Source organism: Drosophila mojavensis, unplaced genomic scaffold (assembly GCF_018153725.1).
Source record: "Drosophila mojavensis isolate 15081-1352.22 unplaced genomic scaffold, ASM1815372v1 contig_36, whole genome shotgun sequence".
NCBI lineage: Eukaryota > Metazoa > Arthropoda > Insecta > Diptera > Drosophilidae > Drosophila > Drosophila mojavensis.
The window spans coordinates 20,963,660-21,107,838 of record NW_025318858.1 but is presented as its reverse complement, the minus strand read 5'-3'; the positions used below and the strand labels follow the sequence as shown (position 1 = coordinate 21,107,838).

Sequence of the window (144,179 nt, the reverse complement as noted above, 5' to 3'; positions counted from 1 at the left end):
TGGTCCAGTACATCGAGCGTGAATTAATTTTTAATGATGTTGTGAACTCTACTGCGGCGCGAAAGCGACTCTCATTTTGTCTATCTTTGCACCGCTGTGTGTGTGTGTGCGTATGTGTATCCGGTGGACAATGCCCGGATGTAGGTCATTTCAAAAAATGTTTGCTTTAAATTGCATTTGCGTTCGCCACGTGATGACATGCAGCCAGAGCCGCACGAGCCACAAGTGTTTTAACGCGCACCACGCACCACGCACCACGCAACCAAGCACAAACCATGTCATCAGCGGATAAGTGGGCGCCCAGCTGTGGGTGTGTGTGCGTGGGTGTGGTATGTGTGTGTGGTACATAGGCTGTGCTTGTTTAGCCATTAGTCAAGGATCGCTGCGAATTCGCCACGAGTGGGTCAACTGCCTAATTAAAAATAAAAATAATAAAGACCGTGGAAAATGCACACAAAATGCAGCAGCAGCAGCAGCTGCAGCAGCTGGGAAATTGCTTTTTAATAATAAAAAAAAAGAGATAGGCGCGCCTATGGCAGAAATATTTGGCTTATATATATACTTGATTTAAAGCTGTTTATGAATTTTCGGGTTTGACTAGCACCTAATAAAATTATCTTTTTATTTTATTTTTTTTTTTATTTAAAAAACTAAACGAAATTCTTGAAGCTCAATAAAATTGTTTAGAGTTTTTGCTTCAAATTAAGTTTATATTGAATAAGCTAGCTAACAGTTTAAAATTCTCTTGCACACAAATAATTCCACTGCAATTTTGCAGATTTTTATTGTTACGAAATGAAAAGGAAACAGAAGACTTTTTCTACAACCATCAAGGATCAAGTTGTGCAATTGTAGGACAATGCTTATATACTCTCGTCTCGTGTTTCATGTCTCTATTTGCTTTTTACTTCATGACAAGTCCAACATGTTTCATCACTTCATGAATACACAGTGTCGTCATATATATGTTTTCGCACTCTTCAAATAGACTGTTCTACCCATGGGAATCTCTGTTAGTTTAAAGTTTACTCATCATCTTTACTTTAACGCTACTCACCTGTCTGGACTAAAGCAATTATCCGATTAATTTGCATACTCCTTCATTTGCTGTTACTTCCGTGGAGCTACCATTCTCTCTCCCTCTCCCTTTCTCTCGCTCTGTATCAGCTCGTTCAGCTTATCCCTCATGTATGACAAGCGAATATAAATCAAAAGGAATTTTTATTGAGGACGCCGCCGGCGATTGCAAACAGTTCGATGGCCATTTTATTGCCTGAGCCGTCGATTATATTTTTATTCGTATTTTTCTTTGGCTACTTTGCAAGTTGGTGTTGATTCAATTGTGCTCTCTCTTATGCACACACACACTCACTATCTCTCTCTCTCTCTCCCTGTCTCTTATTCTCTCTCTTACACGCTCAAAAAAGGTTTATGCAAATGCAATAAATTTTATTTTATTATGAGTAAAAAATAAATACTCTTCGCCCTTGCCGTGCTGCAACGGGGCGTGGCAGACAACCATAAAAAAGTAGAGGCCAGGAAAATCCAATTAATTGTTATTTTATTTGTTTATTGTTTTCTGATTACACGCCAACAACAACAACAACAACAGCAACAATACCGACTTCAGCGGCATTTGATTTATTGTCACATTTTTAAATTAATTTAATTAATAAAATATTTGAAGTAACAAATGACTGTCATAAAATGTATAACAAATTCTGCGGTCTAAAACAAGTTAAGGCGTGGGGCTAGAGGTAGGTGTGGAAGAGGAGATACCCTGTAGCTTATGAAAATGCAAAATGATTTTTAAATTCAATTTTCTTTTTATTTGACTTTTTGTTTAAAAGGGGGTTTTTTTTATTATTTTAGATAAATTTTTGCATAAATTTTTGTTTGCTTTTTAATTTTCAATTTTATTATAATAGTTAAATAAACAATAAGTAGTTTTTATTCACTTTTAAAGCAACATACATATGTCTAATATCTCCCTCTCTCTTTTCTCGCAGTGTGTTTCATTTCAGCTGACTGCTCTAGCATCTCTTGGACCATTTGTCATGCTGGGCATACAGGACTGTGCTACTTAATTGCAAGCTCTGTAGAAGTACAGTGGCTCTCGTATATATTTGTATGTCCTACGCGCTATCTATCTCTCTAGCTTTGCACTTGCGGTTACTATTTCACTGTCTATTCAACTCTGCTTCCCTCTCTCTCTCTCTCTCTCTCTCTCGCTCGCACTCTCACCTGTGAGCAACTGTTGAGTACCTTCATTTGGCTTGTCAGTCAACGCATTGTTCATTTATCACCGCGTTGAGCTTGTTTATGCCCGCTCAAACGGCGAGAGCATAGAGCGTATGTGATGATAAGGCTCCTCCTGCTCCCTCTTCTTCTGCTGTCTACTCAATGCAACTGGGCTTGCTGGCGGCACAGGTGACAGGCGAACGAGTAAGATAAATTATTATTTTAATTGCATTTAAATTACACGTTGCGAAAACAATTTTAAAAGCCTGCTGCTGCCATATCAAAAGCCTGGCCATTGTGGGCGTGGCGCTGTCAAAGCTCACCTGCTGCTAGATAAAGAGCCACCCACGAGTTCCAGCTGGGCTGACCAGGCAGCATTTAGGCCACAATGTCAGTGCGATGAAGTCATTTGGGAAAGTCTCGAATTCCTCGACCTTTTTTTGTATAAAGCGAGAACTGTTGGGTGTCCTGTTTCTGGACTGAGCTCTGTGTGGAATCACCTGCTTTTTTCTCCTCACCTCCCCCTCCACTTTTTGTTTTGTTTTTTTTTTTTTTTTTTCTGTTAGACCTTTCCTCATAATTGCCAGCCACCCGTAGCGCGCGCGCCCACCAACAGTTGCTGCTGGTCTCCAGTCAGCAGCAATTTATATTCATGAGTTGTTGCTATGTATTGTAAGTTGTTGTTGCTGCTGCTGATTCCCTTAAGCATGCTTATTGTTATCCGTGAATGAAGTTCTCTTATCGCGGCCCAAGCCCCAGACAAGTACCTCTGGGTCGTCTGTGCAGATGTTTTGTGCTTTGATTTCAAGACTTGACTTTTGTTGTTATTCTTGTTACGTTTTTGTTGCTCCTGTAATTTGTTGTTGCTGCTGCTGCTCTGTATATCAAAAATTGTTATGGGCGCACGCAAAATGACTTTAATTGTTATGCTGATAGGCTGAGCGCTGCTGATGATGGGTGAGATGTATAACGATCTTAGCCACAAATCTTGGCTGGCTTTAAATTTGCTTTTATGGAGGAAGAGGTGGGAAGACGAGCGGGGCTTTAGGGCTTCTCCGGAAATAATTGCCAAAATATAAACTAGTTATAAATTATTAGCATGCACATGGATGAAATGGCAGGCAAACGGAGCCGAATCTCCAAATGAAGGCACAGACAGCCGAACACATCCTTTGCCAGCTTTGCCTGTTATGGATAAACACACACACAAGCACATCCACACACACATAAAGTTGGCATATTTTATAAGTCTGCGCTGTGCAGTTGAAAATTTAAACAAAGCCAAGCCACAAAATCACACAAGAAATCTCCTTGCCTCGCTATGAATAGCCTTGAGCAACAGCCCAAGGAGCAAAGGAAGCTGGCACACACACACGCACATGCAGAGAGAGAGAGAGAGAGAGAGAGAGAAAGAGACGCAGATGGAGAAAGAGGGAGTAGCTGTGCAACGAAAATATTGAAGATATAATACTCTAACTTTTATGAAGAGCGAATTAATATAATATCAATTCTTCATGGGGAACCTTTTTTCCTCAGCAGAAAAGGGGGTTCTTCCTTGAGCTAGGCTGTTAGCATTTGGACGTATGCTGGATAAACTAAAATTTGTATATTCAAACTATTTTAATATTATCCATAAATTTTTTGTTTTTAAGTGAAACTTGAAACTTGCACTTGTGAAGGCTAAAAATGAAATGGAACACTCAATCTAGGAATAAACAAAAATTAGATTCAGACATCATGCCAAAAACCATTATAAAACCAAATTCGGGTTTGTTTGTTGTCTTTCGTTTTATATATTTATTGCATATATTTATATTCTATTTTTACCTCTTATATGTATATTCTAAGAAGCTTTCCCATACCCTTCCTAAGTATATAACAATCAAGAATGCTAGCTACAACGGGGGGCGGGCAACATGTTAGCAACATCTTCTCCCTCAAAGTCGTCGTCAGTAACACATTAAAGCAGCTTCATTGTCCTTGGCACTTTTAGCTGTCTCTATGTGGGTGTGTGTGTGTGTGTGTGTGTGTGAAGAGTGTATGAGTAAAGTTTGTAAGCAGATAAAGTCATTTGCTTTGATATCTTTTACTAATTATTGCCAAAGCAGCGTCTAAGCCAGTTTTCTACACAGCAGCAACAGCAGCAACAAGAGCAACAACAACTCTGCACCGCAGCAACATCGTCAGCGGCAACAACAAGCATAATAAATGACAGCAATTCAAGCTAAATGCGGCTGCTTGAATCCTTTTTTGTAGGAAGCACGCACACACACACACATATAGAAAACCAGAGACCACATCCTTGTCAGTCACACGCACACACACACACACACACCCACACATACCCACACATACATATACACACTTAAATAGAGAGCGAGAGCGAGAGCGAGAGAGAAAACATTAACAGCATATTATCCCTGGCATCGCATACAAACACAATTTAACGAAGCGTAGCGCCAAAAACCGCTTCAGCAAAGCCAAAAAAGTGGGCGGGGGGGGCGGCAGTTTTTAGCTATTGAAGTTCACAGTTTGCCATCGCAACAGAGTGAAAAGTGAAAAATATGATAAAATTAATTTTTGTGTTTACATTCAAGCGGAGCAGTTGCTGCCGCTGAAAAAGGTTGCCAAACTGAAATGTTTGAGATTAAATTAAAGCTGCTGAAATGTTGTCATTCATAATTTACACAATTGCCGCTAATCAAATTTTCGACGCACTCTCAGGAAAAGAGCCGAGCAGGAGTCGAGCGTGTATCCTTAAACGTATTTAGATACTCATTTTGCTGGCAATGGAGCTGAAAGTGCCGTTTGGCAGGAGGCGATAAAGTAGACAGAGCTCCTAGCCCGATTGCAGCCAGAGCGTACGCATTTGCAGCGCCATCGAAGACATGGCAAGGACAGCCCACAGCAGGCAGCCATTGTAACGAATCTATTAAGTGGAAATTTATTAAAGCAACAGAGCCCGAACCAAACAGCCAAAAGAAGTCAAGTTGAGCCATAAAGTGCTGCTTGTTTGCGCCCCGAGTAGTATATAAAAATATTGAAAAAATGAAGGCGAAACGGCAGCAGCGAGACGGCCAATAATAATGGCAATGGCTGGGGCTGCTCTAGCCTAGCTGTATATCCTTTTTCGTTCTGGCGTTGATATTTTTATTGCTGCGGCGGCTTAGGACGACAGCCAGTTCCTTCCTATTCCCATCGAAACAGAGCTAACACTACATGCCCAACAAAATTTGCAAAGCATAAGGATCCCGGTTTTGGTTGCCTTTATTTATTTTTATTTTATTTTTTTTTTTTGTGTGGAAGCAAAGCTTTTTTAATGCGCATTTATTGACGATTTAGCAACTGAGCTTGTCAGCCCGGCGTATGCGTAATTTTTTGCGTTTATTGTTAAGAGAATTGTGTGCGTGTGAGTGTATATAATAAATACATATAAAAATATTTTGTGCATACTGAAATTGGCTCTTCCATTTACAGTGGATAAGCGTTTGCATTGGAGCTGTGCTCAAACTTAATACGCTAGCAATTGATATCTGAATAGTAAACAAGTGTAATAGAGGAGAGAAGACGGAAGAGAGTAGATAATACGTGACTTAACTTAGTTTTTGCCAAATTTAAGCTTATTGAATTGTATTTACGAGAAGTAATCAATCATACTTGAGAGCAAAAGTTCATCTCTAAAATAATAATTTTATAAAAATAAATAGGTCGGCTTATAAAAATCAGATTACTAAAATCTCTTTTTCAAGTCTAAAGTATAGATAAAGTATATTTGCAGCGTTCTACTTTTGTTGGCAGGGATCATACAGTTCTAAAAGGTTTTGATAGACTCTTTATATACATTATAGCAATCTCTACAGCAATCTGCTACTCCGTAATAATATACGAAAAAACTTATACTCTGACATTCCATATTTCAATATCATTTGTGCTCTGACAACTCAGCTCAGCTTCTGTTCGTCGCTCTCTTCTGGCTCTGCTGTCGCCTTCACTCTGCATTTGCTCTGCATGCTTTAAAGGCAATCCCATAAAACTATAATACCTCTTCTTAACGACTTTCACATCTACAACTTTCCCTCTCATGCAACCTAATATTAAATATATAGACTTCCCTTTATATGCACCTACATACCTGCTGCTTCCTGTCTGGCTCTTATAATCAACTCTTCAGACAACGTAATCAAGCTAATTTCCGTGGCTCACATCAAACTCAATTATTTGCTGGTGTCACACTTATGTCTCTCTACACATACATATATACACATATGTATATCAGAGGATGAGAAGGGTCTCTGTTCTGTTGCTCATATATTTGCCAGCTCAGTCTGGTGTCTGGGGAAACAGTTTGCAGAGCGCCTGTCCATGCCGAGCTGAGAAATTAAACAATTTCCTCTGGGAGCAACACCAGAAAACTTGTCATTTTTAGGAAATCAATAAAAAAAAATCTGTGAAATTAGATAGATTGATGCCGAGAAAGCCTAGGGGAATATTCAAGCAGAACGAAAAACTCGTCTGTCACAGCAGGTAAATCAAATAATGAATGTCAAATGGTAAATGATAATTGAAGAGATGAAGAACGTAATTTATAAGAAGAGAGATTCTATTATTTGCTGCCAGTAATCCAATTGCGAGGAGGCAGCGCTACTCTGAGTTAAGCTAATAAAAAGGCATAAACTTGTTTATGAAATTATATTGCTAATTAATGAAGTGAAGTTAATTTAAATGATTTTATGTTAGTTTTGTTTTTTCACTCTACACAAAATGTAAATATATAAAACAGACTTTAGGTAATTTAAATGATCTTTGGATAAACCGATATTACTCTTATAAAAATATGTATTTATAATTATGCATTATCAATTCCAATTCTTAAATTTTTAAGCTTTTTCTTATTATTTTTATTTTTTGTTTTTAATTTTAAAATATGTATTCATCTTTTTTCTATATTTATGTACTTTTAACTGTATTTCTCAACTGCAAATATTTGATGCATTTATCTATTCCGTCATAGATCCATCTCACTCATGCTTCAATCACATATAACTCACAAGCTTAAGCTTTAAATTCGCCACAATTTTTCATTCATTTGTAGTTACCAAAATCGCAGAGTTCCTTTTATTTCTGATGAGGCTTATCCCCAAGAAGAATCCTTGCCACATTTATGTATTTTATTTATTTATTTTTTTCCCAGCATTGTACAATTTCCTTTTCATAAGCCTTAAGTCGGCTCCCAGAAGGATATGGCGCGTCTATGGAGGTAATTTGCCAGAGTCAGAACAGCGCGGATGCTTGGTAAATGGCGTAGACCATCAGCAGAGGCTGGGCAGAGGACGGAGGCGGCTGCGGTTGGCGGCGGCTTGGCTGCGGTGTAAGTGAGAAAGAGACAATTAAAAATCCATTAATTTGAGTAGCGGCAACCCATGTAAGGCTACTTATACTTATATCCCACAGCCACGCCCACTACAGGACTCGGTCCGTGCGAGTCGCAGTGAATGGAAATTTACATTACATTATACTCGCATTTAAATAAATTTTTGCAAAATTAAAACGTAATGCATAAAAGAGGAGAGTCTCCCAGTTACACACACACAGGGACAGTACGTGTGTGTGTCTGTATGTGGGTGTATGTGTTTGAGTGCTGGCAACTGCATGAGCGCATTGTTGATGCATTGGCCCTGGTCCAACGTAGTACAAAATTATTTATGTGTCGCACATTTAACTTGTACATGGCAAAATATATTTTGCATTTACAGAATGCACTTCCATCATTATCCAGCAGAGACTGAGGGACAGCGGGAGAGAGAGAGAGAGAGAGAGAGCGGGAAAGGAAGGGAATCAAACTCTGACCAGGCAGCTGGCCGGATGCTGGGACTCAGGACTTGGCATTGTTTTTGGCCAGATCAGAGAAGAGCAGAGCAGAGCAGGCCTCGCCGCGTCTGTTCGGATTAAAATGCATGGGTTCATGAAGTGGTCATCTGTCATCTTTGCGGTAGGAAGAACTTCGCATGTTGACATTGTCGCAACAGTTTATACTTACATACAATGGACGCAACAGCAGCAGGAGCAACAGACGCACTCACCCACCCATTGGCACCCACTCAGCTGGCAGCTTGTTATGGTGTTTTGGCTTTTTTTTTTTGTAGTTGTTGCTGATGCTGCTGCTGCTCAGTTTTCTGGTGCGCATTTCCCCTTGAAGCCGGATTAAATATGGCTTCAAAGTCAGTTGACACGAGTTGGCCATTTCTCGATGCCTCGAGCCAAAATTGCGCATTGGTGTGAGATAATAAAACATTTATGCAGATAGCCAGGCCAACAACATCATTGAAATTACGTAAAACACGTATACGCAGTGCATGCCAGGACGACCAAAGCCAGCGAGGGAGCGTGATAGAGAGGAGAGAGAGAGAGACAGGGTAAGCGAAAGCGAAAGATAAAGAGCCAGCCTTTCGGTCTTCTTTCCTTTAGCTCTATATCATGCTCGGACTGAAAGTGATGTGTGGAGAAAAATGTCTTTAGATGTCATTAAAATTAATTGCAATGGCACTGACTGTCGCACGGGCGGAGAGAGAGAGAGAGAGGGAGAGAGACAGACAGAGAGATATGCCTGCGAGCTAAGAGCTCAAAAATTAATGCATAATATTTGTTTAACGTGACGCAGGGTTTTTAATTGTGGCGAGTGTTGGGTTGGTTGGTTGGTTGCTCTAAGATGGAAACTTAGGAACGACAATTTGCATAAAAAATAATTTATCTAAGATTTACATTGCATATACATATGTATGCATTTGTAAAAACGCAGCAGCGGTCAACCGTTTGGTTATCTTTCTATTTCTTACATGCAATTCGTTTCAATCTCTTCACAGAGCTCCTTCGTTTCGGTGGCTCTCGATGCCTTAAATGTGTTCCGTTCCGTTGCTTCCCCTTTCCTTACTGGCATTGTGTTTCATTTTCCCGCAATCGTCAGTCATTCCAATTACTGTCTATTAATTACGTTTGTGTTGAGGCTTACGAAGCTTCAGGTTAATCATTCCACGAGTCGGCGCTCGCAATAGAAGCAAAATGAGAAACTGAGCTTCGTTCGATTAGTTCAGCGGTGAGAAGACTTAAAACAGTTAAATCAAGCAGAAAAACTTAAGGAACTCCTGTGGTTCTGCGATTTATTATTAAATTAAATCAAAAATTTTAATTTTCTTTTGTAAATTATATATGTATATATATAAATATATATAATTTCTATATATTTTTTTAAAGTTAATATCAATCGATTTTATATTTAAAGTCTTTCGATATCAGCGAGTTATCCAGCTTGCTAAGTAAATTAAATTATTTGATTTCATAATTTCTTATTTTATTTGTTATTTACACATATCAAATAATATAATAATACGAGAGTTTTATATATAAGATAAACATATATTAGAAATTCATTTAATAAAAATCCTTTAATGTTTATATACATCACCAAATCATATTTAATTTATAAATTCTTAAACGTCATTCATTAAAGAGAGGGTATATCCCAGATGACTCATCCATTTCATATATTTGTGCTTCAGTCAAATATTCGAAAATGCCTTGGCATATTTGGCTAAATATTGTAATTATTAACAAAGTCCAGACCGAGATTGATGCATCTGTGATTTGCTCTTTGCTTTGCGGATCGGTTTACCAACCGTCACATTGCCCTCTGCGCACAACTGAGGCACATTGTTTCTGCTGCTGCCTGCTGTCGGCCTTGTGGCACAAATGTTGTATTACGTCCTGACATGCAACATGAATATTCACTTTGCACTTTGAGGGCAATGCCGGGACGGATCTAGGATACAGGTGTTTTGCTATTGCATGCCTCTCTCCCTCTCTCCCTCTCTCCCTCTCTCTCTCTCTCTCCCACTCTCTTTTGTCTAGCAGCTCGTGTTGTTGTTGTTGTTGCATGTACCTTACCCGAAATTTGCATCTTAATCTCTGCCGTCAACGCCACTGTTGACATGCAACAGCAGCAGCTCTGGTAGCAGCAAATCGTCTGCTTACGCATAAGCTTGCAGGACATGCAGGGCATGTAGGACATGGAGGAGGCTGAGCGAGGCGACACACACACACAAACACACACACATATACAGTGACATTTGTGGCTGATTGTTGTTTAGCTTTGCAATTTAAATCACAATTTCAGGTGCAATGCCGGACTGTGGCCATTGCCAGGATAACACATAATTGGGCAGCCTTAAAGTCGGCGGCAGCAATGCCATGTCTGATGTGTGCTTATCCCAAAGGACATTGGCCGGCGATAGAAAACACAAGCAGAGCCGCCAAAATGCGGCTCGTTGGCCTTTTTGGGCCAAAGCTCTGTTTGCTTGGTTGCCTTGTTCTGTTTTTTTCTCATATGCCACAAAACAAATGAAATGAAATGAAATGTAGATGCATATCCTTTGCCTAACATCACATGTATACATGTGTATGTCTCCATGTGTATGCGTGTGTGTGTATAAATGTAAATTGTATAAATGTGCGCATAAATTTTCGTTGGCCAAATTTGAAATTCCGATTTTCGACCAGATTGGTAAACAATTTATGTAAACAACAACAAAAGTAACATTGAAATCTGTTTCAGATATCTCGCAGCTGCCGCTTCGAGAGTCCTTTGGCTTTCTCTCTCTCCTTCTCTCTCTCACTGTCTCTGTCTGATGTGTGCTTGGCAACATGTAATTGCGTAACCCTTTAGTTAATAGCACCCTTGAGTACTCGAATACATTGTTGTATTGCTTCTCCTTGCTGTCCCCTTTGCTGCTTATGGCTATGACCAGGATAACAACAACAACAGCAACAGTTTTGCTTATCTTAAGTATTTTACTTATGTCCCGATGCCAATGCCGCTGCCGACGTCTGTCTATCGTCGCAATTGGATACTCTAGAGACTCTTTGGTCCATTTTCAATGTTTGCATTCAAACATTTTCCATTTCTCTCTGCCAACTGCAAAGTGCGTGAGTTTCTATAAATGATAACGATGCCATTTCTCTATTTTTGGCTTGTTTCCCTGATAAAATGGCTTTCACTATACATAGAAACTTTATTGAGACCTCTCTTTCTATCTCTCCCTCTCTCTCTGTCTCTCTCTCTCTCTCTCTCTCTCTCTCTCTCTCAGTCTCTGTTATTTGCTTAACAAGTTCAAGTATTGTTATTACTTGCCTTTTTTCAACATAGTATTACTCTACCATGAATCTTTTTTTTTTTACGTTTTTTCATCCAAAACTTGAATGAAAATGCCTTTGGCCTAAGCACACTTCGGACATTTTGGACCATTTACTGCAACACATTCAGCTATATTTCCAAAACGTTTTGTTTGCTCTTTGTTTTTGCATAGCCAGGCAAAGGCTTGCACAGTCAGCTGCTCCCACTGGCAGTTGCTCAGTTGTTGTTGCCCAGTTGTTGCTGTTGGTTGCTCGGCTTTACGTGCTCGACAATTTGCCATTAATTGAAAACAGATTTGTCGCCGAGATTGCATTGTCAACAGCCAACTGATTTCCGTACAAATTAATTATAGCTGCCATTGACAAGCTGCCGACCAACGGCCATCCAGATTGAATTGAAAATCTGAAAAGCTTGCGATAAAACGCAATCAAAAATTTTCATACAATTCTATCGAGTAGCTGAAGTGAAAGTGTTTGCTAATAATCAACAACAAAGAAATGCGAATATGTCTGTGTAGGGCATAACCAATTGCATAATACCTGTTCACTCATCAAGAAATTACAGCTTGAATGAGATTATATATTTGAATTATGTTGAATATAATATTTTTATAAATATAATTTAAATCTCGCTAGTTAAACTACATGTTCTTATTCACATTTGAAGCTGAAAAATACAAAATAAAAATAAAATACAATAAATAAAAAAAAGCGAATATTTATATAATATATAAATTTTTTTTTTTTAGTTCTTCAATTATTCGTCTGCAAGAGTTCTTAGTCTATAATTATAGCAAAAGTTAGATAACGCTACAAAGGATTGCACAAAAACTAATATACTCACTCCACTCACATCGTGGGCGAGCATTGAAATCTAATTGCAAACGGTTTTCCACGGCTCGGTTAAATGACGCATTAAATGCAGTCGGCCAAACCGTAAACAGAAAAAAAGGTCGAAAAGGTAAATAATAATTATTATGGCAGCATTGGCGGAAACGGAAATGCCAGCGACGGAAATGCAGGCCAATTGGGGGCAATGGCAGTCGAGTGTTGGCTAACGCCATTTGCTTGACATATTCGGCCTGTGCTCACGTGTTAGGCAGCGCATCCTGTTGCGCACAGAATATGTTTGCTCTGGCCATCGGACCGGCTGACCATATGCTCTGACACTGTGCAATTGCGCTCAGTTTATTGTAATGCTCCACTAATATTTGCACACAATTAATTTCAGCAATTAACTATTTTCATTTTTATTGCCTGCTGCTGGTATATAAATTAAAATTTTGCCTTTTTCATTGAATCATTATATAGTTGCAATATAAACAATAAATAAATATTATTCATACATTCATTTAAATTCATATGGCTTAATGTGCGCAAATGCGAAAATTTATTTTCATTATACTCCATGCTTGTTTATTATTTATATATATTAAATTATCTTTATGCATTATAAAGTTTATATAGATGCAATACAAATGCTTTAAGATAACAAACAAATAAATGTATCTTTTATAAATTGTTGTGGTATTAGGAGACGTAAGATAAATATTTTAAATTGAAAAGAAATAAATTAAAAGATATAAATAATTTCTAGCATTGCCTTGTACATATAAGTTAAGACTTTCGACATTCTATGTCGAGTCCAGTCAGACATTCAAGTGGAGAACCTAACCAGTCGAACAGATTTAGTTTAGTTTATATTCGGACTAGAGAGAGTTTAGACCTATTGTTCCAAATTGTATAAAATATATTATTTCATTGAACACAAAGCTGTTATATATTCACAAGAACCCAACACAGCGTCCCCAATCACTAGTACTCTAGTGTGGGAGCGCTTAACTTATATAATACATAATTATCTTACAGGCACTTCAAGGAATTCCAAAACTAACAGTTCAATCAGACCAAAATCCAAGAGACAACTAAATTACACATTTATAGCAATATAATAGAATACTTGTATTAGTATATATATATTGCATAGCTTCAATTTGAGTTGTCATTCAAATAGAATAATCATTGCATTCAGTTGGCAATGCGTGTACTGAAATGGAATGGATTGGAAGGATAAGCGGACAGCATGATGGATAAATAGATGGATGGCTGGACATATTGATTTGTTTGTGAACGCCTGCTTGACCATGCCCCCGAGGCCAGAATGTGAAACCGAAAACTAAATTGTTTGTTTGAGTGCTGCTCTATATGCGCATGAGTGTGTGTGTGAGTGTGTTTGTGTGTGTAGTTTTAATTAAAAATTGATTTAGCGCAATTTGCATAAATTATACATTACTCTACGGTAAGCCAACGAGCGGAGTCCAAAACCGTTTTGCATTTGTGCGAGTGTCAATAAATTAGAAAAGATTAATTGGAAAAGAAATCAAATCTGTGTGGCTATTAATTGGATGTACTAAGAGATACCCTTTAAGTCAGAGAACTATATGAAATGAATAAGTAGTTCAAGTGGGTTGAACTGGGTATTAGATCTTAACAGAAACAGAATGAACTAGAAACAGTTATCTAGTTATCGAGTATACCCTATGCCAGTTGTACAGGGCATCAGCTAGCAACTTGAATGCCAAACAATTTAAAGCTTGTTTCGATTGCAATTGCCAGTTGAAATGGCTTAATTCAATATTTATCTTTATTTCGAATTGCATTACAAAGCTACATTCAAACTGCTGGCCACTTAAATAATTGATATGTGAAGTTTGCTTTGCGTAAAACGTCATATTAAATATATATAGTCTAAAGTCCTCAACACATGGGCCGTTGCATAATTAAAAATCATTTAAGTTTGCCATTTAAGTCTGCGTCGGCTTCCGCTTCGGCTTCACAAGTGACTAAAATATACCAAAAATATGCAAAACTTGGCATAAAATAGATGAGACGGTCCAGTTGATGGGCCCAGTCGGAGTCGTAGGGGCAAGGGAATGGGAAAGCGGAGCCCACTGAGAGGCAACAATTTATTGCGGTACCGTGAAATATGGCAAAAGTTTTCAAATGAAGTCAGTTTGGGGGCACAAAACCAACAGCATAAACAAATGAATGAGCAACTGAGTGAATGAATGAATGACTGACTGAATGAGCGAACGAGCGGGCAAACGGGCGAGCGAGCGAACGAGTGAATAAGTTAACAATTGAAAACTTGTTGTCAGCATGACGAAGTTTTAATACACTTGTAGATCTCGCCCAACAAGATTAATTGAATGCATATTCTAAAAACCTGCAAAAAACAACAACAAATTTGGAAAATCAAACAAAGTTATGACTGAGGCTCAGCGTCGCACGTTTTTGTGCGGAAATAGAATTTGTTTTTGCAGTTGGGCCGAATTTTTTGCTTCATCATAATAAAGGCAAGGACTTTAATCGATTTTTGGTTTATCAGCAAAGCTAACTGAAATTGTGAATGGAAAATGAGTGAAAAAAAAGTAGAATGAAGCTTTTATTGGAGTTTGGAATATATATTTTCAAAGAAATTAATAAAAAGGTATATGTATTAAAGTCTTAGACTTAAAATCTTGTTTTCAATATTTATAGAAAATATATCAAAAATGAATAATTGACAAAAATACCGATTATTCATACAAATTATTCATGCTTGAGTCTCCCTCCCTCAATTGTTCACAAATGCAGTATTTTCTTAGCTTTAAGGTACAACATTCTCATTTGGCCTCATCCGGCACTTATCAGCTGGTTCATCTCTTCCTCGGGCTCTCATTGCAGCGGATCCTCCGATAAACTCATCTAACTTATGCTAATGGTGTGATGAGTGTCCGGCGCTTAAAGGGGCAGCGCTTGAATGCGGTTCTTCGGTTTGGGATTGGGTTTGGGCTTGGGTCTTTGAGTTTTGGGTGTTGATTCAATTTGCTCCCTTTTGACGCCTTCCAATTAAGCCATTTGCCTCTGCACGACTTGTGTTTTGCCCGTCAACTGGATTCCCTTTAGCCATTTGCATTTTATTTCAATGAAAGATAAAAAAGTGTAGAAATTTTCTTGTATTTGCTAACATTTAATTTCGCATGATTTTGTTGGTTATTTTTGGTTGGTTATTTTTCTCCTTTGCCGATTTCATTTGCTTCGCACAAATATTTATAAACACTTTGCATGTTGTTATGCTAGATACCCTGTATAGATTGAAAAGGGGATGAATGGTTCGAGTCTTTCGTTTACACTTTTCATAAAAATAAAAATATATTTAATTTTTTATCTATTTCTCTAAGAAATGACCTATATTATTTCTTGATCTCGATGTCGATCGATATGTCAAATCTTCTCTTATTCAACTGAAGTTATCATTTGGCCATAGCAAATCCTAGACCAAATCAATCTTCCATTATTCAAATGCTACAATAATATTCATAATCTGCTCAATTTTGCCAGGGTATTCAATCCATATCAATTCAATGCTAACTGCTTCTTCAACAGTTTACAGTAAAAAAAAAAAAAAAAAATAAAGAGAAAAATAAACATCACCTTTGGCTATTTAGATGCTAAACATTGAGAGCCAACACCTCGTGCCTTGGGCTCCTGCATTCGCTTTGCTGTTATATGAAAACGGACTTTGTTAGTTTCAGCTAAACAAACTCTGCGTTCATCGATGCCAAGAGCAATTTAAAATCAAATTTTTCTCTTTACGCAGCAGCCAGCCAGAGACTGCAGGTGATAGCGAGGGGATGGAGTGTAGTGGGGCGTGGCGGGTGAGTGCTGGCTGTTGTCAAAGAGATGCCAAGCTCTCGTCTTGACTATGAGTGCAAATTAAATAAAATGGAAAAGTGGCGAGAGAAGAAAAATGTTCAACTTGGACGTTGGCTTCATCGTTTGCTGAACAGCCTTGATGGTCGACTGACTCTCTCACTCTTTCTCAGTTGAAGACGTTGTTGTTGTTGTTGTTGTTGCTGCTGTTGCTGTTGCAGTTAGCTGGCGCTGATTGTCTGTGATTGATTTTAATCGCCTCAAGTGATTTCACTAAACGATTCAACTTTGAAATTGGTTACTTTGCATTGTGCGCGTCAGGGGCAGAGAGAGAGAGAAAGAGAGAGAGAGAGAGAGAGAGAAAGGCAGAGTGAGAGACTCTAAGGGTGGTAATGCTGGAGATGGGTGCTTAAGTGTGGTTGGTGTTGCTTTACTTTTGCTGCTGAGTGTGGCGCTTGCGGCGTATTTTCTACCAGCAAATACAACACAAACACCAATACCAACACCAACATACAACATGCAACATTTTGCTGGCTAGCCACAATCCATTTACATATGAGCACATCAAGCGCTCTATAACTGTGGCTGCACTCGTTACTGTTGTTGTTGTATTTATTGTGCGTGTAAATATGATGTGCACATAAATTGCCATAGAAATACATCGAGAGCAGATATTTATGGCAAGCTACGTTAAAGAGCATAAAGAGATAGTACTTATATATCCTTAAGAGATTAAAGTCTTCTTCTGCAACGTTTATTTGAGAAACAAATAATGAAACAAATAATGTTTCAATCTACTTGAGTTTGGTTTGTGTAAAAACAGATTTTTAAGAGACTTTACAATAGAGCATGCAAGCATGAGAATCTTTTCCAGCTACGTTTAAGCTTCCGTATAAATAATTGGAATACAATTGAAAATGAATATACATAAATTATATATAAAAAAGAAATAAAATATTTTATATTTAAAATATTTTATGCGGATTTGCATAGTTTCAACGCATTAAAGTAAACTTTGTGAACTCGTTCGTATGGCGTGAACATATAATTTTCCAACAATTTTCATATTTGGATTATTAATGCTTAACTTTATTGCTATTTCATATTTATGTTTATTTTCATCTAAGCTTAACTAATTAAGGCAAAATTAGCATGGAAAGTCTTTAAATGGCTTGTTTAGACAGAGCACTAGAAACATCTAGCACTAACTCTCATTTCCATAATCAAATTATCAAGTTAAAATCAATATAAAATTATATCTAACTAAAGAGCAGAGTTAAAATATAAAATAGAATAATATAATGTTTAAGGAAAGAATTCATAAAGTTTGATGAGGCATTTTAATCAGTGACTTTGGCTTTAAACAGTTATCCAAAACATCTGCCTTGATCGCATCGCATCATTTAAGAGAACTATAACAAAAATCAATAATTTATTAGTGCACTCTCATCATGCTATCCAATTGGAACACTTTCAATTTGCAACTCGAGGCAGTCGAGGGAAGACGTGAAAGTTGCCAGCAATAGTTTCCTGGATAAAAAATAATATGTTTTCATTCCCAGCACTCCATGTTGCCCAGCTATTATCGTTGATAAGCTTCAACTCTGTGCCATATCAAAGTTGCTATCGTCCCATTTATCCAATAGCCAGAAGCCACTGCTCCAGATTGGTTTACGCAAACTTGGCCTAAACATCAATGAGCCACTCTACTTACCCATTCTAGTTAAGCCAGCTGTGTCTGCTCTAAAGCCCTTTCAGCTATGAACACTGAGAATATTTGATCGAAAAGTGTAGAGCGCCTTGACTAAGGCTCGTCAATGAATTGCTAAACATGGTAAGTAGCTATTTATGCAGAAAGTTGATTAGATTGTAATCCCTGCTAGCCGAGTGACACATTTGCGAAAGTCTCTCAACTTGTGATCTCCAGCAAGGCAAAATAGTTGAAGCAGCAGCTGCAGCTGCTGCACTAGCTGAGCTGAAAAGCGTTTGCCAATTTTTCCCGTGCTGGGTAATTACAAAGGCCAAAAAGTTAAGCGCCAGCTGTCAAGTCAGGTGAGAGCTAAGTGCAGTGAGCAAAAGACTGAGTTGGCTGGGGTCTGAAGGGCGGGTGGATGGGTGGCGGGTGGCTAGCGGTGTGTGGGTGTGGCGTTCGTTGAGGACTAGTGGCAGTTGCCACTTTAATGAAAACTTTTGCTGGGGGCCGCTTAGCGGTTTTGGCAACTTCAACGGCTTGCGGCGGCAACAGCAGCGGGTAATCAGCCATGTTATGGCAGTTTTTGGCAGTCTCGTATCCAGGCATTCCGGCCAGCACAGCCATCATTGTATGCTGTGTGTGTGTGTGTGTGTGGGTTTGGCTCAATCTGCGGACTGTGCCGTGGCCCTGCAAAGCGGTTACGGCTACGGCTCTGTGGATTATGGCCTTGCGATGCACTTGAAATCTTTGTTGCTGTTGCTCTTGTTGCTGCTGCCGCCGTTGTTGTTCTTGTTGTTGTTGTTGTTATTAGTGTTTGACAGCAACAGGATAATCTGCTTGGTGTGCATCCGTATACTCATCAGCCACATCGTGCTATTTGCCTAGTTTTGCCTCGCTCACAGCTCACTTAGTCTCATGCTGTCTCACACACTCTCTACCCTTCTCTCTTTCTCTCTGTCTATATATTTATATTTGTTTGTATTGGTTTTGTCGCCTTCGTTGAGTTTTCATTTTTATTTCTGTATTTTTTTAAACCAGTTTTTTTTTTTTTTTTGTTTTTGTTTTTTTTTTTTTTTTGTGGAGGGGGCTTACCAAACCCCTAAAACCCCTCTCGAAAATACAAAAAAGTCAAAAACTTTGTGCAAGGTTTCACTCGGTTGCATTTTTCTGGTTTGCAACGGCTGTTCCCTTTGCTATTGTTGTTGTGGTTGTTGTTGTTCTTTTTGTTGTTTTTGGCTTTGTGCAGCAGTGCATTTTATGCTTTAGCGGCCGTTCTGTTTGGCAGCTTTTAGTGGCTTCATTTGTTTTGCGTTTGGTCTCTTTAGGCAATCAAATCGAGTTTTCGTTTCGCCGGTTTAAGTGGGGGCTTTAATTAACCTAGGCTAAATGTATTTGTTATTTACTTACGGCCTGACCCATTTGATTGGGCAATGTGTACATATAGAAATCCATGTATTTATTTGAAATTGAACATTTTTTTATATTGATTGCATTTTGTTGTTGCGTCAATTGAAAAATGTCACTGCCACAGTGGGTAGGGAACACAAAAGTGTTCCAATGAAAGCTACACTATGCTAAATAAAACTAGAAAAAGAATTTAATATTCCTTTTGTTCGGAGTTGTATAGAAAACTTTCATCATAGTATTTTTCCCAGCATCGCATCGAATATTTTCAAATTGCTCTAACGTTCCTAAAAGAATCATAAAATATATTTATATGTATATATACATTTTTTTTTTTAATTTTTAATATTTAATATTTAATATTTAATATTTATTATTTATTATTTATTATTTATTATTTATTATTTATTATTTATTATTTATTATTTATTATTTATTATTTATTATTTATTATTTATTATTTATTATTTATTATTTATTATTTATTATTTATTTTCTTTCATGAATCTCTTAACATTCAAGACTAAAATGTTTTACCACTCATTATTTAAATTTCATAATTGACAGCGACTATTAAGATATATTTAAATATTTAAATTCCGAGAGACTGACTCGGTCAAGGCAGCAGTTTTATTTAAGCCAAAACAGTCCGGCTTCATTTAGTTTCGTTTCGGTTTATTTCCGGCTTTCCGTATTATCCTTGACACTGTCAACGGCCATTTGCAGAAATGCTTTTCATTTATTACGGTTTTTATTTTATTTGTTGTATGCTAAAAATAAAAGTGCGCTCATTACGTAATAGTAAATGGAAATATGACTGAAAATTCAGTTGCAGTCACTTGCTGTTTGCTCTACTTTAATCCCGCTAAGCTTTTGGCTTGAAGGCTTTAATTTGGCTCAAAGCCGTATCTAATTTGGAGCAACAAATTGTTCAGAAAGCTAATCAATAATAGCCTTTTACATTTTGCAACTTTGTTGCGCGAAGCTGGGAAAAACTATTTTTCAATTTGTATGCTGGCAAAAGTTTTCCCCTTCCCTTTTTTTTTTGTAGCCACGGCAGTGGCAAGTGACGCGTGTGCAACGCCTTCGCGGGTAATGCAACATCCATTAAAATGTACGATGGCAGCCAGCAAGCGGCGCATTAAGCAAACACACGAGGCACACACAGAGCCACAGACCCAGAGAGCCACACACACACACACACACACTCACGCTTCGTCACGTGAATATGGCTTTGCACGCAGCTATTAGCGTGCATATCGATTGCCAATATTGGCGATTGAGAAATAAAAGTCATGTTACGCGGGCGGGGACGGCTGGGCCAAGGACAGCAAAATGGCGGCAAGTCCCGAACCGGGCTAAAACAAACGCAGGCGGAGGCCAAAGCTGAAACTGTAACTGGAAACAGGTAGCAGCTGCCTCCTGACACTAAAGTGCCAACTTATGCCACACAAAAATGCTTGAATATAATGGCCAAGCAGCCCACCCAGCGTGGGCGTGGCAGCGGCAGGGCGTAGCTGTGGCATGCAATTGTGCGACGCAGTGGCCACAAAAGGCCGAAGCGCAAGGCGAAGACGACATGCAAAAGTGGAACGTGCAGCGTTGGCATTAAGTGGCATGTGGCAGCAGCAACAGCAACAGCAACAGCAACAGCAGCGGCAGCACTGCTTACAAGGACACTGATAATGATGAAAAAATTCCCAAGCACACACACATCAACACACACGCACATGCAAGCGATGTATACACAATTTATCTGCTGCCTCGGTGGGCACACACTGACGAGCATAAAAATTGCACTGGCAGCCCGAAGACAGTGACAAAAAGCCACTTGCCAGGCAAAATGTATATACATATACGTATATATATATTATTATATATATATGTACATATATATAGTGTAGGTGTGTGCCTGCTTAACTGTAACCCTTTGCTGATGTGCTGGCATGTTGCACAAGGCGCATTGCTGCCACCTGGACAGGGGAGACGGCAAACGAAATCGACCTTGACTGACAGCTTGACATGAACTCGACTGTGCTCAACGCTGCCAGCAGTGCTTGCTTCCAGCTGACACACACACACACACACATAAAGAGAGTCGTGTAGCCAGCTACATTGGGCTCATTATTTTCGCTTTAGCCGGTCAGCAGCAGCAGCAGCAGCAGCCGATGCCACGTGTAGCCCGGCAAGAGAAATGGGACAGGTAATGGTAATGTAAGCATATTCCTGTATATGTATGTGTGTGTGTGTGTGTGTGTGTGTGTGTGTGAGCATTAAAGCCGCCAAACCGCAAAGAGCTGGTCGAGCTTGTGGTTAGCATTTGCTGCTGCCAACTTAGCCAACTTCTCGCACGTTCAGCTTAAGAAAACTATGCGCGTTTTAGCTTTAAGAATTATGTTAAAGTCGTTTTGCGTAACATGAGATTTGATTAATATATTTTGCCGATAGTTTAGAAATCAAATTGTGCTGATTTAAGCTGAAAAAATGTTTTATTCCAAAATTTAAAGTGACAGTAAATTTGAATAACTAAACTAAAAATTAAAGATGCAGACTGACCCAGTGAGAGAAATAATAAATTAAATTGATTTAAAGTCGCTATACTTGAAGTTATTAAGTCAACTTTAGTTTTATTTCAAAGCTTAATTTCTGCCATTTATATGGCAAATTTTATATATGTATATTATATCAACACAAAGACCATTTTAATATCATTTGCTGAAAGAATTGATGATATGAATTTGCTTGAATTATGTGAATTCTATTTTTAATAAAATACAAGAATAAAATAAAATCCTTAAAGCTGTATAACTTTTAAAGTGTTAACCAATCAGCCTTTAGTGAGCTTGAAATGTTTACTTACGTATTGATAAAAGTTAAGAATTTAAAGGAGAGAGTTTTTGCATACGAATGACGATGGGAATTCACGGACGACTCAAATTGTATCAGATATGTATGTATATATACATATATAAATATGTAATATATGTGATATATACATATGTATTTCTTTTATATATACATACATATATTTATGTATATGCATGTGTAAAAGTGGGAAGAATTTTATATTCAAATGCTTGCAGGTCAACAAAATGTCAGCGTGGCTCTGTCCCATTGTGTCCGTGTGTGAAACGTGAATGTGAAGAAGAAGCAGAGAAAGAGCAACAGCAGGAGAGTAGGTGAATGAGGGAGGGCGAGAGGGAGAGAGGCCCGCATGTGTCCGCTATCATGTCGACGTCGTTGTCGCCGCTGTCGTTGTGGGCGCTGCGACGGGGCAGCGTCCGTGTCAAAGGTTCATAAATTGCGTTTAATCCTGCTTTATGGCGACATCACATCGAACATGAACTTTAACGCGACGACGACGACGCCGCCGACGTTGAGGACGTCGACTTCATTTGCATTTTACAACTTCATTTGAGCGGCCAAATGTGAAGCGAAATGTTCAAAATAACAGGAATAAAAGAAATGTTTTGCGATTTTCACACAAAACCAATTGGCGCTATTTGTACAAGCGTGTGTGTGTGTGTGTGTGTGTGTGTGGGTGGGTGTTGGTGTGTGCGTGTGCGCCATCAAAATTATTGTTTAATCTTGCCAACTGACCGGGGCGTGGCCGGCAGCAACACACGCCCTCCGCTCGAATGTCGCGCGACAAACGACAATTACTTCAAATCGAGCCCCTGCCACGCCCACTCGCTGATTAGGGGCGCACGCCGGAAATGAACATTTGCACGGCTGTCGATTGGGCCAGCCAATGAACCCAGCCCCATCGCCCATTGGAGCCATTAAAATGCGCTTTGCCATATTTTGTTTGGTTTTTGCTTTTTTTGTTTCAAATCTCAACTAATTTATTATTATTTCATTTTGTTTCTGTCTTTCTTTAGTTTAGCTTTAGTTTATTGACACCCTAAATTAAATTAATGTTGTTATTTCTGTTAATTACAATTTATTTCGTTTCAATTGAGCTGGCGTATTTATTCCCATATTTCCAACCTTGATTTGATTTCGCTTTAACTTAAAACGCTAATAAAATGTCTAACAATTAAACAATACATTAATGATTAATCAATCAATCAATGCCTGCAGTCTGTGCCAACTCAATTCCACTTAGACTATACATATGTAATTTAATTAATTTATAAATATTAATTTCGTATATATATATATATATATATATATATATATATATATATATATATATATTTTTTTTTTTTTTTTTTTTTTTTTCTGTTTTCTTTTTCTTTTTGTTTTGTTTTGTTTTTGTTTTTGTTTTTCTGAGATCGCTTAAAGTACAAAAACAGTTTTAGTTTGACTAACACGAGAGCTTTGGGAACTTGGAATTTGCATTCATTTTGGATTTTTCATTATTTAGTTTTATTTTGGATTTGAAATTGGGGAGGGGGCGGGGCATCTGTCTATACACTTACAATGTGACTGCTGACTATGCGTAGCGAGTAGAAAGAGTGGAAAAGTGTGTGTTCTATATTACAATAGAGGGGCTGGCATCCTAATGGCCAGTCAAGAACCCCCAGCTAACTAAGCTTAATTAAGAGAAATTCCATTTATAGTGAGAGAGACATGACCTTGCAGCAGGTTCCAAAAGGAATTATGGAATAGAAGCAACATAAGCAAAGAAAATATAAATTTGAGAATATTCAAGCAGTCAATAAATAAATATATTTTTATCTCTTACACATTTAAAAGCAATTTTAAAATGAAACATAAAGTGAATAAATCTTATATAAAAATAAGACATTTAAACTGACTTATTAAATTTTTGGAAAAATTTAATTTTCATTTCAATTTTAAAAGTCAAACGAATTTGTTGAATTTGATTTTGCTAAAAAACAAAAAAATAATAAATAATAATAATAATAAATAAAATAAAATGTTTAAATAAATAAAAAATAATTATAATATGTTATAAGCAAACAATTAAATGTTGTTCAATTTATTAAATTAAAATTTTCAAATTATTTGTAAAATATTAAAATTAATATATATATAAAATGTTTTGTATAAATTTATAAAATCGTTTTTAGTCTTAAAAAGGAAAATCAAATAAAACTCTAGAGTTTTACTTTTTTTTTTTTAAGTTAATTTTAAACTGGTAAAATTTTTAATATAAATATTTCTTTAAAGCAAACTCCGTGAATATTTATTGTTTCATTTCCTTATTTGAGTCTTAATAAATGAAATATAAACTGAAGTAACGAATACAGCTCCGCATTTAGCTTCAATTATAAGCCAACTTGAAGTAGATCCTTAAGAAACCGCTGCAAGGCTATGTAGGCTTCGGTGCACCGAAGTAGTTTCCGGTTTTTGGGCTTATTCATCGACTGTACACAAGTTCGATTAGCTCTTGAAGATGTCCTGGCCGGGCTGTGGTGAGGCGGCGCTTGGCGAGCCGCTGCCCGCGCCATTGGCATCCGGATTGAGTCGCTTCAGCATGGCGTTGCGGTGCAGCCAATAGGGCGGCGGATCGGGCGGCTGGCCGGGCAGCAGAGTTTTCGCCTTGAGCGTCGACGTTGGCGGCTTGGGGCTGTGCGCGGCAGTCGCTGCGCTGTACATCACAGGATCGGCCAGCTGGGCCGCCGACTGGCCGATGGCGACGCGCAGAGGCGTCTCCTTTTTGCGTATGGTGTCGCAGGTCTCCTTCATCTTGCATAGCTGGTCCTGCAGATTGCGATACTCCTCCAGGAAGCGCTCCAGCTGCGCCGCATGGTAGTCGTAGGCGGCCGCCGAGGAGTTGGCTGCTCCCGCAGCTCGCGTCGCCAGCGCCGAGAAGTCGAGCAGCGGAGTCGCCGCGCTGCTCAACGAGCGCTGGTGCTGCACCGGCGAGGAGGGCAGGCTGGGCTTCTGGCCCAGGAGGTGGCCGTGCAGGCCGCCCTTGTGTGCGCCGCTCTGCACCAGATTCAAGAAGCTATTGGCACGCTGGCCGCCGCCCGTGTAGGTCGTGGTGCTGGCGTAGTTCGCATAGCTCGACTCGGCCGAGTAGCGCCTGCCCAGGCCGATGGCCTCGTTCAGGAAGCTGCCGTCGCCCAGCGTGCTGCTGCCGTACTTGCTCGAGTTGTCCGCCAGCAGCGGCGACTGGCTGTCCGAGGAGTTGCGGAAATACTTGCCGCTGTGCTTCAGCTTGCGCGGCAGCGTGCAGAGCCCGCCGTTCGTGCCCGCTGTGCCCGCTCCAGCCGGCGGATAGGCGTGGCCCGTCTGCGCCGCCTGTGCCACGGCGTACTTGGCTATGTCCAGCAGATCGGGATAGTTGCTGTCGAACAGATCGCTCTCCTGGCCATCGCCATTGCTGCTGCAGAAGACAGATGTGGCCATTTCGTCTGTCGCATGGCTGCCAAAGTGCGTGAAGGGCGTGGCTGTGGAGGCGTTGCTAGTGGCTTGACTCGTTGCGACCGGCTTGCTGTGCGGCGACGTGATCTTTGTGGTTGCTATGGGCGTTGTCTTCCAGGTGGCCGCATGACCACCATAGCCAGCGAGGCGAGCAGCTGCATCCACCTGGCTGGATATTGAGCTTGAAGCCGAGTCGGTGCTGTAGGTGTGAGAGATGAAAGAGAATATAGAGATATCTACATTTAATGATATGTTGAGATGTAGATATAGATTAGAGCAGAGTGAGAGAGAGGGAGAGAAAGAGCGAGATAACTACAGATAGAGAAAACATTGAGCACTAGCTGAACGATGAAGGCTTGTGAATTCGTAGGATGGGATGGGGTAAATGTATCAGTTGATATCGAAGTATGTAGCTTAGATTTCTGTTTTGTTTTCATCATTTTCTCACTTGATTCTAATAATACATAATAATAATTAACTCTTGCAAACTCTTCCAGTAATACGGAGTTCTGCTACTTCGTTGTGGCCATTTTACATATGAGAGGCACTTGGAGTATAAGCTATGCTATGTTAGAATAGCTGAAAATAATATTAAGCATACCTCACAATATTCTAAGCAGCTTCTCTGTGATTTCTCGTAGTTAGTAATCGTGAGAATAGTAGGGGCGGACATAAAGAAAAAGGTCGGACAGTAATAATGATTTCAGTTCATTCCATTCCTTGATATATACTCTATATATATTCAACGTAACTCTTTCGACTATCTCTGGTAACACTTTTTCTCAGAGCTGCCCATTGATTTGTGGCTTCTCCTTGGAATCTATTTGTGCCCGGCACCTCTTCTCGCAGCATTGTCATAGAGAGGGGGAGAGAGGCGCACACATTCTGTATTCTGTATTCATTATATTCCATATGAGAGGCACTTGGAAGGCTGCCCAAGCTCGTTTGCGTTCGACATGAGAGTCGGCAATCAGCGCGGGGTGGCCCAAAAATAAAATACTCATGTGAGGCGTGGCGTGGCGTGTGAGGCAACGCATATTTTGCGCGTCATTAGCACGCGTCCTCGCAAGGATGATGGGTGTGGGGAGAGGGGGGGGGTTGGGTGGTGTATGGGTGGATGCAGCAGCAGCACTCGAGCAGAAAGTGTCAAGTGTTGCCCATAATATGGAACGGATCCGGGCGTGCTGCGCACTAGAGCATGACAGCTCTTTGACGGGGCAACTGCAACAGGACAATTGCCACTCGAAGTAACGAACCACAGAGAACAAAAGCAACAGCAGCGAGGGCTGCTTGAAGTGTGGCAAGTGGAATGGGGGAAGTGGGAGGTGTACTGTGGGAGGTCAACTTACCCGCTGATGTCAATCAGACGCGGTATGTGCAGATCCGTTTCCTCGATGGCCGCTGCTGCATTATTCGCAGCGGATGCGGAGGATTTTCTCGTGCCCGACTTGGACTGCTGCTGCTGCGCCGGCTGCTGCTGCTGCTGCTGCTGTGATGACTGCTGCTGCTCCTCGTCGTCGTCGTCACAGTGCGTGGAGACATGCAGGTAGTCGCCGTTGCGTCGCGTGGCAGTGCCAGCGCTCGGATTCACAATGGCCGACTGCCCCGCATCGTGGTCGTTGAGTGGGGCGTGCGCTGCCCGCAGATAGCTCTGCTCCTCGGTGTCCTGAAAGAGACCCGCGCCGGTGGCGCTGCCGCCGCCACAGCTGGCGCCGCCGCCCAGATCCGGTCGCACTCGCGCGGACATCTCAATCTTCTCGTAGCTCTCACTGCGCCGCACCGGGGGCACCGAGTTCCAGAGGCGCAGCTTGCGGCGACGCCGCAGCGAACAGAAGCAGATGGCCGCAAACGAGGAGCCGACCACAAAGAAGAGCGCCGCCAGCACACCCAGCAGCACGATGCGCACGCCGAGCGGCGCCTCGGGTGGCCGCCGGGAGACGGCCAGTGTGACGCTCGCCTCCACCTTGCCGGCCTTGTTCTCGGCGGCGCAGGTGTAGATGCCCGCATCCTGCATGTCTGCGGTGAGTATTGTCAGATTGGAGGCATTCCTCAGCATGTTCACCACGTAGGTCTTGCGCCCCTGGGTGGCGGCCGCTGTGCGCGGCTCCTCGGCATCCTCGCCGGCGCCCGCCGCACTCAGGTTGGCAATCAGACGATTCTTGAGCAGCCAGCGCACCGCCGGCTGGGGCACGCCCTCCACATAGCAGCTCATCGTCACGTTGCGCCCCTCGACGCCGTGCGCGGTTGTGTCGGTGGCCACGATCTGCGGCACGCAGGCAAAGTCGTCCACGTCCAGCTTGTCCCAGGCGCGGCCGGCCAGGCGCGGCGGCGCATCACATGTGGGCGGTATGCCACTGGGTATATTCTGCTGGAGCATCCAGGCGCGCAGGGGCCGCAGCGAGCAGCTGCAGTTCCACTCGTTGCGCGCCAGCTCCAGGCCGTGCAGCGAGGCCAGCGATGTTATGGTGCCCGATCTGATTTCGCGGAGCCGGTTGCCGTCCAGCTTGAGCCACTCCAGGCTGCTCTCGAGGCCGGCGAAGGCGCGCACCGCCACGCTGGACAGACGGCAGTCGCTCAGCTCGAGTCGCACCAGCTGCGGCACATGGCCGAAGGCGTCGTCCGGCACGCGCGTTATGGGATTGCCCGTGAGCCGCAGCTCGCGCAGCTCCGAGACGTGGTAGAGCGCCAGCGAGGGTATTGCCGTCAGCTGATTGTGGCTCAAGTCCAGCTCGACGAGATTGATCAGCTTGCGGAACGCATGGCGCTCGATGAGCCGCAGCCGGCATCGGGCCAGATAGACTTTTTGCAGATTGAGCAGCTGCGCCGCGGCGAAGCTGTCGTCGGGTATGGTTTGTATATCGTTGCCGCTTAGGTCCAGCAGCTGGGTGCCCGCGTCGAGCGGCTCGGGGATATGTGTTAGGTTGGCGTTAAGGCACAAGACGGACTCCTTGCCGCTCTTCCACTTGCACTCGCACACCGACGGGCACTCGGCCCGCAGCTGGCTGAGGCAGCACAGCAGCCAGAGCAGCTGGCCAAGCGGTATGGGCGGATGCAGTCGCCGCAGTGGCCGCCTGTTCCATGCTTTTCGCCGCACCTTCGTGGCCAGCGTTCGTTGTTGGGCGCTGTTATCGCTGGCTATATCGCGGGGCCGGGCATGATTCTCCTCCAGCGTCGCTGTCGCTGCTGCCATCGCATACTAGGACAGTGGGATCGCAACCAGAACTGCTAAGATCGACTACTCAGCTAACGTTGACTGTAAGGAGACATAGATGGAGAGAGTGGAAGACAGTTAGTGAGAGAGTTAGTTGATTTAGAGTAATATTATCAAAAAGTATTATTAGTATAGCTGCTCAAGCACAAACCCCTAACAAGAGTAGAAATAATATATGGAATACAGAGATGAAGAAGAACCTGCTCGCTATCTCCTAAACAAATAATAATATATCTTGCAATTAAAATTATAAGCTCTGATAATAATAATAAAAAATAATGTAAAATGAATTTCATATATGAAATTAATTAATAGAAATATTTATAATTTTATTTCTTAAATATTTCTATGCAATTTTTACTTAATTAAGAAATTATCTCATGTAATTGAAGAATACTTAATATAATTATTTATGATTTAAATGATGTAAATATGTGTAATAAAATTTTAAATTTTAATTTTAAATCAATTTAACTATAATAATTAAAAATGTTCACTTTTATTTCATTTAAGTACTTTTATATATACATTTAGTATTTATATTTCTACTATTATTTTTAAAATTTTTTTTTTACTTTTCATCTTTTCAGAATAAATTTAAGCAAACCAACTCATTTTATACCTCAGTCAATTTAACCCAATTCCACTTTAATAAGTAAAGAATTTTCACACAAGTTGCTTCACATATGTTTGCTTAAATATTTATAAATACATTATATTAAGTATGTGTATTTATTATCTATATGAAATGCATACTTCATCTAAAAGTTGCCAATTAAAATGTGCCAACTGATGTGATTACATCGTAGTATGTATGTATGTGCATATCGGGCAGGGCCCATTGGCTTGGCCATGGTGCGAGCTATGCAATGCAGCTGCCATAAACTTTGCATTTGTGACATTTTAATAAGCCCTCCGTTCTCGGTGTACTTCCATCATAGCTGTCACTTGGCGCAGCGACATTAAGTCATAACAACACCAGCAACAGCAACAGCAACAGCTCCAGTCCAACGGACTGAGCCTAGACGGGGAACGTGGAGCGTGGTACGCGCTTCAATTTGTGCCCCAAACCTTCACTTGAGCCAACCAGTTGACTAGGGCTTTTATCGTGCGGCCCGCGGCTTTTATTTGACTTGTCTGGCTACTCTCCTTCTCTCTCTTCCTTTCTCTCTTCCTCTCTCCCTCTCTCTCTTCCGCCCTTAGTCTCCCATGACCCCTTCGTCGCTCGCCGTTGCGGCTTGTGTTTGCGGCATGTTGCAATTATGGACGAGCAGCATGCAAGCAAAGTAAGCAAAGCGAAACACTGCGAGGCACTGAGCCCCGTTGCCGGTTAATATATAAAATTTGCATGCAGCCAACGGGGCGTATGCACAACATTTGAGCAATTCCGCTTTAATATTTCAAGTCAAGCGCTGAGCAAACGTCTGCGAACGGCTCACAGAAACTGTTTAAGTTGCTTCAATGTGCCATATGTAGCGGTCTACGTATATCATCAATAAATTAAGCAATAACTTCACATGAACAGAAAGAGAATTTATGGGAAGAGAATCCTCAAGTACTTCAGAAAAAGGTATAAATATTTGGAGCAAAGGCAAATATTGCCAGAGCTGCACATAATGTCTGGAAGGTGGCTAATTGATGAACAAATTCATGGATCAACAGTATTTAAATTTGCCATTTCGAATTGTCGGGACTCCACTGTATATAAAGAGGAAGGGTGCGACATGGATGGAGGTAGAGAGAGAGAGAGAGAGATGGAAGGTGCTGCTGTCGATTTTATTAAACGAAAGCACAAATAATATTACAGCCAAAATACTCGTAATACATTTTTAAATTTGTTTTGTAATTACATAATTAATAATCGTAAAAAGTTTATCAACATATTGATTAAAAAAAAAAAAAAAGAAAGAAAAGAAAACAAACTAAAACTCTGATCTCTAAAAATAAGATACAAATATTATCGCACATATAGAACCATATCAATTTAATCTCATCGTATCGATTGCATCTCTTCAATAAGAGCTGTTATACTGTACGATATAAATTATATATCCATTCATATTTATTCACAGATTGTGAATTGCAATTGATATTGATTCGCGCCTACTTAAATCAAAGCCACATTTTCGTTATACGGAGCATCAGATACCCTGATTATAAATGTCGAAAATTTTGTATATATCTGAACAAAAGTTTTATACACACTTCTGAATATATGTCGTTCAATAACTACTTTCAGCATAGCTCTAATTCTTGCTATTGCTAATGATAAAGCATTTACTGCACATTTACTTATAAATTCATAATACTTTATATGTCATACCTCTTTTAATACTGTCTACTCAGTATACCCATTGCACATATCCAAATTTAGATATACATATGTGGCTGCACCTCAATACGTGATTAATTAAATGAAGACATTTTAATTGACACTACAGAGCAGTTGAATGAGTTTAAGTTGGGTTAATTAAATGCAAATCGGCATGCTCAGAATGCACTTGGGCAACTTTGAAGCACCCGCAGCTGGTGACATTTTAATCACTTTAATTCTCAATTTGCATGCCGTGATAGTGCGGCAGGCATTTCGAGCCTTCAGCTAGTTAATTACGTTGATATGAGATATTTTAATGCGGTCCGCGCGTAAATTGAAATGTTGAGCACTCGGCGCAGTCGAACGTAGCTTTTGACAGTGTTTCGGGCAGCTCTTTGGTAACAGTTGTGTGAGAGCTCCACTAAAAAAAAAAAAGAGAATGGAACAAAAGGGGGAAAATGAAAATAGAAATTGTAGGAAAACACAAACAAAAATATTTTAAAGCGGTTATGCAGTTATCCGTAAAACGGATTCGAAACTAAACCGGAAGCCGCAAAGCAAACAAACGCTTTGCAAAAACCGCGACAAGTTAGCGGGACGGGTGGGCGTGGCCGGGCATATGACTAATGCACATGTGTGCTAGTGTGTGTGTGTGTGTGTGTGTGTGTGAGTGTGTGGGGGGACCTTTGAGGGTCAATACACTGGACGGCAACGTCGCCGGTGCACGGCATAAAGTTTTTGCATGTTGCTAAAATACTCAGCCGCATTTTTCTGCGCCACAGACAAGAGCCATCGAGCGGGCCACAAACAGACAGAGAAAGGCAAGCAAAAAGAGCGAGAGAGAGTGTGAGTGTGGGAGCGAAAGGGAGACAGAGAGTCAGGCAGACAGGCGAAAGACAATGGGGCACATGTGTGTGGCATTGTCGCTGCCATTCCGTTTATCATATGAGCATGACGACGCCGTGAAGTATGCAACATGCAAAATGCAACATGCAAATGCTGCTTTTGTTGCGGCCGTTGCCGCTTTGCTGTTGCTACTGCTGCTGCTGCTGCTGCTGCTGCTTGTTGTTGTTGTTGCATTTACTGCAGACACTAATCCTATTTATGTTGCATTGCAGCGATGTTAATAATTTTATTTGCCAACTGCCAGTGGCACGTCCCATACAGTTGCCAACTTGCCAACTTACTGTTGCAGTTGCAGTTGCAGTTGCAGTTGCCGTTGCCGTTGCCGTTGCCGTTGTCTTACGCTCCTTAAGCCGCTTCTGCATATGACACACGATACGTGCCGTGGGTCGAGAAACTTTTTGCGCTGCACCAAAAGAGATTTGTGGCAGACAGCAAGACAGGCCGCAGCACTGCTTGCACACTCGCTGCCTGAGCCTAATGAATTGTTTATAAGTATTTGTGGCCTGAGAAACGACGTAAGAGCCATGTACAAATGGGTTTGGCGACTGCTGAACTTCTGGTGACTTGTGAGCCAACTGATTGATAATTAAAGGAAGGCCCAGCACAGCAAGTGTCGAGAAGCAGAAAATAAAGAGCAATTGTAATATCTATAGAAATTTAATTAAATAAATGTATAAATTATATAGAGATATATTTAAGAAATATTAATAAAAACACAAAAGTCTAGTTTTCAAAAGTATAAATATTTTTAAGATAAATATATTAATAATAAATAATATATTTATAAAATATAATAAATTAAAATTATTTTCAATATATAGAGATATATTTTAATTTGGATAAATTACAGGGAAATGGAAAATAATGAGATCCTACTCAGGTCTCTTTATTTTCCATTCCCCGATGAAACTACTACTTAAAAACTTTAGATTTGGCTTCCAGTATTTTAATTCAAATTGGAATTATATAATATAATTATTACATTTTTTTATTTTTCTATACATTTCTTTCTTTATTTATAATTTTTTTATTTTATTCATATTCTATGTATAAAAACATATTAATATAAATACATTTTATAAGCATCGATTTTACTCAAATAGATATATGTTGTTAAGCTGGAGTCAATATATATTTTAAAAATATGTTCTCTACTTTAAAAATCAATTTTACATCAGACTTCACAGTTGAGCTAACCCCACTCGTAAAAAAAAACATTCTAGGGTATGAAAAAGTATTAAGTGACAGCTGCCAAATGTTTGCTGACAAAGCTTTGGCAACACGTCCACTCCTGGCACATTTGCACTCACACACACACACAGTACGTACACACACACACGAGCACACACACTCTCCACAGCTCGGCTATAATGTAAAAATAATGTCCTTTCAGGCCGCATTGATTGCAAATAAATTACACACATTTGCCAGGAAGTCGAATGGCCGATGGGGCAAAGGAACTATGGACGAAATCGAGACGTTGGCCTGAGCGGCCAGAGGAGAGATTCAGATTAAGTGCCCGAAGAGCCGTTGTGGAGTTCATAGAGCTAAACAACTTAGAAGGGCGGAGAGGAGGCGGAGTAGGGCAGCAAAAGCAACAAGCCGACAAAAATGGCAACGCCATTAATTTCTCTTTGGCGCCGAGGCCGTTGAAACTTTAATTAGAAAAGCCAGCCAAAGATTTTGTGTAATTTTCTTTTGATGCCAACGCCGCTGCTGCTGCTGCCATAGATAATGAAGTTCCCATTTCTTGTACTTTTCTTGTTTTTGCGTTCACACTTCCGGCTTCATTATGTGCAAATTATTTTAACTGCACTTTTGGCTTGCCCACTCCCATTTTCTTTTACACTCACACTCACACTCACATTCACACTCACTGGGCAAATATTTTCACTAGCTGCAGCCACAGCTGAGACTTTGATAGCGAATTCTGTTGGCCACGTCCTTAGCGAGAAGTAATCTGCCCGCCCGCCATTCGCCGTTCGCCGTTCGCCGTTTCACTGTCATTATTCATTTTTGTGTGTATTTCTTTTATGCTGTGTAACCTTTGCCGCATTGTTTCTAGCCGCTGCCGCAGCTGTAAAGCAATTTTCGTAAGCATAATAGACTTTCCCAGGGAGGCGAAGAGAAAAAAAGAAAAAAAAAAAAAATACCGAAGAAAGAAAACAAAATAGCATAAAAAATGACCGGCACGATGAGGGGCAACAATGAGGAGGTGGGCCGGCTGCTGGCAGAAGAGAAATTAAAAACAAAGTAAAAATGCTAAGCATTATATCTCAAGGGGACCCGAAACCGGCGCATTATGCTCTGGGCTTGGCTTACTTTTTGTCGTCCCAGCCCCTGCTCCTCCCTCTCCCATATGCCTGTGGTCAGCAGGCGCTGCATTTGCAGTGTGGCCTAAGGCGGCCGTAACTGGGCTCAGCACTCAGCACAGCAGCCACTATTTGCTCTGCTCTGCTCTGCTCTGCTCTGCTCTCTTCTGGCATAGAGCGTTTACTTTCAGCTCTCGGCCCCTCGCTTTCGTTTTCTGAAGCACACACTTCAGTTGTTGTTGTTCCTGTTGCTATTGTTGGCTTTGTCAACAGTTTTTTATTACCATTTGTTGTTGATTTAAACGGCTTGAGCAACGGTCGCCAACCCGTGAGGGGAACTCGCATAAAGCATTTGATGCAATGTGCAACGCGGCGTATACGCATTAAGAGCACAGCGCAGAAGTGCGCTTCGCATTATTGTTTTGTTTTGCTATTTTGCTTTTATTTTAGAGCATGTCGTTGCAGGCGTTTTGTTGATTAAATACCCTGTAAGCAATATGAGTGGAAGCATAAATAATGCGAGAGATAGAAATTGGTCTCTAGCTTATTTTATGCATAATAAATAATAAGTTGGCCGTAATGCGGGAATTGATGAGCGAAAAGGATAGAGAGTAGAAAAAAGAGAGAGAGAGAGAGATAGATTGAGAGGGAGAGAGAGAGGGAGTGGAAGAGGGACCCTATGAGGCAAACAACAACAAAAAGAGAAACATATAGAGAATTTGTGAAAGGCAGAGACCGAGCAGAAGGCGAAAAAAGAATATGAGAGAATAGCAGTAGGAAAAGTATGCCCTCCATAGATCTTTTCACAAAAACCTGTAAGCTATTTAAGTATATCAAATGTCTAGCAATTATTAAGGTTTCATTTAATTGAGCCTTGATTAAATCCAACCTACAAACTTTCTGCAAAGTTCCAAGTTTTTATTAATATTAAGTAGAAAAAATAAACAAGCAATGTATAACCTCTAGACCGCCAACTTAATACTTAATAACTTCATGCGAAAACATAAATCTGTCGAAAATGAGAGAAATATATATTTACAAATACATAAATAAATTCATTATTGAATATATTGTCATACATATACATATATACTTTACAACAAATTTATTTAATATATTCATTAAACCGCACTAAAAAGTCAATAATGAATGCATTCTGTTGTCATTTCTAATTCTGATCAAATTACTTGACAAATAAATATAATTCATTTATTATTTAGATAAATTTGTATTATGCATGATATTAATGTATAAATCAATTTGAGTCTTTCAATGCAATTTACACATCAATTTTTAGACAGTGAAGTCACGTGGTCGAATCGAGTAAATATTTGACACAAATAAATGAATTTCATAAAGTATATTGAAATTTATGAGTTGACAAAGGTAACAGAGCTCGAAATGAAACATTTGTTGGGGCTATTAAAGGAACGTTTATCTCTGGGTTGCGCCTCGAACAGACGCATAATAAATTGGGAAAGTGCTTTTCAATATGCGGACTTGATTGGCAGATAAATTAAACAGCTCCTGGCAATGTCGAGAATGTTGCTTTCCTTTTTATTGGGCTATAAATGTAGAAATAAAAGTTAAATTATATAATCAGCCATAGACTACCTTCATTTTTGCCTAAATGCTATGTTCCCCTCAGACCGTCAGCTACTCCGCTTCTCAGCTTTGTATTTCGGCTTTGTCCAACCATTTGATATGTGTGTGTGTGTGTGTGTGTGTGTGTGCCTCCACGCAATAACCAATAATACCGAAGCTAATAAAAGTAAACAACCCAACAAAACAAAGGCGAGTCGACCACATCCACAAAATGCTTTGGGGGCCCGCATAAACCGTTACGCACACTCACACACGCACACACACTCAGTCACACATACATGTATTCGCATACGTTTACAATTTCTAAACATAAATATCAAAATACTGTGGGTGCTTCAATTTTACGACAAGGACAACAAGGACGAGTGGCAACCTGCTCGTCTTTCTGACTGACAAACGTGTTCAATTGCCGCAATAAAACTTCTTGATAATATGTGAAAATCATACAAAGCACAATATTAAATTAGCTCCAAAGATGAGTGTGTGTGTGTGTGGGTGTGAGTGTGGGTGCGGGTGTGAGTGTGAGTGTGGCTGTGCGTGGGATAGGTGTGTGGGCGTGTCTCGAAGGGCAAAAGCAATAAAATGTTATCCCACAAGGCTCAAGGCTCTGGGCCAGGCTGCCCGACTAGATGATGCGCATTTTATGCTATGATTCTTCTGCTTCTTCTTCTTAGATATGACAATAATTATGTAGTGTTATATGAAGAATAATTTTCATTTATAGGGCCAAGTTATTTCAACTCAGATCTAAGATCAAATCTTGAAATTCAATAAATAATTCGATCTAGCTCAACGAAACAGTATAGATATCTCGAATGTTCCCTGATTCATATTTTCATTCCCACACCTGTTACAAACAGCAGCACAACTATTATATACCCTATATGAACAAATTCCTTTCAGTACGGAGAGCAGAAAAAAAAAATTGCCGAGAAATGGGCGTGCTTGTAGGCGTAACCCCGTCAACATTCCAATAGATAAGCAAAAGCCTCAAGCATTGCAATAGAAATATCCATATAAAATAATGTCTCTGCAAATGCGTCTCAAATTCATAAAGCTTTTGCGGCTTTAGTTATATATATATATATAAGAGCATATATACTATCTAATATTTATGGTAACTTTTTTACATAAATTTGAATGCCCTTTTCCGAGTTGATTGTTTGCAGAATAATATTAATTTCATATTACAGTTAATTAAATTCAGTTTTTAGACTTTTCCTGCTGATTTGCAGTTCACAAATAAAATTATTTATAGAAACTTTTTTTATACAATATCCAGAATTTGAAGTACTATTTATATATAAGCATATGCATTCACAAACTCTGCCCAAAGAGTATAAAGAGTTTTTATTTTGTGGGATATAAGAAAAACATGTATATGTAACTAAAAATAATAATAAAAATAAAAATAAAAATGATAGTATAACTACCTCTTGCATATGGCTACTCAATCAATTGCATTTCAGTTAGTTTTCATCTCTTTTTCAGAATGTGAAGTGTTTCTCTTTTTCATTTGATTTCAGATATATTTGCATTCTGCTTTCTCTTAGCTGCTAAAAAGCGCAGCTGGCGAATGTCTATTTTGTTCAAATAGATATTTACATATATATGCTCTATAAATATAGACCCATTTACTTATTTACATTTATATAAACAACAAACAATTCTCTTTGTGAGTAAAAGTATGAAAGCAATTTAGCTGAAATGAAGCCAGTAGATAGTGAAATAAATGCATTCGGCGAGTAAAATCTATTACCATTTATTCGAACAATTGTTTAATAGCTTTCTATTGTATTGGACGACCTCAAGTCCATATTCATGAGCAACCAGCATTTGCCCCTGTGTGCGTGCGATTGTGTGTGTGTGTGTGTATATGTTTTTAATTGGATATTCTATTCAAATATTGAATAACACATTCGACTGATGCATAGACAATGCCATTTCACTTTCTCTCAAAACGAATGGCAAACGCCAATCAAAACGAATGAAAACAACGCATCAGTTTTGTATCCAACAACATTTGGCCAAACAGCTTTTGGGGCTAACGAGATAAGGGATGGAGCGTGTGTGATGTGAGAGGCTGGTCAGCAGTTTGATTGTGTGACAGTTATTGATTATTTGGGCCGAAAGTTAGCTGTGCGAAGGCTGCTGGGGAAATCAACGAAATTGGGGCGCATTTCGTTAGGCCAACTCAGCAGCTAATTGTTTAGGTCCGGGTGCAGCTCCAGGTGACCATGGCAACAGCCAGCTGGGTCAGCTGGGCCAGCAGAGCCAACAGGGCCAACTGCAAATTTAATGGCCTAGCAATGGCACTTTAAGTGATTTCGTTTTGGGCGTTGCCAAAGTGCTTAAGCCGGACTTTAAGGCCACCGGAAATTTGATTTGCTTACGCGCTGCATTTCCCCCTGTACTCCCCTGCAGTTATGCTGCATTTCTGCTTCCTTCTTTCAGCATCTGGGCTATAAAAATCCATTTGACGCTCGCAGTTTTCTCATTGGCGTCGCGCTGGGGCGTGTCATGAACTCGTTAAATGCATTTCGCTGTATGCCAAGGATTTCACAACTTTCGACGCTTTCAACGCGCTCGCATAAAAACTCAATAATATTATAATAGAATCGCGTCTAGCGAATGTTGACTCGATTTGCACTTGCATACCATCGAGAGCAGGCGGAAGAATAGAATTCGCCTCGGGCATGATTGCCTCGTCAACGAGAGTTCCAGTGCCACATCTATTATTCCATTTATTTTACTTTATTTTATATATGTACTATATGTATGTGTATTTGCATTTGTATTTGTATTTGCAGTGCAACTATTTGCAAAATGTGAAGTTACGCAAACTATTTGCAGAATAATGCAAAAATAAAATACATATTTGAAATAATAAACTTGTTTTATATGCTTGCATGCAAATATGTGTATGCGACAGAATACGCTCAGACTGACTGACTGACTGATTGATTGATTGACGGCTTGATAATTAATGCATTTCAAAGCCAACGACTCAAAATTTTTTATTCGACTTTACATTTCGTTTTGAATAAATGTTTGATGTGTAAGTTGGGCAACAATTCTTGAAAAGGGATGTGGAGATTTTCGATTTTCATCCTATGTGTTCCAGAAGAAGGATCATTGAACTGGGTCGCTTACTTATTTATATGATATGGCAGCTGTTAAAGTCTTTGTGGCCTAAGTAACTGAATTTTTAAACGCTCTCTGTCTGTCTTAATGTAGACAAATTGATGCTGAGTACGTTCCACATTCGCTGTGAGCAGAGCATTTTAATCCCTTGAAGGCAGCTTATAAATATATATAAAAGGGTCTGCAATTTATGAATATACACATAAGTATTTCAAGTATAGATTTTTGTAAAGCTAAAGTATCGACAAAGACTTATTATATGACAAATTCAAGATCTGCAATAAATGCATTCTTTTGTAAAATTCTGACTGCCACTTATGCAATTTAGTAAAAATAACAAGCAAGAGTTATTATAAATAAAATTCTATTGAATTTGCTTCAAACAAGCTCTTAGTAAACGATTCTATCCAATATTAACTGCAAGCAAATATTTTCTTATGCAAACTATTTATGGAGCTCATAAAATTTGTGTTACGCAACGCATAGCTCGAGGAAAATTGTTAGAATCTGTTGCAAAAATCTAGAAAATATGTTGTGCAGAAAACAAAATTAAAATCACTTGATAGATGGGTCAAGGGCAGAGGCAGTGGGTTGTAGTAGCAGCATGAGCACGAGCAGCAGAAGCAGGAGCAGGAGCAGCAGCTGCCTGATTGCATTTCCTTCTCGCGCACCTGCTTGCTGTTTTCAATTTTCCTGTGCGCCTAGCGTCTGCTCCTTGAAGGAGAGACAATATTGCCGCTGGCATTGAAAGCAGCCGTTGACTTTTCGAATTGCAACATAGCTGCGGAGCTGTCTTAGCTGATTGCTTCGGGAAACTTTGAAACAACATCCACGCGCCCTGCCAGCTAAGCTCACAGATGGATGGCTGTTTGGATTTTGTCTTGGAAAACTTGCCATGATTTCTTTTCCATTTGCACTGTGCGCTCGTTGTCGTGCTTTCAGTTCAATGACAATAATCAGCCAAGTGAAAGTCTTTGTTTATTAGCGCAGCGCTGATAAAACATCTCCTGAAGGTAAATATTGAGAAAATACGAAATTGGAAAAGAGCGAATAGCGCATCAACTGATTGATTTTACGCTTAGTTTTAGCTTGAAAAATCACAATGTTCAAACAAAAGTCCTTCAGCCCTGATTAACCACAGAAGAAGCAGCTGTAAATGATATACTGAGCTCTTAGCAGCTCTTAAAATCAATAGTCTTTTGACTAAGAATTGCAAATATATTGAGGTCAACATATTTTTCAGAAATTGAATTGGCAATTTGGGAATATAATTAGGAAAATGTAATAAATTGAATATTTTTTGCGACTTTTTTTCCAGGCTCTATAAACCTCAATTTCATGCCAATTTGAACCATTTCGTTGTTGAGAGAGCTAGCTCTCTTATTCATGACCATTCCCTTTTTATTTTTTTTATTTTGGGGATATTTTAGGTTCGTTAGACTATTTAAAAAAAAATCCTTCTTATTTCTGCGCCCCAGGCAACTGCCTATTCTGGCTACTTGCAAATGCGGCCCTGGTATTCTGACGTAAAACATTTCATTCGCCTACGAATATATGTAGATTTATAGAGTCCATAGAACCTTTAATATCTCATCCTTTTAGTATATATTTGATCGAGCCACTCCCTCCTTACATTCTATTCAAATTGAATATATGAATTTTATTGCACTAATCGAAATATTAAATGTAAATATTCTCATATGAGAATCACAATTAAAATGAAAACAATAACCGGCCCGCGGCATATTCATTTATACATATTTTGTTGTTATTTATTTTTTATTGCATTGATTACCCTAGTCCCCAAGGGGTTTCTGCTCACAAATTATAACTGTACATATGTGCACATAACTCATTTGACTGTACTTAAATTTTATTTTTATTCCATATATGTTTTCAAGCGTTCTACGTTGACCCACATCACGTTTTAGCTGCAGTCAATTAAATGCAACGGATTATAACAAAATCTTTCGCTATTTTTAATAAATAGAATAATATTTGAATGGAGCAGACACACACACACACACATACACACACACACGTACACAAACACATGCAGTAAAATTTACATAAAAATAAAATGTAAGGGAAAATGTTTTTTATTGTTTGCACTGAGCCGAGAGCAATTTATAATAACTGGCCAGTTTTATGGATTTTATGGTGACAATCGACAGGATAAAGCAAAAACAATCCACGACATGAACTAATCCCGCATAAGCCTCATTTGAAAGAGCCGCAGGAGCAGGAGCAGGAGCAGGAGCAACAGCAGGAGTCGTACCTGGAGCAGCGTAATATATTTAATGGCATTAGTTCGAAATAAATTTCAGGCCTAGTCCCCTATTCATGTTTTCTAGCAAGCGAGCGAAAGACTGGGAGAGAGAAAGAAAAGGGCACAGAAACTATTTTTTTTTTTTTTAAATAGTTACGGCGGACCAGAGGTATTTACAGTGAAGCTTCTATTTATAGAAATTGTCATTCAGGTCATTTGCATTTTCAGCAGTTTTCCAATTATAAATAGCTAAATATGAACGTTGCATCAGCTTCAGACAGTTGCACTTAGCTGACATTTACTGTAGCTGCATTTATGCAAATGCCAATACATATGTATATATGGAGCATTTTTAATACCTCCAGAACACACCTGACCATGCATATATATATATATATATGTGCATATGCAGTCATATCATCCGCCGGGCGATACATCCCCTCTGCAGCTGCCCAGCCATATAGCCTCCCACTTATATGGTTTATGTGCTATTGTTGTTGGCTTTTGTGCTGCTGTTGCCTTGTTGTTATTGAAAGGCATTTGGTCATCAAAAATGTACCATGGCATATATGGGGAATGCATATATGTATATACATATAGCTATTGAGCTGGCTGGCCATTCAGGTCAGTGGATCAGAAATTGCAAAGACAACTTGCAAAAGTTAAAAACATGCAGCCCTTGGACTCTGAACCAATTGGCTGCCTCCTGCCAGCTGCCTGCTTTCTCCTGCCTGCTGCTTGCTGTCGGCTTTGCTCCACTTTCTCTTTTTGTTTTTTCATTTTTTGGGTTTCCTCTCGCTCTCTCCCTCTCCCTCTATCTATGTGTGTGTGTTTGCTTGGACCTGTCAAAGGTCAAACTGTGTCGGCACTAAGCGCAGCACACATAAGTTTCACTTCGAGCCACACTAAAGGGCTTTAAATTTCTCTTGGCCTGCGATAAGAGTCAGTGGCCAAACGCATCTTCTGGCTTGCATCATTGGCAGTGCCCCAATCGCAATCGCAATCGCATTGCCAATCCCCAATCTTGCTTTTAGCCCCATCAGCTCTAGCAAGCGGCATTCATTCTGCCGCATTAGGTGCAAATTCTGCCCACAAATGAAATGCATTTTTGTCGAACAGCAGCCACATTAACGCGAAAGTGTTTTACGTGTGTATGAGTGTGTGTTTGTGTGTGTGTGTGTGTGAGACCGGAGTATGTGCTGAGATGCTAGCTTGTGGTGGTGGCTTCCATATGCCATTATGCAGTCTGAGCGGGCGTTAAGTGCTTTTTCCTTTTGCCCCTGAAAGACGAAGCAGGACCAGACGCAGAGCGCATTGTTTGTACATTATGTGGTTGGTATATAAGTGTGCGTGTGTGGTTGGGTGGTGCGCTCCTGCAGTGGCTGGGGCATGTCTGCAGCTAAGCCCTTGACTGCTTAGACCGCGCCTAATAGATTCCAGCTGAGCGCATGGGCAAATGCTCTTTAGCTCTGAGAAATTATTGTCAATTTGAGAATTTGTATCGAATAAGAATTTACTTCAGTTTAATGGAAACCAAGAAAAGATGTGCAAAATGCATATATGGAGAATGCAATGGGAATTCTTTACTGATATAAGCATCAGCTCGCTATAGGGTCAAACAAATTAGTTAATAATTTTTTCTCAATGCACAAAGCAATATGAACATTTTTTAAAAATTAAAAAAGGAAAGGTTTTGCAAGTCATTTAAAAACTTAAAGAAGAAAAATGTACTAAATGAAATTCGCTCAACTTGTTGTTGGGCGTGCAATTGAAAGATTTGTTGTGTGCCATAATAAAAGGCACTGGAAAAAGTAAACAATTTGTGCACATGAAAGCCGAAAAGTAAACAAAGCCAATGCCCAAATCAGGAATCAGGGAGGAACCAATGGAACCAGCAATGCAACCGGCAATGGAACCACCAGACGAACAATGCAAATAAAACAAAAGCGACTCACGCCGTTTGCAACAGATGCACAGAAGTGCAAACAGCGACAGCCCCTTTTAGCACCCAGTCATACGCCCACATTCACACACTCATTCGCACTCACATACTCATTCGCCCTCACACACTCACACACTCCCACCTGCGGCAAGGCGTTGTGCTCTGTTGTTTTTACGGTGTTGCTTTCATTTTACATTGTTACACACGCGCCGCAGGCAAATCTAACAACAATCTAACAATTTTTAATTATGATTATGGCCAAGCAAATACAAACACCTACACACACTCATACACACACAGAGCATTTACAAAGCAACAAATTTGTTCTATTTATTTTCCATAAGCAATTAAAACCAAAATAATCAAACAGTTAAACATGGGCAGAGTCAAAGCTAAGCTTAACACGATTATAAGCCAAATTTCTGGCTACCCTATATTCTAACCTTTATATTTGAATATTTAGGTGTATACATCTACCCTTTAACCTTGAAACGTTTTCCGTAGGGTAGAATATAACCCTACAATCTTTAAATCTCAGTCATATATCACAAATCCTAAGTATTTGAGCATTCACCCTATACTCAATAAATAGTATGTGATATAACCCATTTGACACACTCTATATATTTCAATTTCATATACTCCACCGTATAATAAGACCATACTATTCTGAATATCTAAGAATCTTTAAGTCTATTTTCTTTTACTCCATAATTTGTGAGCTCATTCCCTATATCGTATGCTCTATAACCTATGCTTGTTAAGCGTATAAACTATACCCTATAAGCATTAGACTGTGCCTCTACCCTATACCTTATACCCCTTGTGCTCGTGCGTGCTATTTTTAATTGTTTGAATCAATCCGCGCTCAAAATTTTAATTAAATATTTAAATTAAATGTGCAAACAAACAAAGCGCAAAAAGAACATACATAAGCTCACACGCACACACACACATGTAAAATGCAGTTATGCCCTTAGCTTTGAGCTGTGAGTGTGTGTGTGTGTGTGTGTGTGTGCGTGGTGGTGTCTGTGTGTTTGCAATGAAATTTAATTTTTTGGTATTTTTATTTTTTGGCATAATAAATATTTTCAGTAGTTAAGCTTGTTGTTTTTGCCTTTGGCCGTGGATGCCATTCATTTGCATTCATTAGGACTGCTCGCTTTCCATGCGTGTGTGTCTGTGTGTGTGGCTGTGTGTATGAGCAATTAAACAAACTCTCAGGGGATGAAGTACCCGAGGTGCACGTACACAAAGTCAAGGACAATTTTCACATTACACGTGCGACACACACATACATAAACACTCACAACACAAACACACACATACACACACACACTCATATGCAGAAAACTTGACAGCAACGGGAACAAAATCAGGACAATCAAATGCTGGCACTCAGTGTACGTGTTTGGGTGCATGTATGTGTGTGTTTCAGTCTTTTAAATTATTTATAGCAGTGCACATAACAGAGAAATGCAATTTAAACGACCTGATTAAACAAACGACCTAAAATACATTAATGTACATTGGCATATGACGCTCACCTGCTCGCTCACCTGCTGAGCATGCACATAATATAAACATGTATATACACGTATATACTTATAAATATATGTATGTGCATAATGAAATTCATAATTTTGATACAGTTTTCCATGATGGCTTAAAAACTTTTAGCGTCGCTTTATTTAAAAGCAAACAAATAAAAGATGCAAACTAAAACTTGAAATGTTGAAAAATTCTGAAAAGTTCTGAGAGGTCTTGGCTTTGTGTTACTTCTTCAGAAACTTTTCAACTTTTAAGAGTGTTACGGATATTACTCAATTTAAATAAAAATAGTTGCTAAAAATATTTAAGAAATTATTAGAACATGATACAATTGTTTTTCTTACTTCTTCAATGTAAATAAAACTTGGTTAAATTTCGCTTACAGTTTCAAAAACTTTCGACAGCTTTGTTGAGTTTGTTAAATGTTGAAGAGCAATCTAGTATAATTATAGCATAAATTTATGATCCATTAGTAAATTATAAAATGATTAACTAAATTAATTATATGTAAATAAAAAATATTAAAAAATAATAGTAATATGTATATGCTTTTAAACGCTATTCTTTCAACATATTAATTGAATAATTTCATCGAATATTTTTAATTATATTATTTTATAAATGTTGCCTTAAGGCTTAGTGTACTCTGATTACCTTAACTGACATTTTCAGCCCGTCATAGTTTTATGCATACGCCATTTTGTTTATGTTTGATCAAATATTTATGAAATCATATTTAAGTGCGTTAATTATTTCATTTGGGTCACAATGCAAAATCAAGTGGATTTCTCATTAATCTACTATATGCCCATGGGGGTATACGTATATTCAATATTGCTATATATGGGGCTAGGTCAAGCCGAATTCCAGGCTGTCACGCATCCACAATTTCGCACACATTCGCCATTCCCGTGGCATATGTTGGCCTAATTCGACCAAGTTGGACAGCAGCTGCTGTGCTCAACCTTTGACCTTTGCCACTGTATCTCTGCGCCTTAAATCTGCCCAGTCATGATGCAGCACTTTAATAAACGGACCCAACACCCGCCCACGGCGAAAGTCGCCGAGCCTGCAGACCGGACGGCAACTTTTGATTAATGTTGGCCAGTTCGCCTCAACGGCGAATTCATTTGTTTAAAACAAAATGCAGACCAACAGCAGAATGGAACGGAACGGGAGAGAGCGAGAGAGTGAGGGCTTTTGTAGTTAAGCAAAAAAAAAAAAAAAAAAAAAAAGAAACAAAAAACAACAAAAAACACATGAAATTCCACACTTGACGATTTACGTTACTCTAGCTCCATTTTACACAAAGCAACTGGCACTTTATTATACTGTGTAATTGGCATGAGCATGGGGTATATGTGACTGTCATAAAACAGAAAATGTTCTTGGCATGGAAGCGAATAGATAGGGTTTCTTATGTATTATTATATATTTATAATTATTATACAATATAATACTATTATTCTTATTATTTATTTTTTTTTTATTTTAAATTAAAAATTTTAATATTAAGTAATTTAATTCGAGGGTATCATAAAATTGTCTATTTCTTTTTAATTTACTTCTACTGCATTTTTTTGTTTTTGTATACTTTCCTGTTGAGTTAAAACTGTTCCATATCTCTCTCTTCCTCTATCACCCTCTCTCTCTCTCTCGTGCATAGCTTGTTTACCCGTCCGCTTTGCCCGCTTACTATATTCATATTCCTCGCACTCTCTTCCGCCATATACACACACAAACAAAAAATTCGGATGCTCATTCATCTTTGCATTCAGCAAGCGCGCCAAATATTTTTTTGATATATTGACTTGCAAAATATTTTGGCTTTACACGTGTCTAAGCACGCACACACACACGCCCATATATGGATATTCATGATTCATGTATTAGTTTTGGATACGTATTCAGTTTTGTCTATGTGTTTTTTTTTTTTTTTTTTCATTTTGCTCTATTTATATTTTATATGTCTATACTGCGCTATGAAAAATCAAACGACCCTAACACACACACATATACAGTAACGGGGTGTGTGTGTGTGTATGATGATGTATTCAAGCGTAAAGCAAAAGATTACAGTTTCAAGCTATTTTTTTCCAATGTTTTTTTTTTGATACTTCTCAATGTTGTTGCTTTTGTTGTTGTTGCCCTAGTCCAATTTGTAAAACTAAGCAGCTGCCAAAAATGAGTAGCAGGAAGCAGCAAGAAGAAGAAGATGCAGAAAAAGGAGCAAGTGAAGCAATGGGAGCCGTTATGAAATTATTTTCGGCTACATTTTGCGAGTATTTAAAAGGGCCTCATCAATGGCCAGGCAACAGCAGGGGCCGAGTACAAAGGCCTTAAAGGATGCTGCTGCTGCTGCTGCTGTTGCTGTTGTTGTTGTTGTTATTGGCGGGAAACGTGCCAGGATAATGGCAAGCACAGATCCGAACGGTCTTTAGCCCCAGGAGGGGGTTAATGAATGTGCCACACGAGTCACGAACACGGAGCCTGCGGGCACTTAACCCATTGTTGACCCCACTGGGATGCCATTATGTGATTGCTATGTATAAGTATACGGGATGAGGAGGAATTGGGTGGGAGAGGCCAAGCAGAAGACAGAGCAGCACAACATTTGAAATTAAAAAAAAATATGTGCGATAAGCAGCAAACATCAAAATAAAACGCGTGCGGGCTAAAGCAAGTCTCACTCTCTCTCCCTCTACCTAACAAACTGTGTCTCTCTCTCTCTCTCTCTCGGTCTTCTCTGCCTTCCCATATACACACGCTTGAATGACTGCCTCAATGTGTGTGTAATGAATGGCCCGGGGCTGACAAACCACTGACAAGGAATAAACTAACGGAGCGTTTGAAGGGTTCCATTGGGTGTCATTCGAAAATTGAATTGCATGGCAAATGCGAGTACCAATTGCGAATTGCGAAATGCGAAATGCGAATTCGAATGCGAGTATGAAATTCAAGCGAACCACGCGAAAATGTCAAGTTCACACGGCGTGTCAAATGGAATGATGCCAGGCCAAAGCAGGCAGAGGTGGCAGAGCAGGCGCAGAAGGCAGAGGGCAGAGCGGGCAGAGGGCGGGGTGGCTGAGTAGAATGTGCGGCGATCAAGTGGGTGGAATCTGGCAATTCTGACTGACTAATCAGACGCAACGTTGTTGTCGCTCGTTGCCATGTAAAACGAAATTTCAGCTGTCAGTTTATGCTTCAACTATTTCAAATCAAATCAATGCCAAAGGACCTGACGCTGAGCTGATGTGATGGCGTGTGAGCTGGTGATGGCGGGTCGAGGCAGGGGAGGACTACCACTGTCAATGATTTATGTTAAAAGGCTTACTAACACAAACACACACCCACACACACACACACACACACACACACACACAGCTACACCTTCTTGCGAAGCCATGAAAATGAATGCGTAAAGTTTTAGCAACAATAACAACAGCAAGAAACTATAGAATGAAAGAGAATATGAGAGAAGGCTTAACAACAGAGTCGACCTATGAATGCCCTCACTGACAGTACTTGCTTGGTGTTTAACGGTGTTTTATGAAGAGAAATGTCTTTAATAAATCGGCAACTGTCCAAGGGAACTCAATAAGGAAACAAGAATCATATAATCTGCACATTTTAAGTCAATACAATGTAAACGAACATAAAACTCGACTTATTTTACACTTGAAGGTCTCTTTCTCTATCTCTTCCCTCTATCTCTCTCCCACTTGAACTAATTCTAATCACGTCCATTCCCTACGTAAATGGCATATAGAGTATACAGCAAGGGGAGCTCAGCTTGCATTGGGTTTACCCCTGAGTACTCCTTGAATGCTCAGCCCAGGCAGACCTTGCCCTCTTGCACGGCGTGTGAGTTTTTCCACCATAAATTCACAAAAATGAATCTACATTGCAAATGCAAGCATGTTGAGAGTGTGTGCAGCTGTGTATGTGTGTGTAAATGAAGAAAAAAGAAAAAACAAAGCATAAATGTAGCTCAACGCATTTTGCTGCACACGAGTGGCACAAAAGAGAACGTAGAGAGGGGGAAACAGGCGAGGAGCGAGGAAGCTGGCAACTGGCAACTGGAAATGGGAACTGTTAGCTGGGAGCTGGGCGCTGGGAGCACAGCGAACAGAAGCTAACGAAGCATAAAATTTGCCAAGCGGCTGCCATTTGGAATGGCAAGCGGCCAAGCGGGCAAAGCGCTATACAATTCGCCGCCAAAACTACTCGTGCCGTCTCGCTCGCTCCTGCACGCTTGCTCGCCGGCCACTCATCCGCAATTCCCTTTTCAGCCTCTCAGTGTTTGCCTTGTGGTATTTTTTATTAAATATTCCTAATAAATTATGCAAAATTCCTGTATTGCATGCAGAGACAACAGAGCGAGACAGCGCGCGTGTGCGTGTGTGTGTGTGCGAGAAAGACAGAGAGAGGGCACGAGTAAACGAGATTTTTGGTCAAATCAAAATGTTTGCGCAAGGGGCAAGGTGCGGAGGGACTGGCTGTGCGTGTGGGCGTGCCGTAACTATCAATAACTTTTTTCTCAGCTGGCTTAAAAGCCAGTCGCAGCAGCCGAAGCAGCAGTCGCCACAGCCGGAACAGCAGTGGATGCCTTGGCAACAGCAAAGGCTACTGTCCAGGCGATTGTCGGGCTGTGCCTTTAATACAATGTTAAGCCAAAGGATGCACACTGGCTCCGTATCTGTGTATCCTTTTGATACAACTCTGTCGTGTATTGCGATAATAAAATAAAATTGAAATATGGTTGGCAATTGACTGAGCGCAATGAGTGGAAATTGTTGAATCGCTTGCGTTATGACAGCGTGACGGTCGACAGATTGGTTGGGCTGGGTTCGGTTGGATTGGGTTCAGCTGGGAATCGGCTGGGGCTGATCGAGCTGGAGCGAAAGTTATAGTGTTGCGGTGCAAAGGATTTGCCAGCGTGCAGCATGTTGTAAACTGTCAAATGATGAATGCCCCAATAAGTAGGCAATGGATTTTTTACGACTCAACAACAGATGTCGAACTCCAAAGTAACTTTTATTCCACTCGATGCGAATGAGTTGAATGCCATAAAAAACATTGTTTCAAGTGCAAATGGAATTTTTGGGGAAATTGAAAATTGAAAAAAAAAGATTGTATTAATATTGTAAATAAAAATTCTCTGTGATAAAACTGAATTAAATTTCACTTATATGAAACAATAAAAAAGCACAATATTAATAATCGTTAGTTAAATTAAAATAAATAAAGCATAAGTATAAATATTATTAATAATAATAAATGTAATTTATAAAACATTTATATATTATTTAAAAATTTAATCACTTTCAATTTTTTATTTATTTAATTTTTATTTTTTTTTATTTTATTATTATTATATTGTTATTATTATTATTATTTTTCTCTCAACATCTCATATTTAATCCATGAAATCCTTGAATCAATTGAGCACCTCAGGCCTAAATTACGCAATGATACGATTGAATGAATTTAAGGCGCATACAAAGTCACAATTTTGGCATTATTTGTTTGCTTGCGCACACTCGAGAGCATCGAAGCTTTTAGAGTGAGTAGCATGTGCCATTTGGGGATGTGTGAGTAAGCCGCAGTTACAAAGAATTCCGATATTTAAGCACAATTTCGCTTTGTTTTGCTCCACCCCAACATGCATATTTATTTGCTGATGTTAAAAAAAATAATATATATACGAAATTATTGCAGAACAAAATGCGCTTATGAATAAATAAGAACACGAACACACACACAATCGCGGGCAGAATGGCACGCAAACACGCTCACTCGCACACACACAGATTTATGATGTGAAACAAATCACTCATACGCCGCATTGGACCACGGGCATACAGTTCGTGTGTGTGTGTGTGTGGAACGTGAAACATGAAACGTGGAAGTGACTGTCAGGGATTTTCACAAGAATTGCGTTTATTTTTAGACCAGCAACAGTATCAACAACCAGAACACACATGTGCAGAAGAAGAGCAACAAAAACAAAAACAAAAGCAACAGCAACAACATCGAAAGCAAATTTCTTGTTTATTTGAGCTTCAGTTTTCGGACGGGCGAGAGAAAAACTCAACTCAAAACAACAAAGAAAGTAAATAACAAAAAAGAAATTAAGTTGCCGCCTGCAGGTTTATAACACCAGCAAATGCCACGACACCACGCCCCCAACTTTCGTAAGCACAAAAACAACAATAACAACAACAACAACAGCACGAAAATGTTTATCTGATTTAAACGTTGGCAAAAGTCGCCTCCTGCTCGACCCCCTGAAGGGACTATCGCTTCAAAGACGTGGCTGCCACCCACCACCCACCATTCGCTGGGCAAACTTATGCTGCTTGTCGCCGGCGCCCAGCTTAATTTTCACTCTGTGGCAACTTTAATATTAATCATACGACCCGCATGCCAAACAAATAAAACACAAACACACGCTCGCAACTCCAGCTTGTTGCGGTAGGTTTTCCTGCCTTGTGCCGTATGCCGTGTGCCCACTATTGACTCACTGTGAGGTGACCCACGAGTGTGGGCGTAACGAGTGTAAGGTGGCACGGTGGACGGTAGATGGAGGGTAGCGGATAGCGGGCCGGGTCGACGGACTCTCACGTCTGTAGCAACCGCAGCGCCAAACGTTAAAAGTTCTTAGTTAAATTCATCGCACTAGCAAAAGTTTTCTCAAGTGGCTCATTGTGGTTGCCAGCTGAAATGTTGACCCACAGACAGGCAGTGGGACAGAGAGAGAGAGAGAGAGAGAGAGAAAGAGACAGATGTAGATAGTTGACAAGGACACGCAGCAAGAGCGACTCATGCTCTTTGCGGTCTTTAGCGCTGCAGCAGACGCCAAAACTTGCCAATGTCCAAAAAAACAAACAAACAAAAATGTTGCAACTAACAACGAGCGTAGGGAAAACCGTTGGCATGCAAAAACTTTTCGGATGCTGCAGAAGAAAACGCAAATGATTAAGTGCGTCGTGGCATAATTCAGCAAGACAACATTTCGGTTGACACAGCGGAAGGCACGTCTGCAGCCAGAGACGTTGGCAGCTCATGCGCGGAAGGGGGCTACGATGCCAGCTAAATGGCAATTGAAGTGACATTCGCCAGAGTAAAGAGTGGCAAACGAAAATGAGAATGGCAGCGAGAGAGAGAGAGAGAGAAAACTTGAGTGCTTGGATTTTAAATTGAAAGAAATGTGAGACTAAGATATAGTATATGAACTAAGAGTTTGCTAGCAAAGTATGGAGAACAAACAAAGTATAAAATATAGAGAAACTGAAAATTTTTCTTCTTTTCTTTATGTCTTTTTTAATTCAAAATAAATAAACCTTTTTTAATTACGACAGTGGAAAATAACACAAGAAAAATATTTAATAAATTGATGCAGAGCTCGAATTGGTTTAATTCAGTTTGTTTTTGTCTTATAAACATAAAAAAAAAAAATAAAATTTTTATTTAAATTAAATGAAATTTATTTCAATTAATTTTTATTTAAAAGAAAAAAATCTCTAGAAACATAAAAAAAAAATTCTAAATTATTTTTTAATGTTAATAATAATTTTAAATCTATATACGGAATGAATTTAACCTGATTCTACTGTAATTATAATCATTATAATTTTTAATTAATTTTCTATAATAATTTCAAATCAATTTATTTATTTTTTATACACATATTAATTTTAGGTAATTATATTTAAATTTGTATATATGAAAGAAAATGTCATAATGTCTATATACATTAAATTTTAATCAGTATTTTGTTCTTGCTTACATAAATTTATCAAAATTAAAAAATTTAATACTAATAATGTATAATAAGAATACTAATAATAAAATATACTAATAATAAAATTAAAAACGTTCTCTTAAGCTTTAGCTGCTCTTTTTCCAATTTGAACCCACTTTCACTTTCCTTCAAGTTAATTGAATTCAATATCCCAGTCGACGACGCCTCTGACCAAAGGGAAGCTGCCTTAGAAGCTGCTGCTCAGACAGCGCTTGCTAGAGTCGCCCATTGCGCTTGTTAGTTTAGTTCTTTGGTTTTTTGGGTTGCTGGTGTGCTTGGGCTTGGTTTGGTTGGGTTTGGTTGAGTTTGGTTTGGTTTGGCTCGGTTTGGCTTGGTTTACTTTACGTAGCCGTCTGCTATTTGGCTCTGTGTTGCCATATTCCTTGCGGATTAGGAGCTACGGCCATTTGTTAGGGACTACGACCAACAGCAGCAGACAGAACACGAACTTTTGCTGTTTAGCATTTCAGCACACGCACACACACACACACACAAACGAACAAACTGCACAACAATTAATATGTATCTTTTACTTGGCACGCTTTATCGCTGCCATCCAACCTCTTCCAACAACAACAACAACAACAACAGCCTCAAAAGCAAGAAATCTTTCTTTCTTTTGTTTTTTGCTGTTGTCGTTTTGGCATTTTTGGCTAAAATTTTGCACGTTGGCATTTTATGTGGTCCTTGGGCGTTTTGTGCAGTTACACATTATTGCCACGCCCCCAGGGCAGCAGCGAGACGCACATTTCGCAGGCGACTCAAGTGATTTATGACAGCAAGGCCGAGCGACGAGGCAGCCGGGCAACCGGGCAACCGGGCAGCATTGCGTATACTTGACATTCTGTTGCAGGCGCAACGAAGGCGTCTTTTAAATCAAAAGTGGCTTGAGAAACTGGCTACAAGCAGACAAGTGAAATGGCACAGAGCGAGACACTAAGAAAGTGAGAGAGAGAGAGAGAGAGAGAGAGAGAGAGAGCGTGTAAGCGTGTAAGCGAGCTGGGCTACAAAATTTAATTAAAATGCACATTTGTCCTTGACAGCGTTTTATATTTTTGCTTAATTGGAAGGCAACAGCGACTGTAGCCTGAAACTAAGGCTGTGCCTGTGGCCTGCATGACACACACACACACACACACACACATAGAAGCGTGTTTTGGGCACATGCATTAGTAAAGATGCGGTTAGATATTCAAAATGACGAACGCGGCGCAGAGCTTGGCAAAAGGTTCTAGCCCAGATGATAGCTGCCTCCCTCTGCCCTACTTAAGGCAGCAACAGCTAGGCAAATAACACGCACAACCTGTGTATGTGCATGTGTGTGTGACTTAGTTAAGATAACTACATACATGCGAGTCAAAAGAGGCGGGAGAATTGCCTCAGCTGACAAGCGTCTGACAAAAATTAAAGTTGATTACGTGGCAGACTGAAACGAGCTGAAACTCTTGTCCGGAACGAACGAACGAACGAACGAGCGAACACATGACAATCAATTCTGAGAGAGAGCGCTAATTGAACTGAGTGTGTATGTGTGTGTGTGAGTAGTCTAAATGTTTAAGCAGCTTAGGACTAAAGAGAAACATGAGCTGTATATTGTAGCAGGGCATAATTGGATCATTAAATTTAAATGTAAAATAATTTAACTAACCTAACTTGCTCTGTAGCAAATTTTAGCTAATGTCAATAAGTTAATAAAATGAATCGGATGATTGGGGTTTTTATTGAAACTATAGAAACTATAGCAATTTTCGAAACCAATTTCTCATTTGCTTGGTCAGCCTAGATGCCTTGAAATTTCCCCTAAAAATTATTATATTATATGTCAAAAATCAGCTAAAATCGACTATATTTGAAAATCTGAAAAGCAGATTAAAGTATTGTCTTTTTACCTTTATTAGACTCGTATATTTCTTACCACATCAATTTTACACAACTTCCTAAAGCTAGATATATGATAGTCTAGAATAATTTTTATAGTTTATAATATATCCGGATTTAATTAGCTAGCCAAAAGGTTTTTATACAAAGTGAAATACATCTGGATTGCATATATTATTCAAAATGATTTGTAATGGGAATTTAAATATATATATTTAAACATCCATATACATTACCCCAGAATAATATATAAATATGAATTTGGATTTTGTTGTTGTCCCTATTTGCTTTGGGATTATGGTGAGAGCTTGTCTTATGCATAACCAACTAGAAAGAATGAAGTGTCAGTTGTGATCTGTATGACAACTAATATCCACTTGGATGTCCTAAGCCCTCTGCTGGCCAAAACAAAATGCATTAATGCGGAAACGCATTTTGTCTGCTTCTATTTGCATATGAGTTTGAACTAGAGACAGCTCGCACGTATTCAACTTTAACTACTATCTACAGCAAGACAAACAGACTGAGTGAGAGAGAGAGAGAGAGAGAGAGCGAGAGGGCGAGAGAGGGGCAAAGGACATGTTGTGCTTTTTATGCGTTGGCATACACAAAAATTTGTGCTAAAGGACTTTTGCTTACAAACGAGCGAGCTGGCAAAAAGTGTGGAAGAATTGCATTGTTTTTCGCCAGGCAGAGGCGAGGACCAGGCCCAGGACCAGGACACACGTGCAAGGATGTATGCATATGTCTTGGCTGGGATTTGTACTCCTTAGCCCGCCCTCCCCCAAGCATTCACCTCACTGGCAGCAGGCAGGCAGCAGGCAGGCAGCAGGCAGGCAGCAGGCAGACAACTGCAGATGATGAGCCTCAGATTATATGCACTCACTAGCGTTTGCTTTGTCTCCTGCTCTCGTCTTGGGCTCGACAGGTTCTGTCAGCTGCCGTTGCCGCTGCTGCCGTTGCTGGGCTGTCCTTTGGGCCTTTGTGTGGTGCCAACAGGACATGCATAAGTGGCCTGTCTCCTCGTTCCAGGCTCAACAACTTTACTGCATTTATATTTATATTTACTCTTGATTGTTGCAGTCGCTCTGCTGCTGCTGCTGCAGCTTCTTCTTCTTCTTCTCGTTGTTCTGTTGTTCTCACTGCTGTTTCTGTTGCTGCAGACAAGTGGAAACAACATTTAAAACAACAAATCCTCCCAACTGCCTGCACTTTTTACTCTCAAAACAATTAAACCCAACAAACTTTTCGCTGCAACTCTCTCTCTCTCTCTCTTCTTCCTTTTATTTCTCTCTCTCTCTCTCTCTCTCTCTCTCTCTCTCTCTCTCTCTCTATCTGCATCTCCCTTGCTCTTTATCTATCCCTTTGCCTCTCTCACTTTAATTTAAGCTGCCTTTACTTGCCTCTTTCTTTATTTTTATATGCCAAATGTGCTTGGCCTTTAATTTTTTTTTCCTCTCTTCGTTTGTTTTTTTTTTTTTTTTTTTTTTGCAATTTTTAATACAATTTTCATGTGTGCGTGTGTGCGTTTCCTGACATCAGTCACTGTAAAATTAACTGTCACATCGAAAAGCTTTACAAAATGGCAGCGAATAAGTCCGTCACTGGCTGAACAATGTTTAAATGGGTCTTCAATATACCCAGTGTGAGTTTTTAAAATGGACAAGCTGTGAGAGAGAGATAGAAAGTGAGAGGGAGATAGCGTGAGGTTGCACAATGTGAAATGAGAAAGAGAGACAGAGGGAGATATATTGTAGTAGTAGAGAGAGTCTAGTAATGACTGGGATTTCATTAATAGATAATAATGAATATGGAATGATGAGAATATTGAAGCTGTGGAATCTGTGCTATGGTTTGTTATATGACAGTAAGAGAGAATATCAAACATGTATAAAGTGATCAATATTCATTAGGTCTAGGAGAACAAATATTCTAAGAGTATACAAAGACAAATATATGGTTATTTTTATGCAGCTGTTGGGCTTCTCTAGCAACCTGCTCTGAGCAAATATGAATTCTAAGATTATTTTGCCTTAAATTAAATTAAGCTGCAAGAAAAAGTTCTACAAATATTATGGGAAACAACTCTGCTGTAGCAATTTTCAAAATATCTCAATTTCTCCTTTTAGTATAGAAATTTTGAAAACGCTGCATCTATTATTAAACTATGAACATCTCAGCTTGAATAGAATTCATATAATTCGCTGAGCCTGAATAGAATTCATATTCTCTGTAAATACGAAAATGAATTTAATTTCTAAAAAGTCAATTTTATTTGAATACATTTTTAGTTCCGCAACATTTCACTCACAAAAATCAATTTATCAAAGACAATTTTACCAAGATTTTAATGCTTTATAAGTCAGAGAAAAACATGCTTAGTAAGCTCTGTCGAATTAGAGCAGGTCAATAGAGACTTTCGGAGCAGCGACAATTACTGTAGACTCTCTGTTTGCTTTCAGCCTGTGACGTCACAAAATTGGCAAGAACTGAACGCTGCCTGGTTCTGGCATTTGCCTATTATTCAATGGCAAACGCAACACAAATATCATTTTGTGTCTATTTTAGTGTAATTTTCCGCATAGACGGCTACCCCAAAGCACACACCGAGGCCAACGTCAACGAAAGCCCTAGAGTAGACTGCCAGCTTCCACACAAAGGAGTTTTACGGCTCCTGCTGGTGCTGCTGCTCCTGCTGTGCGTGGCAGCCGCCAAAAAAGCTGGCAACTTAAAACAAAAATTATTGGCCAGCTGCGACGCCCAAGTTATAAAAATAGCAACGGACAGCCAAAAAACCAAATGGCCGCAAATTGAGTTTGAGCCAATTTTATTCGATTTGTCATTTTTTTTTTCTTTTTTTTCTTTCTCTTTGGTTCACTAAGACTTGTTGAAGCGGGTTAAATGTTTTATCAAGTAATAGAATGCGCTACTGGAGGCATGAAATATATACTTATTTATTAGGTATTTATTTTATGTAGTTTAATTACGGTATATGAGGTGATATTGTGATCAAACTAAACCTACAGATTTGAAGTTTAATACATATTTTTATTATACAACAAATTAAAAATTTCAATATTTGTAAAACTCTCAAAAAGTTGCCAATGGTTATATATAGATACCTATAAAAATACCATCCGAGTTCTATATCATACTCTTTTAAGTATCAAATATTAATAGTCAATAGTTTCTAGGTATTTCCCGATCGACCACATTCAACCAGCTCAGATATACATATATATTTTCGATATATTTTGTGGCTTTTCATTTCTCTGCTTTTTTCGGTTTTCTCTGAATATAGTTTGGCTTGTGAAATGTCTCCAAAATACGCCCCATAGTTTTTTTCTCATCTGGTTTTTTAGCATACTCATGCTTTATGGCTTGTCTGCTATCGATTTCAATTGTGTCATGGCACATTGTGCAACCCGCCAAACTTCAGCAGCCCCAACGACTGAACCACTCCACCCCCCGCGCTATACTATATTTCTTTTGCTTTGCGGGAACTTCAAAGCGCGCAATGAAATTGACACCCGCAGCGCCAGCTCCAGCTCCAAATTGAAACTATGGGCGAGAAAATAAATGTGTAGCGAAATGGAAGCTGCAGTTAACCCGCTCGAGCTACCCAAGCCCCACTCCTACTCCCACTCCCACTTCCACTGAAGCGCCACAGCAACCCCAAATGCAGCACCCCGCGCGTGCATCAACGTGGCAATAAAACCATTTTAATGATATTTAAGCTTTAAATTTCGCGCTTTATTTACGTGAGTGGCAACAGCCGAGGTGGGCGTGGCTAAAAAGGCAAATTTACGCCACAGCGCCATAGTGTCTCGCGGCTGCCGTAAAAAAATAAACTTATACATTTGTAAACATACATACATATATACATACATATGTATATATGCATAAAAGGAGTTAACTTCATTATGTGACTCAAGGGAAATTTTAATTAAAAGCGTGCGAAAGATTTAATTGATTATACCCAGTGCTAAAGTCAAGTCAGTCAGGGGAAGGGGTTGGTGTAGGTGCTAACGAGCTAGTGAAGAAATGGAAAGGAACTGGGGCAAGGGGAATCATATGAGAGAGTCTGTCACATCGGGACTGAAGTAAACTGCGTCTAATGACTAAGGAGCGGTTTTTAAATTAATAATTAAATTACTCAAGTTTAATGTTATTGAAAAAATATATAACGCAGATCATCGGTTATATATATAAATGTTAACATAAAAATATTGATATGAACGTAAAGTGTGCAACACGATTAATAAGCTAATGCAAATCAACCTCATCAAAAATATGATAATGAGTTCAATTAAGTTTATAGGGTATGTCACAGTTAATCAACTTTTATATACCAAGCAACTCGCATAATCATTTAAGCTCTTTACACCTTTTGCCATGCTAAAGCTTAAGCAATTAATACACGACTTTTGCAGGGCATGTCGTAGCCCATCAAAACTATATTCGTTTTTATGGCAATTTGCAAACAATAAAAGTAAAACTTTTCAACTCGCATCATCTGATTAGAAATTACTTCCTGACCATAACTGACACTGGACTGAAGGCGCACTACAGGGTATGGTTGAGCCCATCATCAGCGCAACTATTTGTATTTTTATTGCGCACTCAAAACTGACCGCTGGCCATTGAAAATTATCTTAGCCCCAGCGACTTGGCAAATATTTTAACAAGTTTGTTAAAACATTTTATGAAAATTGCGGGCATACTGTCAAGAGGGGGAGGGGCCAAGTCGAAAGCTGGCTCCAAAAATAAAAGTTTACACAGTTAATAATAAAACCATTTACTATGCAAATATTTTGCCAGTCCGGGACGGGCGGAGGTGCGAAAAGGGAGGCTGCCGGTTGACCCCAGCGCAAGTCATTTTTCACGCTTAGCATATGAGAATTTGAATTTGGGAATGTAAAATGGACGCAAGTCGAGATGTGAGACATGAGACGTTAGATGCGAGACGCTAGCTCTTAGCTGTTAGCTGTTAGATGTTAGACGTTAGGCAATAGACGAGAGGCCACAAACTCCATAGCCCCTGAGCTCCACAGCTGGAGCTCGAGTTGAGTGCATGCAAATGTGTTTGCAATGGGTTAAATATGCTGTGCAGACCCCCAGCTGTATGCATATGCATTGTGTGTAAGTGTTTGTGTGTGTGTGTGTATGTGTATGTGTGTGTGTCCTGCATGACCCCCTCTCTCCCACCCACGCTCTAGCTTTTTGTTTGCGCTGACTTTGAGTGAATGAAGTGCAGCAACAGGAACGAAGGGGGGCCGGGCAGCCATGAAAAATTAAAAAGGGATTTTGGTGCGGCAGCTGCTGAAAAGCGTTTGAATAGTAACTTGAACAAATTTTTTTCTCATTCTCCTACTTTTTTTTTATGTGGAATTTTTTGTGAGTGAGAGTCAACGGGGGGTCTGTCAGCGTTTTCCGAAAGCGCCGCCCGAACCACATGAGCTGAAAGATGATATGAGCCAGCATATTGGACATGTGCTTTGCACTTGGAAGCCAAATCAAGTGGTGGAGTAGTAGAGGGGAGAGGCAAGGTTTTGTTTTTTTCGTTTTTTTTTTTTTTTTTTTTTTTTTTTGAGTGCAAAGTTCGCTTAATTATGTGGCCAGACCGATTGAGGTTGAAGTGCAACCCTATAATTAAGAAGCATACTTTACATAAAGTGCATGATAATGAAGATGTGCCTAGCATGCGCTTGGGAAATGCGAAGGGCGGTGGCATATTGACAAGTGGTTTGGAGTTAGAGCGAGAACTAGCAACGTTTTTGCATAGCCAACTAGAAATGGGCAAATAGAATAGGCAACTTGAGAAAGGCTTACATTAAGCAAGGCTCTGGTTAGATTGTATTTGCTGAGTATTGCAAATGCTTAATACAAGTATTTCGTTCTTATATGCGCTACAGCATAGCATCAATATTCCATAGATATATTCATTCAATATATAAAATACCTATCAAAAATGGTTTATGTTTTCTTTTCATTTTTATTTTTATTTTTCTTATATTTAAAAAATTTTTTTTTTAAATTAGTTTTCCCTTTGGCAACTTGATCAAATTTTTTATAATTAGTATATTAACAATAAATTCACTCATGGACTAAATTACCCCCAGATATTTAGTAGGTTTGAAATATAATCATATAGATCAATGAAATTGGATGGCCAGGGCGAAGGGCTGGTCAATTTATATTTATTAACAAAGTTGGATATATTAAATAATCCTCAAGATAGAATCATAACAAAAATATGTATCGTAAAACCATCAGTAAAATTTTTTTTTTTTTTTACAGTTTTTATGATCCATTAGGCAATGTCATGGACTAAATTTGGCTAATTGTAATTTCTGTTTTGCTATAAAATCCCATTTAAGCTATGGATTTTCCACTAAGCCTTATTGCAAGAGATTCGCATTGAGTAATTAAAAAAATCCGAAATATCATGTATATATTGTTTCGTAAGTTTTTTGTTTTTTTGTTTTTAGTTATCTTTGTAGCTAGTTACAATATAATTTTATGAATGCACTGTAGCTTCTTTTGAAGATGAGAAAAAATTGTTTTGTTTTTGCGATTTGTTTGGGATTTGGTGCTTTGATTAAACTTTTAACGGTTGTCTGTGCCGAACAGAATGCAAACAAATGTTGAACTTTTCCGCTGCTCTTGTAACTTTACAAAATCCAATTGGATTTGTGCAATGCTTAAGGTCCGACAAATGCTTAAACCCAATAAACTGCAGCTGAGTGACAAAGGCAAAAAAAGAAAAGAAAAAGGAATGAACGATAAACTGGAAGAAAAAGGAAAAGCTTACCTTGTGCAATAATGAAAATTCGTTGTAAAAAGTAGCTAGCGACTCGTAAAATTGTTGCCAATCGTTACACTTGCTCTTCCTTCACCTCAGTGTCTCTCCTCGTCTCTCTCCGTCTCGGTCTCTCTGTTTCGGTCTCTCTGGTGCTCACGTTTATTATTACAGCTCTTGTTGATGTTTTGCTGATTGTTGTTGCTGCTGCTTTGATATTAGCAATTGCTGATGTTGTTGTTGTTGTCGTTATTTTAGCGTTGAATTTTCGTGTTTTTTTTTTTTATGACGTTTATTGTTTTAGTCACTTGACAGCGCGTGAACGCGAATGCGAATGCGAATTGAAATGAATTTCGTTTTAACCCTTTCAACAATTCGGTTAAATTGCATTGCGGGATTTTTGGCCTTAAATTGTTTATAGGCTTTTGTCAGGTTTATTGTTTATATTTGTTTAACTGGCAAAATGTCGAGCGTGAAAACAAAGAGAGGCAACAATAAAAATATTTTTAATACGCATTTTTTTGCAGCTCGTTGAGCGGACACCCTGACCTTTGTCTCTTGGCCCCAATCGTTATGGCAATGACAGCCCATATGTCTGAAGATTTATGACCATACGAAATAGCAGACGGCTTTCTTGCCACGCCCACCGTAACGAGCCCGTTTACCCAGTAAAATGCGCAATGAATTATGCAATGAAATTTGTTTCATTTTTCCAACACATATACACACACATACAGACACACACACATAGACACACAAACAATTGAAATTTTGAAAGATTGCCGGCAATTCGCTCGTTGTCGTTGTTGTTATTGCAATAAAACTCGAGAAAAAAAAATTATTGTTAAGTTTATGAAACATATTTGTTGATCTTGGCACATGGAAATCTGCTGAATTATGGATGGGCAAATGGTGGGAACACATTTTTGGATTAGCAGCTTGTTCAGCTTTAGTATCTGCACTCATTTGTGCCTCGAGGTCAAACGCGCTGGCGCCCCCCACACTTGGCCCGCTTCACTCATAGACACAGCATCCTGACAGCCTCCTGGGAGGGCGCGGCTGCTTCCTGTACGTAAGGCCAGGCTCGAGCGCTTGAAGGACTTCCCTTCAGTTGGCCTCACACCAGGGCTATGGATGTGGCTTCTGGCTTTGTCGTAATCTCGTAGTCTCATAACCTCGTCCCGGTTTTGTTTTTTCTATTTTTTATATTTGTTTATGCCTCGCCCCTTTTTCTCTTTCTCTATCTCTTTCTTGTTTTTTGTTGGTCTCCTTTTTCACTTATTAGTCTGCGTTTTGCACACAGACAGATATTTGCATACGAGGCACGTCTCTGACATTTTTCTTCAACTTACGCTTTATTTTTGCCTCTGCGCTTCGCTCATTTCATTATTATTGTCATTATCATTATTATTTTTATTACTTTTACTCTTGTTGTTCTTGGCACGAGTTGCCTTCAAAGTGCAAATGCGAGATTTCTTAGCACCACATTAAAACAGACGACAGCGAATAGCAAAATAAATAAGAAGCAAATGAGAAATGGAAAATGTTTTAAGTTTTTTCTGCTTAATAAGCAGAAGGAAGCGCCTAGAACATTTGTCATTTGTCATCTGCCATTTGTCATTTTCCATTCGAACTTTTTCCTCTTTCTGTTATCATTATGAATGCTCCCATGGGGTTAATTACAAGATTGGATTGTACAATTTTTAAATTAATATACAAATTATTTATATATATTTTGAATGTCAAATAATGTCTACATTGATTTTTAATTTTAATTTTAATTATTTTTTGTTTTTATTTTATTCAAGCAACTCACTGTAATGGAGAATTTAATATTAATAGAAATAAAACTATATATTTGCATAAAGCAAACATTAAATGAAACCATAAAAACAAGATTTTTTTTAAATATTTGCTTCATTGCCATTTTTTCAACCTAAAGAATATGTAAATATCAGGATAGCTTGAGATCCATTTAGCTGAATCCATATATTTACATACTCTACTGAATATCTACTATGTGGCCATGTAGCATATTTACATATTATTGTTTTTTATTCATTTATGGTATTTTTTATATAATAAAGGACTTAACAAATTTTTTGTTTTAAAGATTCTGTAAGAAAATTATTATTCGACCAAATGTAAAATTACAGCCTCAATTGACATGAAAACAAAAATGATCTAACAAACATATTTTCTACATTTTTCTTTTTTTTTTTTTTTTTTTTTGTTATTATTTATAGATATTTTTTTTTTTTTACTCTATATAGTCTGAGCCCATTGAAAATTCAGTAAAAACCTTGGATTCAAAAACGTAATACATAATTATAATTGTCAAAAGGAATGAAACATATTTCTCATACATAAATCTATCATTGACTTTTTATCTCACTTAGAAATTTGAATAAATGTGATAATCTCTTTGCTCAAAACATGCTTCCTAGTTTTTTTCCTTCTTTTTTTTTTAATGAAATTTCAACTGCAGCTATTTATTTATTTTTAATTAGTTTTTATCTTTAGTAATGCAGATAATATAAGTACTTCTATATGAACAATTTAATGCAGATTATATATTAATATTGCAATTTTTTTTAGCATAAAAAACTAAAAATTATTTATAATAGATGGGCGTCATCGGCTAGAAGTATTTTGATTATAAATTGGATTCAGAATCATTTCTGTCTTATCTAAACTAAGGATAAGTAAAAGTGGCTCAAAAGTCATTTAATATTCATTTCATTCAATTCATTTAGTCAACTGCTCACAAACTTTGCAGATCAACAAATAACAGCAAGTGGGAAACAATCCAGTTATATTACCAAGGTGAAGTTAGCCAATTTAGGCATTAATAATTTATTTCAGAAGTATATACTTCTCATTGTCTTCATCTGCATGAAGCACACAAAACAATTTAAATTAAATGGAAAAAAAAGAAGGAAAGTCTCATCGATGTATTGGCTTATTTAACACCTGGAAACCCCATTCGATACACTTCCAATAATAAGTTTAATCGCTGATTTACCTGGCGACCCAAATCAATTCTCTCGCTTTGCCCTTTTTGACGGAGGCTGCGCCCATCAACTTGTAATTTGTAAATTAAATTGCTTTGTGCAGGCTTTCCCTCTGCTGCGGTTGCCCCAGCCACCGTGGTGCTTTGCCTTTTTTGCCTTTTCCCGTTTTCTTTTATTTTTATTTTTGTTTGTATATATATATTTTTTTGTGCAAAAATGCAAATTTATCAAATTGGTTGAAGGTCTGGATTTTGATGGCGGCCAATTGAAATGCCAAAAATTAATTACACATGCCTGCCACACATACACACACTCACGTTACTTTTTTTTTCTGATTCTCGTGTTACTTTGTTTGTTGTTGTTGCAGTTTACACCTTTTAATTGATTACGGCGACACACTCACACATACTCGCACGCTCACACACACAGACACACGCACCTTTGTGTTATTTGATTTTGATATATAATCGGAATTTGGCTGCACACACGATTCGAGACGAGCACGAAACACAAACTTTGTTGGCAATTGGCGCTTGTCATTTGGCTGTGTCTACTGCCAATTGTTGGTGGCCTGGCTAAAAGAGCCGCAACATAAACGCCGTTAAACGAACGTGGCCACGTTTCCGAGTTGACTGATTTGAGCCACCGCCGCTGCTGCTGCTGGCCAAGGCACGAGCCGTGGCCAACACCGAAGCGAGCCTCTTATCAAAAACGAAGCCTGCACGACGCGACGTGCATCTGTGTTGAGTTTCTGCTTCGGCTCCAGAGCGCAACGCAGACGCCCCAAGCAGACATACACATAGTTAGAGAGGGGGAGTGAGAGACGGAGAGAGAGAGAGAGAGAGAGAGAGAGAGAGCGAGAGAGCAGCATTGCCGGCTTTCGTTGGTGTATGGTGAGTTTGGAGCGTAGTACGCATTGGTGTATGCTTGTTGAATGCTGTTGCACGCGGCTTTGTGGCACGTTGAATGGTCAAAAAATACGAGGCCGCACGCTGTTATCAGTTGTGCGTAGCACTTATCATTGCTGAGGACTCTATCACGCTGTGATGTACGAAAAATTAACTATCTGTTAGCTGACAGCCGTGCGATTCAAGGTGTAAGTGAAGTAAGTGCTCGTTGGGCTCAGATATGTATATGTTTCTAGGTCAGATATGATTGCAAATATCTTAATAATATATAATATAAATAGCAAGTTTTTTAATCAGGAATTGAATTCATGTTTCTCTACTTTCTTAAGTACAAAAATTGAACGGAAACATAATTTTTTTTTTTTTTTTTTTGTAATTGAAATTTTGTTTTAAGACAATGATAGTTAGTAATCCATTATATATCTGGTTCTGAAGCTCCCATTTAGCAGCACACTAAATTGCAGGACTTTGATAACTGAGGAGAAAAATTTAGTGTACTACTAATTTTCTATAGATTCACATTTTTGAATAAATTGTTTGAATTGAAAGGAAAACTTCTCTCATTTCTCCCCCAACTACGCCCATCCTATTCACTCGCCATCAGAATAAAACACACTTCTTAATCAGTTTAGCTCATGTAATTGTGCAAGCACTCAAACTTTTTCGTGACACTTATACATGGCATTTAATTTTCTAATATCAGCCATGCTCAATTCTTGTCGGGTTCCAATTAAGTTCTCGTAACCCGCGATCAACGGCACAATGGTCGGCTTGTCGTTCTTGGAGAATCCCGTGGACCTGTAGTGCATGATGCTGCCGTAGTCATATCCCTCGCCGAAATTGGAAACTTCGTTTTTGTTGTACTTGTCGAAGTTGGATTCCATGCCCTCTTTTATGTTCTCAAAGTTAATGCGAATGTATTCATCACGATTCCACGTACTTTGCTGATGGTAGAAACCCAAGGAATGCAAAAGCTCATGTATAATTATGCCGGGAGTGTAACAATCAAATTTCATCAAATTCAACCGTTGTACACTGTGTTGGTAGCCCACGTCGGCGAAACAGCCTAAGCCGTCCGAGGTAATATTCAAATAGCAAAGCTGATCGCAGTTTGCTTCTTGGAAGGCGACACAAGAAATCGACTCGATAGTGCGAAACGCTTGCAGAATCATATTACGATCCTTCTGATCTAGATTAGGGAATACAAATAACAAGACAACTCTTAAACTTGAAATAAAACTCACCTATGTCGTTATTGAAACGATAGTAGACAATGCCATTGGGCCAGTGAACAGCTTCATTGATCAATCCATTTCTGTCCTTGCTTAGGATCATATCGCCTTCGGTGTATCCAGCTATAAGTCTGGGATCGGTTTCAACACGCTCTGAAGAGGCGGCCGGTGCTGCATAGCAGCTCTTCATCAACACAAGGATTAGAAATATTTTAGGAAAGCTCCACATGTTCTCTACTGGATGCATTAGTAGCGACTATTTCGATGTTTTCCTTACGCTTTTATAAGTACGCCGAGAACATCAATTCATGAAAATATAATGACATAGACTTATCTAAAATTAAATTGTATTCAATCGCACACAAGACTGAAACGTGTATATTTATTCTAAAGTTATATATTATATATTTTATTTCAGTTCATAATAACTTTTCCGTTTTTATCATATAACGGAATTTTTGTATATTTCTATATCCAAATGCTAAAGTAGCGCACTTTTATCTAAATACTTTGCTATATCATAAAACGGAATTTTTGTATATTTCTATATCCAAATGCAAAAGTAGCGCACCTTTATCTAAATACTTTGCTATAATTAAAGTAATTATGGCAGAAATTTTCAATTTAAATTTTTGCGATAGCTTTTATCTATGTCGTAAATGCATGTTATATTTATGGCATAATTTTAGCAAACTTGTTTTTTTGTTTTTTTTTTTTTTTTTTTTTTTTTTAATTAGGTTGTATATTAGTTAAAAGTGATTGACTTACTCATGATAATGTTGTGATATATCATTTTTCGTATTTAAAGCAAGAAAATTATTGCATATCGTAAAAGTGAGTCATACATATTATAACTGTGAAAAGCTCATAGTTACATAAGTGGCCAAAGATTTCTTACTTACTTCTTAGATATACTGTCTAGCACATCTAGGTCTTATAAAAATCGAAATGCACTTTTTATTACTTTATATTAGTATCTGCTCCAATTAAATTTAATATTTCTCATCTCATCTCATCAGTTCGCGTTTTCGTGCTATTGCCGCAGCAAGTCTTTTAGCATTTTCTCATTAAATTTTCGTTCCCGCAAATTGATTCGATTGAAATGGGTAACTTGATCTGTTTTGAAGCCTTTTTGACTGGAGATAAATCTTTTGTTTAAGCCTTGACTTGTGTCAACTCTTGTCTACACTCTTTTTCGAACGCTAGGTGTCGCTTTGATGTTGTTGTGAAACGCTTTGGTGTCGCAGCCGGCAGTGTGAGATTGCAAACTTTGCAAGCTGCTGCTTCCTAATTGATGTATTGTCAGCAGCCTCCGCACAGCATGTCCGTGTCCTGTTTGCCAGTCAGGCAGCCACAACAACAACAACAACAACAGCAACAATGACGACATCCATTCGACTATCAAGCCACTGATGCTACCACTACGACTACTACTGCCACTTCTTGTGGAGGACTCTGTCATTTGGGAACATTCATTTTGACTTTCATGCGCTTGTCAACTGATGATGGCTAAGAGTGTTTTGTTTTTGGTCACTTCATCGTACTTGCCAGCCCCATCATCGTCTCATTGCTGTTGCTGATGTTGTTGTTGCTGCTGTTGGAAACTGTTTTTATGGCCGTGTCATCGTTGCCAAAGAAATTCGATGCACTTGCTTTGGCATATCAATGCGTCCAGCTCCTGCTCCTGTTCCTGCTCCTGCACCGGCTGCTCCACAGACGCTAAACAGGCCAAACTAATTACCGTGCATAATAAATCAGAGCTGTCATAGTTTGCCATTAGCTTGACAGCAAATGCCCAAAGCACAGGTCCTGCTTGCTTATTGGCTGCATTTATGCAAATTGCCACAGCGCTGAGAGCGTAGAGCCAAAGTATTGGACCTGAACGTGGCATGGCTATAGACTTTTGCATTATTAATTGCGATTCGTTAGCATTTTCCGAGAATTTGCAACAGCTTTAACCTAATAAGCGACACCCAAAGCATACAACATACAAAGCATTGCTTGGCATATATACATATAGTGAACGCTGACGTGGATGGACACTGAATGTTCCACTAATAAGATAAGATTATAATGTGGAGCATGCACTTAAGTAGTCAACTGTATTGTACTATGTCTTTAAGAGCAGCCTAATTCTAATTTGAAATTCGACATACATTCAATGCAGCTGTCCGTTAATAGAGCTTTCACTGTATCGTACCGACTTCGATTGCTTTCATCCCCCAAGTAAGTTCGCATTTCTATGCAAAATTAATTGACTTCCATTGAAAAGGCAACAACTGACATATTTTTCTAATAGTGGGGTAATTTATAATTATGGAGTGCGGCGAAAGCTTTTAAAAATAAGACTGGCCTGATGACTGAGCCAAATTGCAACAAATTGTCAAGCAATTAGTTTCAATTGGAACATTACTAGAAGATCTTTAATGAATACTTCACTTATAGCTTTCGATTGCAACAACAACAACAATTTCTACAATTTTATTTCGAGCCCAATTCCAGGTAATAACAAAATGAATAATTTTGCTGCTCTCAATAAAGCAAAAATGATTGATTCCTGTGTAAGAATGCAAAATACAAATATGAAATTGAAATTCAATATTTATGAACTATTGAACCCACCTCAACTGCCTGAAAAAATTGACCTTTTTGCGCACCTCGGGTATATTGTGCATGTGATCATCTAGAAATTTGTAATAGGTGCCCGTGATCGGATCAAAGTCGTTCTTTGGCAAACGATTCAACATAAAGTCTGGCGTTTCCCCTTTCGGCTTCAGAGGCTTGCAGCGTGAGGGATAGGGCTGCGTATACTCACGCATATAACCAGATTTCATGGGCTGTATTAGTTCCTCTTCCTGGTCCACAGGCCCATAGCGTGGACTGTGGCAGTTATTTGAGTGAGCTATGAGAGAATTACAATTACCTAAAGCCACTCACTCTTCCATGTTGAACGACTGGAAGTTGACCAACTTGTGATCGGTGGTGCAGAGCGTGCGCTGTGGCTGAGAGCCCTCCTCCAGCATGATTTGTGTGGTTGTCTTCATCAAGGAGCTATCGTAGTGCGGCTCCCATAGCATCGTCTTCTTCTTGGAGGCCATGTCGGCAACGCAATGAACCAACGTGGAGTATTCACTTATGTATTTCGAATCTCGAACGTCGAATCTTTAAGGCAGTCAGCAATTGTATAATTTCAAAAATTTTCATTTGACAGCAGATGTAGAGTGAAATTGAATATGAAACGTAATAGACAAAATGAATAGACTTTGTAAAAATATTTGAGAGAGTAGGAGAATGCTAATTATGTAGTATACTTGTAGCCCGACGACAGTCCATTACTTCGTTTGGTGGTACTAAAATACTAAAAATATATTCTTTCCCACTTATATTATATTTCATTTCTACAAAAGATTCTAGTAATGTACAATTCATACCAGATTGACAAAAAATGGAGAAACAAATGAAGAGACAGACGTCGTTGTCGAGTTCCTATTATTTTTCTATACCGGAATGAATAGAAATATATTTAAAAATAAAAACATATACAATTAAATTTAAAAAGTTCCAATAATACTAATAATAATAAAGTAAAAATAAAAAATATTTTAAAATAAAGCAGAAAAAAAAATGGTAATAATAATATAATATATTTTCAAATTATATATATTTATACAGACTCGCACATATAATAAAAATAAATAAAAGCAAACAAAATTTAATAACGAACATATAAATATTTATACCTATTTGTAGAAAAAATATCAATTATACACCTAAAATAAAATTGATTAAAATTTTAATTAAATAAAATACAAATAATAATGCTGAAGGGTATAAAATATATAAGTAGAATATTTAATAGAAATAAAAGCCTTATTAAAAATTAGCTATTTTATTATATATCCTACACATTTACAGCTAGAGCTTCCACATATTGAATGTGGACTCAAATGTATTTTTATATTATTAATTAATAAACTAGTCTCTCTCCCTCTCTCTCTTCGTCAAACGCTCCCCACCCCATGCCACACACTCCCTATCCCTCAAGGTCACTGACACTCAATGTCAAGGTCACCGTCGCTGCTTATACTTGCCAGCGGATGTATGTATGTATGTATGTGAGCATAAAAGAAGTGCAGAATGATTCGAGCACCAGCCTGGAGGCTTCAGGGCATTTCCTATTCGAGCAGTCTCGATTAGAGCCTTCTTAATTGTTTTTTTTTTTTTAATCACTACAAGCAGAAACATTTTAAAAATTTCCATCAAAGTCAGCATTAAATTTTCGGCTATATAAAAATAAGCTTAGATTAAAATTGAAGCATTTGAAATTTCGCTTAGTTGCCAAATGTTAGTAACAACACAATTCGGATATATAAACCAATTAAATCAGATCATTAAGCAACAAACTGTGTGTATATGTGTGTGTGTGCGTGCATTCCATTCAAAACACGAGCGGATTTATGGCAGGCCAAATGGCCTGAATGAACAGACAAATGAAATGAAAACCGAACAGTCAGTGGGTTAGTGGGCAAAGCTCTCTGTCCATACGAAATAGGGACAGGGTATATTGAACAATTGCAACTGGAATTATAATAAAAGAACAATCGCCCATAACAATGGAGCTGGTTACAGTTTTCATTATTGTATTGCTACCTTGTTTGCTTGAATCGGCATTAATACGGGCTAATTAAACAAATATCGGGTGTGAGTGTGTGTGCATCATATGGCTCATATCAACAAACGGCATCGATGACACCAGAAGGCAATGTTGAACAACATAATGCGATAGACACCACTCAAATGAGCAACACTGAGCGAGCGAGAGGCAGCAAAGCCGATGGCAAGGGATGGGGCAAATGGAGCAAACAGACGAACGGGGCGTGTGTGCCATGTGTGGCATAAATTATGCGGCAGAATTTTGCATGCGTTGCATTTTACAGCGCATAATTTGCATTTTTAAGCATTTTCACAGTGCATTGGGCATAATTAAAAGCGACGGCAAGCGGGGACAGCGCGCCGGCTGGAATGTACTTTTTCGGTTTCATTTCGGTTTTTTGTTTTTGCCCTGAGTGTGTACACACTGAAATGCAATTAAGGCAACAACACATCAGGTGGGCCAGTGGCCGTAGGTGTGGGCGTGGGCGTGGGCGTGTGTGGAGCGAGCAAAACTGTTAAACTGCTCAAGCTGCTCGCCTTAAAGATTACACAGTTGACTTAGCGAAAGGCAGGGCCGTCTGAGGTCTGAGGTCTGAGGCCTGAGACTTGGCAGCTGGTTGGGTGGGTAGCTGGCGCACTTAACAAATTAATGTCAAGCCACAATAAAAGTCAACAGCTGGTTTGGCTTGCGGCACAGCCAAAGGCTGGGCGGAGGCAGCCCAGGTGAAAGCATAGTTGAGTGCAATGTCATGCTGAGACTTAGTGAGAGTTTGGGCCGAATAGTGGGCGGGGCGAGGGGATGGCTGGGATAGCGCGTGCAGCCAAGAATGGCAAACGGAAGCTCTGCCACTCGCATAGCAACATTTACAAATGCACACACACACACACACACGCACTCACGCACACTCAGGCAGCGGCAGGCACTCGCGCATGCTAAAGCGCCCGAGATTTTGCGCTTGACATATAATCTTTATGTTGCCATTCGCTTTGCCAGTTATGTGTCTGTCTGTCTATCTATCTGTCTGAATGTGTGTGCGTGTGTGTGTGTGTGTGTTGCATCCTTGCGCTTCCTGCGCAAATGGCAAAAGTTTTGCCCAGCACGCAGCACTTGCTCAACTTTTGATGGCTGAGGTGTGAAATTTACGAGTTCTGCGTTTCGCGAGTCCAAATAGGCATATAATTATGGCACATATACATATGCAGCTGCACGTACGCACACACTTACAGCAGAGCTTCAAACTGAAAACTTGCTTCTGTTTAGAAATTCATTTAAATGATGGCATTACTCTAAGATATGCAGAGGCAGAGAGCGTTTGTATGTAAACATAAATATAAAGGCTGAGAAAAATTGTATATGTAGAAAAGTACGTATGATGTACTCTCTTTTTAAATAGACTTCATAGCTTATATCTAGCATAAATTTATATAGTAATTAGAGGAAAATTAGATAACAAAGTCAGGTTAAGATTAAAGATATATTAAAAATTATCAGAAAATATTGTATTCCAAGACCTTATTAACTTATCAGGCTCTCTTTTAGTTCATTGTGAAACACATTTCTGCTTTCAGATTACAAAAATTCTTTACCTCAACCATCAAGGATCAAAAACTGAACTTTCGAAAAAAACGTTGCATATATTAGGGAGTAGCTAAATTATCAACCTAAAATTCACTATATAAAATATCCTAATGCATTCCATAGTTAAATTAAGTATTGAATCATTTAATTGAATTTTTATTTGTTTTACAAAGATCATCAAATTACTTCTATATATGCATATATTTTCGGCATCCTTCATGCCCAGTTCCGTAAAACTTTGCACATATATATTTACTGCTGAGTGGAGCTTGACCTCCTGCGCCAACATTCATTCATATGCCGTTGCGGCTGTTCCAAATGAACTTCCTGGCCAAGCTGCAGACGGAAAAACAACTTCACGGTATTTGAAGCCGGCCACAATGACGCAAGAGTGAGAGAGAGAGAGAGAGAGAAAGAGAGAGGCAGAGACAGTGAAATAGAGTAAGAGCGAGACACAGCGGCAGAGAGTACCGAAAAAATGCAGTTAAATGAGCGGAAATGCAAAATTAACTCGCTGCGAAAGCACTGAACAAACAAAGAAATTGTTGTACAACTAAAAAAAAAAAAACAAACGAAAAAATAAAATAAATAAAAGGAAGACAATGTAAAAGCAAAATGAAGGGGAAGTGGAGAAAAATAATGGCAACTGGAGTGGCAAAGGAAAATTCAAGCAGCGCAAAAAACAAGTCCGAATAAATGTTGCCACTTGACCAAATTTAATGCAAATATTTGGCCAACCGCAAAAGCCTCGCGTAACAGAAGCAAATTTAAATGCAGCAGAACTTTACTGCAGTCTACGAGGGTATACGATATTCTTATCGATGAAGTGAAAACAAACTTTGATCATGAGTATATATGAGATTTTTTCTTTTGAGTATATATCATATATTGTTGACCTTGCAAAGTCTCACTAATTTATAACACTAATTGATAATACTCATATAACTCATTCAGCTGCTTCTCTATTAAGTTTGCAGTTTCTTCTCCATACCATACTAAACGGAGTTTTCGCTCATCGAGAAACTGCAGAAGTTAATACCTTTGCAATCATTCACTATTAGTCGATATTAAGAGAAACTAGAAAAGCTCCTCTTTGGCTTTCTATGGTCTGGCTGTCTAGTCAGGTTGTTCTCAGCTATAGACACTCATACTCATACAACTCATGGAGATACTTCTCCATTATCTTTACAGCTTCCCTTTCAACAAAGACTAAATGGAATTCTCTCTCTTCAAGAAACTGCCAGAGCTGCAATTATTTAACCTCAGCAGTTCTCTCTCATTTTGCAGCAGCTCTATAAGAGAATCTACCCAGTATTCATAGTACCTCATATCTGCGACTTGCTCTACTTATACTATACTCAAATTATACCTCAATTAAACTCCCCTCTTATTGATTTGAAACCACGATTAGGCATTGTCTATTCCACATCAATTTAGACAATTTATGTTTAAATTTTACGCTAGCATTTCGGCAAGTGAATCTGAATCGTTATTGCGCTTGACACGTAATCCAGCTCCGTAATATGCACGTCTGGCCTCAAGGCAACTGACCCTGTCTGCCCTATCCGCCCTCTCACCCCGCCTCTGTTTGGCCATTATCTGTATATTTGCCAAGGTAACGAGCAGTTTGGGCCATACAATTTGCAGCGACAAACCTCGCAATCGCTTAAATCGCATTCCTCCCCTCTCGGCTCTAACATTTTCGTGTTCCATTTTCCGCTAGCAAAAGGGTCTTTGAGAATATCCCCAAATGTTGAGCTTGATAAATAGAAAATGAAAATTGTAAATGATTTATTTTGCAGCGCGTATCTTTAGCTGCTGACGCACTTGTCCGTATTTGTACTGAACGAAAATTGTATTTAATTGTCAGGCTAACAATTGTCATAGCAAAAGAATGAGAGTTGTACAGAGAGAGGGAGAAAGACAGAGAGGGGGAGAGAGAGACAGAGTGGAGGACTCGTAATTTAAACAAACATTTTCACAGCGCCCAATGAAAATGACAATAAAAATAGCATCAAATTTATGGCATACCAAACGAAACGGAATGGAACGAAAAGCGAGGCCAACGGGCAGAGCCGACCCTGCACACCCACACACACACACAGTTGGCGGGAGGCAAGGCAAGTCGAGGCAAGGCAAGGCAAACGGCATCTGGCACTTGGCACTGACTTCTGCCTGGGGCAGACAGAGAGACATACAGCTGCCAGGGGCGACACACTCAGTTCCACTGACTTTGCACAATTAATGGCGGGCAGCCTGACACGCCTAACCGGCGACTGCCGCCCACTCGCCCACCCACCCACACACGCCCACAAGACTTGAGCAATTATTGCGCCATTGTGTATGAGAACCTTTGCCAAGTGTCTGTGTCACCGCTAAATTTAACATAATCCTGGAACGTGGCCGACGCTGCCGCCGTCGACTCATTTAATGCGCTTCCCTTTTCGGCAGCTGACGCGGCATAGACCCGCCGTCGCCGTCGCCGCCGTCGCCCACCCGACTCGGTCCCATGCATGCGGTGTCTTTGTCCTGCGGTAAGCCTTTCTTTTGCCGCGCATAATTAATTTCACGTTTCTGCCAAAAATATGCGCCCGAATCTCTCGTTCGTTCTGCTCCACTTTGATTTGATGTTGTTGCTGTTGTTGTTGCAGCTTTGCTATTTATTTTGCTCTTGGCAAGCCGCCTTGAAGTCACAGCCAGCCAACTTGCCAATTGGCATTTCTCAGTTGGCCCACAAACGGAAGAAATTTCTTCGCTAAGCAGCGTTAAGGCCCGAGACAAATTTAGCTGCCAAAAGATGGCCAAATGCCATCAAAACGTAATCAGTTTATTGTTAAACGTATTTAGCTATGCAGAGGTCCTTCGTCAGCCAGCCCGGCATGCTTCACTGAGCGGAATTCTTATCTGTCTGCCATTTCGCAAGCAATTAGCTAAGCACGGCTCATTGTTGAATATTCGATTTAAATTTTCATGGCGTATATATGTACAAATATTTTATTTATACAATTTCTTTAAAATTGATTGACCTTAAGTAGGAAACAAAAATTTAAATTCTCAACTATTTAATTTGCATATGCTTTTAAATGTATTCAATTTATATATTGAAAAGCTAAAATGCCAGCTGGCATAAAAATATTGCAACAGGCAAAAGTTTCAGGCAAGTTAAGACAGTTGTTGTTCAGTCAAAACAGTTCTGGCAACTTGATCAATATTAATAGAAAACTTTTGTGTCCCGACAGAAACATTTTTATCTCGCTGTGTGCATCGACAGGAAACTAAAGGGTTAAGGGCAAGCGAGAGAGAGAGACAGAGACAGAGAAAAGCGACAATGTGTAAAAATAAAACTAGCAAATGGGAATGGAATATGGTCTTATATTATATATTCATATTTATTCATATGTGTAAATGTCAAATTATTATTATTTATAGTTAGTTATTTTTAAAATTATTTTTATTTAATGCTGTCTTCTTCTTCGATACTTTAGAATATTCTCTGCCAACTTAATTACCCACATTTCATATCAAGCATTTCGGCAAGTGAATCTGAATCGGTATTGCGCTTGACACGTAATCCAGCTCCGTAATATGCACGTCTGGCCTCAAGGCAACTGACCCTGTCTGCCCTATCCGCCCCTGGAATATGGTCTTATATTACATATTCATATTTATTCATATGTGTAAATGTCAAATTATTATTATTTATAGTTAGTTATTTTTAACACTATTTTTATTTAATGCTGTCTTCTTCTTCGATACTTTAGAATATTCTCTGCCAACTTAATTACCCGCATTTCATATCAACTTTAATTGCACTTTTAAGAGCTCTCTCACTTCCACTCGTAAATGCTTGAATCTCAGTTGTGCGAGATTTAAGAATTTTATTTCCAAATATAATAATATTTGCAATTTATAAGTGCGCAATTCAATCACACTTGATTCACATGATTCACTGGATTCATTCGCTCGCTCGCTCGCTCAGTGGCTGCGCATTCATAATCGTTTCACAGCTGCAGTCGATAACAATTTAAATCCATTGTTGTCAATAAACAATTATTGCAATTCATGCAAAACAAAACGCAGAGCACACTTCATGCCACGCCTAGCCCAACAGCCCTTGGCCATCCACTTGCCCCCTCACCGCTCCGATGCTCCATTAGCCACCGGCGTCAGTCGGGCATAAGCGGCCCTGAGCCATGGCCTAGACCAATGCCAATGCTGCTGTTGCCGAATCGCTGAGCTTTTTATCTTCATAAAAACGCGGCCAGACAGAAGCGACAGACAGACGTAGGATGCTCTACCCAAACGAAATTCATTGCGAAATGTTCAAAAATGGCGCGGGGAGAGCAAAAAATACAAAAATGAAATATACAGTATATAAACGTTGTCGGCAAAATTGAATGGAAATGAAAGGCGGTGGGCGTGGCTGAGTGGCGTGCAATGGGCCATGTCATAGACAACGGGCAGAGGGCCGGCTGCGTTGGCTGCAGGCGCACTAAATAAAGTTGCAGTAAAAACTATTAGACAGCCGACCGCGTGGAAAAAAACAACAACAGCAACAACAACAACAAGCAAAACAAAATAAAAAACACAAGCGAAAGAGAAACACAAAAATTTGGGGCCATATTTGCAATTGGGGGAAAAGTGTGGCGACAGCCGAGAGGCAGGGAGCGATAACAGAGCAGACTAAAGCCGACAGCAATCGCAGTGTAGAAGCTATAGAACAGAAACAGGAAATTAAAAACGAATCGTATGAGTGTGTGGCGAGAGTGTATGTGTGTGTGAGTGTGTGTGCAAATGGCCAGCATCAAAAGACACTGCTGAGGCGACCCAAACGCAAAGTGTTTAATTCAATATGAAGCCAGGGACACACGCCAATGGCCAGTGGCAGGCAGCCGACGGGGTGGGAGAGGGGGGCAACGCAGTCAAAACTGTGCGCTCTTACCTTGACTCTTAAATTTATGTGCAAACTTTTGCTGTGCGTGTACCTCAGTGCCTGTGTGCGAGTGTTGTGTGCGTGTGTGTGTGTGTGTGTCTGAAAATTATGCAATTTTAACGCATAAATTTCACGACTCAGCCCGAGGCGAGTAGCAGCAGCAGAGAGTCAGCCCATAACTTAGCCGACTTCACGATTGTCTAATTAAAGCCAGTTTAACGGACGTAGACCCTTTCCCTTTCCTGTGCGCCAACCAGACAATACAAATGCCTTCCGTATACCATTTTCGGCGTGGGCAAAGGCCACTTCTACTATAAGCTATTTGATTAAGGTGCGCCATGAAGCAACTACTCCCAACTACCCATGCTAAAGATTAGATATACAGCTATACAAAGCAGTTGAAATAAATGTCTATTAGTTGAAGAGTTTGTGTTTATTATAAATAGTAGCTCTTATATTGGTAAAGCTTAGAAATTTCAGAGAAATTTTGGAAAACAACAAATTGTTTTTTGTTAAATATATTATGTATATATATATATATATAAATATCTGATATATTTTATACTTAAGCTTTAACAATATTAAATAGCTTTAAATTATATAGTGAATATATTTAAATACATGTTATATATGTATATACTTTACTTTGATCTACGCTATCTCTTGGCAGCTCCAAGCCGTATCTTAATGAAAAGTTATTAAGTAAACCTCTAAAAACTTCCCAATTTTCAATGCTCTTAATCTCTCTCTCTCTCTCTCTCACTCACTCACTCTCTCACTCTCTATCCCCCTCTGCACTGCATTGATCACTAATTTGTCCAGCACTTAATTATGCAGTGATGCAAATTAGGCTTAAATATCTAAATATAGATAGCATAATTAAAAAGTAAATAGCTAAAAATCATATTCAAAAATTCAATTACAAGCATAATAAATGCATTGATTATTTATTTATTCATGTAAACATTACACAAATTTTGGCCCAAAGCCGCAACAATAAAATTCAATAAATTATTCATACACAGATATTTGGCTCTATAGATTCAATCTAAGCGAAGCTAAGCACAAAAAGCCCAAAGAAAAACCGTAATTTCTAAATTGAATGGGCTTGCAAATTAATAATTTGTGAATAATATTTTAGCTTGTACAGGGTATCTCTAGTCTATGCACTACTTTAAAGTCTCCATAACCTGCTCGTAAACATAAAAGTTGGCAACGCTCCCCGGAGACAAATCAGTTTGATTTTGATTGCATCTTTTATGGCCTTTGGCACCTTATAACATTTGTTGTTTTTTCTTTTTTACTCCGGCCACGCCCACCGCAACCTGGGCTGCAGCAGCCCAATACGGTATCTTTCGGCTGTTCGGCCGGGGCATGTTTTAATTCAGCCCATCAGAGTTGTTTGACGTAGTTGTTATGGTTTCCGGTTGACGGTCGTTGCTTGTTGCAGTCAGCGTTATTGGCACGTGTTTCTCTTTTTCGTTTGCTTTTCTTCTTCTTGTTGGCTTTTGTTTTCGTGTGTTTTTCATCTTGCTCCAAACTCGCAGTTCTTTCTTGGGATAAGCTCGTAAAACTTTTGCTCGAAAACAACAACACAACAACAACAAAAAGAAAAACTTGACTCGTGTTTGTGGCATTTGTAGGTTTTATGCGTGCTTCGTGCCGCAGCCATCAAAGGTGGCCAAAGCACTTGGCCCAAACACCTCAAGAATTTCTTTTAACAATTTAATGAGCCATAAGGGGGGCTGCCCCTGCTGCGGCATCAGGGGTTGCCCGCTACCGAGTCCACGACCTGTGTAAACGAACAGCGTGACAAAACAGACATGAAAATATTTAGCATGCAAAAGCGGCATCACTGGCGGGGTATGCTCAGCTAGAAATACCTTGTAAATTGCGAGTAGTTCATGGGGAATATATGGGACCAATTCGCTCGATTCTATAATACTGTAAATAACAAATTTGTCTTGTTGCTTTCTCCTGGACTTGGTTATCAATCAAATTTAATCACATGTTTTCTTCTTATCTTCGTTATTCTGTTCCATTTGGCATTGCTGCCATTCGATATCTGTCACATGGAAAGCTTTGCCATTGAAATGTCAATATTGTTTTGTAAAAAAATTTGGTATTTTGCATCGAATGCACTCAGCGAAAATCGAACAAAAATCGGCTTTAAGGTATTTTTTGTATGCTTTTATGTTGCAGCTCAATATTAAAATCCTAGTTTGTAATTTCAGTAATTATTCAGGGTATTTTTTTTTTTTTTCATTTTGCTCCCCTTTTTTCCAGTGTTGCAACAACAAAATATTTTCATTTGACTCTCAAAATCTTTGACATGCAACAGCAATCAAAAGCGAAGGGTGGCAAGGGGCAAATCAGATGGAAGGCGGGCAAGGGCACACGGAAATGGTCCTGTGGTTGACCGGGAGCCGAAGCTAGGACGCCATTTTGTGGGCTGTCTTGTGGTGTCGCCTGAAATTGGCCAACAAACACGGCAACAAGCACGAGCAGACCGAAAAGGGAACATCCGACTGAGCGAGAGGACGAGCGAGCCGGAGAGAGAGAAAGAGAGGGAGACACGCAAAAAAAAAAAAAAAAAAAAAAAACAAACGTCGAAATCCAATTCAAAATGCCATCAGACATTCTAATTTCATTCATTTCTCAATACAATCAACTGAGCGAGAGGCTGGCCTGTTGGTTGCCTGGATAGAACAAAGTCCCCAAATTTACTTCCTTATGTCACATAAATTCTGATTGTGATAAAGCGAAACAGCAACGGCAATAGCAACAACAACTAAATCGGATATGCAGCAAACAGTTTTTTAGTTCACATCGGCATAAATTGCGGCAACAAATTGAATTTTGCTTTATTGCCAGCATGGGCACATGACCCTCGCCTGTGACCTTTTCTGCAATCGCTTACCGTTAACTGACGTGCCGTTATCTATGGAATGTAAGCTGAAAGAACTATAAGAAGAACCTGCTGTGGCATGTCCTTGCTTTGTTGTTGGAGTGAAACTATCATTTCCTGATTTTGGGTGAACATTGCCAGCTCTTTGAATACGAAATGAAATATGGGTCTGAGTTCTTGAATCAATCGACTTAATGCTGAAAAGAATACAAAAGAAAACTGTAAAATAAATTATTAGATATATGAAATCGACTCTGAGAAAAAACTTTTGCATTTATATTAAATCTATATGAATTGAACAGAACAAATTTTTGTTTAATTAAATTGAAATTCTATTTATTCATTAGACAAATGGTTGAACAAAGAGCGCACAAAAGTGTAAAGATAATGTAGGCTTCCGTGTGTTTTTGTCTTAGCTAAATGTGTAAATTACATTTAATTAAAGTTATGCAATAGCTTTATTGTTAATAATATTGTTGTGTATAAGAGTTTTTGAATTCGGAATTTGTTGGCTAAAGAATGCCACATACTGCCACAGTTAAAGCTGATTAAGTCTGAATAACTTGAGAATATCTTTCGTTTGAAGTCGCAGCCTATGCTACGCACATTTTTCAAGAATGGTTGTCTCTTCTTCCGCTTTGAATTTTAGTATTTTGTTTCACTTCAATTCGCCATAAAGCAAACTCGCATTCTCTCAAGTTTATAATCATGCCATAACACGCTTTTAACGACTGTCCAGCTCTCAAGCGTTCATTGTCTGCATGCGAAATACTTAGCGAACTTTTCTTTTTCAAGTATTTGGTTGCGTTCATCTTGTTGCATTTACAGCTGGGTGATAAAAATGCCAGCCAACGGCATAAGAAGTGCGGGCCAACGAATACTGAACGATGCAGAAAAAGAGTCATTGGGGATATTTGCAGTGGCTGGCGGCATTTTAAGTGCCTGGGCCGGGTCGGGTCTGTCCGGGTGTGACGTCGGCTGGTGTCGTGTCGCTCATTTTTGTGCAAATTGTATAAAATAAATATGAATTGGCTGTCATGAGGGCAGCAGCGTGGTCTTTAGCGGAATGCCCGGAGGATCAATTTGTAGTTTGGCTGTCGCTGCAAGGGATTTGCATTAGAATTTCAATTGGGAAAGTCAAAGTAAATTGAATTGCCACACAGAATGTTAATTGGCGTCATAAAGCAACTGCTCCAGACAGGCGTAAATTAATTAAAATTGCAACAGCATCAGCAATCCAAGTCAACGGCAATATATAGAGCTGTATAAAATAGTTGATACGCGGCTCGAATGCAATCAGAAATTAATTGTGGCAATAATTGCTTTATAAATAAATCCAAGCAACCAGCTTCGTGCTTACGTGTGTGTTTGTGTGTGTTTGTGTGTGTGTGTGAGTGTAGTTGCTTATGGTGTTTGGGTGTCTCAACCGCTGCACTGCAAAATCAAACTAATGAAACGGCAGTTAAGCTAATCAAGCAGACAGCCGGCAATTTGATTTAAAGCCGCAGCCAACGGCGCGTATGATTGATTTATCAATCTCAGCTCGACTCGACTCGAATTGGGTTGCCGTGAGTGTGCATGTGGGTGTGGCAGGCAGTAACGTGTGTTTGCTTGAGGCGTAGTTTTCTATTTGCATAATTTAATAATTGATTTGCATTGTTGTTACAGCTACACGCCTCTAGCTCGCCCCTTTAGTAAACCGCGTCAGGGTTGTACTCATACACTCTGCTCAGCGCCCACAGACAGTAACCTGATTAAAGGAAGCTCTTTAAATGTGACACGATATAGATGATGGCTGCACTCACTCAACAGCGACAGCAAGGCTACCAAAAACGGCCACCAGAGATGCCTTAGTTTGTTGCGCTTCTTCGAAGAGTTCTGAAAGCGCTTCATACTGCATTTGTGGCACAAGGGCTGGTACTGCTTCTCCATGATCTCGATAAGGTCCTTGGTCTTTCCATCGATATCGCCGAACATATTGAGCAACTCCTTTTCGTTCACCACAGAGTCCTCGAGCGTAATGGCAACCACAGTTACTCGCGCATCCTTCCAATCATCCAGCGCCTGTAGACTGCCTGACGCGTCCTTGACCCTGTGTATGACTTTCAAAGAGCAGCCCGGCTGATCGCCCTCTACCGGCTGCATGATGATGCTCAGCTCGATGGTGTCAAAGCCCGACACGCGGCCACAGGTGGGCTGTACTTGAAAGAGCGTCGCATTGTCAATGTCTATGGAGTAGTCGACGGGCTGGGAGCCCAGATTGAGCAGACTCAGCTGTCGCTTCTGTATGTGCGGAAACGGAGATTGGAACTTTACGTTCAACGGCGACACAATCAGGACGTCGTGGCCTGCCATTTTCTACAATGTTGTATTACAAAGTTTATTCGAATATAAATGTTGAGTTATTATATATTAAATTGAATTTGGAAATGAACGAAAGCCTGCTTGAAGCTTGAGCAATTTATACAAACTGTAGAAAATATTGTAAAGGCTTAGCTACCCGGTCTGCCAAATAAAATACTTATTTTTCTAAACTTCCTTTAATATTAAATAGATTACAATTTACCTATATAAAAAAAAAAGAGTAAAAGCAAATCATTATATTTGAGATTTTTCGGTATAGAACAAATTGTTTATAAAGTCATCATTTGTAGATATAAACTACCAATCAAATTAATTAAATTCAACTACTTTCAACTGCCACGAACTTAAATAAATCCTATAATATCGGACTTGAGTGAATCACAGCTGCATTACTCCCTACATTATTTACCAGAGACAACTGACGCTACATTGAAGCTTAGCTAAACATCTTTAATCTCGAAGTTTTCCCAATAGTGTTCAATAGGTTTAGCTGTTTATATCTTTAAGGCTTTAGCTAAGTCCAAATCCTGCTCAACAAATAAGAGCATTAAGAAATATTGCCCGAAAGCAGAGCACATTTAAATATACTAGTTCCATCACTCATGTTGGCAGTGAGATTTAGTCAAGTATAAATATATGTGCATATATACGAAACGGGATCAGCTAATCGTCAGATATTGAGAAACGGTCAATATTGTTGGCGCAGTCATTATGTAGATGGCATGGGCTTTGTATTAGTATTTGTCACATCGACAACATTATTAGCAACAAATGCCCGATAAACGCTTGGGGGTACTTCAGGCTACCGCAATTTCGTCAGCTTGGCCAATTTGAGGCTACCCTCGTCTTGTATTTTTTCTCCATTTTTATATACATATATACACTTCTTTTTTTTTTTCTTTTTCCTAAATGGCCAGCTTTGAAAGTGTCCTGTAGGGTCCATTTGTTGCCCGCTGTCTGCTTGTCCGTCGGTCCGTTTGTCCGCTGTCAACAACATTTGTACAACGTATTTTTTCATCTTTCTTTTTGCAGATTTATGAAAACGAAGAAAACGTGAAGGACGAAGACAAAGCGAAAGCATTGTTATGCCACCAGCCAGCCAGCCAGGACATTCGTTGACAGCAGGAAGAAAATGTTGCGTAGTCGAGCGCAGCTGCTTCAAAAATATAATAAATAAATAAACATAATTTATAAGTAGCAGATTTTTTACGTCTCTGTTGGCATAAATGCTTCAACACACTCACACACACACACACGCACACACTTTGTGAGTTTCATTTTTTGTCTGTCTGAATAGCTGAAGATGAATGCGAGATGCCATCTTTGAGGGTATTTACCACAGCAAAGTGCTGAGACAAAGCGACGATAACAAAGAACTCTACTGTATAGCTCAATGATATGACGTATGCGTGACGTAGCACGCTTGCGTTACGTTAAGGCAACCATATTTAATGAGCAGCTATACAATTGATTGGCGGCCATAAGCTGACGCTGCAACAAGTGGCCATGGAGAGAAAATTGATAAGCGCCAAGTGCTTTAAATAAGGTAAATATCTACTTACTTTAATACAATGAAATTCACAATTCAAGCAATTCCTATAAATTCTTCAGCTTAGTCACAATAATAGAATTATTAATAAATATTAATAAATTCCTTCTCTTCATCTACTTTGCTCGAGCTATGTAAAACGAGTCGAAAGTGGATCGGCTATTTATTGATTTGTATAAATACTATAAATACTTTAGCTTACACCGATTGCACAGAAAAAAGCTTTTGCCTTTGACTTTTGCTGGTGGCCCATATAAGCAGCTGTGTAGCCTTCATAGTGTGCTTTGAGTTGTCAAAAACACGTACGCTGTAGCCGCCCCCCAAAGACACGCCCAGTGCTGCTGCTGCTTTTTAGTCCATATAAAAGAAATCAAAAGCGAAAACAAAGACTTTCCTAGCCGACAGGCTAACCGGAAGTCAAGAACACAAACGAACTAAAAGCCGCACTCTCAGCAACAGCGCGCATATACTTATGATAAATATATATATGCGCATAACTGTATACTATATGTATATACAAACTCATTCCGCTTGGCACTCCCACGCGCTCACGCTGAAGTGGAGTCCGTGGGTGGGGGCAACACATTCAAATGGTTCCATATTTCTTGACAATTTAGGACACCATTAGCGAGAAATTATTACTGTGCGACTCGACGGCGGGGAAGGGACGCCGGTCCAGGCCAGGCACTGGAGTACGCATAGAAGCCGTCGAAGCAAACTGTACGACAAAATCGGAGCCTAGAGCAGAGAGGAACGAAACGGAGCGGAACGAGGAGGCCGCTTGCCGATTTTGGCGGGCAAAACGACAACACAGTGACACCCACAAGCCTGCGACGCCTCTAAAATGTAATGGGGCAAAAAAAAAAAAAAAAAAAAAAAAAAGGAAATATAAACAAACAAAAAAAAGAGAGAGCTTTAGTTGAATATGTGTGACTAGGAAATACCCTATATAAAAGAGTCGTTTTGGGTGTGCAATATACAGGCATGCAATCATTATATATTATCTATATAAGTATTTGATTTGAATGTATTTATTTGAATACAGTATAAAATAACAGAATATAAGATTGCTCTGCTTTACATAATTACATATATATACATAAATAATTTCTAAGCCATGTTCGTCATGCTAGACTATTGGAATTTAAATTAAAGTGTGCATATATTATATGTGAATATATATGTTACAACGAGTAATCCTGTTTCGCTTGTCCTTGTTCAGTTATGCGAGCTAATCGCACGCTTATTTATTAATATTTTAGTTAATACAGAGCTTTAAATACAAATAGAATTTCTATTTTATAAATAGCGAAGATTAAATGCTCTGAAAAATATATGAACAAAAAATTTTATAAATAAATAAAAAAATAAAAATATTATTATAATAATTCTATTAGTATATACAAATATATAATAAATAATTCATTTTTTTTTTTATGTATACATAAAATGAATATACATTAAAATTAATTAAATTAAAAATTGATAGCTAACCAAAATTATGAAATTATTGTATAATAATTACTGCATTTAAATAAACTTTATTGTGCTCATCTATCATCTAATTATTATATTAATTTATTTTTACTTGCATACTGGAATAATCACTCGGTCTACTAATAGAAGAAATGGAAGCTTCATAAACTAAAATACAAAATAAATAAATACAATATATAAATAAAATTCAAAAAATCTTAAATACTATTCTCTTTGAAATTCCGTGTATATTTATTAAGTCTTGAATATTAATTATACAGATTAGCTTGTAAATTTGCCAGCGTATTCATTACGTCGTATCAGCAAAATTCACTCTCTACACTCTCTCCCCACTACGTGTATATACATATCTTCTATCGCTCTGTTTTTGGGAAGCGAGCGGGTAACTTATGTGGGTGCTTAAGTGAACCATTAGCGCCGCGCGTCATTAAGTTGTTTCCGCTTGGCGCATTCCTTCCACTGTTCCACTGCTCTCCACTGAGTACTCGATGGGCATAGGCATAGGCAGAGTTCTGCTGGCGACGACTGCAACAGCTGAGAGGCGGGCAACTGTGGCATTGAGGCACGTATTCGCGCCCGTATCGAGGCTTGTAGGCCACATCATTAATGGCTATAGACCGGAGCAGGAGTCGCCGGTACATAGACCAGACTTCTGCCTCTGTCTATTAATATCTTTTTTATTTTCACTATTCCCATATTCCCATATTCTTTCTAGCTGTTGCCTACACCCATTGCGGTTCATTGACCAGCCACTGAACAGCCGTCTTGATTTATGTATCTCTCGAGAGAGCGAGCTCTCCGTTCTGCGTTCGTTTAGGGCTCGTAATCATTTTAAGTGGGCTCAATATGCTCGAGGCGGACTTCCTCGTTTTGGCGCAATTTAATGTGCTGTGCGAATCGAGCAGGGGGGAAGGTCAAACAGCAGCTGTGTGTCACACGCAAAATTCAATTAAACGCAAATCAGTGCAAAAATCATATGAACCGTCGCGTCGGCTTGCAACCAATGAGAGGCGGCTTCACGTCTGCTCCTGCTCCTGCTTCTGCTTTTGCTGCCTAATGCAGCCCGCAGCTGGCAAACAGCAGGAGTCCTCCTGGCTATCGTCGTGCTGTCGCTGCTGGCGTCTCTCCGTTGCACCTTTGGCTAGGCCAAGCGGCACTTAAATGCCACACCAAGCCAGGTCCAGTCAAACACACACACACACACACACGCGCGCATACCTCCCAGTGGGCGCCACAATCAGCTATGCAACGGTGCAACGCGTCGTATGCGTGTTTTGCTGTTAGTTGACAGCAAATAAAACCAATTGTCGGGCTGCTGGGCTGCTGGGTTGCTGGGCTGATCTCTACGGCAATGCACGTCCATTACCAGCTTAAGTGGATTTGATGAGCGTTTATGTGTGTGCACAGTGGTGCTTTGTGGCGCACTGCCTCCCATCCTTGTCAGCGTGCATAGCACGTTCTAATTATGACACCACGGTGGATCAGCGGGCCATCAGCATGAGCTCAATTTCAGGCTCATTTCGATGGCTCGCATCGAACCCAACAAATTTGCTTAATTTAGTGTAATTTATAAACAAACTGTTTAGCTTCACTAAATAGATTTTAATTGCCATTTATCAATTTACATTGTAAAATGCATTGAGCAATTAGAAAAATGAAACGTTTAAGTGCTGACGGTACTCTGATTTAGATTGGCTTCGAAAATCTTATTAAATTTCTAGATATATAAAATTTTAAAAATAACATTTTTATTTACTTGAATTACTTATTCAACATATAGAATACCGTTTCCTTCTTGTTATACCTTATATAATAACATTTACTTATTTATTAGGGATGCGTATTAATTAAAATGAAAGCTGATTTCAAAACGAAGCACTGACAATTGAGTGCTTCTGCATGATATGGCATAATAATATATTAAATTTATATTACGGATATTGATGAAATATATAATTAGTGTAGCTCAGCTATGGATTTGCAGCTAATACCAATACCTGCTAGCTAGCTAATCAAGTTAACAAAATCTCTTCGTCATTTCGTGCGATGCTCAGTATTTGTTTTGAATGGCTATAGTAACAGCAGCAACAATAGCAACAGCAGCATTTGCCACAGTTGCTGCAACAACAGAATTGGCTTATCGCACATGCAACGCCCACTGCATTTGCATGTTTATTGTGTGGTGGCTTTATGGCTGTGATAGCAATAATTAAGGCTTATTTACAAGCTCACAATCCACGGCGCACAGTCAATAGCAACAACAGCAACAATGCGAACAACAATTAGAGCGCTTACAGCAAAAGCAATCGCAATATGTACGGGCAACAACAGCATCGACAGGTGCAGCAGCAGCAGCAGCAGCAAAACCAGCTCACCTGTCCGGCAACATATTGGTGAACTGTGTAAACGATACAAAATTTCCTAACGAAGGACATCAGTTGCTTCTGTGTGCGAGTGTGTGTGCATGTGCGTGTGCATGTGGGTTTGTGGGTTTGTGAGCATTAGACACCTCATATGGGTAATTATTTGCAATGGGCCTGGACGTACAATAAACAATTGATATATGCAGAGGGGAAGGAGACAGGAAGAGTCAGAGAGAGAGAAAGACAGAGAGAGAGAGAGAGAGAGAGAGAGTAAGCGAGAGGGTGGGAGAGAGAAAGAATATGTAGCTAGAGATTAAAGCTAGATAAAGGCAGAATGTGATCAAGAGAGAGTGAGATCGAAAAGAAGGAAAGAGATAGAGAGATACAGAATAATAAAGCAAGGAGAAATGGTGAGATAATGACAGAAATGGTGAAATAATGACATATCTTTTAAAATTATAGAGAAAAATATATATATAAATGTATAAAGACATAAACTAAGAGAGGGATTGCAAGGGCTAGATGTGAAACCCAAAATTATATAGTAATAAAAATCATAATAAATAGAGACAGAGAGAGACAGATAGAGAGAGGGATCGAATGAGAGCCCTAAGGAAATCAAAGGAGTACAAACATTAAACAAACAAGAAAATTATACGAAACTCAATCCGTCAATTAATTTGATTAGACAGAACTGAAGATCTGCTGAGAAATGATGTTGGGAAAGAAAGAGAAGAAATAAGTATATTAATGCAGCAATTCGTTAGATTTACGCTCAACTCATGGCTGTTCTGTATATCGACAAGAAAAACACCTTGAATAGAGTGATTATAGAAGTGTTTTCAGCGCTGCTGGTCAACATATCAATAGCTTTGATTACCTGGACTCTCAACTGTTTGGAATGGATGACGCGAGCGTGGTATTCGCCAAAGGGGTCCAGAGTCCCCAGGCCCATACCCAGTTGAGCTGCATTCCAGTGCAGCGAAATGCTAACAGACACGGATGCAGAACTGAAATGCGTCTCGCTTTTGGCTGAAAATGAAATGAAACGTTCGCCAAAGAGGCACTTTCGGGATTGAGAATTGTGCGGATTGGACTGAAGCAATTTGGTTTATATCTTTTATGGGCCAACACAAACAATTCGCACGTAAAAGCAATAAAGTGTGCACATGATTTGGGCCCTTTGTGTAGGAAAATGCAAAATAAAATAGAGCTACTTGGCGGCAACAGCACTGAGAGACTGACACTGAGAGACTGAGAGACTGTGACTGAGCCCGGCCACGTGTCTCAGACAGTCTGAGTCAGGCGAGCAAATCGAAGTCGAAGTCGAAGTCGAAGGATGGAGGCTGGGCATGAGTGCGATATCATTTCAAATTGTTTTCAATCAAATGTGACTTGCATCTGTAATTTGTATGCAAACGAGCTGGCATCAATGTCGTCCTCGTCGTCGTCGTTGTTGGCGCATTGACTGATTTGTGATTGACAGCGCACTCCGGAAAGGCGCCGAATGGCCCCGGATGACAGCCGGGTGTAAGTGCCAGGGCGTGGGGAAAAAAGCGCTGATGCAAGCACAGCTGAAAAAAAGGTAGCCGAAAACCTTAATGCTGATTTGTCTTTGAACAGCTCGTCAGCTCTCAAGTGTAACATATAAAATTTCAATTTCAATGTGAACAAAATGCGGCTTTAAAATGTAAACAAAATAAAATCATGCTCAAAATATATATATATATATATATATATATATAGTAAATTTTGTACAAGTTAACATTGCTATTCCTTAAAGAACAGATTGTAATAGCTTCATTATTTTATCTGCTTGATTTTAACTAATTGACTTATGGAAAATAAACATGTTGAGCATTGATGGGCTGTGAGGGCGTTGTTCATTCTATTTAATTAAATTATAATGAACACGTAAATTACTTAATGAAGCGAATCGCTGCAACTTTTGTGCTGTGCATATGTCAGTTGCAACGTTCGTCGATTGTTCAATGACAGACTCAAAGGAAATATCACGCCATCACGCCCACAGAGCCAGTGCTGAAGTGTGGACTATAAAATGCAGTTACAATCTGGAATCGCCCAACAGGAAAGACAAAAAAAAAAAAAAAAAGAAACTTTTAAAAGAGAAACACTGTAATTTCACATACTTAAATCATTGACTCTGACAAGCTGCTTGACAGACGCAGTAATCCACGGAAATTGCTGAAAATCGTAGTGCTTTAACATTTATGTAGCTAAAGAGAACTTAAAGTAAATATAGAAAAGTCAAAGGCAGCTGCTGATACAAATCTATTTGACTAGAAAAAGAGCTAGGATAACAATATCATGACTGAGCCATTTAAAATACTCTTGACCAGACTGTTACAAATGCCTCGAAAGAATTGGATTAAGGACGAACCAAAATAGCTAAAAAGGAGAGTAACGGAGCTGCTGAGACAACAAAATCGACAAAGACAAAGGGCGGAAAAAAATAAACATACTAATACTTTTTTGATTGCAAACTGAGCAGGCAAGGCAATGTTTGATTTTTATTTTTTATTTTTTTCTTAAGGCTATTAAGGTAGTCCAAACAGCCAGATTGGCCATGCACCGCATATTTAATGCTCTATAAAAAATATATTAATAGGCCATAAATGAGAAACTTTTTATACAAATATTTTTATCGCAATTTCCTCTCTGTTCATGTATATATATTTAAAGTACAGGTCTGCTTGTTTTAAATTTCGAAAGTATCTTCTGTTGGATTATTAAAAGTTAAAGTGTGCGTAAAATTGCATTAATGTTTTCTACCCACAAAGCAAAAGAAACGCAAAAAAGGGACACTTTGCATTGAAGGCTTAATTTTAGCTACTGCTCGGTGTCCTGCGACTCCCAATTGCTTTTGTCCTTCTTGCGGTTGTGTGGGCAAAGTTAAATGTACTTAAAAAAAAAAAAAAAAAAAAAGTGGAAACTGCTCTTTCAGTTGTGGCATTGTACTACAAAGGGACCCAAAAAATCAAATTGCTCATTTTACAAGAGCACTGAAAAAAATGCTCCAAAATATGTGAAATAAATTAATTTCTAAGAAATTTTATACACCAAAAGATAAGGGCAAAAAATGTTAGGCTTTTGCTAGAAAAATGCGTCTCTTTGTTGTTTATTTAAAAGTAATATATACCATATATAAAATACAAAATATTTAATAAAGCTGTGGCAGTAATTTAATTGCAATAAATTTCTTTTGTCTTAGAACTTTCCTTTATTTACAATTGCATTACTTGAGAGCTATGTCTATGGCTATAGAACACATTTAAGTGATATAACAAATCATATGCAGCATGTGTTTATTTACATATAAATATATGTAGGTAAATATGTATGCAAACATATTTATTTTTATTTTAACATAAATATGCAAATACAAATGTTTACTACAGAATATCATATCAGAATTTTATCTATCTAAAAATAAAAAATAAAAATAAATAAATTACAAAAAAACACAAAGCTGAGCAAATGTGTGTTTACTTACAAATCTTAAAATAAAACTTTCTCATAGAGACTCGCAAGAAAAAAAAAAAGAAAAAAAAAATGGCATTCATAACTCAAGGATTCACGCCCAGGCGCTGGCAGGCTAAGGTAAACACAGATAACTGTTTATCAGCGCTAGTTCCACCTGCTGCTACGTGCCACACTCAACGCTCAGCCGACCTGCACTCCATTACCAGCTTTGGATTACATGTGTAGTCGCACATAGAGCTGTGAGGATGTGGAGGGGAGGGTGAGAGTCTGGAGTCAGCGACAGTCGAAGTGCTCTTGGCCAAAAATCTACTCGCACTCTTGTTGATTTAGTTTCCCACTTGTTGCTGGCTAACAAATTGTTATCCTTTATTTATGGCGGATTTTTACCGCCATGTAACTGAATTTGCTGCCTGCCTGCCTGCCTGCTCGCCTGCCTGCCCCCCTCTCCGAGGCTGCCACGCGGTGCGTTGCCTGCGCAATGCTTTAGCCAAAATGTCGCAACAAAGGCGCTAAGCGCATTAGTCGACTCCACTCGACTGCGGACCGTGTGAGCCCAGGCTAATTTATTGAAAGTGTGCCGAGTGCGGTGACAATGCGCTAATGTGCGCCGCACAGCATATAAATTTCCTTCGCAACTGCATTGACCAGCTGCTCGCTCTAACTACAGATCTCTTTAAGGACCTGCAGGATTACATCTACATATATTGTATATACATATATAAAGATCCGTTGAATTTTGATCAAGTTCTAAAGTCTAAAAATTAAAATGTGGATTTATATATTTTAAATACATTATAGTACATATACTGTTCACTATAATTGAGCCAAGTCTGCTTGCAAACAAAATTTCAAATTTCAATATGCAAAAGCAGTTTTAGGAATAACTGCGCACAATTGCTTTGTGCGCTCGAGTCTCGAGACCCTTTAAGCTTTGTGCTCAACATGTGGCAACTGTGGCACGCACATCTAGTCGCATATAAACCTGTATAACTTTATGGCAATTGCATTTGAAGCCAACATACAAATGCACAACGTGGCGTATGCGCGATTTAATCAAATGAAGCGTTGCCGTTGACATGGCGACGTGATGAGAGTGAGATGGAAACGAAGAACTAACTAAAAGAGAGAGAAAGAGAGAGTGAGAGAGTTACATTTATATACTGACAGAGAGGGAGAAAGACAGATTGAGAGAGAGAGAGATAGAATAAGAGTTCTCTCTTCTAATGCAGCCACAAAAGCACAACGAATGCTAATGAGACTGCTGCAGCAGTAGCAGCAGCAGCAGCAGCGGCAGTCGAATGCGCATTTAAAATCAAATTCAATAAAAGCTGGACAACTCTCTAAAGCCGCTGACCATCAAATAAATCCCAAACAAACTGAAAGCACTCGAAACAAACTGCAAATATCTCTGCAGCCGAATAATGCATGTTGAAACTGAATCTTAACTTTACATGAGTTATGCATAATGTTTATGGCATTGAGTGCGGTTTCTAATGCTAAATGTTAAACAAAAGCCACTTGACTAGAAGATACCCTGTAGCCAGAATACACATATACATATATGCATTAAACAAATACTCTCAGAATCTTTTTTGTATACAGTTAAATTTATAATGTCATAATGGATCAATAACTGTAACTTATAGTTGCTATATGGACAGGCCCCGCACCGACTGGGGACGCACTCGTATACCCCCGAGGCAGGCCATAAATAAGTAAATGTGCAATAAAAAGTCCTGTGGCACACAATTATTAAACAGTTCAACATGTTTAATATGAAAACCACATAATTAATTAATTGTTGTGCCAACATTATAATAATTTCCATTAACTTTTTTTGCACGGCGAATTGCGCACCGCCCACAGAAAGTGGGCGTGTCACGTATGGCTGGTTAGCTTATATTTAAATTGCTTCGCATATGACATTTTTATGGCGAATGTGTGTGCATTCGTATATGTGTGCAGTTGTGTGTCTGTATGTGTGTGTGTGTGTGTGTGTGTGCATACAACATATGTACAAGTTGTCGTTAAGCAAAGTTGTTTTTCGCCCTATTTCAATTTGTTGCAACCGTCACATCCATCAACTGTCAAACGACAAATCCATTTCGCGTCTGTTAGTTTCGGATTATGTCAAAAACAACAACAAGAAAATAACATTTGAGAATCCTACAGTCAGAGTTTGATACAGTAGTTGCCCGACTGCCAGCCAGCCAGCCAGACAGCCGGACAGCCAGCCTGCCAAATTGCTGTGCAAATAAATGAATTGAATTGATATTTGCCGTTCGTGTTATTCGAAAATTGCATTGTATGACAATTCTATTTGCCCCTCTCTCTCTCTCTTTCTCTTTCCCTCATCCCCTTTCACTCTGAACACTTGACAGTTGAAAGGCTGTGGTACTTAATTATATGTAAATATGCCAATGCAGCTGCACTTTAATGTGCTGCACGAGACGCAAATTGAGCGTTTGACAAAATTGAGACACGTTCGCAAAAGCACAAATGAAATTTAAGTGATTGCATGCAACATTTGAATACCGACTGGCATCGTTATGATTATGACAGATATAAGTATACATACTATATAAAATAACTGTATTTGAAAGCACATTTGCAATCACTGAACATCAGCGAAATTCGTGTGTGTTTACATAAAATGACAGTTAAACCAAAATATTTAGCATTTAACTTTAGTTTAATTTAATGCAAATTTTCAAATATTTATGAATTTGGTTTGTGATGTGACAGAAAATTTGAGTACAGCCTACTCTTTGAAATGGAATATATCAGAGGCTTCAGTTGTTTGTATATAAAATCTGTAGTCGGACTCGAGTTAGAGGGGCAAGTTAAGGTTGACGACAATTCCATAAAGGCTTACAAAAAATATATAATTTTTCACCTCTTTAGAGTCAGAATTTGAACGTTTTTCAAATCTTTTTTCTATTTTAACAGATCAAATATAATTTATATAAATCTTGCATAAACCCTTCATGCCCATAAAAACTACCCAATCAGAGTCCTGATAAAATACAGAGTAGTCTGAGCTGAGAGCTAAGAAGATTTCTGCTTAACCTTGAATAGTTTTGAGCTAATGTCTTCATCCAAAGCTCACTAATAACTGTTGACCGCTTACCTATATTTGCAAATAAGTATCTTTTACTCACACTCTGAGCAACAACTCAGAAAGCAACCGATCGCATCGAGTTCTTAATAAATAAATATATTTTCAGTATCATATTTAGTTTAGTTAGTTTTTTAATTGCTAAAGAATATTTTTGAGCAGCTTATATAACCGAGCTTCCTCCATTCCTTCCCTCTGCTTTCGTTGACCTAACCCAAATTTATTTGATTTAAAATTGATTCATTAATGGGTCGTCGTGTACATCTGTTAGTCATGTACATGGATGGCTTGAATGCTGAATATAGCGCTATTAAATATTTAAAATGTAAATGCGCTCATATTTCTGTGCCAATTTCAATTTGTCTACATTTTCCACTTTTTTTTTTTTTTTAGGACATGTTCGTATTTGAATTTTATTTTGCGGCTTTTGCAGCTGCGAATCGAATTGAGGCTACCAACTGTCAGTAATTTGCATAGTTGAGCTGAAAATTGCCACCCACACTCACTCATACACTCAGACACAGACACCCACACACACATATATACATATATACAGAGAGAAGACGGCGAGCAACTCTATCAAATGCTGCCTGAGTGATTGAAGGCAGCTGGCTGAATGTAAAGTTATGGGCAGCGGGCGGCGCTGGGGGTGTGGCGTATCGAAGTGGGCGCTTTGCAAATTCATAGAACTCAAAATTGATTTATTATGCGGTAATTGTTTTGGCCCAGTTTGAGCCCTGCATACACAATGAAGTTAAGCAGCCGCATAAATGGTACACTTAATGACTGCACCGTTTAGCCTACTCCGCCAGGGCACTGTGGGCGTGGTCGCCTCGTGGCTCACCCCCGCAACAAATTTGGGTTAATAATATGATTGGAGCCGCCGAGCATTACAATAAATGGCACTCCCGGCAATTGCCAATATAATACAGTAGTTAAAAATTGACAGCAGACCTCAAGTAAGTTATCCAACATATGGAATAGGGGATATATATGAAGGTTTACTTTATGTTATCATATATGCCAAATTTGCAAAGGATCTTTATACTCATATTTTCATTTTAAATGGTTTCAGCTTATATGAAACCCAATTATAATTCAATAACCACAAGTCAATAAAATTCATTTACTCGAATCAATTACTACTTGTCAGGACTTCAAGCAAAGTTTATTTATTTCCAGCTGTATCAATTATATCCGAAAACAGTAATTCAATATATAAATGTCACTTTCCGTTAACGTCACTAAGTCGATAGAAAATGCTAATTATATTTTTCCGGCTTAAAGCTCTATCAGCTTTACAATCCCAACGTTTATTTTCAGAGGGAACGGAAGGGGTCCGTTAATTTTTTTTTTTTTTATCTCTTAAATTGCCAGCAATTATGCACAGACGAGACAAAATTCCAATACATTTATTGTGCTGAAATTTACGGCACTGAGATTGACGAACGGTCCGTGAGGGGGACGGGGCAGTGGGTGGAGCTGGCGAGGTTAACCCGTAAGTTGGCAAAACAGTCTGAAAAGTTGCCAGAAGACTGCTAGCTAAAAATAAACAAAATGAAAAGTTTTTATATATTTATAATATGTATTTCACGTAGTTCAGCAAATTGAAACTCACTGGGCAGCATTAAAGTTTCAATTTAAATAGCAAATTTTTAGTGAAATTCCAACTCTGTTTTTATTTCTCAGCACTGAGCTGACAAGGAATGCTGTTGGCTCATTCAATTTGCATATTTCATTTCGCTTTTATGGACAATTTAAATAGAAAGTGCAGCGAGCAAACAGATTCAGACAAAGAGGAAAACAAAAGCCAAAACAAATTTGTTACACATCCAACCATAAACTCCGCTCCGCTCACCCCCGATTCCAGTTCCCAACGCGGAACGCTCAACGCGCGTCATTCTATCCGAGATCAATTGCTGTAAAAATGACAAAATTATGCTGGGCCACCAAATAAATTCGTGCAGTTGCTGTCAAGTGTCCATGGCGAAGGGTCGAATGAAATTTGTAACAGCTCACAGCTTTGCTCGATTTCAATTTGGCTTAATCTGTTTAAATGACCAGCGGACAAAAAGCAACTGAGAGCAAACAAAAAATAAAAACAGCATTACCAAAAAAAAAAAAAAAAAAAAAAAACCTTCAATTTGACAGATTCAATCTGCAGAGCGCGTGCGCTGAATAGAGAGCAACAACAACGAGAAACAAGGCAACTTGCGTCGCAGTCAATGAGCAACGCAAAAAAGCGCGTTGAACAAGCCACGTTTATAGCTGTATCAGCTTAAAGCCAGCTTGTAAATCACTATGGCAATGCATAATAGATAGAACGAAGCTTGATGAGACAACAATAGGTTTATTTTAAGTGGATACAATCAATATATTATTAATGACAGTAACTAGTATATTAAAAACTACATCAGTAATGCTCTATGGTTATTAATGTTATTTATCTATAACAGAAAATAAAAATACTGCACAAGGTAACTAACAGAAAATTATATATATAAATAAATAAAGATAATAAACAAAAATAAGTAAAAAAAAAAAAACTAAAAAAATAAAAAATAAAATTGAAAAATAAAAAAAAAAATTAATTAAAAAATGTTACCAATTCTAAATTAGCTTATCTTACAAAACTTAAGCTGAATCACATTTTATGATTAAAACAAAAATTTATAGATAATCTAATGTCCTAATAATGACAGTATTAATTCAGAGCTCACAAGAAAGTATAAAACTATTTAATTTATTTGTATTGAGCTAAATAATTAAACATTTCTTTATGTAAATAATAAATAGGAATGCAGCTTTATCATAAATTATGATAAGATATACATAGAATAAATTGCCTTATTTAATTAATTCATATAACAATGAAAAAATGCTTCGATAGCTCTTCGAGTAGCGAAATCATGCAAACGAGCAGACGGACAAAGAGAACAGAACTGAAATGACTTGATCGCTTCGCCTGTTGATCTTCATCAAGTTTATATATATATTTTAATGGAGTCTGACACGCCTCCATTTGTCCATCATATGAATTTTCACAATGCGTTTAATAAATACAAATAAAATCTTTAAGCTTATGAAGACGAAAATACTAAATTAAATTTATTTATTAAAAGAACGTATCTAAATAGCTAAAACACTTCATCTTCTTCCGCGCCTTAAAAAACAAAGCTTGTTTTGCCTTCTGTTGAGTTCTTTTCTAAATTATGAGCTTTGTCGTTGGAAAATTACAATTTTCGCGCTGCAGTTCAGCAGCTGTTGCGCGCCTACCTGATGCTGATGCCCGGCTGCATAATTTGCTGCTGCACATCAGCGGGAAGACATTATCTCCCTTTATTTTATGTCTGATGCCAAAAACTAAGTGCCAAAAGATGCTGCAACTCAAGTTTTTACGCTACATGCCTACCCCCTCTCTCTCTCTCTCTCTCTCTCTCTTTTCGTTTCCTGTTCATCCTAGCTTTATTTGTTTGTCTTGCTCGCGCTCATATGGCACAAATTAGAGCGCTCTTAAAGCAAAAACTTTGTTGGCCCTAATGGCTTCATAACATGCAACATTACAGGGCCATAAGCAATGGATTTGTGGGCGTGGCTGGCGAAAATGTGCTGCTGCTGCTGCTGCCGTTGCCTGCTAATATGCAACTATATATTATGCGAATGTCTTGCTCTCGCTGCCTTTTTCTACTGGCGCTCTCTCTCTCTCTCTCTCTCATTCTCCCTCTCGTTCTCTCTCTCTCCCACTGCTTTGTTAATTTCGCGCTGTTCGCCTTTGTTTGCCTTTGACGGCACCTGGCAACAGAGCGACAGCAGCAACAGCAACAGCAACAGCAACAGCATCAGCTGTGCCCCACTGTCAACCGTTAATAAATGTTATAGTTGTAATTATACTAAAACTTGACTTTAAACGTTTACATACTACTCATACAGACACACTCACACACATATATATATAAGCAGCACAGCTGTCAGCTAACGATCTCAGAGCTCGTTGCTGGCGGCCATTGACAAGGATTTTGCCAACTGCTCCAATATCCATGGAGCAGTGAAGCACATGTTGTGCGCCAGGCGTCTTTGAGTTGGCTTCGATTGCATGGCATCAAGCATGTCGAGCTCTTAACACTCGTACACTCGTACACTCGTAAAGGATAACATAAGTTAGTTAGTTCAAGCACATCTACTGTCGTCTACATTCATACAGCAAGGGATTCTACAAGAAAGTATGCGAAGCAGTTGATTTGCAGTGGAAATGACGCCAAGTTTTAATAAGTTTAAATTAGAGTGCGGTTACTAAATGTCTCCCAGGAGGCCTGCGCAGAGGCGGAGGAGGAAAAATGAATAATGAATACAGAGTGCGATAGACAGAGCTGGTATAAGTGAGTCAGGAATGAGCATAAGCATATGTCAATGAAAGTTTGCACGAGTTGGAGAAATGAAATAAAAGGCCAACAACTGTAGCTGACTTTAATGAGAATTTTGTGACCATGGAGAGTCTATACAATAAAAAAAGTTAAAAATTCACTTACAAAAGAATAATTTAATATTACCTATTTATTTTTAAATGCATTTTTTAAAATATACATTTTTAACAATTTTTTTTTTTTTTTTTTTAATATTATTCTTATTACACTAAATATATTTCTATTATTATTATTTTTGGTTTTATATTTTTAAATTTATTAACCATCTTGGCAATAGAGTATAAAATTAATTATTTTCCGAAATGTTAATGCATATTTAATACTACATTTATTAATAATCAAAAGAAAAAAAATAAATTAAATAAAATTCAATTAAAATAAATATCTCAATCAAATTGCTTCTCAATACTACTAAAATATTTAATATTTCTTAAATTTATTAATAACCTAATTGGCAAAGGAGTATACAATTAATTTTGTTTTGAAATAAAAAATAAATGAAATAAGAAATAATAAGAATAATAATAATAAATAAATGAAGTAAAAATAAATATCTAATTCATATATCTTCCCTCAACAGATCTCGAAAATTTAATATTTATAATAATATCAATCGCTTCAATGAATTCAGCTGACAACGCGAGCGGTAGCCTGACAGGTAACACACACAGTTGTATTTAATATATGTAGTTCACAAAATACATGCGCACTTCAGCTGCTTTGTGTTGTCAATATTGTTGAAGTGGTTGAAGCTGAGAGTGTAGCCTAGTTCCCTCAATTATTCAGTGTGCCGTATGTGGTTTCATTTTAACAGTTAGCAGTGATACAAGTCTTGGTTTGCGCTCGCTTCCGGTTGCGTTGCCGCCATCTTGGCCAGTCTCAATCTAAGATTGAGTGCATATGTGTGTGTGTGTGTGTGTGTGTGTGTGTGTGTGTGGTTCCTCTAGTATTTCTATTTGTGGCATGTGGGAAACGTTTGCTGCTGCTTGAGCACACGACAGACGCACTTCAGTTGCAATTGCCGTGCCTCAAAGATCTCCCGTCTCCCCCGGCCACGCCCATTAGCCCAGTGTGGGTCGCCATCGCTCGTGCTCTGGCACTGTCTCAGCATTTCCTTTTGTGTGTAATTGTCTAGCGTTTTAATTAAAATTGTTCCAAATAGTCGCAGCACACACACACACACGCACACCGAAGAAAAGTTATGCGCGAGTGCAGCGCGTGCTGAAAACTTGGCCAGAAGAACCGAAATGCCAACCGGCAATTTATGGCCGGACAAAAATCTCTGCAAAAACTCTCTAAGCTGCCATGAACGAAACTTTTCGCTATGCGCTGCAGATATATGTATGTATATATACATATATATTATATATCTATGTATATATCAATGGCAGCTGGCGACCACGCCTACACCGCCGGCTCCATTTATTTTCTCCTCTTTTTTTTCCATTCTCAACTGGACTAATGAATATTTTCAAAGTACTCCGTAGATATGTAATGCAATGGAGCTGCGGTTGTTGCTTTGTCTCATCTCTTCGCTGCCCAGCTCCGTCGCCTTCTGGTCGATTGCTTGCTGTACGCCCGCGCCATTAATGCCAAATGCCAAACGCGATTGCAAAGGCGTCGAAGCATGAGCTGAAATGCGCCAGGGACATTTTGGTCCAAGCCACAACGCAACAGCGGCCGGAGCAGCAGGAGCAGCAGCAGCTGGAGCGGCAATCCCCTGTGTAAGTGTGGGCGGGTAGCGGCAATCGGGGGTAAGGGGGCACTGGCTGCTTCAAAGCCGCGCAATTGATGGCATCGATGGCAGCATCGTCCCATGGCCATGTCCGCGTTCATAGACACGTCCGCATTCGCATCCGCGTCCATGTCCTTGTCCATGTCCATGTCGATGTCAACTGCTTGCTGCTGCGATTTGAATCGCAATGGCGTAACGGGCGCAAACCCAAATTGAAGTTGGCCCCGCCACAGCTTCTTCCACTGCTGCAACAGCTCCTTCGTCTGACCCGCCCGCCGCTTTGTGGCTTTTTGCATTTTCCTTTTGTTTTTTGTTTCCGTCTCAGTATCTTTCCGCGCGTTTTTTAACGCTCATTGGCTCTGGCTGCCGTGGCTCATCCTTTTGCTGCTTGTTGTGGCGACTGCCTTTGGCTTTTCACCATTCACGGCCTGCAGCTATTCCCACATCTGCCTCATGGCCATGCGTTTTTTCCTATATATATATATGGCAAGCTTTTCCCATTCTCTTCAGCTCTCTCCCCTCCCTCTCTCTATCATTCTCTCTCTGTCTGTCTCTGGTTGCACGGGCCACTTGTCCTATTTGACTTTTGGCCGCTAGCCTCAAAGTTTAATTTAGGGGTTCCACATACACGTCCGCGGCTAAGTGCTGCCAGCTCTTAACTGTTGCGGTTCGCGTTGCTTTCAGGGCTGCGCTGCACAATGCAAAGGCATTTCAGCGCCCCCATAACAAGCATTGCTCAACGATCACTTGAAATAATTAAACAGCTTGCCGAGCTCTCAAAGAGCTAGATGCCGAAAGAGTTGTTTGATTCACTTATTTATATGGAACATTTTTAAATTGAACTTAGATATTTAGAGAGGCCCCTACTGTTGCAAAGATTTAAATTCTCTAAAAGTCTTTTCTGAACCTGTGTAACATGGCATAGGAAATGAGACAAAGCTAAGCCAAGTTTCCAGTGAGTTTCATAATCCAAAATCGATTATCAATAACAATCGACGACAGATATAGGCCATGCTCAGCTTTAATTGGGCCCTGTTGCAGCCCTGATTTCAGCTGTGACTCACCTGCAGGCGCTGGCATCTACCGTGAGATGCGTTAGCGCTGATGCCGCTGACCGCTGGCAAAGTTCTTTTCGTTTTTCTCTTTTTGGCTGCCACTCAGCCATAAAAAAAGCCGTAAAAAGGCTGCCACAAAGTGCACGCGGGGCGCTCATAAAGTTTTTTCGAGGCGAGTCTAAACTTTTTCAATTCGCCGCAGCAACACCTACAAAAACCCAGACGCCCACGCACACACGGTCCTTAAGAAAGTTTCGTACTGGTCTGAGTCGTCAGTCAATGGCTCAAGCTGAGCTGCTGCTGCTGCTGCTGCTGCTTCTTCTTTCGACTTTGGGAACAGCCGCTTTATGGCCACAGCGGAATCTCAGCGGGCAAAGGTAAGCGCGAGAGGAAGAGAGGGATAAAGTGAAGCCATGGCGAGTCTCGTAAATAATTTTTAAGTGCAGCTTCTTGTTTTTGTTGTTGTTTATCTATTTTCATTTATTTATTTTTTAAGTCACTTTTTTACTTCGCTGCTGCTTTGTTTTGTAAAATGAAATTGTTTCGTCTTCGCAGCGCCAAAAACTTGTTGGAGCGACGGAAATTTAATTTGTTTCTATATAAATATTGTGAAAGCGAATTTTAATCGCCTTGCCTGACTCCCAAGCTCCTTGCTGAACATTCTTTGAAATTGAAAACAATTTCCTTGGCACTTTTTTCGACTTATCAACGAGTGCTGCTGATGCTGCTGCTCCTGCAGCTCCTGTCGATCCCCACTAGCTGGCTAGCAATGGGTTATTAGTTTTCCATGTTTTTTGTCTTCAAGAACGGAAATTGGTTTTTAAAAATCCATTACATACAACGGATATACCATCGCCTGCGGCACGTTCAATCTCATGACTCCTGTGCTTGAATTCATATTTTGTTTTTATTTTATTTTTTTCTTTTTCTTTTTCTGGGTTCTGTTTAGCTAACGGCAATTAAACCGAGCCACAAGCAGGCGGCATATCCAAATTGTCGCCCAATTAGCAGCCGGGCTTAGCTACGATTTTAAGTCAAGAAAATCAACATAATTGCTTCAAGGTTTTTCGCCTAAAACAGTTCAAGCAATTTCCTTGAAACTTCAAGCGTGGCACAGGCATTGCAGCATTGCTGAATTTCATATACCCTAATATGAAAGCCAAGAGGGTGTATTGTTGGTGTAGTTGTGGAAATTTAGAAGCTGCAAATAAAGTAAAGGAATAAATGTGCTAAAAGCTGCATCTGAATCTGAAAATATCATAAAACATAATTTTTAAAGAAATATAAAAAATGCAATTATTAAAAAAATAAATTAATTAGTGCTGAAACAAAATAAAAAGTTTCATTTGAGGGAAATTTAAACACACTTCATTTAGCAAAAACTATATTATATTTATATTTTTATATTTTATTGATTTATATTTTTCACTTTATAATTTTTTGTTCTTCCTTCCGCTTAAAAAAAATAAGTCAAAAATAAAGAAACACATATGTGTATAAACAAATTAATAAATATGTATATAAATAATAAACAAAAACGATTAATAAATAAAAATATATTCAATATATAGAAATCTTAGTACGGAAATATACTACCTCTATTCAAAGTCAATTACAGAGTATCTTCCAATTGACTACTCTCAATTACAGCAGTCTTCTTCTTCTTCTTTCTTTTTGACTGCTGCTGCTGCTGCTGCTGCTTCTTCTTCTGCATTGTTGTTATTGCTTGGCAATTGCATTTTTGGCTCATTGCGTTTGGCTGCGGATTTCCGAGTCGTCTCTGCAAGTTGTGCCTTGGTCTGGCTGCTGTTGCTGCTGCTTGCCACACACGACTGCAATCGATATCAAGATACACTTACAAAATTAACTATCGTCAACATACGTGCTTGGTAAATGCAATTACTTGACGATTGACAAGGCCAACGCGAAGCATGGGAAGCCCTGAGCCAGAGCACAGCCCACACACACACACACACACACACACCCACACAAGTACACGTATACAGACATACATGACAAGGATGTGAAGGGCATGTGCTGGCAATAGCATCAAAGGATGCGCTCATGGCAGCACAAGGTCGTGGTTCTTAAACTCACACAGTCAGCATCAATTGCAGAATGCATTGCAATTGCATTAGGTCTCGGAATACTCTGTAACGAATGAAATAACAAGCATCGCCACATAGAACAACTGTTGCTCGATTGCCGGTCTAATGACTTGAACAATTTAATTAGCATACGCTATTCACTTAGCAAGCTTCAATGTTCTTGATTGCAGAAAAAGAGAAAGCACAGTGCATGTGTGAATATTGCAATTGCAGCTCTAAGTCTCTGAGGATATCAAGAAGGAAACTTTTAGTAAAATTAAAAATTGATACTCTATATAAATATTTAATATCCCTTATAGATCCATTACAGTCTGGGCTATAAAAATAGTGTGCGCTATTCGTTTGACTCTCTTCCCAATTTTTAAATGGAAATATTCTTGGCTGAAGTGAACTTTATAGAATAATAACTTTATTTTTACATCTATAGCTGATCTGTAAATGCATCTTATATTTGAAATATTATTGTATAAATATATAAATATTGTTTAAACATATATATATTCTATATTTGAAGTATATATCCATAAAATCCATTAAATTTAATTGAGTATGATTTATTCATTTTTATTATACACTGATTTGTGGTTGTTTTTTTTTAAATATTTTTAAATGTTTAACTATTTTTTATAGGCAGACACCAACTCCCTCGAATGTCAAATACGCACTTTGGCAATATTGCTATTATTTGCTTGTTTTATATAGTATATTAAATTATAAATCTGTTAAGGTTATACAAGAAAAAAAAAATTATAATAATAAATAAATAAATAATTTAATTTTTAAATCTTTAATAATCGGAATCATCGAATTGCCTCATGAATCATCTTAAGGCTTCTAGTGCCAAAGGGATTAAAAACATATAGATATTCCCACTCAGTAGCTCAATATATGTATGGACCATAGTAGTATTGCCAACCATTCCACAGTTGATTGGTTGCAAACGCTTCCATTCCATAGGCGATGCCACAAAAAATAGCAGCAAAGTAATATCTGCATCCATTTTGGACTATTTGCAATTTCTTTTTCCATATGCTCTCATTTGCTTACCCGTATATGCTTATTGCAAAAGCTAATGTATTACTCTGACCACAACATCTCTGGCCCAATGCCCACGCTCCCACATAAGCCCCAAAAAATTAATGAGAAACAAACACGTAATATGTTCGACTCCAACGCTTTGACACACAAGCGCACACCAGGTTGACGAAGGTTTCTGGGCCTTAACCAGTGTAAACAAACCCAGCCAAAAGTGAGAAATCATTTAAGGTCCTGTTGCCCCTGCTGCGCCCCTTCAGCCTTGTCGTCTTTTGTATGCACAAAAAACGTGGCATAATATGGGGTCACTTGGCCCAGTCTGATGTATTGCTGGCTAATACATCACCTAGATTTTTCGTGTCCATTGCGGCCAAGACTGAGAGCTCACATTCTCCATTTCCATTTCCCCTGCCCCTTTCCCTTTTCCTTTTGCTTTCAGCTTCAGTTATGCCCACAAATGAAAAAAAGCTCTTGAAAATTGTTGGTAAATAAAAGCAAAGAGAATCGCTGCACAGCGGCTTCCGTTGATATTTTTCGCATATTGCACTTTAGCCACACTCCAGAAGTAGCCCAGCTTCGTGTTTGTGCATAAACAAATTAACTTTGAATGCGTAGACGAACTTGTGGGCTGAAATTTGTTTGGTACGACGTGGGCGTGGCAGCAACAAATCGGGATGCTTGAAGCCTGGGCTGCTGCCGCTTGTCGCTGTTATATAAGATGCCAGCGATGAGTGCGTGCAAAGCTGCGCCAAGTTCTAATTAATTATGAAAAGTGAGAAATCCAGTACACAAGCTGAGCCAGCAGCACACAGAGCAACACACACGGGCCTTCTTTGTGAAGAGCATAATAAAGTTGCGAAATCCCTTCGTTTAACAGAGAGACAGACAGGCAGAGAGATAGTGAGAGAGTGAGAGAGTGAGCGAGTGAGCGAGCGACGAAATAAAATAAAGAAATTCAAAGCACTTTTGGCCTAATGCGAGCTGAGCTCTTCACTGGGATTCGCAGGCGCTGAATACAAAGCAAATTGCTGTAGTCAATTTAATTAAATTTGTTTGTTGGGCGAGCCCAGCGAAGCGCGTCTTGATGGCAGCATTGCTTCAGGCAATAGCCAGCCAGCTGCCGCACAGCTGCCAAACAAATTCCCCCGCATCCCAATCGAATCGCAAATCCAATGTAAGCTAAAAGCGGCGAAAATGCCCGCGTATCGATACAAAAGGATGCGTTTATCACAATTCTATTAACGCACCAAGTCAGTCAAATATATCTAGAGGCAGCAGCAGCGGCAGCAGCTTCGCAATCTATGGACAGCAGCAGCAGCGCCGACAGCAGACAGAAGTTGTAGCTATGGGTGGGGTGAGGGGGGAAACTGTGTGCTAGCGGCTGCTTGGGGGCGTTTTTCCAACCGCTTTTCGTGTTTGCATTGGAAATTTGCCAGTGGCAACAAAACCGACAACAACTACAAATACCAGCGAGTGCTGTCAGTGTGCGTGGGTAAATAGAGAGGGCGCCAGAACAAGAACTTGGATACAACCCCAGAAGCTCACAAACAAAATACCCATTACTATGACTATGCAACATATGAGTATAGGATCTAATGAGAGATAAAAATTCAAATTCGATCAATTTATTTCATATTAAAGATTTAGAGAATTGTATACTGGAAAGTTTAAGATATGGAGAAATATGAACAGAAACCGAAAGACCTTAATATGTTATCGACGTCTTTTAGTAAATTTTAAGATCAGCTAGATATTGGCAGATCTATTAAAGCATTTATTTTCTGCATATATGTATGGATACAGTATGTATATACTTTAGCATAAGTATCATATGGTTATAATTTAACATTTAATTATTCGACATGGGATAATTACATACTTACTTATTTTAATATATGGTGTGCTCTTACTTCAATAACTTCAACAACAATCCTTAACAACCAACAGATAAGGTCGATGGCTTTTCTCTCTTATCTTATCTTTCTGAACTATCCAGCTTTGAATCAGTTGAATTAGCTTGTTTTTTTTCTTTTTATTAATTTTTTTTTTATTGTATTTTATTTATTTATTTATTTTATTTTTTATTTTATTTTATTTTGTTTATTTTTCTATTTATTTTATTTTATTTTTATTTATTTTATTTTTTATTTTATTTTATTTTTTATTTTATTTTATTTTATTTTTTTGTTCTAGCCTAGATTTCAGGTCCCACTAGCTGCCAGTTAAATTTATGCTTTTTGTCAAAATGCTAAAATTGAACATGTTGGGCAATAAATTAACCTCATTGAAATCGATTTCTTATTTACTTCTTATTCCTGTTTTGAATAGTTGAATAGAGTTCATTAATATGAAACCTAAAACCTATTTTTATACAGGGTATAAGGGTATTAAAATTATTTGATTTTTACGTTGACATTGACAAGTTCATTTACATTACAAATAATATTTGGAAAAAATAAAAAATATTAGAAAAAAAAAACTATCCTGGAATAAATAATAAAAGCTTTATTGATTTGCCAATCATAAAAAAACCAAGGGTATATTAAAGTGATGCATGATTCCACATCCTGGCTGTTGTATCCAAATAATATAATTTATATATTTTCATCAACTCAATGACTTCTAACCGAAATACAATAGCCGAGCAAGGCCGGATAATTTCTGGCAGAGCGACTGAAATGGTAAACAGTAAATGTAATTAAAATTTGTGAAGCAATGAAACGACTGGAGACCCCAGCATCAATAGAGCCAAAGATAGACTCTTGCATTTGAAATCAAATAAAATTTTGGCTTCATTTAATTTATTGCGCCAAACAATAAAATCGTAAAGGCGAACAGGAGACAGTTCGTGGGAGAGAGAAAACCAGGATATAAATGCTTTTGATGTTTCATTGCTATTTATGTATGGCAAATGATTCAATTGCAGCATTTATTAAATTCTGTATTAGTTTGATAATACCCACGCAAAGCCCGGATGATTTAATACGCCAGCCAGGAACAAGTGCGATAACATAATCCCAAACAGCGAGCCTCAATTAAAACACGCTCAACAAGTTGGCTGGCGGTCGAATAACTGAATTTGCAACTAATCCTGGCCTAAGCCTAATTACATTTTGTTTGCTCAGCCCGAACCTTTTTTAGTGGCTCGCCCAAATAAATATCAAAACTCAGTGTGGTGCGCGGCGAAGGGGAGTGGCATGTGGGCGCATAAATAGTTGTATGTGCTATGGCATTTATTTGTTTAAATGACAAATAAAATGCAGAAATCATTTTTATAAACATTTTGTCGCTTCTGTTATGTTTTGTTGTTGTCGCTCGCTCTGTTTTGCCTTGTTTTGTTTGGTTTTGTTTTGTTTTCCATTTGCTGTCCTTGTCTGATTGCCATTGGCAAATACGCGGCGTATGCGCAATTTATTTACAAGCATTTATGTTTGCCAGCCTGGTTTTTATAGCTGGTTGGCATTGGCAGCAGTTGCTTAAACATTTATGCAACGTGGGGATTTTGTTTACATAGCCTGGCATTTGCCCATCCAATTGATGAATCCAGAGTCCAGAGGAAGATAGAGAGGGAGAGGGAGAGAGAGAGAGAGACAGTCGAAAACTAGGATACATTTTTAATGATGTACAAATATTTGCCTTGCAGCACGATGGCATTTTCACATTTGAAAACTATAGGAAATGTGGTACTAAAGCAAAGAGTGAGTGTGAGAGTTAGAAATAGGACAGAAATTCCAAGGGAATAAACAAAATATTGATCAATAAATGAGCAATAAAAATGTTGAGAATGACAGACAAACTGGATTTGTGAATATTAGAGGTATAGTGGAAGAGATGATGTGATATATATTTAAAGAAATTCTCTAGAAGTTTTGCAATTATATTCATTTAAATCAATACTTCATTCAGATATAATATAATACAGAATATAATCTGTATTATTTATTTAATTATATATTTGTATAAATAAATAACAATTTTTTGAACAGAAAATCAGTCTGTATAGAAGGGTGGATGCTTTAGTATATGTATACGACTTAACTTGCATATAACTTATATATCTATCTCATCTGTTCTATCTTATCTTATCTAAGACAATTTTGTATTACACTGTACTGTCCCCAATATATGGATATATCTTTGAATTAAGACCTCTTGCATATAGGAAATGGTTTGGTCTATTATATATCAGCAATTGTGCTGTTAATATACCAAATATAGAAGGGCAACAATTCACCACTAATTAAATTTTTAAAGAAAAGAAAAAAAAAAAAAAAAAATATATATAGGTATCTTTAATTCGAGCTGCCAAAATATATAAACAATAATTCTAAAGCAATGCCAAAATATTTTTTGTACTTCAACTTTCTCAATGGAAATATGACTACCACTTTAACTACTTTAATAAAAATTCAAAAATTTTAAACAATTTCTTTGGTCTATAAATAAGTTTATACACTAATTAAAATGCTGTTTTAATTTTATAAAAATTATTTTATCTTTTCTAATTTACGTCTAGCATTTTGTTGACCTGAAGCAGGCTGCTTGACTAATGTAAGCTAAAATCTAATCTAAGAATCAACCAACTTTAAAACAGCTTTAGAGCTTAACAATTAGCAGCCCTACTTTGACATATAAAACATAGTCAAACACTCGAAGAGCGTAGACTTCGACTTCGACTTAGCTTAGAAAGTAACCATTTTCATACGATAGAGTCCATCTGCAGGCACAACATTCTTCCTAATTGGCCTAAGCTACTTTAGATCGTTAGCTTTAAGTACAAAACAGTTTCTCTTCGAGCACGCCACTCAACTGTTACGTAACTGCTAAGTTGTCTCTTATATCATTTAGAGCATACGTTTGCTTCTGTTCCTTGAAAGTAGAAGAAGCTGTCTGCATAGCTCAGATCGGGTTTGCAAGTGGCATGCAAGCTGCGCTCTCCTTAGAAGTTGACGTCAAGTCGCTCCACTTCTGTAGCAATTTCTGCAGGGCAGCCGCAAATGACAATGTTTATTAGCCATAATGATGCTGCGGCCCTGCCAACAGAGCGCAACAAACATGGCAAAAAGAAAATATGCTCCATTCGTTGTTCTCCCTCTATCTATCTCACTCGCTCGCTCTCTTGCTCTTCCTTGCTGTGCTGTCTGACCTGACATTATGTCCGAGTAACCAAATCCGGCGGGCAACTTTGAATAAACTCCAAGTTTTGTGTGGCGCACGGTGCAAATAGCAGGCGGAATGAAAAAGAAGCATGAAGCAGAAGTAGAGCGAGGCACAAGGTATCGCATCTAGTCTACGTCCGCAGCCCCATGAACTCCCTTACAGATGTCGCGTCGACAATTTTACTTGGCTATTTATAACTGTCGCGTCTGTAGACCTCACCCCGCACGCCATAAACATCTTTATTCAGTTGTGTCTATGTGTGTGTGTGTGTGTGTGTCTGAGGTAGGTGCACAACGTCAACAGCTGGCTAGGCAGCATCCTGTGCGTCCAGCTGCATGTCCATGTCAGGCTGGCGCCCACCAATCACTCGACGCGCTCACAAATTGCGGTAATTTCTTGTTGTCGCCATCAGGCAGCAGCAAACAGTCGCTGAATTATAACCAAAGTGGCTAATTTGTCACGCAAAGCGCCTGGAGAAAACCAAAGAGACGAAGCAGACAGAGCTAGAGAGGGAGAGGCTCAGAGAGAGAGAGAGAGAGAGAGAGAGAGGAAGAGAGTGATTGTGTGAAAGGGAGCATTACATTGGCAGACAGTGCCTCAAAGCTCTGCCTGCATAATTCGATCATCTGTTCAATTGCTTATGATGATACGCCTTAGCTTAGCTCTCTCTCTCTCTCTCTTTCTCTACAATATCTAAGGCCAGATGATTTCCTTGATATCCTGTGCAAATATTTCTGAAACCTAAAAGGCAACACACAAAGGACACACAGCATCGCTCAACATCGATTTGGCTCTTTATTGCTGTTTTATGGACCAAATACAAGTTGCAAGCATGCAAAAATATTGTGCTTGCCGCACAATGGACAATTGTTGGCTGCCGAGGCCATCATCGTCTCTGCTCCAAGAAAATATATGTATGTATGTCTGTATATGCGCCCGAGTAGGAAATGCAAGGAAAATACTTATATTGAATTGACCGAGGCCAGAAGTTGTTGCTCATCTCTGCCACCTCCTCTTCCTCCTCCGCTCCGCCTCATCCAGTCCCTGGCTCATGTTGCCGCTGCTATCTGTGTGCAAATGCTTCTCGTCTCTGGCAATTGGATTTGCGTATTCGGATAAACATTTCAATTGGCCGCACGCTTCATTACCCGCCGGCCCCGCTGCGGAATGCCAGGCCAATCCAGTTCGTTGTTGGCCAACTTTTTCAATCTGGCTGCCGTTGGCAACTGGCAATGGAGAATCAAAACGAAACGCAACGAAAAACTATTGAAAATTAATTTCGAAACAAATTTACAAAATGCAACCTGCAATTGTTGCTCTCTACAGTTGGAATACTTTTGCCCCATACCCGACTCCAGCTCCGATTCTGATTCCGATTCCGACTCGACTGTTGTTGGTCCATAGTGCAACGCAGATCTGCCACGAGTTACTAAATTATGCAAATTAAAATATGTACACATAATTACAAATGTAAATCGCATTAATTTTACAACTCGAATAACTTTTCCAAAGTCGATATATGTAAATTTGTGGTTGCAAATATCACGGAATACTTTTTACCACTTATTTTTGTGTGCACAACTCGAATCAGTTGACTCCGTTTTTTTATTTAAATAAAATTTCCGCTTTGCTAAGGTCAATGTGAGTTCATAATATATTTCATAAGTATAGTACATGCATTTGGTATTTAAATGAGAAATCTCCTTTATGAATTCCATATTCATAGTATAGTGACTTATATAGTAACTGACTGATATAAAATGAAAGTTGAGCTGTTATTATATATTCCAGCGTTTATCTGAAAGTAATTTCTCAATCAAATACTCCATTTACCCACACAATTCATGGACAGAGTATTAATTAGTACGGCTTTGTTGACGCTTTCGCAATGCAAACACCAAATGACCGCAAATTATTTTTATAGTCGAGTTAATTGAGGTCCACAGCGCGGTTTTCATTTGATTAAGTATAATAACTACAACTGCATTTAATTTACAAACATTTTCGATGCTGCCTCTAATTTTTGCCAGCAAAAATATAATTTAATACCGAATACAGAACATTATCTAAAATGCAACTTTTTAAATTAACTCTATATTTTAAATAAACTTAATTAAAAGTAAAAAAAAAAAAAAAAAAAACTTAAGTTCAAAGAATAATCATTAACAAAAATTTGCATGAGGATATATCGAGGATATTACACACCAAATTTATTATTATAAAATTTGTAAAAAATATTTCTTTTATTGGAGTCATATTTGGGTTAAACTGTGTTAATTTTGAAAATATTTGAAAGGGCCAAACGAATTTTGTCCGATTAGTTAAAATTTAATTGGGCTTGTGGACGATGATTTTAGGTCGTTGGGGTCTACTTGGAGGTCATCATTTGTACAAACTCCTCGTAGCTGATCTTACCGTCGCCATCGACATCATGTACCCGAATCATTTCCTCGCACTCATCATCCTGCATTAGGATATCCAGATCGAGCATAACGCGTCGTAGCTGATCAGGACCTATAAAGCCGGTGTTCTCTCTGTCAAAGACTCGGAATGCCTCACGAATGTCATCCTCATCGGGATCAAATGTCATGCGCATCGTCATCGACTGTAGGAAGTTATCAAAGTCAATGAATCCGTTGCCATCCAAGTCCATCTCGTTAATCATCGATTGCAGTTCTTTCTCGGTAGCAGTTTTTCCCAGAGCTGCAACCACCGTATCCAAATCCCTAATGGTGACACTTCTGCTTTCGTCCTTGACTAAAATAGCAAAGCCGCGCCTAAACTCGAACAGTTCCTCCTCTGAGTACTCCATTGAAGACGTCAATTCAAATTTAGTTACTTTGTTAATTTGTGTTATCAATAATTTACTAAAGTAGTCCGATATGTGTATAACTCGAGTGTAAAAAATGAATTGAGCTACAAAGCAGGAACTTCAAGCCATCTATAAAATTTATGGCCTGCTGAGGTTTCAATTTTAATCACATTTTAAATGGACTGGCATACATGTGGAATATATGGCTAGACAGGTTTATCAGAGATGAAAATATTCTGAGAGCTCTTTGAAATTCATTAAACAATCTATTTTTGGCTCACAGCCTTGTAATATCCTTTGCAATAGTCGTTGGGGTATCATCTTAGCGAGGATTTATAAGGGTAGAAGGATTGGCTTGCAGAAGGGGAGGTAATCAGCAAGGAATGAATCTCTCGAAAATCTACTCAAATCGCCTTACAAAGTCTTAGGTGCGAAGGAAAAGCACATTTAATATTTAAATCTTACAAGAGATTGAACATTGCAAAAATGGGTGCTTGTTTCCTATGATGAAATACATTTGGTAAGTAATACAGATTTTGTTAATCAGTATTAAATTACTTAAAGGAAGTCTAGTGGCTCTAGGACTAAAAGAAAAAAAAATACTTGGCTGAAAGCGTTTGACTTAGAATCAATTATTACCAAAATTTTTAATTTACTGAGGTATACTGAGGTACAGCTCATCAGAATTTTGATTTAGAATGAACATATTTTAAAATAATTTTAATATATATAAACATATATAAATTTCTCTAATTGATTACCCATCATTTCAAATAATTTTGATGTACTCATATATTCATTTCTGAATCTAAAATTATTTTACCTGTAAAAATACTTATATAATTTTTTTTTTTTCAAATTTAAAATAGTTTACGATTTATTAATAATTTTTGTAATATTTAAACGATTTTTTTTGGTTATTTTATTTTATTTTATTATTATATTTATATTATATTTTTTTAATTAATATATAATATATAAAAAATTTATTTAAAAAATATATTACCGAAAATCAATATAAAACCTATACAAAATATTTTCTAGCATATGTTTATATATATTATATAACGTTTTTTAAATAATTAAATGATGATCGACTGCCAGAGCAATTACTGTTTTATATATTGTTGGCTGCATCTTTGGCTGCCTCAGTAGCTCATGCACATGAATATTTTTTAATATTTTACTCCATTTTTTGTTTGCGACTTTTCCATTGATATATTAGTTACAGTTGCTGCCCTCAACCGTTTCTTTTGTCTTTTGATATTTTAACGCGAATGCAAACGCAACAGCTACAGCTACAGCAACAGCAACAGCAGCAACAAATTTTGGCCGCATGCTGCGGTCAGCCGCACACATCAACAGTCAGGCCCATGGGCCAGACCAGCCAGTCAGACCAGCTGCCAGTTGCCAACAACAATAACTGAAACAGCAACAACAAGAACAATGAAGGAGTAAAAAAAGAGCAAATTTGGTTGACCAGGCGAAAGTTATTTACTGCAAATCGGTCGACTGAAACACAGATCGGCGCTGACGACGCGACAGCTCGCAACTGGCAACTGGCAACATTTGGTTAACTTGGCTTTAAACGTGCTATTCAATTAAAATTGCCAGGTAAAACTTTCCAGGTTCAACTTCAATCGAATTGAGCCAATTGCACGACTCCGCTTAATCGCAACGATTGCAAATTTGAATTTGATTACCTTTTTGGAATTACCAAACACAACTTTTGCTTTAACTGCAGTTCATACAAACTTTTTTTTTGGCTTTTGCTTTTTCCAAAGCTTTAATTAATTATTGAAACAATAGATCAAACACATTTTTCGCTAACGGCAAAAAATGTGCTACTGAAAAGTTAATTTGCACAGCAAAAGTTGTGTATTCAAACGATATTTGATAATTGTTAGAAATTTCGAAACGATGCAATATTTCACGACTAACATTTAACTAAAAGTTTGAATTGATTTTTAAACAGAAAATTTTTATGTATAAAATTTTATTTAGTTTCAATAAAACATAGATCCGTCACCAACTAGATAAAAAACATGAACGTGCAGAGCATCAGTCGCAACGATAGATAAAACAAATTAAGAGAGAGTTTAGTTACATATAGCCATATTAAATTAAATTAATTGCTGTTAAATATGTTAACTAATTCGCTCAAGCTCTATAACTGAATTAGTAAATAATAATTCAATACATTTTCAAAACAATTATGAAGATTCCAGCTCATAGCATCTTGACCATAAGGAACTTCAAACCAAAATTCGAAATTAGAATGTAAATTTGAGCTAGACTAATCCTAGATTGGCACTAAACACGCTCAACTTTGATAAGTTCCATTTATAGTGCTCTCATGGCAATGCAACTGAATTATTATATACACTCCAGATCCAGTTCCAGCGCTCAGAGTCAACTAAATACCTCCTCAAGCTATGCAGTTGTTGTTGTCGCTCAGTAAAGCGGAGCATTGTGTGTGCTTTGGCAAAATATATTCTTCTCGTGGCTATCTGAGCCGTATTAACTGCTTCAATTGCCCGAATAATTCAATGGGCCAACTCTTCACCTGTGTGTTCGAGTGGGCATGTGTGTGTGTGTGTGTGCATTATCCGTTGGTCATGTCGACGACAGTTGTTCACTTGCAGCTCGTTAGAGACGACTAAATCGAATCGTCTGCCCCATTGAAAGCATTTTCTGCTTTGCCAGAAGCTAACTGCGCGCCATTGTGCTAAATGCTCGTTTATTTGTACGCAATTATAAAGCATACCTTCGGTCATATCTTTTACCTTATCTGCGCCACTCAAGTCAAGCCGCAAATGTTCGGCGTGCTCTGTGCTCTGTGCTCTGTTCTGCGTGCTACGTGCTACGTGCTGGGGCAGCAGCCATTGGCGACGCTGCAAAGTAGGCAACAATAAATTATTTCATTGCTGACCACAAACAGTTAAATGTTGCGGTTGTTGTTGCTGCTGCTGCTCCTGCTATGGTTGTTGTTGCTATTGCTCACGTCTGCTATTAAACTCGGCGTAAAAATAGCTTGAAATATGTAATTTTCCGGTTCAATTACAACGCCACATCAGCAGTGAACTCAGCGTAGAACGCAACGGGCGAACGATCCAGGTTATCAGCATTGTCAGCCATCCGCATCCGCATCCGCATCCGCACTCTCAATCGCATTCGCATCCGCATACATATCCACATCCGCAACATCGCGGCCAGCAGCAGCTAAGATCCATGTACGCAGATAGCGACTGACCAACGCGCTTGTGCGATATGCGGCTCGGATAGCGTTCAGTAATTTGTTGTAAATCTCTGGAGCACGTAAAACGAGTGAGACAACGAAAGAGAGAGAGGGAGAGCGATGGACTGGCAGTGTGCAGGAGAAGGAGCAGGAGGAACAGGTATAGTAGCTGCAGATTGAATGCGATTAGATACACTCGTTGGCTGCGTGCCGCATTTTAATAAGAAACCATTTAAGTGAATCGCTAAGCCTGAATGATATTTGCTAAAGCCTATCAAATATGAAGGCAGCAACGCAATTAGTATTACTATTGGGAAAACAAATAAAATATGATTAGGATATTTTCTTGTACTTTAGTAGAACAGAGAGTTTATCTTACATAAGGGACTGCTCCCTTGTTGCTGTTAAATAGTTTTTTAAGGCAAGCGCCTCACATGTAGTTTAAAAGACGTAAACAAATACTTGAGAAATAAAGCTAGATAAGGCTTCTAGACTTCGGCTTCGACTTGAGCTAAAGTTTTTTCACACAGCACAAACTTTATAGCCTCAACACAATATAGTTAATTAAATTCTAAAAGCTTCACTTGATTAACTATTTTTTTATTACAATCTGAAGTTCGCATTGCTTAAATCGCAACAGCTGAATTAAATTTCTCGGCAGGGCCGGACCAAGAATCTCATCTTCAGGCTGTTTATACAGCAATAGTTAAGCAAAGATTTTTGTTTTATTTGCTTAGACGACTTTACAGTTGATTTGCATAAAGCTTAAGATCAACAACAGCCTAGGCGAGCAACTCGTGTACAAGATTACAAATGCTGTAAAGCAGCAATAAAATCGATGCAGTTACGGGGCGAATGGGAGCGGAGGGGAGCGGAGTGGAGAGCTAAGCAACTTGACTGCAAAAATGCCAGCAAGTAAATTTTAAACATCGCACGTGGCCATAAAAACCATGCCAGGCCAAAGAGCGGGCTGCTGGAGCAGCCCGGACTGTTCGGTAGTCAGGGAGGAAGAGGAAAGAGAGAGGGAATGGTACGTGTGGGGGAACTGCATTTTAGCGCCATATTTTATACACACTTAAAGTCACACACAGAGAAAAGTGGAAGTCGAAAGGGCGTGGGGTGTGGTGGGCTGGGCGAATAACGGTGCAGTCACCGTAGTGTCAAAGCAAGAAAGGCAAACGGCAATGCGGGCCAAGATAAACGCGGTGTGCAGAGCTAAGCCGAGCAGAGCATCAAAAACAAAAGGTCAAAAAGTTTCTACGAGAGAGACAGAAAGAGAGAGAGAGAGAGCAAAGAGCAGATATAAAAATATATAAAAATGTGTGAAATACTATGTGAAAATGGGTTAAGCAAATGCCAAGAGCACAACAAAACAGGCCGCAGATAAAATGCAGGCCATAGCCACGCCCACCAGTCAGTTGACTTTAATCAGAGATAGGCAGAAAAGAGAGAAAAGGAGAGAGAGAGAGAGAAAGAGAGAGAGATGAGAGAGCGAGAGTGAGAGTGAGAGTGAGAGTGAGAGTGCGTGAGTGGGTGAGAGGAAGGTTGAACAACATTGCGTTTAATGAATATTAATAAATGTGCCACTGAATTAATTAATGAAACGCCGCATTTTCAATTAGCAACAAGACGCAAGCAACAAGCAGGCGACAGCGAACAAGACATTTCACAAGGCCATCAAAAATTGTTGACTCGGCCGGTTCAATGGGGCGCGGGCCAATCGAGCTGGTGCCTAATTAAAATTTAATTAATTAACAATGCGCGCCGCCAAACGGCCGAGAGCAGTTGAAGCTCGACGAAATAACCGCCATCTGGCCGAAAAGATTTGCAAGCAGTCGGAAACGAAGATGGATTTTGAAATGGCCAAGCAGCCACGTGCCCCATTCGACATGCAACACATGGCCAGAAAACAAACAAAAACTTGATATTTATTCGAATTGCTGTTTCTCGTTTAATTGCTGCCTCAATATGCCACATCATTTTCGGCTCATTAATCATTGAAGCATTTTCATTAGCCTGCGCCAAGCTGCTTGGCTCTAATTACTAGAAATATCGGCCTACAATTAAATAGATGAAAGACAAAACGCAAGACACAAATATTCCATGCACCACAACAAAGTGGCCAAAAGTGAAAGAAAAAGAGAGTGAGAGAGAGAGAGAGAGTGAGTGAGAGTTTCGGCCATTGGCCACTGCAAAGCCGGAAACAAACTCAGTAAAGCGGAAGGCGATGCCCGAGCAAAACTCATTCAATAGAAAATAATATAAAATCAATTCAATTAGCAAACATATTAAATATATATTTAAATGCACGTTGGGTAAGGCAGAAGGCAGAAAGCATCATGTTTTTTACACTTGACAGTCAAAATGTAATGCCGAAGCTGTTAATTCGATTTGCTTCTAATTCGATTTAATTTGAATTTTATATATTTTCAGATTATTTGAATATCAACAAATATATATGTATAAGAAATAAAGCTGCTGCCTAAGAGCATAAATTTGTTCATTGCCAAGTTTTCTGAGGCAGGGAAATTTCATACTAGCAAACATGGACATTAAGGCGGACCTAAAACGCAGTTTGAAAAGCAATGAAAATTATTCAACTAACGTTACGATCTGAAACACAAATCCTGCAAGAGTTCGGTATACTCCTATGTTGGCAATCTTCACCTCTGCGAACCTCTCTGTGCCATAATCTAAAGACTTAACGTAGCGTCAGATATAAATTTGTCAAATTTCAAGATCGTTGCAGCATCATTGATAAGCACTTATCCTGATAATATATGTAGTCTATACAATTTCCAGCGTGACATCAATTGCTTGAGTAAATGAACCAGATTTAGGGCTTTAATAAATTTATATAAATTACTTATAAAAGTTCAACGAGCAGAAATAAATATTTCAACTATCAACTATCTAACTTAGTCAGAATACACATTCACCTTCCATTTTAAGTTTATTCAAAATCCTGTCTTCTCTTTCCATAGTGCTTGCTTCTCTCAATCTCTCCAGAAATTCCTATCTCACTTAGCAATACCCTTTATCACATTCGGCAATAACTGTTACTGTCTCTTAGCCGAGAGTTTTCATTTCTGGATTGTATAAGACATGATAACTGTATAGCAAGCGGTAAAGTGACTCGGATATTAAGTTAACAACTCAGCCTCACACTACGATGCACTGGCAGTCCTGAATAGAGTCTGATATTGATTTCACAGTATAACGTCATATTACTTCAACAATGCAACATTGATACATGATTAGTTCAGAGCAACATTATGATGTTTAACTCTATCTTAGGTCAATTGACAATTGGGGCAGTGCATAAGCAGCTGCTTAATATGCGGCGCTCCATGCTCATGGCTGAGATCAATCGATGGCGTGGCCCGTTGGAAATGTCTGGGCCGCAATTACATATAGGACAGACGGAGCTGTGCGCCCAAAAGGCTTACAAATTGATGGTCCACGACTGCAGTGCTGGCCATGGCCAGTGCAATGCATTTCGCATGCAACTAAATTCCAATCAAACTCATCTCAATATTTGGCAACAATTTGTCGCAAGGCGACGCAAGGCTAACAATGTTGCGGCAAATGTTGCAACTGGCAGCACAACTGAGCTGAGAATCGCCTGACCAGAAAGAGAGAGGGAGAGGGAGTGAGTGACAGTGGGGGAGAGAGAGAGAGCTTGGCTGCTGCTAGTGGGCTTCATACGATGCCCTCTTCTCATGCATCCGTGGGCACGTCGCTGGCCATTTGCACATTTGACGACAGTGACAATTATCGATCAGAGGCACGCACAATGCCGCTTAAATGGGGCAGAGCAGCCCCAGCGTTGGCCTCATTTGCATAAACGACGAAGCTGCTGCCGCTGTCGCTGCCGCCCCCTGCCACCCTGCCAGCCATTATCCCTTATGGCGAACGAATTGGCACAAAAAGTGACGCAATATTCCAGATATATGTATATATGTATGTAGAGATGGGTTCGTGCTCAGTTTTTTCTGGCTGCATTCGCGTCGCAACAATTGTTGCAATAATAGCCCTTAAACATTTACGGGCAGCGGCAGGCAATCAAAGGGATTTTGTTGCAAGCTGCGCTGCAGCTGTTGAGCAGCTGAGCTGTTGAGCGGCTTTAAGCTGCATTAGCCGAGGAAGGCCGGACGAAGAGCGGGCCGTCTAAATCAAAGCCTCTAAATGAAATGTCTTCATTAAATTAAACTGGCGACGAAAGTTAAAATGACGCAAAACGAACGAAATGCTTGATGCCATGTTTTATGGGCCGAGGCAAAAGAAATATGCGGCGATAAACTGTACCGCAGGGGGCAGAAGGGGGACGGTCTAGAGAGCAGCAGCAACACAGCCTTGCCGTGGGGCCTGTAATTGCCGAGTGTTTTATTGCCAAATTTTAGAGCTCGAACGTCTACGTCTAACGTCGAACATTTGTCAGGCCACAGGCGCCAACAGAGACGTTCGCTATCTCCCTCTGTCTAGCTCTATCGCCCTCTCTGTCTCCATTTGTGCTGCTGCTTGCTTTGCCATTTGGTCATAAATTTTGGCACTTGACTTTTCGCGTGGAATTCATTAGTTTTGCCTCAGCTGAAGTCAGTGCTGAGGCCAAATTAAATTACATTTAATTGCTTGCCTCATAACTTGGCGCATGGCCCACACAAGACCCCAAGCTGGCCATGCAGCCCTTGCGCACCAGCCGGTCCTTGGGGGCGTATGCGCAACGTCTGCGTCTGCACCACTGATAATGCGTTCGAGCAGCTGCTCTGAGGTCCAGTCAACTTATTTGTCATCATTAGACAAATATCCAACCACATCTTACGAGTGTCCTCAACTGGCCGAAAATGTAGTTGAAGCTGCTTGGCCGGCCGGCCGGCTTCTAGCTGCTTGCTGCAATCTGCAATCTGCAATCTGCCGCCTGCTTCTGACAGCTCAAATATTTATTTTTGTTGATTTTCAAGTGAGCTCAGACGCCTGCTGACATCGGTCGAGACAGGTTGAAGATAAGCATCCAAGAGAGAGAGAGAGAGAGAGAGTGTGTGTGTGTATGTGAGAGAGCTGCCAGCGATAGCTAATATAAATGCATGTAATACATTCCGGACAGGGCCAAACACTCGACACGAGGCGACTCAGCCCGACTCAACCCGAGGCACGCTGCCGCAAACACTGTACGGCCACTCAAGTGGCAGCCATTTGTTGTTGCAAGCTGCTGCAAGCGGCATCTGCAACTTAACCAAAGTTAGTTTTACACCTTCAGTAAACTCCATTTACCAGACACGCTCCTAATTTGAGGTCAGGCACTGCAAATGCACCATTGTGGGTGAGTTTGTGTGTGTGGGTGTGGATGCACACCTATTGTTGTCGCTTGTCTTAAAAGCTTAAGTTGCTGAGCTTTTAGTCGAGCTTTTTGCTAAGTCAGTGTGTTGCATATATAGATAATACTAGTGTAGGTTATACTCCTAATTGTAACCTATTAGTGCTTTAAATTGTTTAGTTTAAATGTTTAGTTATATTATACATATTTAAAGTTAGACATACTTACATTCATCATAGCTCGCAAATAGCTGTTGATCGTTTCTCAATGTCTGCCAATAAGTCTGTTTCACCCATACTCTGAAAAAACCTCAGAGAGCAACCGATTGCATCAGTTCTTTAACGAGCTCGTTCGCGATCGGCTTAAATTCGTTTTGTTTCACTCTCGTTGATCCACGACCGAATCGGAAAGCCTTTTGTGTATGTATGTGTGCATGTGTATATGATTGTGAAGAACGTTTGCTCATTTGCAGAATCTCATTTGTACGAAGCTTTGACGTATTATCACATTAAACGATGTTCGCTAAAAGAGAGAGAGAGAGTCACACGAACGAGGTCAACTCAAGAAATCAACAATGAAAAGAATCGAAGTCTACAAGCGGACATATATTTGAACATATGCATAAGCAGACATACATATGTCCATATATAAAATGGAACATTTAAAATATAGGATATTTATACATAAAAAAAAAATAGCAATAAGGCGAATATTATTTTTTTTAAATATATATATATAAATATGTTGAATGGATTTAATGGATTATTTTTTAAATAATAATATCTATCGCATAACATTTTTATATTCCAATATTTAATTTACTATATGAAAAACATAATTAATTACAATAATTTTACTATATTATATTATAGCATTAAAAGATATATATTTCGCGCATATTCGTCAAGGAATTTATTTAATTGAAAAATATTAAATATTAAATAAAAATGTTTATTGTATTATATTTAGATTATATTATATATTTACTTATTATAAGTTGAGCACTACAAATTTAAATATATATTTATTATATTATATGATAATTAGTTTAGCACTAACAAAATATATATAATGCTCATATTCCTCTATCAGTTATTTTTTATTCAGCAAAAGCAGCTGCGCTTGGTAATGCAATTTTCAGTTGGCAATTTGTGATTGTCAGCAGGGACATTAAATCTTGCAGTGCCTTGAGTATTTCAATGCAAGTTGGTGGAGGCAAGGCGGACACTTTATCATCATCATAGCAATGGCTACTCCAGTCGAGTGGCGGCCATTGTGAATGGTGGCTCTTGGTGGGGCCCTTGACAAACACTTGCCAAAAAATGAACTTGCTGTGAAAATTTCATGCAATTCATAAAAATTAATTAAGAACTGAATGTTGAAGAAGTTGCTGCTGCTGCTGCTGCTTCTGCTGGTTGGCGCTGCTGCTGCTGCTGCCACAGCTGCTGTCAAACACTTGACCACGCGCCAAGTGAGCCAACACAGCTTGAGACAAGCTATGCCACAGTCCGTCCATAGCTCTTATATCCACAAGCCCCTCATAGCTACTTGACTGCTACAAGTTATTGCCAGTGTTATTGTCTTCTTGTTATTTCAGACTATTGACCAGTTCACACTCAAGTTGTTTGCGTTTGCGTTGTGCGTTTGCGAGCAGGCCACGTCCTCGCACGCCGTCCTCGACTGTTTTGTGTCTCCGAGAACTGCCGTCTGTCTGCGACTGTTGTTGCCTTCAACAACTTGTACATTATTTCATCTGGATTTTCGTGCTCAGCGCCTTTAGTTTGCTCAAGTTGTTATTTCATTTTTCACTTGCACTTTGCTCTGCCACCCAAGCCGCTGTTCAGATAAGCCAGCTGATGTTTGACCGCACTACAGTCTAAAGACTCCAGTACACGCCCCGCCCATCCCAACCACAATTTTCCGGACTTGCATCGTTGCGGTGATAAATTTTCGTACTTTTGCTGCTGCTGCTGCTGCTGGTGCAACTGTGGCAAGTTTGTAGCATAAATCGCCGTCAAGTGTATTTAGATTCGCATTTGGACAGTTTTCAATTGAGTTTCGTTTCGCTCTCGCGTTGCCCACTCGCCTTAAAGTATGCAACACTAATTATAAGTTGGAAACTGCTACACTCGGCGCCCGATTAGACAATTTGGGCATGTTTGATTAAACAGCACTTACCTCAGCCAAGTAGCTCCGGGCCCCTTTATGCCAGCCCGGCACTTCTCGTGCCCCACGCCGTGACTCCACTTCAGCTAAATGCGCTCGATACGGCTAAAAGTCAAAGGGGACGCGACCCGTCGACACAAGTTCTCTACGTCAATACACAGATCAAGTGCGGGGCGCTGCAGATGCGATTGGTTTGAGTGTCGCGAAGTCAAGTAGAGAGTTGAGAGTTTTTGCTGCTAATGAAATAAAGATGCCACGCCTCTACTCGCCTCCCCCATCCTTTGCCTTGCCGCTCGCACAGGATTCATTTGAAAAGTTTGCTAATGGTTTTAAGCGTAATGAAGCCGGAAATTAGTAAACATTTTGCACATTGGCACGAGAAACATTCTAAATGGATTAGCAAGAGCAAAGAAGAAACTGCAACGCAGCTGTGAAATGTGTCTAAACTAAAAGTGAGACTGAAAGCCAAATAGCTGGTAGTTGTAAAAGAAGTTCAGCTGATCTTAAGCTTGAACAGATCGCAGAATATAGTATATTTAAAGGAAAAGTTAATGTTTAATGATATCAAATAGGAGAAACTCACAGTAGATCTCTCAGATATTTTTAGCGCTTACTAGAGGGATATATATAAATATATTAATTTAAGCTATACACTCACACTTTTATAATATCGCTCACACACACTTTTTCATATCATTTATATATATATATATATATATATATATATATATATATATATATATATATTTTTTTTTTTTTTTTTTTTTTAAATAATGGTAAAATAAAAAGAATTTAACGTATATATACATATAGTGAGAAAAATACTACATTTATTTAAAATTCTTTTTATTTTACCAATGTTTTTAAAAAATAAATTAATAAAAATAAATAAATTAAATTATATAAATTTTATGTTATTTTGTTTAATATATATTTGTATTATTTATTTTATATGTACTTTAAAACCTTTTTTATTTTACCACTGTTTTTAATCCGTTTTCGTTTACAGCTCTTGTTGCTTTTCTTCGTCTTCTTTTCGCCAGCGTTGGCTTACACTATTGTTGTTGTTGTTGTTTCTATTGTGTTTTAGGGCCAAGCCACCATGAAGTATCGTCTGGTAGCGGTAGCTGTTTGCAACTACCCTTTAAAATTAAGGATCGTTTGCTATTTGGTAGCCGCAGCTCCGGCGCTGCGCGACTTTGACTCGACTCGACTCGACTCATTGTCTGGACGTTGCTTTTGTTAGTTAATTCATTTGCGAGTTTGCAACGAAAAGTTTCAATGTTGCCGCTTTGAATTTGGCTTAAATGGATAATTATTTAAACAAATTGTGCAAAATGCTTAACAAAAACTTTCCCAGCTAGACAAAGTGTGTGGCTGTTGCTGTTGCTGTTGTTGTGGCCGTGGCTGTGGCTGCCTAAGCAAATGCCAAGCAAAATCCCAGCCTGCCCAGGTGTCTAGAGTGGCAAGAGTTCAGCTACACACTCAACAGTTAAACGTTAGACAACACGTAGAAACAGCAACGGCAACGGGAATGGCAACGGCAACGGCAGCCGCCATGATTCATAACTCAAAACTCAACAGGCCGCAGAAACTTTGAAGATGGTGCTAGCTGCTACCGCATTTGCCACGCCCTCGCCGGCCCACATTTTAATTAGTCGCATTTGTTGCAAAGCATCCAATTTAATGCACTTGAAATCATTTCGCTAAACTTTTCCTGAGTGTGGAGATGTGGAGCTGAGGAGGATGACTCGGAACAGTTTCAAATCCGACTCGCAAATGAAATAATTGCCAAACGTTTTAAGCATGCAAAGCGACAACATTTAACAGAGATACAAGAGTGTGTTCCACAAACGAGGAACTCCAGAATTTCGTCAAAGGCGAAAATGTTATAGCTAAAGAGAGACTTGAGAATCTACATTTCTATTTGATATCAGCAAGAAGAAATCAGCTAGAATTGGATTTTGAATACATTGAAAAGCTTCATCTCAAGGGCAGGCGGAGAGGAGCTGGCAGTGGGCGTGGCACTCTGTGAAATCAGCGACAGGGACTGCGTCAGTTGTTGGTGCTGCTGCTACGTGCATTGCATGGCAATTGTTGAAAATTTTTTGGCAATGAGCAGAACTTTTAACACAATTTATAAACGCAGCGCAATTTATAGAATTTGTGAATTAAATGTAAAATATTTTCACCCACATGCCAGCAGAAAAGTTGACGCCACAAGCCATACACTCAACCACCCACACACACACACACACACACATATATATATATTTTTATATATATATATACGTATACTCTTCCCCCTCTTGCTGCGTTTCGCAAAGCAAACAAACAGCAGTCGCTTGTGGCAATTACCGCAGCAAAAGGCCACTGCAAAAGTTGGCCAAAAACTCTCGGACTCGGTGCCGAATTTACGAGGCGAGTCTAAGCTGAGCGTGTTTTAAGCATTTTAAATATTTATTTACATATACATACAAACATGGCTACTTACGTATATACATCTATTCACGTATATATATATTGTGTTGTGCGCTCTGTGCGTGCCCCTTAAACAGCGCTCGCTATCGAAAATGGAATTGAAAATATTTGCAATTTACATAATTAAATACATTTTGTTATCAAATATAAACCATTTTTCAATTTATATTACCTTCAAATCCACTGTCCAAATGGGGTATACTAACTATGCTATCAAATTTGAAATGTAAGTATAAAAACCAAAATTTATTCAATCCTTTTTTATCTTTTATAATTTTTTTTGTAAATATTTATATAAAAAGTAAAACCAAATAAATAATTATTATAATATTAAAAAATAAAATATAGCACACAGAAATAATTTGCTCAATCCCAATATTAAAATATAATTAAATATAATTAGATTACATTTCTTTAATCTTTGGATTATCCAATAATTTAATGTCTTTTTTTTTGTTTTCATTTTATAATTAGTTACAGTTTTTATAAAAACAGAATCAAGAGTATTGGACCATAGATATAACTGAGATAATACTGCAAACGTATGATTATTGTATTCGATATTATCGCAATTGAAATTTAATTAGTTTTTTTTTTCCTCGAAGTTACAAAATATTAATTACATTGGAAATCCAATAATGAAAATAATTGTATTGCATTTGCAGTAAAACCAAATAATTCGCAGATGCATTCCAAATGCAAATTGATTTGGCTAAATGCAAAAGCAAAATGTAAAGCACTTCAACACCTCTCGATTCAATTTGCCTACGCACGAATATGCAAATCCATTGCCGTATATTTCATAAATATGTTTTGCTCTTTCGAGCCGCAATAAGAAAATTCATATATTGCAGCTCTTCTGAAAACATTTGGTAAAATATACAGATATAAATATATATCTACACATACATGCGCACCTTTCCATATGTTGACTTTTCTTTTTCCTGCTCGAGATTAATTTTTTCATATTGTTTTTTTTTTTCGATTTTTTGTTTTTGTGCTGCCTCTGTTAACAAAATTGCGCTCGTCCTTTTTTGAGCCGTGCAGCACCTTTGTGCATTTTTCTTGTTGCTGAGGCTCTTGCATATTTATGCAATTAAAATTGCAAATATGCTGTGACGCCGCAATGCCCCGCCCACTCAAACACACCTCTTCCCCACAAAATCACGCGCCAAGCGAGGCGTATGCGTAATATTTGGGCTTATATTCCCATTTTCTCGTCTCATATGAAAAAAGTTATTACTGATTTTTACTTGGCAAACATTGCAATATAAGAGAAAATAATTTAAATTATTATGAATCAGTGTCTGCAAAATTTAACAACATTTGTCATGGGGCTGTGAATCATTTTCTGATTACCGAAGTCTTATATATTTATTTAAAATATTATTTATTCGCTTTAAAGTGTATTTTTATATTATAAAATATATTTTTATAAAATTGTATAATTTTATTTATTCGCATTTTTCTGCTATCTGTCAAAGCCTTCGTCGCATTTCCGCCCAGTCATTCCATATATCTTGTGTTTAGCTTCTTAACCTCTTTAGCATAATCAGTGAATGGCAATAATATAAAACGATGATTTCTCAAATCGGCGACAGTTTCAAATCCAATTTGAACTGTTTAAAATAGCTTGCCACAACATGTTGCACTCTTGACATAGATTGAATGCTATTCATTCATTCAAAAGAAGGAAAACGAAGAAAGAAAAACGTAAAGCGAAGGCAGCAACACGCTTGACGCGTTGCATTGACAATTGGATTTGCATTGATACCAAACGTGTGGCAGAAAGAGGGAATGAGAGAGTGAGAGGGAAAGACAGAGAGAAAGGGGTAATCTAAAGGGCTTTCAAAAGGTCGTGCAGCTTCTGGTTGTTTTGATTGGTCGTGGCATAAATTTGCAATAAATTGCAGCGCTGTATACACAATGAAGACATTACGTATACGCCACGCTGTGCCAGCGCCACGGAACGTGCCACCGACACGCAAAATGTATTAGAAACGGAAACAGCTCAAGGGAAACACTTGAGCAGCAAAATACGATTACGATAAAGGGGCAGCAAACCCAAAATGGTGCGAGGCTCTGGCCCGGGCCAAAAGGGTGCTCACAACAATTTGTTGAGTTGCCGCGTGCAACAAGTGCGGGCAGCACAGGCAGCCCGAAATGCGCAACTATCGAAACTAGGCAACATCAGCCAGCAAAGACATAGCGAGGCTCTGGTCTGCTCTGCTCTGGCCCGGTCTGGAAACAAAGCTTGCAGACGGCGCGCCGCATAAAAATTTATGATTATGTTAAAATGTAAAAGTGCCAACAGGGCAGAACGAGCGCCAGACTCAGCAGCGCAGCAGCGCAGCAGGTGAGCGAATTTGTGTTAATGCCCCGACACTGCCAAAGGAATCGGCCCAGCCCCCAAGGCGCTGCAGATGCCTTGGCCCTGGCAGACGGTGTCAAAGAAATGGATCGCTCGACGCCGCGCCGTCGCTCCCTTGCCTTGGCACATAAAATATGATTTTTGTGCTCGACGAAGAATGCGACAAAACTGATGACGACAACGTCGCGGGTATTATGGCAAATAATGACACAGCAACAACAACAACAACAACAGCAACAGCAACACTAACAACAACAAAGCTTCTAAAATAGCTGACAACAGTTTGCTGCAATTTGCTATTTACTTTTTTTTTTTTTTTCTTTTCCATGCCCCATACTCCAGCGGCGTTTGAAAGCGGGTTTGATCAACTTATTTATAGCTAATTTACGGGCTGTAATGTGAGGTAATTGGCAAGCAAACGGACAGCTGTAGGTCGATAGGAATATACATATATACATATATTGTATTAAGCCTAATTGTATAATAATGAAAAGGTAATTTATCATAGCCCAGAGTGGCCCAAAATACCGACAAGTAGCATTCAGGCAGCTTGCGAGTCGTTGCTTACAAGGAAAATGTTGTTCAAGGCAAACGTTGTTCATTTCCAGCCAAACTGAATTGACTTTTTTTTTTTTTTTTTGTTAACACTTTGGCATACGATTACGATTTTTGTATTGGAAAATTGAATAGTTTTTGATCAAGTATCACTCTCCACAACACAAAACAAAAAATTACAATTAATTATAAATGTACGCAATTTTGCTTTACAAGTTTTACTTTGATGTATGATGTTTGTTCAATGGTGCTACTATTATTTTGTTTACTGACTGTTTTGCAGATTTTACTATAAATCAGAATTTATTCTACATACGAAACTCAAAAGATATCTAGCCACTTTGTAAGTTTCTCAATTCTAAAAGTTAAGATGTTGATTTCTTGATAATAGAATAATAAAAACTATACATTTTTATATATTAGGAAAAATATAAAAAAAAAAATTATAAATAAGTTGACAGACAGACCAAACAGGTAAAATTAACTTATAATTATCTGAATAATCTAAATTCCATCCAATTCCAATAATATGTATATAAATAAAGTACTTCCAAACTCTTTTGCAGAATAGTAATACACAGGGTATTTCCTAGTCACATACCCGTCAGTTACAACTCTTGTCTAATATCTGTTCTCTTTTGCGCCTCGTGACTATCGTCTTATAATAAATAAAAAAAAAAAAAGGAAAAAAAATGAGTGACAGCAAAGAGCCAGAAAGAGTGCTAGAGAGCAAGACATTGCAGTTTTGTTTAACTTTTAACTTGGATGGATTTGTGTCACTTGCTGTTGTTGAGGATAGTAGATGGGTAAAGCTCTGCGCTCCCGGCACTCGGCTCTGCTGGCTGCATAAACTTTGCCAAATGGCACTGCCAACAGATGTGGCATCAAAAGTCTAGACAACTTTGAGTCTGATTTGTCTACGGTTGTAAATTACATATCTGTTTGCATTATCTATGACAAATTGCAGCTCTGCCTGCACAGCTGAAGAAACGGAAAGTCCCCAGCCACAGACTGTGCAGCTGCCGAGTCAAGTAGCCGAACTGAAGGTTCAGGTTCACAGAACCCTAGCTCAGTTAACTTATGTGTTCAAGTGTGTGTGTTTATGTGTGTTTTACATTCATTAAAACTTCAGTGAGTGCGTTCTATGAAGAGTGCATTGTGGACAAGTCCAGCTGTCCATCTAGCATCCTGAAGGAGTAGAGCCTGACTTGTCATATTCTTCCATTTTATTTCTTATTTTTTTTTTATTTTAAGGAAATTGAGGTTAATTTGTAATTTAGTTCTTTTTTTTTTTTAACTGATTTAATTTTTTGTATTACTTTTTTTTTTAAGAAAATAAAATTAATAAGAAAATAATACATTCAGTTCAAACGAAGTTTTCAACTCGGAAGAGATGCGCTTTTTCCCAGAAGAAGAATCTATATTGCAGCTAGTCTAATTGAATACTATAAAAATCTATGAAAACATTTTATTTAATTACTTTTACTTGTATATGTGTATGTATATATGATAATAGCCATATTAACTCGGACTTTATTCTACACAGAAATGACATTCATAATTATTTGGCATCCACTTAGCTAATTATATTTTCACTTTGCAAAAAGTCAGCAAACCGAATTTTCTAATCAAGCAAAGTATTTCTCGCCCGTGCTTAACTCCAGCTACAAGTTTCTCTGGCCATTATCTGCTGCTCTTTAGCAAGTTCTTGATGCAGAAATATAAAATTCCGTTTGTATTAAGATTTGGAGCTTGTGTACTTTGGCAAGAGTTTGCCATCTTACATATTGCAATGTGACTGCAGCAAAATGACTTCCTGCTGAGGGTTGCATTCGTATCCGCATCCTCATCCGCATCCGCCTCCGCATCCGTCAACCATCCTCCAGCCATTCTACGATCCGCCTTGCCTTCCCAGCCAGCGGCATCCGGCCGTAAACTGCAGCAGTGGCGGCATCAAATCGATTATGTTGCTATTACTTCCGGCAGTTGTCGCTACCAGATGCACATATCTTCGCACCATGCAGCTGCGCACCGACTCAGTGCTGCATAAAGTAGATGAAAAAGGAGGAGGAGTCCCCTTCCCACTTCGACTCGCTGCTGCTGAATGAATTTCCATGCTTATTTTATGATTTAGTTTTTTGCTAGCTTTGTGACACTCACAGACTCAGCCAGAGGCAGCAGCTGCAGCAAGCAGCAGCCAGCAGCCAGCAGCCAGCATGCGGCACTCGGCATGTGTTGCCCCGCTTTGAGGCAACTGCCTCCAATTGTCGATGCTGGGCTCACTCGCCCCAAATGCTATTAACAGTCATCAACATTATCATCAGCGCCTCTTGTTGTGGCCGTTGTTGGCCATTTTATGGCGGAGCGGGCAACGGGGCGGGCAGCGACCCGCCTGGCAGGTGGCAGCTGCGGCTCTGTAACGCATGTTGGTGCAGCCAATTCAATTGCCAATTCAATTGGCACTGGCCACAGAAGTGCGCTACATGATGCCGCTGCACGCCTCCGGCTGTTGCATGCCACGCTGGCCGCGTTAGCCAGCGGCTAATTAGCAGCCAATGCGCTAAATGCACTCGCACATAATTGGCCCACTACAACATGGCCAACATGGCCGACATGGCCGACAGCAGCGACAGCCTTGTGATTGATAACAAATTTTTGGTGCCTTTGCCATGGCAAACGATGTATTCAACACCGCCGCAAGGGACAACAGGGGGCGTGGCCAGTGTGATGAAACTGGAACGTGTGCCTAATGAGGCAACTTAATTAGGCAGCGTTTTCCTTTTGGCCAAGTCTCGTGCGTGCCATCTTACACTCAATTGATTTAATAGACTTGGGTCACGGCTCATTGTCTGGGGTTTGGGGTCGTAAAGCATAGAGAGCGAGTGTGCAAGAGAGCGAGAGAGAGAGAGAGAGAGAGCCCCGATTGTCCCTATTTTATGCGTGTCACATAATAAATCTTATTTGATTTGTTTACTTCCGTTGACCAAGTTAGCTTGCCCGGCTCAGCAGACCTCATCTAACGCATTGTCCTTGTCATTAGGGCACAGCCATTGTTTTCCTGTCTCTCTCTATCTCTTTCTCTCTCTGTGTATATAGGTGTATGTGTGTGTTTGTGTGTGTCACAGCTGCCCAGCTAGCTGATTCGATTGAGTATTGGCCCATTTAAGTGCCGAGGTTTAACGCACGCCAGTTGCTCATTTAATTAATAATGAAATTACGCATACGCCCAGTTGACGTGCGCCACTGTCATCAATATACTGCAGTCGATTCAATTAAATATGTACACATCAATAAAGAGACATGCATCGATATCGACATAGAGTTGTTATTCATATAATACACATTTATTATATCTGTATATATTTATTCCCACACATGGACTAATTTAATTCAATTAGGGTCGCAGCATCTGTGCGACAGTTGCATTAGAAATCCAATTAGCTCAGATTATGCATAAGTTAAATTTGCAATTTGATGCGTATGAATATGCGCATCGATTTTAGTCCAATGCACTAAATCAAAATCAATGCCAGCTGCGAGGCCTTTCGCCTGCAATTAAGGATGGCAGAGACCCAATCGACTTTAGTCGGCATCGAGGCTGTTTGCCTTTGCAGAAGATTCTCAATTGAGCTGCTATACGTATCATTTGCATTGAATTATTAAAGCTGAGTTAAATATCTAAGTTATTAATGATAGCTATATAATTCGAAATAATATTTCAGTTTGGGGAGACAAAAACTGATGATGTTTCATTGAAGCCTGAGCTGGTTTTATAGCTGTTTAATTAAGCTTAATTTATATTTCATTTTATATTGATTTTTTAGCTAATTTTTTATTGCTCTTTGGCTTGGATTTCATTTGAGGAATGGTGGATATTGTGTATTGGATAGTTTGGAGCATATGACATGTTATTCAGATTGAAGACACAAAATGTGAGCATAGCTATCAAAACCTGTTTGATAGAACATTAACAGAGCTTAACAAAGCCATTTGAGAATTTTGTAATTGCTGATTTTGCACAGGGATTCAAAGTGGGTGCGGCCATCGCCCACTCTTTGTGAGCTTTCCGCATTTTATAGGAAAATGAGAGAGCCAACAACTACAGAGCGAGCGCATAAATATATTAATTTATGCCGAATTGTAATGGAAAGCAAATTTACAGACTCTCTCTCTGTATCTCTCCCTCTCTCTCTTTCTAGTAATACATTCAATATTTTTCATATCAAAACTGATATTACATTATCTATTTATATATATACACCTTTTTCATTTACATCTATCAAACATCAATCAGCAAATGCTCACACTTTCTAATCCATATGAGCTAGGTAGGTAGTTAGGTAGTTGGTGGGCTGAATCTGAGTCTGATTTGATGATTTCTTATGGCTTCACTTGCAGCATCCGCACGCTGGCATTAAATTAATCTTTACCCTTTGGCTGGCACTGGGGCAATCTGTTACATGACACGAGGCGTCAAGTCAAACACTTCAGCTGGATGCTATTACTTAAGCACATGTTTTATAATAAGATTCGAGGCGAACGGAAACAATTTTTCATGTGGCTGCTCGAACGTGTCGCTAGGGTAAAGTTCGCCCCGCTCCTACCTCTCTCTCTCGCAAGTTTCTCTCCCTCTCTCGCTCCATGTTTTGGTTGCATTTATGGATGGTTATCCCACTCAAAGTTGGGCGAGCAGCTTCAGCTACCAGGACAATCAGTCATTCGTCGTTGGGCACGCGCTTCAAGCGCGTTGGCAAATGTGTCCAAAGGTTGTCCATGTGTTTGACTTTTGTTGTGTGTGCGTAAATGTGCGTGCGTGTGTGTGTGAATGTGTGTGTGTGTGTTGATATTTGAAAGTACACACACACACACACGCATTCTCTTGCACCTCAGTGTTATGTGCGTTACACTTTCGTCAATCCATCAAAGTCTTTGCGTCTCTGAAGCGAGACGAATTTAATCAAGGCATTGCGAGCTTTTGATTTTCCCTAGCAAAACTTAAATGCAAAACCCTGGAGCTTTTACAGTTATGTCCATGCATTCTCTGCCTGGCCGTCTCAATCACCCTTTCTCTCTCTTTCTCTCTCTCAAGCATACTGACCGCAAATTAAATTTACTGGCAAATATTTCATTCGGAAAAGGCAACCACAGTTTTCTAATTAATGCCAGAAACACAGATACAAAAGCAAAACCAGGCATGCGACAGGCGACACCTTAACACCTGTCACAAGGACACACGTACACACACACGCAAGCACACAGACACACGCATACGCACGCACACAGACAATGTGTGCCTTAATATGCTGTCTATGTCTGGCTATGCCGCCTTTGTTTGCCATCATTAAGTTTTGTGGGCGTCTTGTTAACATTTATGATTATTGTCTTCTGGGCGTGGTCGGAGCTAATATCTTTCTCTCTCTCTCTCTCTCTCTCTCTCTCTCTCTCTCTCTCCCTCGCCTCTATTAAATATGCAAAGCTATTAGTTGGGGCCCATCCTGCCCTTAATTAGCATCTGTTGTTGCGCCGACTCTTGCAACATCATCATCGGACACACTGGCTGCCAGAAGTATGCACGTAATCCACAAGCTGGCGCGCTCTCGGTTGCATCAAATGCACGCAAATCGGATTTACTCTGTATCTCACTCAATCTCAAATCCTCCCCTCGCTCCCTCCCCACCCTCCTTTTGGCTGTTATTTAATATTGCTAAGGTAGAAAAAAAAAAGCCAACTTTGAAACATTTTATCAGATTATGGACACAAAATGCAACTTCCTCTGGTTTATACTTTCTTCTTCTAGGTTTTTTTTTATTTTTATTTTTTTTTCTCCCAGTTGCCATAAACGAAATCCGTGGCAGCTTGCTCTGTAACCAATACTTGAGAGTCGAGTGTGTGCGGCGAAGGCAAGCAGCAAAAGTTGCAAGAAAAACTAGCAGAAAACTCATGCATACATATTTTCCAGCAGGTAAGCGGAAACATTAAAATTGTATTTGCTGAGCTTTTCGCGCAACGTTGCACCAACAACAACAACAGCAATAACTATTCATTCTAATGCCACAAGCTGCCACAGCAATCGACTATCAAAAGAAGCTCGTAAGACTCGAGTTAGAGACAGGCAAAGTTCAAAGCGAAATCGACTCAATTCTCTAAAGTTAAATGTATTAACATATATTAAACAGAATTATCGATTAGATTAGATAATCTCTCAAACATAGTGAAATTTTATATATATCATATATTGACTATAAAGTATTCTTCATTCTTTCTTTTTTTCATTAAAGAATTCCGAATAGCCTTTTTCATTAAATCCAAGTGTTTGGGGATTCCAGATAGTCATTCTTTTATTCATATACCTAATTTGAAAGATTTATGTATACCCTGCTTAAAAGTCAAATGCTCCCTTTCTCATTAGAAATTTTCTGAGGTAACTTTTAATCTCATATTTCTCTCAGAAGTTAGACGTTTCCATCCTCACGAACTCACTCTCCATCACTCTCTCTTTCTGTATATTTCATCTATCTCATCTATATCACTCTATTTCTCTCTTTATCTCTCGATTTCCCTCCCTCACTTTCTCTCTCCTTATCTCTATCTCTTTCTCTGTCCGCTCAGGCATATCATATACAATTATAGTTTAACAGATTCAAACTGAGAACTTTCTCTACAAGAGTATAATCTCTTGAGAGAAGATAGTCGAATCTAATTGCAAGCTCTTATATTTATAATAAATGAAATAAACTGCATTAAAATGGCTCAACAACGTTTAGGTAATGCTCGCATAGATCCCGTCATATGCTTCATGACTTGGAAATTAGTTAATAATAATGTTATTTAATAATCATTAATAATATCAATCAAACACAGATGATATACAATAATACATTATATAGACTGTAAAGCACATACTTATAATATATAACCATATATAGATTGTAAAGTAAATTTTCTATAAACTAAGCTACGACATATTCGCAATTATACTAAAAGGAAATATTGCAGTTGTATATTGGATACATTAAGTGGATGTTGGCCACGCAATTCTCCTGGCTCCTGCTTATCCTTATCAATCTCTATTAAACTGCGCCTCAGCCTGAGATCACGAGTTGCAGCAGTTTTGTTGCGGCTAGGCTCGGGCTGGGCTCGGGTTGCTTTGGTCTGAGCAAAAAAGCCATGACAAATGGCCAGCATAGTGCATATTTATGAGAGCACACACATACGCAAACACACACACACACACACACAATCAAGGCCAGCTGCACTCACTGGGCACTCGACGCTCGGTAAAATGCCAGCACAAAGTTTATACGCACGTAGTCAATTACTCACACCAGCAATGCAATGCAGCTAAAGGGACACGCCCAGCCGCCCCTACACCATATATACATACGCTGTGCACTATGCATATATAGGTATATATGTATGTATTTAGCAACTGGCAAAAGCCGAACCACACACACACACACACCGAAAATTCTTTCAGATCGATTTTTTAAATAACCATTTTTAAGAAATTATTTCCGAAACGCCTCCCTGTTCAACCCCCTCGCCGCCTAGGGGAGTTGTGGCATTGAAATTTCAGCTTACGTGCTGCCCGCATCTGGATTTGTGGATGCCGGACACATGCAACAATTCCATAAATATTGCAAGTGCAATAAAATTGAAAGTAATTTCTATGCAACAACAGCTGACTTGGCCACGTTTGTCGCCCACTTTTGGCTATCGAAAAATCTATGACAATTGCAACTGGCATTTATTTGGCATTATGGTCGAGTGCCAGACGCTCTTGAGTTACTGTTAATTAGAAAATTGTTAAGCTTCGACGACTCATTCGATTGTAATACAATGCCAACAATTTTGCCAAAATGCCATTTGACAGAGTTCCCTTATATGTGGCTAAAGTCGAAGTTGTAGAAGAAATTCCCAGCTCAGCAGAAAAATTAAAAATAAATAAATACCAAATTGAGACGAAGCAAAGACGATGTATAAGCCTTGTAATTATAAATTTTTGTAATAAATAGTAAAGCAAAAATCTTTCAGTTAAACATTTTATATTTTATTATATTTAAGATTTCTATAGTTTACGTTATTTGGCATACAGGAATTTATAAAATATTTAAAACATCTGACGAATCATATTTTATATAAATGATGAATATACTTCACACATGAGATTTTAAATATGAATATATTAAAAGACAACCATAAATCCATTTTAAAAAGCGCGCGCTTTGGGCTTTGAAAAGTCCAACTGCTTTGTACTGCTTGGTGTACTGCTTTCCTAAACACTTAACGGAAGTAGTTCAACTTTGAGTAAATTGTATACTTAAATTTGATAAAATAAATTAAATTTGACTATCATGTGTATTAATCCAAATGACTCCTGTTTAATTGTTTTAGTAATATTAAAAACATATAATAATGATTAATACACACATAGCATATATCAAACTAATAAAAATATATTTGGTTGAATAGACTGACTACACGGAACACTGGGTGCTTTACATATAAATAAATAGATTTCTGCACATTTTGTATTTCACACAATTTCCATTGTTTTCGCTTCTATGCTGAATCATCGCTATCGGAGCTGACTATCATGTGAAGGAATGATAATACCACCAGCATGGAATAACACTTGGTAACTGTTGAAATAAGCAACATAGTAAAATATTACGAAAACTTTACTCACTTATTGTGCCGACGAACAGACCGAAGAATAGAGGTACAGTTAACCTCTTCGTTTGGAACATGATCAAATAGAAAATACACAGAAATATTGTTGTGAAGATGCCCCACATTAGATATGTGAAAATAATACCCGACGATTCCTATATTTATTTATGGGTGATTAAATATTAACTCTAATGACATTTAAAGTCTTTTAACAACACTCACATGCTCCTGGAGAGTGGAAACCATCATCAGAACGGTCAAAAGGCAGGAGGTACCCAATGTTATGGTAATCATCGATTCCAGCATTTCTGAAAAGCCTAAGAAATTGATGAAATGATTTGTGAATAAAGGTAAAAAATGGATCACATTTTATATATTACCATAGTGGGCAATCAAATAGTAGAATCCATAGCCACATAAAGCAATCTCAACAAAGCCTATTAGACGGCACCCAAAACGTAGGCTAAGTACGAAAAGGAATTTGTGCAAATAAAACATTTTCATCTTGTCGATACCTTTTTGAGCAGCCAACTAGAAAAAATGATAGATTATTTATTGAAAGACCTAGAGAAATTCAAGTTCAATATATAGGATGTATGGAAGAATAACCTTCACTTGGCTATAATTTCATTTCACTTAGGGTATGTAGAAGTGTAACCTTCATTTATCTACATTTTTCAATGTGCCATGATCGAGTAAATGCATTTAACTGCTTGGTGCACTGCTTGACTTACATATGTTGCAATGTTTGCGAATGTTGGCATACAGTGAATTGGGTCAACTGCTTTCGGCCCTGTTTCCATTTGTCACGTTTTTGCTTGATTCTATCGAACTAATCTAAATGTTTCAGTGTTTCCACATTAGACAACAAAATTACCAAAAACTACAGGAATTTATAAATGTGATCATAACTAAAGAAAATATTCCAAAAAATTCAATGAATACTAGATAATAAACATAGATGTAAAACTTAAACAACCATAGCCAAATATATATAAAATAATAATTTATACAAAGACAGCTGATTATACAATGAATACAATAACATATCCCGACTATAGTCCAAAGAACGTAACTCGATTGGATTTCATTAGGTATATTTATTGATTTAAAAAAATAGTGTTTAATGCATACCATACAATTACGTCGAAGCATAATGCTTATATCTATTTGGAACTGCCACGCCTTTTATCAGTGTTTTTGTAGTTTTGCTTTTTTTTTTTTTTTTTTATTCTCTACATTTTGTTGGACTTAGCTTTGGAAACTTTAGAAGCGAATTAACGTTAAATCTGAGCATAATGGTAAATGTATAATAAAGATCTGCCTAGCTTTGACTAGACGCAATTGTCTACAGCTATAACCTGATGTCCATAATACATTTCTGATTTTCTTATAGCAGGAATATGTATGTATATAAGTACATATATACATACTTATGTGCAGCAGCTGAAGACGTCCGAAAGTATACAAAATACAATAACAACTACACAGATGATTTAAATGCTAAATACACATTATTTATAATATTGTAATATTATTAAATCATTATAAAGCTATGCATGTTGTTGCGCTGTTTCATTTCATTTCATTTCATTCTTTTTCAATAATAGTTCAGGCAGAGTCCCTTGGGGATTAGTCAAAAATAAAGCTGCAACAACACGACAATTATAATTATGTATATATAGCTTTACCATATCATAATCAACAACTCGATTGGTCGCCCTAAGCTCGATTTGTGTTGGGTCACACAACTGAGGCCAACTTTCTGCTTAATGTGCTATGCGTGTGTGTGCGCGGATATTACGTATACATATACGAGCGTGCCTGCCGAACCTAGTACTCAATCGGATGGGGATCCCGAGGCTTGCGTGAGTACTTCAGGCCCAGATTCTCGCTAACGTCGTCGATGACGTCAAGCGCATAGTCCAGCTGTTCCTTGGTGTGTGCGGCCGACAAACAGAAGCGAATTCGACCCTCCATAATGGGTGTGGCCGGAAAGCCGGCGCCCACAACGGCAATGTGTCGCGTGGTCAGCGTGCGAATGACAGCGCTGAGTATATAATAAAAAAAAATATATATATATTATAAAAATTGTTTTGAATCAAAGTTTAAAGTGGCTTACCCAATCTTCGAGAAGAGATAGACCAGCATGGGCACGACCGGCGAGTCCTCGTGGCCATATGTAATGACGCCCATTTGGGCCAAGCGCCTGCGGAAGTAGCGCGTATTCCTGGCCAGCTGCTGCACCTTTTGGCGGCCCGTATCCGTGCTATCCTCGCCCATTATAATGCTCATCGAGGTGTAGATCTGTTGCACAATAGGCGGCGAGATGGAGCTGGCATAGCAGTGGGCGTGACTGTTCGTGCGCAAGAAGTCAATCAGTTTCTGTGCGAGACGAAGAGAAGACAAGCTGAATAAAATGTCAAGAGGCAGCCACTGAGTATGTGTTTACCTTGGAGCCCGCTATGTAGCCGCCGGCGCTGCCAAAGCTCTTGGTGAACGTGCCCATCAGAATGTCCACATCTTTGGGATCGGCGCCGAAGTACTCGACCACACCGCGTCCAGTTGGACCCATGGAGCCAATGCTGTGCGCCTCATCCAGATACAGATACGCCTTGTACTTCTTCTTCAGGGCAATTATCTCGGGCAGGCGCACAATGGAACCTTCCATGCTGAAGATGCCCTCGACAAGGATCATGATCTTGTCCCACGGTTTGCCTCCCTTCTTCGGATTGCCATAGCAGATGCCGTTGCGCAGTACACGCTCCAAGTCCCGCATACTGTTGTGCTTGAACACACGAGTCGTAGCGCCCGACAGACGCAGGCCGAGGATGATGGAGGCATGATTCTTCTCGTCGCTCACCACCAAGCAGTTGGGACCCAGGAGCGATGGCAAGTTGAGGGCGTTCGTGGCGAAGCCCATGCCAAACACGATGGCATCCTCGACGCCGCAGTAGCGAGCTGTCAGCCGCTCCAGGTCGATGTGCAGCTGCGTATTGCCCAGCTCAGAGCGAGGACTGCAGTAGGCCAGACCTTTCTGGCGCGCACGATTCTCCGAGTCATCCGCACAGGGTCCTGTGGCGGCAGCAAAGCCCAGGTAATTGTAAGAGCCCAAGTTGAGGCAGCGCGTCTCGGTGCCCGTAAATCTAAAGCTCCAGCCGTAATCGTCCGTAACGCGATCCTTCAGCACCAGCTCGTCGCCCGGCACACTACAGATGGGACGATTCCAGCAGTCGCGCACTCGACGATACACATAGCGCGAGTAGAAGCTCTCGAAGGCATCGTAGAGGGCCACGTAGCCCTCGCGACCCTTCTCCGTGGCCACCTTGGGCACGAACAGCAGCTGGTTGATGTAGCCCAGTATCATGAGCAGATAGAAGCCCAGGTAGGTCAGACAGGCCGTGTGCAGCGGCACATCCTCGAAGGATGTCTTCTGGTAGTGCTCCTGCTCCGCCGACAGCACGCCATCCGCCCGACTGGGCTTGAACTTGTCGCAGGAGCTGCCCGTCTGGCTAACATAACCATTGGCCTCCGCCTGCTTTGCCGGATGATAGCTACTTTCGCTGACGCCCTGCGGGAATAGATATTCGATTTTTATTTTTTATTTTTTATACTATTGTGCATGATTGATAACATATCTTTACAACTCTTGAGATTTCACCTATCAAAATGCAAATGGACAGGACGTTATCAGCTCAGGTAAATAACAGGTGTTTGACAGTAATTAATCCAGACTGCGAGCTGATTAAAAAGGAATGTTCAGTGACTTAACATTTGACTGACTACATCAGAGAGCGAAATGTAGATCTTAGACTCTTCTCTCTCTCTCTCTCTCTCTCTCCAATTGTTATCTTAGAGAAATTCCAACATTCCCTATTCCGAATCACTCTTTCTCATGCTGAATATGAAATATGTTAGCAAATCTATAAGATAGTTGAGCGACCTTATGGCAATCAAGCGATGACCTGCATAGCTCAAAAATCTGTTCATAGTATCATTTGGAACACCTTCGTGTTACCATACCCTGTACTCAGTGTAATTGAGTACAAAGGGTATGCCAAGCCCACTTGCCTTGAAAGAAATGAGATATGATAAAATCAAATTAAATATAAGATTTGAGTGTCGCAGCTCGAGTCTATCGTGTGTTTATTTAGATAACGGCTTCCATTTCCGCAATATTAATAGATAATAATATATAGTATATATAAAAATTAGACATTATTAAGTTTCGTATATACACATATCAGTTATCAGAAATAATATAGATCTAGCTGACTTTCACTTTTTGCACTCGACGAAAAGCTTTTCTTTAGAGCATTCGCCAGTCGTTCACTCCCCACTGAAGCACTCAGCATTGCTCTCGTGTCGTCAATCAGCCAATTAACATTTAACTACCAGAATAAAAGAGAAAAACAACTACCTTTAGCTTGGCCCCTCGTACCCTCACTCTCAAAGTCATTCCGAACACCTCTCTATGGAAGCCATATAAATACTCCAACCTTACAGTTATGTGTATGTGTGTGTATGTATATTAAATAGGTTTAACTAAGTGGAGCATTACGCAACAGAGCACTGCGTGAAGTTATTTGATAATATAGTATATACATACATATATGACAACTACGACCTGATATTGCTCTACCTATTCGGATACTCTCGAAGAGCATCTCGTGTCGCCTCTGAAAGATCTCCGATTACAAACAAGTCACGGCCCGCTTTATTATAGTTACTGAACGGATATATTATGTTATATATGTATATATAATATATATATCATCAGATATAGCTCAATTGTATAACAATAAATTGCAGACGGCGACAATATGTCGTGTTTATTATTATTATTTGATTTGTTTGCAAATTTTTCCTCTTATGCGAGTTAATGCGCGAAATTGGACACGCAACGGCAAATTTTTAAACGGTTCGTGAATTAGTCGTATACTATATAAGGGTACTACAAGTGTATGCAGAGTTCATGTGTAGTTCAGACGACATAAATAACTATCCACTATTATTAGCTGCTTGTAAAGCTCGAGTACAACAAACCACAAAGCTGAAAAACTATTTCAGCTATCTGATAATAAATATCTACACTATGCAACCAAATACGGCATTTAGATATGACATTCGAGTGTAATGTGAGCGAGTCAAAGTAAATAAATGTTTGTAATTATTTATTTACTGATTGTTTGAGTTCTTCTCAAAGAGATTTGTATAAATTTCTGTTAAATTAAGAGTATTATGATTAAAATTAAAATGTACAAGGAATATGAATATATATATTATAAACTGATATTATAAACTGATATTTATATTTTTATAACAATTTTAATATTATTCTCTTCACGTACTAAAATCTATAAAAACACACAAGTCCGCTTCAAAAAGCGTTTTCTATAAATTAAAAAATATAATTAATAACTAGCAATAAATATATCTGTAGTTTTAAACAAATTCTTAATTAAATGCACTTAATTTAAATAATCATAGAAACGTTTCAATACCTGGCAAAATACACTTTCTCTGCCTCTCTGCTCTCTATGAGCTCATAATGAACTAAGAACCTTATCGACAAAAACAAAAGCAAAGCAAAATAAAAAATAATAAACAAAACGAAAAAAAAGCATTGATTCCAATCCGAAAAACCATCCGACTAACGGTGAGTCACGCCACAACGCCCCAATGGCGGCATTGGAGCGCATTTTACTCAAAAGCTTTGCGTACAAATTCTTGTGTACTGAATGAATGTATGGCTGATAAGAAGGTGGAATCACGAGAGCTCTGAGCGGATCAGAGGTGGCCACAGGGTCAGGACTCATGTACTTCTGTTGCCGGGGCAACAAACGTACATATGCAACGGAAGCTAATACCCAAAACAAATGTGGCCAAGAAAACTGAACAGTGGAAAGAGCGAGAGAGCGAGGGAGAGAGCGCGAAAACACTGCATTTGGCACTGCATTCGCGTGGGCCATAAATGCGGCCAACAGCTGGAAATTGACCCACAAATTGCGCCAGTGCAAGTGGCGCCAGCTGCACTCATTTTCCATCTTTTCCCCATAGCAGCTGACTAAGGCAATGCACACACACACACAAAGGCACACATGAGCATACACATATACACACACACGTACGCGTGG

General features: G+C 38.9%; 7 protein-coding genes, 1 long non-coding RNA gene and 1 pseudogene across 13 annotated transcripts in view; 1 reads left to right on the top strand and 8 right to left on the bottom strand.

The window, feature by feature from the left end:
- Positions 1 to 18,160: 18,160 nt before the first annotated feature.
- On the bottom strand, positions 18,161 to 20,513 carry LOC122757128 (annotated as a pseudogene).
- Positions 20,514 to 24,382: 3,869 nt separating this feature from the next.
- LOC6577455 lies at positions 24,383 to 64,953 on the bottom strand. 2 transcript variants are annotated; one of them, XM_015165678.3, is made up of 4 exons: positions 64,322 to 64,953; positions 61,309 to 61,751; positions 26,905 to 28,808; positions 24,383 to 25,754 (listed from the first exon to the last, which is right to left on the bottom strand). In XM_015165678.3, the coding sequence occupies exons 3-4, from the start codon at positions 28,743 to 28,745 to the stop codon at positions 24,569 to 24,571; spliced, it is 3,027 nt and encodes a 1,008-aa protein (XP_015021164.1). In that variant the 5' UTR covers positions 28,746 to 28,808; positions 61,309 to 61,751; positions 64,322 to 64,953; the 3' UTR covers positions 24,383 to 24,568. The 2 variants fall into 2 exon arrangements, with proteins under 2 accessions (XP_015021164.1, XP_002003422.1); XM_002003386.4 differs by having other exon boundaries at positions 64,750 to 64,953.
- Positions 64,954 to 65,837: 884 nt separating this feature from the next.
- Positions 65,838 to 66,687, bottom strand: LOC6577454 (seminal metalloprotease 1). Its single transcript, XM_002003385.3, has 2 exons — positions 66,463 to 66,687; positions 65,838 to 66,407 (listed from the first exon to the last, which is right to left on the bottom strand). Exons 1-2 carry the CDS (start codon positions 66,677 to 66,679, stop codon positions 65,872 to 65,874), a joined length of 753 nt encoding a protein of 250 aa, XP_002003421.1. The 5' UTR covers positions 66,680 to 66,687; the 3' UTR covers positions 65,838 to 65,871.
- A 2,158-nt stretch (positions 66,688 to 68,845) lies between these two features.
- Positions 68,846 to 69,743, bottom strand: LOC6577453. The gene is made up of 3 exons (XM_002003384.4): positions 69,388 to 69,743; positions 69,073 to 69,330; positions 68,846 to 69,007 (listed from the first exon to the last, which is right to left on the bottom strand). Exons 1-3 carry the CDS (start codon positions 69,546 to 69,548, stop codon positions 68,983 to 68,985), a joined length of 444 nt encoding a protein of 147 aa, XP_002003420.1. The 5' UTR covers positions 69,549 to 69,743; the 3' UTR covers positions 68,846 to 68,982.
- A 9,883-nt stretch (positions 69,744 to 79,626) lies between these two features.
- LOC122757210 lies at positions 79,627 to 80,775 on the top strand. The gene is made up of 2 exons (XR_006357147.1): positions 79,627 to 79,789; positions 79,902 to 80,775. It is a non-coding gene; the product is annotated as an uncharacterized LOC122757210 (long non-coding RNA).
- Positions 80,776 to 80,962: 187 nt separating this feature from the next.
- On the bottom strand, positions 80,963 to 83,001 carry LOC6577452. The gene is made up of 2 exons (XM_002003383.4): positions 82,329 to 83,001; positions 80,963 to 82,273 (listed from the first exon to the last, which is right to left on the bottom strand). Exons 1-2 carry the CDS (start codon positions 82,876 to 82,878, stop codon positions 82,215 to 82,217), a joined length of 609 nt encoding a protein of 202 aa, XP_002003419.2. The 5' UTR covers positions 82,879 to 83,001; the 3' UTR covers positions 80,963 to 82,214.
- A 29,640-nt stretch (positions 83,002 to 112,641) lies between these two features.
- LOC6577450 (calmodulin-beta) lies at positions 112,642 to 113,353 on the bottom strand. The gene has a single exon (XM_002003381.3). It carries the CDS (start codon positions 113,242 to 113,244, stop codon positions 112,801 to 112,803), a length of 444 nt encoding a protein of 147 aa, XP_002003417.1. The 5' UTR covers positions 113,245 to 113,353; the 3' UTR covers positions 112,642 to 112,800.
- A 24,454-nt stretch (positions 113,354 to 137,807) lies between these two features.
- LOC26527938 lies at positions 137,808 to 138,986 on the bottom strand. 5 transcript variants are annotated; one of them, XM_015165673.3, is made up of 5 exons: positions 138,777 to 138,986; positions 138,423 to 138,573; positions 138,265 to 138,359; positions 138,059 to 138,197; positions 137,808 to 138,011 (listed from the first exon to the last, which is right to left on the bottom strand). In XM_015165673.3, the coding sequence occupies exons 1-5, from the start codon at positions 138,843 to 138,845 to the stop codon at positions 137,932 to 137,934; spliced, it is 534 nt and encodes a 177-aa protein (XP_015021159.1). In that variant the 5' UTR covers positions 138,846 to 138,986; the 3' UTR covers positions 137,808 to 137,931. The 5 variants fall into 5 exon arrangements, with proteins under 5 accessions (XP_015021159.1, XP_015021162.1, XP_015021163.1 ...); XM_015165676.3 differs by having other exon boundaries at positions 137,808 to 137,988; XM_015165677.3 differs by having other exon boundaries at positions 138,080 to 138,197.
- A 136-nt stretch (positions 138,987 to 139,122) lies between these two features.
- LOC6577448 (serine palmitoyltransferase 2) overlaps positions 139,123 to 144,179 on the bottom strand; it is a 5,736-nt gene continuing 679 nt past the window's right edge. Inside the window, exons 2-4 of the mRNA XM_002003379.4 lie at positions 140,495 to 141,613; positions 140,165 to 140,427; positions 139,123 to 140,092 (exon numbers count right to left, since the gene is read on the bottom strand). Coding sequence (XP_002003415.1) covers positions 139,876 to 140,092; positions 140,165 to 140,427; positions 140,495 to 141,613 — 1,599 coding nt within the window. The 3' untranslated portion in view covers positions 139,123 to 139,875. The remainder of the gene's footprint in view (positions 140,093 to 140,164; positions 140,428 to 140,494; positions 141,614 to 144,179) is intronic.

Excerpts from the sequence above, each read along its gene's own strand:
- LOC6577454 (XM_002003385.3), bottom strand. The coding sequence starts at position 66,679 with ATGTGGAGCTTTCCTAAAATATTTCTAATCCTTGTGTTGATGAAGAGC. Across the intron at positions 66,408-66,462 it reads TCGTTTCAATAACGACATAG|ATCAGAAGGATCGTAATATG; the intron begins GTGAGTTTTATT and ends TCCCTAATCTAG.
- LOC6577455 (XM_015165678.3), bottom strand. The coding sequence starts at position 28,745 with ATGGCAGCAGCGACAGCGACGCTGGAGGAGAATCATGCCCGGCCCCGC. Across the intron at positions 25,755-26,904 it reads CGTCTGATTGACATCAGCGG|CACCGACTCGGCTTCAAGCT; the intron begins GTAAGTTGACCT and ends TCACACCTACAG.
- LOC6577452 (XM_002003383.4), bottom strand. The coding sequence starts at position 82,878 with ATGGCAGGCCACGACGTCCTGATTGTGTCGCCGTTGAACGTAAAGTTC. Across the intron at positions 82,274-82,328 it reads AGCCTTGCTGTCGCTGTTGA|GTTACTGTCTGTGGGCGCTG; the intron begins GTGAGTGCAGCC and ends TCCTTTAATCAG.
- LOC6577453 (XM_002003384.4), bottom strand. The coding sequence starts at position 69,548 with ATGGCCTCCAAGAAGAAGACGATGCTATGGGAGCCGCACTACGATAGC. Across the intron at positions 69,331-69,387 it reads CAGTCGTTCAACATGGAAGA|TCCACGCTATGGGCCTGTGG; the intron begins GTGAGTGGCTTT and ends TAACTGCCACAG. Across the intron at positions 69,008-69,072 it reads AATTTTTTCAGGCAGTTGAG|GAATCAATCATTTTTGCTTT; the intron begins GTGGGTTCAATA and ends ATTCTTACACAG.
- LOC26527938 (XM_015165673.3), bottom strand. The coding sequence starts at position 138,845 with ATGGAAACAGGGCCGAAAGCAGTTGACCCAATTCACTGTATGCCAACA. Across the intron at positions 138,198-138,264 it reads TTTCCACTCTCCAGGAGCAT|GAATCGTCGGGTATTATTTT; the intron begins GTGAGTGTTGTT and ends AAATAAATATAG. Across the intron at positions 138,012-138,058 it reads TCTGTTCGTCGGCACAATAA|TTACCAAGTGTTATTCCATG; the intron begins GTGAGTAAAGTT and ends TTATTTCAACAG.
- LOC6577450 (XM_002003381.3), bottom strand. The coding sequence starts at position 113,244 with ATGGAGTACTCAGAGGAGGAACTGTTCGAGTTTAGGCGCGGCTTTGCT.